At 44.7% G+C, this 107,305-nt stretch overlaps 1 protein-coding gene across 2 annotated transcripts; it reads left to right on the forward strand.

Moving 5' to 3' along the window:
* Window positions 1-2,275: 2,275 nt before the first annotated feature.
* FAM163A (family with sequence similarity 163 member A) lies at window positions 2,276-85,368 on the forward strand. Of its 2 annotated transcripts, none has more exons than XM_049868449.1 (5): window positions 2,276-2,896; window positions 76,618-76,708; window positions 80,094-80,116; window positions 81,134-81,248; window positions 82,213-85,368. In XM_049868449.1, the coding sequence occupies exons 4-5, from the start codon at window positions 81,156-81,158 to the stop codon at window positions 82,624-82,626; spliced, it is 507 nt and encodes a 168-aa protein (XP_049724406.1). In that variant the 5' UTR covers window positions 2,276-2,896; window positions 76,618-76,708; window positions 80,094-80,116; window positions 81,134-81,155; the 3' UTR covers window positions 82,627-85,368. The 2 variants fall into 2 exon arrangements, with proteins under 2 accessions (XP_049724406.1, XP_049724407.1); XM_049868450.1 differs by lacking the exon at window positions 2,276-2,896 and adding an exon at window positions 3,169-3,267.
* Window positions 85,369-107,305: the final 21,937 nt, after the last annotated feature.

Here is a 107,305-nt window from a genome sequence, read left to right on the forward strand (position 1 = left end):
GAAGTCTAACAATACTGTGTATTGATGAGGATGTGGGGCATCTGGAAGTAGTGTATTTCTGTGCTGGGAGTATAAATTTTATGACCACTTTGGACAATAACTTGGCATTATCTAATAAAGTTACAAATACACATACCCTATAACCCAGCAATTCCACTCCAAGGTACATGCCTTAAAGAAACGTTTGCACTTTGCACACCAGGAGATAAGTGCAAAATGTTATTATCAGCATACTTGAAACAATTCAAATGTTTACCAACACTACAACGGATAAATAAATCATGTCATGTTCACATAAAGGAATACAAAGTAGCAACAAAAAAATGAACGAACCACAATTGCATGCAACAAAAATGGATAACTCTCCAAGTGAGCTGTTTTAATTACTAGTTACAATTTTTATCACATTAATGATTTTTTATTCTGTCTTAAAAAGTAGTTTTTACCAGAGACTACATCACCCTGAGACCAGAAGAACTAGATGGTGCCCGGCTACAACCGATGACTGCCCTGACAGGGAACACAACAGAGAACTCCTGAGGGAGCAGGAGAGCAGTGGGATGCAGACCCCAAATTCTCATGAGACCAGACTTAATGGTCTGACTGAGACTAGAAGGACCCCAGTGGTCATGGCCCCCAGACCTTCTGTTGGCCCAGGACAAGAACCAGTCCCAAAGCCAACTCTTCAGACAGGGATTGGACTGGACAATGCGATGGAGAGGGATGTTGGTAAGGAGTGAGCTTCTCGGATCAGGTGGACACTTGAGACTATGTTGGCATCTCCTCCCTGGAGGGGAGATGAGAGGGTGGAGGGGGTTAGAAGCTGGCGAAATGGACACGAAAAGAGAGAGTGGAAGGAGGGAGCAGGCTGTCTCATTAGGGGGAGAGCAATCGGGAGTATGTAGCAAGTGTGTGAGAGACTGACTTGATTTGTAAACTTTCACTTAAAGCACAATAATAAAAAAAAAAGTAGTTATTTTTAAACCTTCTGGAAAAGCTGGCGTATCCAATACAAATAAAATTGAGCACTTTCAAAAAAAAAAAAAAAGAGGATGACTCTCACAAGCAGAAAACAAGAGGTCGGACACACACAAACTTAAGCACACTGTATTATTTCATTGATAGAAAGTTTGAAAACAAGCAAAACTGTAGTATTCAGGGAAGTAATTACCATAAAAGTCAGGATACTTATTGTTTTAGGGGGCAGGGAAGGGCTCATGAAAGGGCAAAGGTGTGCAGGGAGGCTTTTGGTTTATAATGATTTGTTAGGCTGCACATGTATGTTGTATTCACATTTCTTTGTGTATAATATTTTACAACAAAATACGAAACATCTCTTCATATTTCCCAGTTTTGCCTTTAAGAAGAGTTGAGACCAAGGAGGATGCGGGTGTGGGAATTGACTGTACTGAGAAAAGGAGGCACATGAATTCCAATCTCAGTATTTAACACCTGTGAAGATCAAGAGATAAAAAGTGGAATGTTGTTAACAACAGTGCACCTGCTGGAATGACTAGAGGGGCGGCTTACCTTTGGATGGTGATTTTGTTTTTGCTTTGTTTAATAGTGTATTAAGAATAAAGGTTACTCCCCCCTCCATTACAAGTTGGACTGAGGGGTCACGGTTTTTCAACGTTTGTTTCTACAAATAGATGATGACCTGATTTTGATCACTTCTGCCTTGAAGCTCCTAGCATATACACGGTGTGAAGAGGAAGACACATCTGAAGTGGTGGGAACATCCCCTCCTTGAGCATTAACCAACAGTGACTCCATCCCTCTCTGCTCTCCTGTCTTTAGTCCAACTAAGACTGGAGAGCAGGATCAGGAGAGAGAACAGACCAGAAGAGATGAGATGCTTTGGAAAGTGCTCAGAGGAGATGAACTACTGGTGTCAGAACTTATTTTTTTTGGGATACAGCACAAAAGCAACTCCTAGAGTTTTAAAACATTAAAAGAGGGTGATTTTAGATAAGAAATCTGGAGCACCGAGATCGTTTTCTCCCGGGGGAGGGGGTGTGGGTGCGGGGAGGAAGGAGAGCATTGTCTCTTCTTCTTTGCCTTTCTTTTCCATCCAGCTGCCGCCTTCACAATCCTAATTACACAGTCTCCCTTCCTGCCCACCACCCCTCCCCCGGCCACCAGGGTAGTGCCCCTCAACAGCCAGGACACCCAGGTATCATGACCTTCCAGGGACCGGTGCGAGCAGGATACAGGAAAATAGATGAGCCTTCAGGCGGCTCTGGAGGCAAAGTCTTTTGCCGGTGGACAGCGACACACTCTGGTCCCCAAGACTCTTACTTTCTCAGGATATTCCGTCCTGGACCTATCTGTAGCGCACAAAGTCCCTGTACTGAGGCGTTCCAGGGTGCCCGATTCCGAGTTTACATTCTTACAAAAGAAGGCAGAGGAGCTGAGGAAAACTCTTTGGAAGTCACTGGCCTGCGCTGTTTTATTCCTTCGCTTCGCCCCCGTGCAATCGCCCTCTCTGGTGAGGGATTCTCCCAGGACTCGGGCCAGCGCCAATCAGGTCGCTCGGTACCTACCCCCCAGCCCCGGCCACCTGGAGGTGCGATGAGGCTCTCAGCTCGCGGTGCGGGGCCAGTGTTCCGAGCGCCGGGGAGAGGAGCGGAGCCTCACGTGGGCCTGCCCAGCGCGGGCGCCCGGAAGGACACGAGGAGACCCGCGGGAGCCGGACGCGGAGTCGCCGCCCGAGCCGAGCTGCTCAGCCGCGGTGACCCGCTGGGGTGCTCTGAGAACCGAGGTTCTCCGCTAGGGAGAAAAAGAAGGGAGAGAGGCGGGGCACGGTGTGGGCCGAGGACCCCGCAGAGACGCTGGGCTCCGCGCATACACGCTCCTGGCCAGGACGTACTTCCGAGGGCGCCTCGACACCCGGGTAAGCGCGCCCCGGGACCGCCTCCCTCTGCCCTGCCCTGGCCCGAGCGGTGCCCAGCTGGCCCTCCCGCTCCGCTCCGGGAGCCGCCCGCTCCCAGGGGCGCGGCCGCGCAGTGCGCATCTCCCGCCTAGTGGCCGCGGGTCTTGGAGCCCCAGCCTCAGGGCCGGACTCGCCGGGTACCCGCCCCCGGGCCGCACCGCGCCGCCGCCGCTCGCCTCAGCCCGGCCTTGCCTACCTGCTCCGCGGTGCCTTCCGCCCTGCGGGACCCCGCCCGGACGCGGCCGCTGCGCCCCCGGCGCCCGCGAGCACCCGGGGACCATGCGGCGGCCCGGGCCAGCGGCGCAGCCAGCCCCGCGGATCGCCAGGCGCGTGTGAGTGAAGCGGCCGACCGCCGGGGCGGGGGGCGAGCTGGGCGTCGCGGGGCCGCTCCGCCGCCGTCGGTCTGTGAGTCCGGGTTCGTCCGAGCGCACAGGCGGCTGCCGGCCAGCCTTGCGACCTCAGCTCGGGTTGCTTGTGGTTCTCACGAAGTTTTACAAAATAACGAGGGCCGAGGTGCGTTCGCAGCCGGGCCTGCGAGGCTAGGCGTCTTTGCCCGCGCGTCCAGGTCCAGGACAGTCGGGGGCCGACCGCCTGCCCCTGGGCGAAGAAACCTGCCTCTCGCCCAGGTCTGTTGACCGCAGAGGACCTTCCGCGCCTCTTACTGTAGCCGCAGAGCAGACGTCCCGCACCCCACTCCGGGAGGGGCCTGCGCGGCGGCGCCCGGGGCGCCGGCCACATCGAAGCCTCTGCTCCCCGCTCCCCGCTCCCCGCTCCCCGCTCCCCGCTCCCCGCTCCCCGCTCCCCGCTCCCCGCTCCCCGCTCCCCGCTCCCCGCTCCCCGCTCAGCCGCTGGTGGGAGGGTTTGACCGAGTAGAGAGACCAGAGGGCGAGCAGGAAGCAGTGTTCGGGTAAGCCCCGTGTTCTGCTGCTTGGGTCCCCTTCACCCCGAGTCTGGCTGGGCTGGGGCGGGTAGAGTGCTGAGTGCAGCCCTCGGTGCTTGGGGAGACTTCTCCTGGAAGGGGTGGCTTCTCTGTTCTCTGGGGCTCCAAAGCCAGAGAGGAAGGGCAGGAGTGGAGATCTACTGTCAGCGCCCTTGGGCTACCTGTCCCACCTGTGTTTTTCTGTCACTCTAAGAGTTGGGTTGGGACAGGGTTCTCACGGGCAGGTCTAGGGGGCTGATTCTGCGGTGATGGCTGTTCAAGTCTATGCAGTCAGGACTCTAGCAGATGCTGAAGTCTATGCAGTCGGATCAGCCAGGCCCACATTTTATACTGTGGGGGTGAGTGTGAGAGACAAGCAGACTCATGGCGGGGGCGGGGGGGGGGGTCTGATGATGGGGACTTCCGACCAAGTGTGTTCACTTTGCCAGAGATTCCCTGGGATTTGAACCTTCTGGAGGAAAAGCATGTCCCTTCCTGTACTTATGAAGTACTTGGCAGTAACAGATACTAAGATCCTGCCCTTTCCTTCAAGCTGCCAGAGGCAGGGCAAAGGGAAGAAAGAATAAAGGTATGGTCTCTGAAAACAGTTATACTATCTAAGATTTCTCTCCAGAGGCTCCAGGTCCCAGGCCTGAGAGGATCCAAGCCAGTCTGTAGAAGTAGGGTGTTATGATGGCCTCAAGGGAAGAACTTAAATGTGCCTCCTTCAACGTGCAGCTGTGGCTTTACACAAAGCAGCAATCCCCTCCTTAGTTCTCCACTCACGTAAGGAACATGGCTATAATTTCCACCATCCTGGGAGATGAAGTGAAACAGGACCATGTGTGAACAGGAAAAGCCTCTGAGGTCCTTTAGGGGTGAAAGGGTCACCGGCCAGATAGAAAGCCTACTTGTGAGCATCACTGCATTCCTGTAAGACTAGACCTCTGCCATTCAGGGATCTCATCAGAAATATGAGAAGGAAAGGCAGGGCAAGATGGACACTGCTGTTGATGAGAGCCAGGCCATCTTGTTTTGCCCAAGGACCTCTGTTTTATCTCTAGCTTGCCTGTATATAATTAGAAATGAGTGCTGCTTTGTCCAGGGAGTGCAGTCAGTCTGAGTACAGACATCATCTGGCAACAAGGGAGCCGGGCACAGCAGTTGCCCACCACTCACCCACAGGCTGGGGTTTTAGTGATATCCCTTGCTAACTTTGGAAAGAGGTTGGGGTGGATCAGAGGAGGAGTTGGGAATCCTCTGGGTGGCCATTTAACAGACAAGCCATTTGGCTTTGCTGGGTCATTCTAGGTTCTGTCAATTGTGAAAAGTGCTCCAAGGTTTAGAAACCGAGCCTGACAATTATTAATACTAATGATAGCTGCTACCATTTATTAAGTACCTTCTATGTGCCATGGAAACCCTGGTGGTGTAGTGGTTAAGTGCTACAGCTGCTAACCAAAGGGTCAGCAGTTCGAATCTGCCAAGTGCTCCTTGGAAACTCTTTGGGTCAGTTCTTCTCCGTTCTATAGGGTCGGTATGAGTCGGAATCGACTCGACAGCACTGGGTTTGGTTTAGTAGGTATGTGCCAGATGGTAACACTGGTGAGGTTGTGGTTAAGAGCTACGGCTGCTAACCAATAGGTTGGCAGTTCAAACCCACCAGGCGCTCCTTGGACACTCTATGGGGCAGTTCTACTCTGTCCTATAGGGTTGTTATGAGTAAAAATTGACTCGATGGCAACAAGCATGTGCCAGACACAAGGCTTTGCAAAATCCCTATTATTACCCCTATTTTTACATGAGAAAACTCAGTTTAAGGGAGGTTAAATAATTTGTTAAAGATCATAAAGCTGCTAAATGTCAGAGCTGTGCTTGGAACCCAGGTCTCTCAGGACCATTTTCCTCCCATTAAGAACAGATAGACACTTGGTAGCTGAAAATTTAGAGCCATTGAACATAAAGACTGTTATCTGTAGGTAAAAGAGATGTTTGTGGCCTCATTAGACTTGAGGAAGTATTGGCCTGGTAAAGCTGTATACTCTTCATTCCCTCAAGGACTCAGGCGGGGGTTTAATTGATATCACAGAGAATTAATTTGCTCATGTATAAACTACAAACTACTATGGTGTATCTATTTACCTTTCAATTAGCAAACATCAAAAAGATTGATAAACTGCTGATGAGGTTCTAGGAATAAAAGGTACTTTCATATATTGCTGGTGGGAGAATAAGTTGATACAACTTTGGAGGGCAATTTGGCAACATCTGTCTGTGAAAACTGGAAATCTCCATGCCATCTGACCCAGCAATTCCATTTTTAGGAATTTAACTTGTGTTATTCTTAGATATGCGTACAAAGACATTGCAGCATACTTTTGAAATATGAAAGAACAACCTATATGTTCATCAAAGGGGGACTTGTTCAATATTTCATGTTACTTCCGTACAGTCAACTACCGTTTTATGCATCCATAAAAAAGATTGAAGAAGCTTACTATGTAATATGGAATGATTTCCAAGGTATATGGTTAAGTGGAAAAAACAAGCTACATTTAAGGTTGCGTGTAATATGTACTGTTTGTGTTATAAAAGAGGAAGGAGGAGAATTCCAAGATATTTGCTTGAATATGCATAACTATGGAAGTACATATAAAACCTAATAATATTTATTGCCTCCAGGGTGAATGGAGCTGTAAAACCGTGTATACGTTGATAATTTTGAACCACGTGAATAAATGAACTATTTGTTTTAAATCTTCCTTCCCTGCCTTGTGCCGGACATGTTCTTTCAAACACTGATCCAGCTGAAGAGTGTGGGGTGACACCCCCCCATTACTTGTGAGGTTCCCTTTGGAATAAAAGCCAAAGGATTGTGAGACCACACAGGGGTCGGTCCGTAGTATCTGGGCCACCCAGGATGCCTTGCATGTGCAGATTTGTGCTTAGAATGCTGGGCAGAGAGCTGGACAAGCAAGATATGATTATCTAGCTTTGAAAACAATATGAAGAAACAAGAGCTACCCCTCTCTTTATTGGACTAATTGTTCCCCTGAATAGGATGGAACATCAGCGATTAGGTAACATTAGGTAAAGGAGCAAGATGAGCACCATAGATGGACATCAGAGAGGGCAGAATATACGTAGGAGATATATTTCTGGCGTTGCATTTGTGACCTCAGAAGGAGAGAAAGAGAGATATGCATGAAAGAAAAGGTTTGAAAATTATTCTTGGGTGTAGGGCTGTATGCAAAAGCTGGACAATGAATAAGAAGACCAAAGAAAAATTGATGCCTTTGAATTATGGTGGTGATGAAGAATATTGAATATAGCATGGACTGCCAGAAGAATGAACAAATCTGTCTTGGGAGAAGTAAAACCAGAGTGCTCCTCAGAAGCAAGAATGGTGAGACTTTGTCTCACATACTTTGGACATGTTATCAGGAGGGACCAGTCCCTGGAGAAGGACATTATGCTTGGTAAAGTAGAAGATCAGTGAAAAAAAGGAAGACCTTCAATGAGATGGTTTGACACAGTGGCTGCAACAATGGGCTCAAACATAGCGAAGATTGTGAGGATGGCACAGGACTGGATGTGTTTCATTGTACTGTACATAGGTGCCAACTTGATGGCACCTAACAATGACAGGGCTGTATTGGTCCAGTGGAGAAGGAAAGGTTATTAATGCAGTTGTCACTGCACTGATCCCTGAATGTCCCTTTGGGCACTTCCCATCAGCACAGATACCCAGCTCAGTTTTTTCACCCCCACAAGAAGTCCTTCTGCCGATCACCCAACCTGGAAGATAATGGGTGTATGAAGGTGATGGGGATGGGTATTAGGTACTGCCTTTCCTCTTTCAGATCAGATAGACTGCTAAATAGCAGAAGCAGTGGAAGAAAGACATGCTTCCAGGCCACACAACAATGGGTCTTTCAGCTCATTGAGAGCTATCTACATTCCAGTCACTCTGATAAGCACTCTGCCTACATTACCTCACTTAATTTCTTAACCCAGGCATATGTGAGAGCCCAGGCTCTTTACCAGCAAGCAACAATGCCTTTCTGCTCTCCCTTCACTGACTTTCTATTGTCTGCGTAGTAACCAGCAACACAGGCACAACAGCTTCTCACAGGTGCTCACAGACTAGGTTTGGGTTATAACAGCATGTGCCTGAGCATTGCACGCTTTGATGGATGAACAGAAATCTTTGCAGCCTGGGTAGGTTTGTACTAGGCATGGCTCAGGAGCAAAGCAGTCTGTGTTCTTGGTTTGCATGGCCATTTCTGTTGCTTCTGTCCCTGTGTGCGCCGTAGGGCTGGGACTGGGTGGACAGTACATGTGATATTTCCCATGGTGGAGAGGTAGGGACTGTCTTTGCTTTGGTCCAGATGCTAATGGTGTGGAAGGCTGTGAGAATGGGCTTGCAAAGCCCTGCATCTGCATCCCAGGAGGAAGGTTAGCAGGGTGATCCGTGAGCCCCAGGTCTGTGCTGGGAGTCTGCTGTTTTCAAAAATCAGCCAGAGAGATGAGAGCCTCAGTCACTGCAAACATTTCTCCTCTCATGCAGCACACTGGCCAGTGCTCACCTCTGACTCCCATTCTACTTCAAAAAGAAACAGCTTGAATTTTTCCCCAAATAAATCATGGAGCACACCAGGCAGCTGCATCTTCTATGTGCTGCTGTTGAGAGCAAGAAGGTGGACTGGGCTGTTAGCTAAGGCTACCAGAACCCAGCCGGGGGAGGAAAGCCAGATGTTCCCACTATTTCAAAAAAGAAAAATCACCTTACAACAAAAAAGTGATGTTTGCAAAGCATAATAGTCATGGTTAGTCCATTTATCCCACTTCAGTTCAGAAGCTGTCCGTTGTTAAAGGTACTGAGAAGACAAAAAGATGAGCAAGTCATGGTTCCTGGCCTGAAGGAGCTCACAAGACCATCCACAGGACTCTACAGACTCTGAAGAAGTAAATGCTAATTAGAGATACCAGCAACATTCTGCCATGTGCAGAGGAATTAAAGTCCACCGAATCCAAGTACGTACTTCTGATTGACCATTAAGGCCTTCTTGGAGGGATGATGTTTGAACTGGGCCTTGAGGATTAGTATGATTTTGATTAGGAGAAAGGGCAGAACTGACTAAGAGAACACCTTGGAAAAGACACAGGACTGCAATAGCATATGGTATGTTTAAAGGTAAGTTAATATCAGTAATGTTATTGTTTGCCCAGCTTCTTCCACATGAATAACACATGGCATTTTTAGGTACTTATAAAATGAAATTGTTTATATCCCCATAAAATAGTCTATCACTATGATTTTTTTTTTTGAAGGTGAAGTCACCAGGGCTTGATGATGGGTTAGCTATTAGGGGTGAGGCCCACACAGCCTGCAAAACTGTAGTAAGCTTATATATCAGAGTCATTTTACTCTTTAAAATAACAGTGGATGGTATTTTAAGCACATAAAGTCAACACTACTGTTGTATCAAACCACTGTGTCACTATGACTTTTACAGTGAGGAGGTCACATAGCATAGGAAGATGTCTGGTGATGAGGGTCCAACTACTGCTTCACCATTTTATTCATTTGTTTATTCATCATTCATTCCTTCAGTCAGCAGATATGATCTGTGTACTTAGGCCAAGTGCATACCTGACTGTGGAGAGAGAAAAAAGGAAATATGTATTGCAAGGCCCCGCACCCCCAGGAACTTGCAGTACACATAAGAAATCACAGAAGGTGCTAAGTGCCATAGTAAAAATAAAGGGCCAAGGGAAAACATAATATGTGCTCAATAAATACTGGTTTCTAAAATGAATAAACAACATGATAAACAGTGTCACCTGCCACCAAGAGAACAAATCAGAGGACTAAAAATATTTCTTTGGAGTTAGCCAGTGGGTCTCTAAAACTTGCCCATGGCATGGAACCCATGGAAATTGTGATTCTCTTCGGAAAACACCATGAAATATCCATATGTTAAAATGATTGGATATGTATTTTTAAGCTAAATCAGATAGTATCATATGCTAGATTCTACCACAGACATGGAATAGTGGCTGCCAAGATTTAAAAAAACTTAATGAAACAAAAGCCTTAAGTTGAGAGTATTCTGTCAGCTGTTTTTTTTTTTCTCTCATGAATTGGAGAAAGACTGCCAGGTTTCTGTTTTAGCGGAGGAAAATCCCCAGTCCAGCAAGTAGAACACCAGGGCTCCACAGAGCACAGCCTTGGCGGTTTGAAGATTGTCGTTGACTTAAGCAAGGGCAATTTCAGTGGAATAACAAGGCCAGAAGCCAGATGGAGTTGGGTTGGAGAGTGAAGATCACGTTTTCAAGAAGTCAGCAAGTTCAAAGGCTCGTTGAATGTCCCTGGGGTACAATGTTGAGAAAAAATAAGGAGGAGAATTGCCCTAGCTCTCGTGGAGCTCGAAGTCATGCAGAGGAAATGAATTTGTCATAAAATAAATGTAAAGTAATATTGTGGTAAAAGCTATGAGGTAGAAGCACATGATCTTATAAGAATTTTTAATAGGTGCTCAAGTTCCTGGGTGGTGTAAACAGTTAATGCAACCAAAAGGTTGAAGGTTCAAGTCCACCCAGAGTGCCTTGGAAGAAAGGCCTGGTGATCTACTTCCAAACCAAACCAAACCAAAAAAAAAAAAAAAACGCCACTGGAAACCCTGTAACACACAGTTCTACTGTGACACACATGGGGTCACCATGAGTTGGAATCAACTCAACAACAAGTGGATTTTTTTGGTTTAATAGGAGATCTGGGGACCATTCATGAAGGTCCTGGGAAGTCATCTGAAGAAGTGATTATTGAGCTGAAACCTGAAGAATGAGTAGGTGCTAAAGAGGTGAGAGGAGGCTGGAAACTGGGAGAGAATATTTCCAGGAATGGGCAAAAGCTGTAGCATTTTGAGGTGCCGAAAGGTCAGTGGAGTTGGGATGCAGAGAGTGAGAGGGAGAATCACGTGAGGTGAGCAAGAAAGCAGGAAGGGGTAGGCTATACAGGGCCTTATCAGCCGCATTAAGAGTTTTGATGTTGATTCTCAAGCAATGGGAGGTCACTGAAGTACTTAAGCAGGAGAGTAACATAATCAGATTTTCTGTTTCTATACTTGAGGTGATCAAGAGTAATGGAAGGAGACATGTTAGGAGGCTCTGGAGGTAGTCCAGGTGAAAGATGACGGTTGTTCAGGCTGGTACATTTGTAGGAGATGGAGAGGAGACTTGAGAGGTTCTAGGTTCCTGGGTGACACAAACGGTTTGCAGTTGACTACTAACCTAAAGGTTGGTGGTTCAAACTCACCTAGCAGTGCCACAGCAGAAAGGCCTGGTGATCTGCTTCCATAAAGATTACAGCCAAGAAAACCCTGTGGAGCAGCTCTATTCTGTAACACATGGGGTTGCCATGAGTCAGAACTGACTCGACAGCACTGGGCTTGGTTTTTTATATTGGTTTAGAGGATAAAATGGACAGGATGTGATGGTTTGGATGTGAGAGGTGAGAGAGAGGTGGTGTTGAGGATGAGTCTTATTCTTTCTGCCTGTGTAGCAGTGGGTGGTCCTGCTATTCCCTGAGACAGGGTCAGTGGTGAAGAACCAGGGAACAGCGTAAGTGCAATCTCAGCTGTGTTGGATTTGAGGAGCCTTTGACCCATCTAAGTGGACAGGTCATTCAGAGGAAAGGAGGAAAGTCCTGGGCAGGAGATATACCTCCTGAGTCATCCACATCTGTGGGTAGTTGAAACCATGGCATGGGTCAAGCTGCCTGGGGAGGGAAGATGAACTGAGAAGAGAGGGCGTAAGATTAAACCTTGAGTAGAGGAGAATGAGCCTAAAAGAAGACAGAGAAGGAAGAACTGGAGAGATAGGAGGTAAAAGTGTCATGAAAGCCAATAGCAAAGTATTTCCTGAAGACAAGAAAAGAAAGCAGAGGTGCTGCTGAGAAGTCAATTAACACAAGGACCAAAAAAGATCCATCGACTTTAGAAACATGTCGATCATAGGTGGTTTAAGCAAGAGCTTCAGATTGTAGTTGGTGGAGGAGAAAGTGGAAGGTGAAGAAATGGAGACTGCGGGTATGAACAAGTCATTGGCCGTAAGGTTTAGAAAGAGGGTGGTTTGGTTTTGCATTTGTGGGGGAGTTGAGTGCATTGAAAAGCCAATGGAAAGGATACAGTTGAATGGAAACGGTTGTATTTACAGGTGAAAGGAAGGATAATTCCTGGTGTAAGTTTCCTAAGAAGGTAGATGGATGGCTTCAAATGTACAGGTGTAGCCTTAGGAGGAAGAGGGATAGCTTTTCTGAGGTAACTGAAGAGGAGGATAGGATAAGGGCAGATGTCAATAGATTCGCATATGTGGTTAGAAGATGAGGGTGTTGCCATCTGTTGAAGGGAAGGAAGCTGAAAAGTTGATAAAAGGAAAGGCAGGATGGAGGAAGAAGTTTATTTTAGAAAGGGGAGGGTGAGGATTGAGGGAAGGCAGTGAAGAGATAAGGGGTGAATAAACTAGAGAGAGATGACACTATGGGATCACTTATTAGCTGTGTGTCATTGAGCCCATTTCCTTACCTGTAAAATGGGAATAATACTCACAATACCCACCTACAGAGTTCTGCCTGGTCCATAGAAAGTGATCTATAAATATAGGCTGTTGTTTTAACTTTTGTCTTCACTGTAAGTGGCTAGCACATTGCTGAGCACTTAATTGGTTTTAATATAAAATATTCATCAATTCTCCGAGGTGGTTAGTACCTTAGAAGTGGGGTTAGGGAAGAGGGGCTCGAGGGACATTGGAGCATGCAGACTTCCTCCTCCTCGCCATCCACGACTTCTCACTTCCCTCTCTGAAGCACCAATCTCTTTATTCTCTAAGTACTTGGAAGCCTTTCCACTGCTTAATGCTGAGGGATTTGTATGTGGTGCTTAGCCAGGCAGATTCTATTAGGGGATTTAATCATACGGGCAGGGCACTGGGCCAGAGCAAAAGAGAAGAGGCTCAATTAATTCAAGAGTCAAACCTTCTTTGACCTCGTTCATATAGAGGAAGGGTATTTATGGAACTCATTCCTTCATTCCTTTCATAATATCTATTGAGGCCAACTTCATTCCAGGCCCGCACCAGGGGCTAAGATAAAGAGTTGAGTAGGAGTGGCCTTCGTGATGTTCATATGATAACATGAACGTTGTAATGGCTGTATTACAAAGTGCTGGGGAATACAGGAGAAAGAGCTCCTAGCTCTGCCTGGAGCAGGCAGGGAAGACTTCCCAGAGAAGATAGTTTGAGCTGAGATATGAAGATGAACACCTTTGCAGACAAGCAAGGAAGTGGACTTTCCAGGAAGAAAGAACACATGAGCAAAGGCCCAGGAAGCTCAAGAGATGGCCGGGGAAACTGCGTGTAATCCAGTAATGTCAGAGCGCAGCATATCAGGCTGTGGAGGTGAAATGAGAAACTGGACAGCAGCTAGGTACTGTCTGCTGGGCTAAGTAAGGACCTTGACTTGACCCTGTGGGAGATGTGGAGCTAACACCTTCTGATCTGCCTGTTAAAAAGATGACTGTAGTGGTCAGTGAGGGAGGCTAGTTTGGGTGGGGGAGTGAGGCAGAATAAAGGCAGAGGATGGAGTGATAGCTAAGATTCCCTATGAATGGTATCAGTCATTGGTCAGGAGGCTGTGATAGTGGTCTAGATGGGGTTGACCAGAGAGTAGTTCCAGTGATAGGGGTCCAAGGTTGGGCCATGGTAGCGGGTGCGTAAAGCGAAACTAAAGCCCACTGGTGTTAAGGAACCGGAGAAATCTGAGGCTAGGACGTTAAAGGGGTCATCATCATGCATGTTGGAACCTTCTAGGGTGATGGCAAAATTTGAGATGAATTTGTTTTTTTAACTTTTAAAGTATCTTTTATAAAATAACCTACTAGGATAATAATTACAAAAGCTTTAGACAGTAACTCCAAGTAGTGAAGGGCAATTTCCTTTAAAAAAAAAAAAAAAAGGCCCAACAGTCTGTATTATGTTTTGCTGCTTTGTACACAGAAATGATTTATTTTACATACTAGTCATTTAACCTGTAAAATGAAAAACATTTCTTAATATGTCTCAAAGGCAGAGTGGACTTCATAATGGTATACTTTCATATTAACCAGTATGACAATGCTTAAGAAGCTTAAGACTGTAACAGTTCAAAGTAAAGTTTACAGAACAGGCACTTCAAAGTAAGCTACTGTGCGTACCTCACAGTTAATAAGTTCTCAGTGGATGAGGGGACATCAGTGATGAGGGGTAGAGTGAGAATAATCAAACAGCATAGACCTTGAAGGAGTAAGGATTTTTAAAAGATAATGGAAATGGATCAGTCTAGTCCCTAATTCTGGAAAACAGAATAGACTCCTGAAAGGCCAGGCCACTAGGTCCTACTTGAGGACAGCATACAACCTTACAGATGGGTGCCCACAGATTGAAGGTCTCAGAACTCAGCTGTGCCCTCACGGTGACTCCACAATTCATGGTGTTATCTGTGGTGCAGTCCATGGCCCAGTCCTGTCAGAGAACTGTTCCCAATCCCTGCAGACACACTGAGCACCCCCTCCCACTGTGGAAGCAAAAAAACCCAAAAACCAAATTTGGTGCCGTTGAGTCAATTCCAACTCATAGTGACCCTGTAGGACAGAGAAGAACTGCCTTGTAGAGTTTCCAAGGAGCACCTGGCGGATTCGAACTGCCGACCCTTTGGCTAGCAGCCGTAGCACTTAACCACTATGCCACCAGGGTTTCCATGGAAGCAAAGGAGGTAGGCAAACAGCATCCTTCATCCCAGAGTACTGACAGTTCAACACCAGCTTTCTATTAGCAGATGGGTTTCACTTCTTCTCTGTTAGGCATCCACATGTGCTGTGCTAGGTACATGAGAAACACTAGACGTGGTCCCTGCCCTCAAGGATCTCATAGTCTAATTCGAAAAGCCAGACTTGTACATCTGGACCAGTAAGAAGCCATCAACGCCATGTATAGTTTAAGGGGAGTCCCTGGGTTGTGTAAATGGCTAAGTGATCAGCTACTAACTAAAAGATGGTAGTTCAAATCCACCCAGAGGTGCCTCAGAAGAAAGACCTGGTGATCTATGTCCAAACGATCACAACCACTGAAAACACTGTGGAGTGCAGCTCTTCTCTGAAACACATGGGGTTGCCGTGAGTTGGAATTGACTTGACTGGGTTTGGGTTTTTTTGTTTGTTTTGTTTTGAAAATACAAGTGAATACCTAAGGCTGGCATGGTGAGCCAAGGATAACCTTGGGGAACACTCATGTTTAAGAGGGGTATGGCCCAGAGGATAAGGAGTCAGAGAGGTAATAGGCAAGAAGGCATGAGTTAAACCAGGAAAGGCAGTGTTGTGAATGGTTGAAGAGGAGAAAAATTAAAGGATAAAGAGTTTCAAGCAGAAGTGAGTAGTCAACAGGAGAGTGTTTAAGAGAGGCAATAAGGGGGTCATTGAAGAGCTTTGTCAGAAGCCATCTCAGAGTAGAGGGCCATAGTTGGAAGCCGGATTCCACCAAGTTCAGAATGAATAAGATGTAAGAAAGCAGAGATAGCAAGTATACACAAAAGTCTGAGAAGTTTTACTGTGAAGGGACAGAGAAATGCAGCAGTGGCTGAGGGATGGTTGCAAAGATGCGAAGACAGCAAATGTAGGTTTTTTATTTGTAGCAGCTTAGTTGGGAAGGAAAAGAGAGATAGCTGGGACAGTAGCTACGGGGGGATGTGAGAAGAGACGGGTTGTTTTTAAAGAGTGGAAGAAACTTGATCATGTTCGTAGACTGAAGGGACAGAGCCAGGAGGAGAAGATCGAAGGGTACATGCAGAGAGAATACTCAGTCAAGCCTGGACTGGAAAGGAGAGAAGAAGTGGGACCCAGACCGCAGGTGGGAGGATGGACTGACCAGGGAGAGGAACTGTCCAGTCTTTAGACACAGAGGGAAGAAAGTGATGGTTGGGGCAATCCTGGATATGATTTTAGGTTAGGGTAGGGATGGAGGAAGGTCACTCAAATAGTTCACCCTTGATGGCATCAGTACCCTCCATGATATAAGAGATGAGGTTCCCTACTAAGAATAAAGAGGATGGAGTTCAGGGAGCAGGGAGGCATGAGAAGAAGGGTGAAGGTTTGGAACAGTCCTTAAGGGGAATGAAAGTATTGTGGACTAAAGGCTTCAAGTTTTTGAGCCCAGACAACTGAACAGCGAAAATTGTGTTGACAGAAATGGGAGTACTTGTTCTGGGAAATACTAAGGATGTTTCTGAGCGTGTTAAATTCAGGGCAGTGGCAGAAAATCCATGAGAACAAGTCCTACAGGTGTTGAGAATGTCTCAAGGGTACATGGCACTAAAAGCCAGCATCCCTTCCAGCTTCCAGACATTGCTAATGAGCTACAGTGCAGCTACTGGGCAGAATCTTTTGGTTATCAACAGCAGCCTCTCCTCAGAGAAGTTGGGGAAATCAATTAGACGTCACTGACATGTTGTAGGAGAGTCTCTAAGCACAAACTGTTATCAGTTTGTAGATATTGATACTGTTATTGAATTCTTGATGCCCTGTTAGTTGAAAAGATCATACAGGGAAAGGTAGACTGGATGAGAGCTCTTCTTATAGCTGCTTTTTCTTTCTTCTTGGTCTCAATTAGCAAAGCCTTCCTCAGAGAACAAGCTGATCTTCTCTGGCGAGAGAATGCTCGTTTGGATTTCAGAGCTTTCCTCAGTCCAGATCATCTTCCTAAATGTTTTCCTATTGTCAGACAAATGGTAACTATATCTTCTGAATCTTTTAGAATCTAAATGAAGGTATTTTACTACAATATTTGAGGGGAAAAGGCTGCAGTTTCTTGGAAATAGGCCTTTAATGGTTTAGAAGAAAAACAACAGAAAGAAAAAAGAGCTAATGCTCCACCCTCAAACCCATCCCCCTTTCCGTCTCTTCATCATTCGCGTCTGCTGGTCCTTCCACCATAACTCATACCCTCTCTTGCTATCAGTAAGTTTGAGTAGGTGTGAAGGATGCAGGCTTCTCTGTCCACACAGGCACTAGGGACATGTCTCTTCTAGTCTCTTTCCTCCTCTCAGCTCACTAGCTACTTCACTGGTGTTCCTAGCCTTCCATCCATCCATCCATTTATCCAAGACTGACTTTGAGCAGGTATGAACTTGTGGGGCTGTGCAAGTTGGTAAAATTTGACATACTTTCTTGTCATATGGTAGATGGCCACTTCTTTAAGTTCCTGAGTCTCCCACCACGAGAACTACCTCAGCCCACCACTCAGGATGCCCAGACTTCCCCACAATCCTGTAACCAAAGGGATAATGGCTGGCATAGCAGGGGCCTCTACTTTCCCGCTCCAGTGTATGGTTGGCATACATTCTTATTAATCATGCTACATCTTACCAGTTGTGACATATTCAGCTACATATTGGGTTCTTACTGTGTGTCAGGCACTGGGCCAGGTGTTGAACAAGGTAGGGCAAGTTCCTACCTTTGTGGAATTTATAGTCTAGAGCAGTTTCTTAATCTTGTTACTATTGACACTTCGGGCTTGATAATTTTGTGTTGTGTTGGGCTGTCCTGTGCCTTGTAGGATGTTTAGCAGCATCCCTGGCCTTTACTCAATAGATGCCAATAGCACACCCCACTCACCCAATTGTGACAACCAAAATGTGTCCAGACATTGTCAAATGTCCCCTTAGGAGCAAAATCACTCCCCACCCCACATTGAGAGGAAAATAAGGATTATTAAACAAATGGTTTCAAAAATAAAAATATAATTAAAAACTATAAAAATGGTCTGAAGAAAACGATCAGAGTACCATGATAGAGAATAAAGGAAGACTTTAAGTCTGATTATGAAGCGAGGCCTCATGGACGATATTAACACTTAAGTAGACGCGTGAGGAATAAGAAGGAGCCGGTCACATGTGGAGTTGGGTCAGAGAAGACACTAAAGCAAGAAGGGGCTTCAGCTGTTTGAAGACCCAAAAAAGGGCTCGTTGGCTGGGGCTCAGGGACCAAAGGGAAGAGTGGTGCCCAGTGAGACGAAGGCGACAGGCAGGGGCCGGATGATGTAAGGTTTTGTAAACCACAGTATTCTAAGAGTGATCCAAATGTGTGAGTGCTTTAACTGGGAAAGTGGTGGTCACAGATTCATGTTTTAAGGAGGTCATCTGCTGCTGAGTGCATCCAGTTGGAAAATGATTTCAGAGGTCCGGGAAAGAGATTGAGAGTCGCCTGGAGCATGGTGGTGATGTGGGTGGACTTGGGATTTGTCCTATTTATTCCTGATGCCTCACATATTTCAGTTCTACCCAAGATTCAGCAGTACTGGTTCTGGGACCACCTTTATTTTATTCAGTGGCACTTATTCTGTGCCAGATCTGTAAGACATGGAGCTCAAAGCCTAGCAGAGAGACAGACACAAAACAGCAAGAGTGTAGAGTTGCAGTGATTCTACAAGTATGAGAGGTCTTGGTGGAGGGAAAGCTAACGCGCTTGGGGAGGAGGGTGGATCAGGGAAAACTCCAAGGAGGAGGTGAAAGCTAAGCTGACTTTTTAAGTCAGTTAAGCAGGTGATGTGGAGGAGACCAGGCATTCCAAGCCTAGCACAACCCAGCAAACAGCCAGAGGATACAAACAGCATGGCGGGGTGGTAGTGTAAAACCCAGGACACAGACAGGTGAGAGAGGAGGCTGAAGGGATCAGCAAAGGCCAGATCACGACAGTAAATAAAACCTGTGATTCTCAAGGGGCAACTGAGGGAGTGCTGAAACAGGAGCAGATGAGAAACGTAAGGTTTCTAACACCCAGTCTAGCCTCCTCCACGGCAGCCCCCTCTCATTACCAGAAGGCTCTTTCTCAAGTCCAAAACTGCTTAAAACCTCTCAGTGGCTCCTCTTTTCTCGTATCTCCCACAAGGTTCCCCGTAATCTGGTTCCTGGCTGTCTTATCCCACTCCACTCCTGGCACACCAAGCAACTTTTACAACCCCGCCACTCTTGCCATGCCATGTACCTTCACTTATGACGCTCAGAAACCCTGAAAGGAAATCCTAAAAGAAGAAAACACAAGATGGTTCTCACACGTAAAATAATTAATGTAAACATAAGTGTTTGAAAATAGGGGACTACTTTAGTAAGCTATTTTAAAATTTAAAATGATGTAGAGACATTTTACATGAAAAGGTAATCATGATACATTATTAAATTATATGTGTATGTGTGTGTGAGTATATAGCAGAATGTTAACAGTGTTTGTCTCCAAGTAGATGGAATTATAGATTTTTATCTTTTGATTTGTGTATTTTTTAAAATATTCTAATACGCAGTTATTTTATTATAAGAAACAGAAACCAAACAACAAACAAAGATGCTCTAGGGGCCTGGTTGGCAATTCTTACGAGAGTGATTGACCTGTGGCCTGTTCCCGTGACTACACATCGTCGACACAGCACTATTTTTCTCCAGGAGGACTACGAGCGAGACTAATTCATTAAGTGCTTTCAGTTCCAAAGATGACAGGAACCAGGAAAGCATAAAGTCTTGTTACCACGACAGCCGGTAGCCTTGATGTCTGGGTGTTTATTTATTAACTGGACTTCATGTATCCATCCTCCCACAAGCTCCAGGAGTTCACAGCTGACTTTGATATAGATCACATTCTCAAAATGGCATAGCCCATCAATCAGAATAAACACAGGCCCTGCTGGCCAGAGGATTAAAACTCCAAGAGCTGCTGGGAAGCGAAATGAGCTTCAAGGAGAAATATGGACTGGGATCGGTGAGGTGGTTAGGAGAATAGGGTGTTGAGGGGCAAACTGAATTGTTGGGTCACTTTCTTTAAGCTATAATGCCCTCATTGTGCCAGGCATGAGGGTATAGTTTACTGCTCCTTCACTCTTTAAACTTCACAACAGTTCTGTGAGGAATGATTCCCATTTTAGAGCTGATGAAACTGAGGGTCAGAGGGAATGAATACCTAGTAAATGACAGAGCCTGGATTTTAACATAGCTGTTTCTTCACCAATCTCTTCTTCCCCCTCCCACCCCCACCTACTTCCCTACCTAATGGATGCTGCTTAAAGGCAGGGAATTTTAAAATTTGGAAAATGTCCTTTTGATTTTTGCTTAGAAGTTACCCATCATAAAGTAGATGCCAAATGCTCTTGTTGAATGAATGAATGAAATGGATGAATGAATGAATGAATGAATGATTTGTAAAAGGTCATATGGCTATATAAAGGCAGGGGGTGATAATCATGTTAGAAACCTATCTCATAGATAGTTGCTACATTGTATGTAGCAAGAATGCAATAGTTCTTTCTGTTCCCTACCCAGGATTGACAAATATATGACTCTGATGGGAGTAAACATCAGGAGAGTAATTTTTTTAGGGCGGAAGAGAATTGAGATCATGCTGGGTATGTGAGTCAGTCAATCCTGTGACACTTTGGGGGAGGAGAGGTGCTAGCCTAGTCTAGTTTCTGTGCACAAAGCCTCTTGTCTTCTGTTCTCATTTGCACATTGGTTACTAAGGTACTAACTGTGTCCTAGAAGTTTGTATGAGGGCAATGATGGTTCAGTGGTAGAATTCTCGCCTTCTATGCAGAAGATCCAGGTTAGATGCCTGTCCTGTACACCCCATGCACAGCCACCAACTTTCTGTCAGTGGAGGCTTGTGTGTTGCTATGATGCTGAAGAGGTTTCAGTGGCACTCCCAGACTAAGACAGACTAGGAAGAAAGGTCTGGCAGTCTGCTTTCAAAAAATCAGCCAATGATTATGCTGAGTGAAATTAGAGGCAAAAGGACAAATATTGTATAAGACCACTATTATAAGATCTTGAGAAACAGTATAAACTGAGAAGAACACATACTTTTGTGGTTATGAGGGGGGGAGGGAGGGTGGGAGAGGGTTATTTACTGATTAGTTAGTAGATAAGAACTACTTTAGGTGAAGGGATGGACAATACTCAATACACGGAAGGTCAGCTCAACTGGACTGGACCAAAAGCAAAGAAGTTTCCAGGATAAACTGAATGCTTCAAAGGTCAGCGGAGTAAGGGCCGGGGTTGGGGACTATGGCTTAAGGGGACTTCTAAGTCAATTGGCAAAATAATTCTATTATGAAAACATTCTGCATCCCACTTTGAAATGTGGCGTCTGGGGTCTTAAATGCTAACAAGCAGCCATCTAAGATGCATCAATTGGTCTCAACCCACCTGGATCAAAGGAGAATGAGGAGCACCAAGGTCACACAATAACTATGAGCCCAAGAGACAGAAAGGGCCGCATGAACCAGAGACTTACATCATCCTGAGACCAGAAGAACTACATAGTGCCCGGCCACAACCGATGACTGCCCTGACAGGGAGCACAACAGAGAACCCCTGAGGGAGCAGGAGATCAGTGGGATGCAGACCCCAAATTCTCACAAAAAGACCAGACTTAATGGTCTGACTGAGACTAGAGGAATCCCGGCGGTCATGGTCCCCAAACCTTCTGTTGGCACAGGACAGGAACCATTCCCGAAGACAACTCGTCAGACATGGAAGGGACTGGACAATGGGTAGGAGAGAGATGATGATGAAGAGTGAGCTACTTGTATCAGGTGGACACTTGAGACTGTGTTGGCATCTCCTGTCTGGAGGGGAGATAGGAGGGTAGAGAGGGTTAGAAACTGGCAAAATTGTCACGAAAGGAGAGACTGGAAGGGCTGACTCATTAGGGGGAGAGTAAGTGGGAGTGTGGAGTAAGGTGTATATAAGCTTATATGTGACAGACTGACGTGATTTGTAAACGTTCACTTAAAGCTCAATAAAAATTACTACAAAAAAAAAAAATCAGCCAGTGAAAACCCTGTGGATCACAATGGCTCGATCCACAACTAGTCATGCGGATGGCGCAGGACCAGACAATGTTTACTTCTGTTCATTGTGTTTGGGGTTCCCATGCGTTGGGGGCTGACTTACCTGCAGCTGACAACAACAGCAGTAACAGCAGTTTGTATCACTCTATTCTCATGGTCCAGGGACACAGAGGAACAAGGAGACCCAAATGGTGCAGCTTCCTGAGCTACTTGTGAGAGGAAATGCTTTATTTTATTTTTTTTTTTCAAGGTTGCATCATACTGACAGCTTTCCCTGGGCTCAGATGAAGCGCTGTTTTCTCCATGCGCCATCAACTTTAAGAATGCTAGAATTGGCTGTTGGGTCAGCAAGTAGAAACTGAGGGAGGCTTTGGTTCACATCTCTTCTCTCCTTAGTCATCTTCCCTGCCATATGTAGAAAAAGACCACATATCCCTTTTCCCACTCTGGTTAGTCAGCCAGCAACAGAAATGAAGGCCATGTGTTCAAACCACTGTGGGGCCTAGAAGAGAAATACTTCAGGCAACATGATAGGCCTTGTCTTCTAAGGTCCCGTAGCTTCCTTGTAAAGAGAATAGACACTGATTTAGAATTACAAAGAAATGCCACTGAAATCATTGTGAAAAACCTGTGAATGAAGGGACTGCAGAACACCAGAGTGGCTAGTTTCTTCGTCTGAAAAATGAAGGCAGTTGGGATGGACTCCATCTTTTCCTAAGGAAAGGCCTAAAGGAACTGACTTCTTTTTTATTTATTTATGTATTGTACTTTAAGTGAAAGTTTACAGTTCAAGTTAGTTTCTCATATGAAAATTTGTACACACATTGTTATGTGACCCTAGTTATTTTCCCTATAATGTGACAGCACACTCCTCTTCTCCAGCCCGATTTCCTGCATCTTTTTTTTTTTTTTATTCAACCAGCTCCTGTCCCTTCTTGCCTTTTCATCTCGCCTCCGGACAGGAGCTGCCCATTTAGGCTCATGTATCTACTTGAGCTAAGAAGCACTCTCTTCACAAGCATCATGTTACGTCTTATAGTTCAGTCTTTGCCTGAAGAGTTGGCTTTGGGAATAGTTTCAGTTCTGGGCTAACAGAGAGTCTAGGGGGCCATGTCTTCTGGGGTCCCTCCAGTCTCAGACTATTAAGTCTGGTCTTTTTACTAGAATTTGAGTTCTGCACCCCACTTTCCTCCTGCTCCATCAGGGACTCTCTGTTGTGTTCCCTGTCGGAGCAGTCATTGGTTGTAGCCAGGCACCATCTAGTTCTGGTCTCAGGCTGATGGAGTCTCTGGTTTATGTGGCCTAAAGGAGCTGACTTCTAAAAAAAGGTGTAGGACACTTGGGAGGATTACATTTCAACCTGAAAGGAGACATATGGTCTCTGCAACCTGGTGGCAAGTTGTAGCAAATCCCACTTTACAGATGTGGAAACTGAGGGCCAGACCAAAAAGAAAAAAGTGGCAGGGAAATCCTGGAGCTTGGACTTGTGCAATGGCTGCAAGACAACAGCTTTCCCTTGGCTGAGGAGTTGCACTTCCCAGGAGGACTCAGACAGGTGAGTGGAAGAGTCTAGATTCCTGTTTGACCCATGACCCTCCATCCACCTTTGCCTCTAGTGCCTTCTCAGCAGCCTTGTCTGATTTGGATTGAGGAATTACTTATTTTCCCCCTCTTTTTTTTTCTTTCTTATCTTGGTAAACATACAGGTAACAAAACATTGGCCATTTCAACGGTCTTCACAGGTACAGCTCAGTGACATTAAATATATTCATCATGTTGTTCAACCATCACCATTAACCATTCCCAGATTTTTCCATCACCCTTAGCAGAAGCTCAGTGTACCCCAAGCATTCTACCTCCCTCCTACTCACCCCTGGTAACCACTAATAATCTTTTGTCTCTATGCATCTGGCTATTCTAGATTATTTCATATAAGTGAGTTCATATAATATTTGTCCTTTTGTGACTGACTTATTTCACTCAGCATAATGTTTTCAAGGTTCATCTGTGTTTAGCATGTATCAGGTGAGGAACTTCTTTTTAAAATTATTTCTAAAAGACTACACACACAGACTGAACTTTTTTTTTTAATGTGGGAAATCATCATGGCTCTAGGGCTACATAGAAACCTGAACCAATCAAATAACTTTATTGAGGGCTCCTCTTCAAAAGAAACAAGATTCATAGAACTGGCTGGCAGCACTGCAGAAAATAGAACTGATGGAGACACCCATGTGGTGTGGGGTGACCTTGACAAGGGAAACACTAGCCAGTATTTTTATCTGGCCTGTTTCTCTCAGATTGTTGGCATTGTTTCATGCACCGGCAACAGGCTCCTGTTTATTCTCATAACATCTGGACAAAAGGTGTGGGAAGACAGCAAGACAGCTAAGAGTATACTCATTTTCAGGAGTGGAGAAACTGAGGCATCAATGGAGAATGAGGCTTGTTTAAAATTCTCTGGGCAGGCTTTGGGTTTTCCCAATTGAGAAAAAGTTGCCCAGACTCTGATTTGGTGCTCCGATAGCTCAAATTCTATGATCTCAATGAACTCCTATTACATTTAATGTCCTTTCCTTCTCTTTCTCTTCTGCTACTCTTCTGCAGGGAGGCAAAGTATCTGTAGGGTGATCAACTTGTCTGGGACTTTCCTAGTTTTATCACTGCAAGTCTCACATAAGGGAACCTTCTCAGTCTGGGGCAAACCAAGATGGTTGCTCACCCTAGGGATATGTCACTGCTTCAAAAGAAATTCCTGTTCTGGAGATGCTCCCGTGTGGTGATGAGGTACATGGGCTCTTGGCACATGGCCAGGGTCCCAGTCTCAGCTCTGGGTTGTAGCCATGCAACCTGGGAAAGTCACTTGACCTCTCTGTACCTCAGTTGCCTCATCTGTAAAATTAGAAGAATAATAATATGTATCTTGAGGCACTTTATTTAAATAGTACCTGTCTCAAGGAGTTCTGGGTAGTGCAGATGGTTAAGTTAAGCACTTGACTACTTGCCCAAAGGTTGGCAGTTTGAATCCATCTAGAGGCACCTCAGAAGACAGGCCTGGTGATCTGGTTCCGAAAGGCCATGGCCTATGGAGTGGTTCTATTCTGCACACATTGGGTTGTCATGAATTGGCATCAGCTCAACTCAATGGCAACTAACAACAGTAACAATAAGCAATGGTACCTCTCAGGGAAACCCTGGTGGCATAGTGGTTAAGAGCTACGGCTGCTAACCAAAGAGTCATCAGTTCAAATCTACCAGCCACTCCTTGTAAACTCTATGGGGCAGTTCTCTGTCCTATAGGGTCACTGTGAGTCAGAATCAACTCAGCAGCAACGGATTTGGTTTTGGTTTGGTCTCAAGTAAGGGCTCAGTAAACGTTAGCTACAATTATTGTCAGTGTCTGCCTTTTAATCAGTTACAAAGATCACAAAGATTGTGATCTAAGGGATGCCTCTTACATTTCATCTCACCACCCTCAGATTTAAATGCATTCCACACGGTATAGTGACCCCCTTTTTGTGTCCACCTCTCCCCGTTTCTCTCTCACCCTAAAACGTTGACAGCTGCAGCTGGGGGAGGTTGGTTTGATCTGAGTGGGTGCTGCTCCACTTCTGGTTGCAGGGAGGTGGTGCGTGATGTCTAAGTACAGCAAGTCTCAGACTTGACGTGTCCAGATCACCTGGGGGCCTTGTTAAACATGGATCCTGATTCAGCAGGCCCTGAGTGGGGCCTGAGATTCTACATTTCTAACAAGCTCTCAGGTGATGCTGTTGGTGCAGGGACCATACTGCGAGAGCAAGGTTACCCTGTGTATGAGCCTGAGTGAGTCGGAGGAAAAGCCTGTGAAATTCATGCCCAACTGAAGTTCTTAAGATTAGAGAATCAGTGTTGGAGGCAGCGTTGGAAGTTGCTTGGAAAAGTTGGGGTGTTTGAGTAGAGCAGTCATGGAATGGAGAACCCCACAGAGCACCGAAACTCCAGGCCAGCATTGCAATCTACTGTAAGAAGTGTTGCAGATAATTAAGGACTCGAGCTTTGGGAAATTTTGGCTTATTTTAAACCTCAGAGCTGGTTCAAGATTACTGCTATAATCACTTCCTTCTCACTCACTTGTGCCCATGGATTTTCTCTCTTGAATGGGGGAGAAAAGGGCATAGTTGCCGCCAGTGCCCAGGAATCGCACACTGTGCGATAGCACCGAGTGTCAAAGCAGAAAGGTTCACGATTCCGGGCCTGAGGAGGGGGAAGCCCCCAAAGCTGGGCCTCCTGTCTCCTGAAACTCCTTCACAGAGTCTCCTTGCCTGGGAAGATCTGATACCTCCTTGAGCTGCCACAGTAGGGCTCCTACACCCACCATATTGGATTGTCAGACTCAGCTCTCCCAGACAAACAAATAAGTACCAGAAATAAGCATAAATACTAACCCCTCACATTTGAGACACATGTCACTCCTTTTCCAAAGCCTCAAACCGGAGTTCTCTCTGCTGTCCCTCAGCAGCCGGCTGTGTTGTGCACCAAGATACTGTTACCACCCTAGTGCAGTGAATCTGTTCTCTGCTCTCAAATGTACAGATTCCCAAGAAACCCTCCCAGGAGAGATCAGAGAGAAGGGGCTGGACATGTTTGAGCCCAAGTCTGCCTGCTGAAGCATGGACTCCCTCAGGCAGGTTTGTGCTAATTTACAAAATGGCCTTCTGATAATGACTGCTAAAAGCACTCTGCTGACCCTGGTGCCCTGGGAAGAGAGAGATTCAGGAATTCAACCTTCCCCAGCTCCTTTCCTGCACGCATGGCCTGCTTCCAGCACTTTTAATCCCCCCACTAGTCTGCCGAGTGTACTACTTATTTGTATCTGTCACTTTGGATCCCTCTGCATGGTTGCTTCTGGCCAACTGGGAGCCGCCTTCCTTCTTCCCAGAATGGTCCCTGAGGACAGCCTAGCCCTTGATAAAGGCTTTCACTTTCTTTTGTTGCTCCTACTTGGTGAACCCCCAGCTCCCCAACCCCTACCTCACATACTCATTCCAGCCCCCTGGCGCCCCCTATCTTCAACCTGCTGAGAAGCAGACAGATAGATGCTTCCTGATGCAGTCCAGCAAAGGTAGAGCTTCCCTCAGACCCCATTTCCCTGAGCGGCTCCCCTGAAGGAGAGTCATGGTGCTCTGATGCCCCTCTCAATACAGATAAAATAACAGCGTCCCAAAATTTTATTGTGTCCCTCCAATTCCTACAGCCAGTGGGAACATCAGAGTTTTTTTTAATCACCTTATTTTACAGTAGGCTACCCGATAAACAAATGGACTTGCCCAAGAGCACACAGCCAATCTGATGTCTGTTCTGTCAGGATTTTATTCTTGTCTCCTGAATTCCAGCATCAGCATTTCTGGGGCTCTGATCCAACCAAAGGTTAGCTGGGATAGGCCCTCGGTAGCCTAAGATTTCTACAGGCTGCACAAGCAGATGATGCCAGACAGGCACGACCTGGTGACTGAGCTGTGAGAATGCTCACCTTTGGCTTTGTGTGGTCACATGTCTTACATTTATGATACCTGGGTTTTTTAAACATTAGGGAAATACTGTTAATTTGTTTAGGTGTGTTAGTGGTATTGTGTTAAATGTTTTAAAAAGAACTCTGACATTTAGAGATGCACACTGAAACGTTTATAAATTAAATATATGATGTCCAGAATATGCTTCAAAATAATCGAAGAAAGGTCTAAGGGAAACAAAGGCTGGCTATGATGTGATAATTGTTGAAACTGTGTGATAAGTACATGAGGGCTCATTATACCATTCTCTCTACTTTTATATGTTTGAAACTTCCTATAATAAAAAGTTTTTAATTTAAAAAAAATTTTAATCTTGCATTTGGATAAGGCAACACTTGCCTCCCACTCTCCAGGAACTTGGCACATTGTTGCTGAAATGGGAGCAGTTTTGACCATTATCAGCCATAAGTTCTAGAAAATAAAATTATACTGTCATGATACAAACAACATAAAAATAAAAACAAACAAACCAAACTCTGCAGGGTGGAGGATGGCTCCAGCAAACACTTGCCCACATGTGTAACTCCATGCAAATGTGATGGACCATGAAGGGCTCAGATTCCTCCACTGGAGCATTACATCCTCAGGACTTGGGCCTCCCTTCCTGAACCTGAGCACCTCTCCACCAGACAGTCCTCGGAGCAGTCACCACCCTCTTCACTTAGAAACATTTGGCCACAGTAAATATGTTAGTAGGTTTACTTGTTTATGTATTTGTTAATTCTTTCATCTCTAATTCCTCCCTTTTTCTAACACATCATAGCCAAGCAATGCTAATTGTAATTGAATTTGCCCCCTCCATACTTTGTATTTGCCAATTTAATCCACAGCCATGACCACTACCTGAGTCCAAGCCACTGTCATCTCTTAACTAGGTTATTGCCACAGCTCCTGACTGGTCTTCTTCTCACCACTTTTCCTCCTGACCTACTCCTCCCCATCCATTCTTCTTCTGATCACGCCACCCATTTCTGCTTAATGAAAACTCAGCAAGTCTTCCCACTGCTGTCAGGATGAAGTCCAAACTCCTGCAGTGCCTTATAGAGAGTTCTGAGGGACCTGGCCTTTACTTTTCTCTCCAGCCTCATTTTTCACCCTCATTGCTCTCTCTCCCTGTGCCCCAGTCACCCTGAAGCTCTTCCAGTGCCTCGAAAACACCATGCTCTTCCTCATTCCCTGCCTTTGCACCCCTATTCACATGGCTAACTCTTACTCATCCCTCCGGTCTCAGCTCAACCTCCCGTCAGCCTAGAAGCATTCCTTGACCTCTGCTCCCCAGTCAGATTGGTGTTCCTGCTCTGTGCTCACCCTGAAATCCTGCCATCATAGCACTTAGCCCAGTTTATTGTAGGTGTTCGATAAATACTTGTTGAATTGACAGAATAAATTTGACATGAAAGAAAGAACAAATAGAGAAACATATATTGTGACAAATGGGTCAGTATCGTCAGTACCCGAGCACCCCCATAATCTCTCAGTCAGCCACCCGAATATTCCCTTTTAAAAAAAAGTTAAATTAGTTGCCATCAAGTCAATTCCAACTCACGGTGACCCGATGTGTGTCCCAGTAGAGCTGTGCTCCATAGGGTGTTCAGTGGCTGATTTTTCAGGAGTAGAACACCACGCCTTTCTCTGAAGTCTGAGTCTGGAAACTGCTGAAACCTGTCCAGCATCATAGCAACACGCAAGCCTCCACTGACAGTGGGGTGTTGTTGTTCTGGAGGTGCGCTGGCCAGGAACTGAAGGTGAGAATTCTACCACTGAACCACCACTGCCTGTACCGTTACAATGGAAAATTTGTCCAGTTGCTGCTGAATCTGTTGCACTGCCCTCCGCTGGTGGGTCCTGCACATTCCCAGTGTGATCTCAAAACACACTCTTCTCACCCCCAACTCCATCGCCACCACCATGGAGGACAAGCACGGTTGCCTCTGGAAACTCCTCCTTTTGTCAGGGGATCTGGGTGGCCTGTTGAGTGGTCCCACATCTTCAGCCATAGCTGTCACCGTTATTGTCGTTAGGTGCTGTCAAGTCAGTTCCGACTCAACAGCGACCCTGTGTGCAATAGAACAAAACATTGCCAGGTCCTGCCCCATCCTCACAATAGCTGCTATGCTTGAACCCGTTATTACAGCCACCGTGTCAGTCCATCTTGTTGAGGGTCTTCCTCCTTTTCCCTGACCTTCTACCTTACCAAGCATGATGTCCTTCTCCAGGGAGTGGCCCCTCCTGATAATATTTCCAAAATACATGAGGTGAAGTCTCTCTATCCTTGCTTGTAAGGAGCATTGTGGCTGTACTTCTCCCAGTGATAGTAGAGGTTCCAAATCTGAATGTCCTCTCCCCAGATGCATCCTCTCTGCTTGCGCTACCTCTGCATCCACAGAGCCTTCCCAACACTGGGGTCCTCTCCTGCCCCTTAAAACTCAAAATCCATCTAATCTTGTCTTGGCCTCAGTTTGAATGCTTTGAGATCCCCCATTAGTGCTCCTATGACTTTTGTTCCCTCCTTTGCAAAGTTTCTATCCTTCCTTCATTCTCTCATCTTGTCTCAGATGTGTCCCTCCTAGCCTGTGCTTCTCTCTTTTCTCATTCAGGACCTAGTGCCATCGCCGCCCCTTTTTTATGGTATCTTTGGTCTGTCTCCCTTTTCCCTGTGCTCCTTCTATCTGTCTACACCTGTACATGGACATCCATCTATCTCACAGAATCCCTCTTTACCCCCATGGCCCCTGTAAGCTAGCATCCTGGCTCTGCTCCCTTTACTCACCAGACTTCTCTGAAGTGGAGTCTCTTTGTTCACTCCCCACCCACTATAGCCTGTCCCCCCACCACTGCCTCACTGATAGCAGACCTGCCAAAACCACCCACGCCCATCGAATCACAAACCCTAAGTCATCACCTTACCTATTTGCTGCCTTGGATGCCAGCGACATGCCCTTCTCTTGGAGGCTGTCCCCGGGCTTCCTGGCACTGCATCTGCTGCCTTGGCTTCTGTCCTTGTCCACTTTTACTCATCTGCTGCATGTCCTATCTTCCTAACCTCTGAATGTAGGCTTTTTTGTCCTCTGTCCACAACATCTGCCCAGCTGTTCCAGGTGACCCCTCTAAGGGGACAATTTGTAGGTCTGGTCTCCAGCCCAAACCTCTCCTGCACTCATTTTGCCTTTCAACTTTCCTGCCACCAATTTCTCTTAACTGAAAAGGCCAAAATCAAACTGCTCCCCTCTAAATGGCACTTTTCCAGACTGTCTTGTTAACAGGACTGTCGTTCTCTAGTCCCCAGGCTCAAAAGCCTACAGGTACCTTTGGTGCTGGCCTTTCCTCTGTCCACACCCAATTCCTTCTGGTTAGCCTGCAGGTCCTGTCCCTTCTGCATCACCTGAGGTTCTCACGTTCATCTTCTTTGAGTTCCTCCTACCCCACCCTTAGTTTAGGTCTCACTGATGCTGGTAGAAGTCATTTGGTTGCCTCTCCCTCCCTGATCTTTTTTCCAGTCTTCAGGCTTCCAGTCCATTGTCCACTCTGCTGCCAAGTCCATCCACCCAAAGAAGTGGTTATCAAAGTGTGGTCTCAGGACCCGCAGCTTCAGCATCACCTGGGAACTTGTTAGAAATGCACATTCTCAGGCCACAGCCAGAAACAGAAAAACAACACTGCTGTCAAGTCAGTTCTGACTCATAACAACCCTATAGGACAGAGTAGAACTGCCCCATAGGGTTTCCAAGGCTGAGATCTTTACGGAAGCAGACTGCCACACCTTCCTCCTACAGAAGGGCTGGTGATTTTGAACCTTTCGATTAGCAGTCCAGCACTTAACCACTGTGCCATCAGGGCTTCTTGTATAACATATACCTATATACCTACCTGTTGCTGTCAAGTCAATTCCAACTCACAGCCACACTATAGGATAGAGTAGAACTGTCCACATGGGGTTTCCAAGGCTGTAATCTTTATGGAAGCAGACTGCCACATCTTCTCCCTGTGGAGCAGCTGGTAGGTTCAAACCGACAACCTTTTGGTTAGCAGCCAAGCTCTTAACCACTGTGCCACCAGGGCTCCCTCAGCCCACTCTAGACACTCTTTGGGTGGGGCCCAGCAACTGTGTTGGGTGATTCTAAGGCATCCTAAAGTTTGAGAACCACTGCCCTAAAACATAGCTCTAAACAAATTTTTCCTCTGTTTAAAAACCTAAAACACTTTGTTTTAGTTAGGATTATTTTCAGCTGGATATAACAGCTTTAAAAATTGGCTTAAACAAGATTGAAATCTTTCTCTCCTACTTTAAAAGTAGTCTGGCCATGGGCAGTACAGGGCTGATATAGCAGTTCCATGATGTCATCAGGAATCCAGTGTCCTAGCTTTCTGTTTCTACTCCCGAAACATGACTCCCATCATCAAGGCTACCTAATGGCCCAAGATGGCTGCTAGAGCTCTAGCCATCACACACTAATATAAGGCCAGAAGGAAAAGTAGACGATCCAAAAGGAGAACTTTTCCAGCTGAGTCAGCTTCCTTTAAACAGTCTTCCCCGAACCCATTGCTGTCGAGTTGATTCCAACTCATAGTGACCTTATAGGACAGAATAGAACTGCCCCATAGGGTTTCCAAGGAGCTTCTGGTGGATTCAAACTGTCGACCTTGGGTTAGCAGCCATAGCTGTTAATCACTACGCCACCAGGGTTTCCACAGTCTTCCCAGGAGACCCAAATAACACTTCCACTTAAATCCAATTGGTCAGAATTGGATCACAGGGCCACGCTAGCTACAAGGGAAGCTGGGAAATATAGCCTTTTGTTCTGGGTGACAAACATGCCCAGCTAAAAACTGAAGTTCTCTCAAAAAGTTATGTACTGTATGAATCTATTTATATAACATTCTTGAAATGGCAAAATTATAAAAATGGGGCTAGGGAGGAAAGTGGCTATGGCTATAAAAGGGTAGCACCAGGGAGCCTTGTGATGAAACTGTTCTGCATCTTGACTGTGGTGCTGATCCCATGAATCTACATATGTGACAAAATGCATGCAAGAGAGAAGGTTCACGTGAAACTGGTGAAATCTGACTTTGAAAGTCGATGGGTTGTATCAGTGCCTGTTTCCTGGCTGTGATATCGTGCCATAGTTTTGCAAGATGTTACCATTGGGGGAAACTGGATGAAGGATACATGGACTCTCTCTGCATTATTTCTACCACTATCTCAAAATTAAAAGTTGGAAAAACAAAAACAAAATTGAGTTTCTATTACTAATAAGAATGAGGAGATGTTATAAGCAACTAGCATCTCTACCATTCTCACTGTAAACAGTCCAAGCTTCTTAGCATAACAACAAAGGTACCTTCCTAAGCAGCCCATACCTTGCCAAGTTAATGTTGTCCGCATTAAACCATAAATCTCCATGGTATGCCCTAAAGTTATGACAAGTGTTTATTGAGCACTTACCTCTTCACGTACATAGTGCTGAATAAAGCCGATAACACAGATATAGTTCTGCCCCCAGAAACCTCCGTTCTGAGGAAGCGCTAATATTCTCAGGTGTGTTGCTGACTTCACAGAGAATGAAGACGGCCTTTGTCTGACTGATGGGCAGTGAGCAAAGAGGGACTTTTAAGAACTACATGTTGTAGTGACTACAGTGAGAGCAAAACGTGCCATATATTTTAAAATGACTTTTAAAAAATTCAGTCCTGTCATCTTTCTCCACGTTCTGGTGCTCTATACCTTCAGGCATTACCCAGCACCAGCTGCTCTCTCACCCCTGGACGGCTTCGCTGAACTTGACTGTGCCCCCATGGGGAAGGAATTAACTGCTTGTCAGGAGCTTCTGCTCAACCGGAATTCTGCCTAGAGACTTTTCCCTAAAAGCTCTCGGAGGCCCTGGGGCTGTCTCAGAGGGCTAAAGGGAGGTGCTGAGATGGGATGGTGAAGGAGGGAGGTACTGAGGCCTGGAGCAGAGCCATAGCATGGAAAAGGAACACCTAAGTGGCAGAAAGATTCTGAGGAGGGAGGGGGAGAGGGGCTAAAGAGGTAGGCACCTGGGAGAGGAGGGATGGAGTCAGGCAGAGCTAGTGTTGTAAAGTAAAGGGCCTGGAAGAGAACATCACTCTGCCCAGAGACCTGTAAAGTCAAGTCTCAGCCCTGAGGAGAGACAAGCACTTGTGGGGCAGGTGATGCTGCTGGCTTGCGGGGAGGGGCGGAGGGCACTGCCAGACCTGATGGAGTGTGAGATGCCTCCTGGCTACAGGTGAGGGCTTCCCATCCCTGAGCCCATGGACTCCAGGGGGCCCAGGGATGGGCTTTAGAGGTTCTCCGAATTTTCTGAACTTGCAGACAGAAATCCATGAGTCTGTGCTTTTTCCTTCAGAAGGAGTGTCCGTGGCTCTCATGAGATTCTCAGTGGGATCCATAAGCCCCCAAAGCTGAGAATGACATCCAGTGACACAAAGAAAGGGAATTTAGGGGGGCAGTGGTGAGGAGGTTGTGGGTAAAGGGCTAGACAGAGCAGGGAGGTAGCCAGAGTAGAAAAGCATTTGGCTTGTGGGCTGACCTGGTGTAAGCAGCACTGATCTTCCAGTTCCCTGTGGGGTTATATGTCCTGACCTGCACTCAGTCCTGGTGTAAGTCATGGCTAGGACAGCCAGTATAGCCTGTCTGCACTCCCAGGCCCTGAAGGAGCCCTTTGCATGCTGACTTGTATTGACCTAATCCTTTGTGTCGCCTTAGTGAATCCCTTAAGCTCAGGGACACCTTCCCTGAGCCCCCAGGCCAGGTCTATTTCACGAAATAACACCCCTGTAGCGCTCTGCACATCCACTGCCTAAGCCCTGGCACACTAGTAATTGTTCCTGGTGTCTGTAGTTCCCTCTTCAGAGGAGCCTTGACTGTCTAATCCACAGTTGTAGCCCCAGAGCCTGGCATATGGTATACTCTCAGCATCTATAAATATTAATTGGATAATTGAATGGACAGATGGAAGGGTGGGTGGGTGGGTGGGTGGGTGGATGGGTGGACGGACGGACGGATGGACAGGTGGGTGGATAGGTGGGATGGGTGGATGGGAATATAGAAGAGTCCATTGTTGTCTCATGGGGGAGGACATGATGCCCAAAGAATAATTTGAGTCCCCCCAGAAAAAGAGCTGGGGCTATCCTTTAATCTAGCAAAAAATAACGGGAAAAAGATGACTCTGAGTTTGTGAAGTAGGCTAAGCCTAATTCTACCCACAAAATACCCCATGGGGTCCTTGGCAGGAAAGATTTGTTCTCATTAATTTTTTTGTTGTAATTTCAAAAGCAGGTAAGATTGAATGAAATAGTTAGATGATGAGAAATGAAACAGTGAGGTACTTATATATTGTTGGTGTTAGGTGCTGTCCAGTCGGTTCCGACTCATGGCGACCCTATGCACAACAGAACGAAACTCTGCCCAGTCCTGCGCCATCCTTACAGTCGTTGTTATGCTCGAGCTCATTGTTGCAGCCATATATATGTTGCAGTTATGTATTAGGGTGTATGAAATCGGTGAGTCATGGACTCCAGATAACAGAAGCTTACATTTGTCTGTGGTCTAGTTAACCAGCCAGCATTCCACAGCATGCTCATCCTGTGCTGGGGGCCGAAGAGACAGGTGTGGTATAAATTACAGGCAGGAATCACATAAGAAGGAAAGAGATACAACTCCCAACTGTACTTCCCTAGCATTCGCTTATGGGCACTTATTTCTTCAGCTTAGCTCTATAAGGAGAAAGTGAAGGTTGGCCCTGATGAAGCTATTTCATTTCCATGAGAATGTCAGCTCTGCCCTCTGCTAGGCTGATTGATAAATTGAAATAGCCCTTAACTGACAACATTGATGATCTACCCTCCAAGTTTTTGCCCAAGAATTTAAACACAAATTTAAATTTTTCTGGCAAATGTTTTTCAGAAGCTCAGTGGAGAGAAATATTATTCATGACAGGTTTTTAAATGTCATTTTTTTGATGCAAAACTCTTTTGTCAAACAGCTGACCGCAAACTCTAACGTGTAAGACATAGAAAAGAAGAGATGCTCTGGGTGAGGTGGATGAGTGGGGCAGGAGCTCTGCGAGGTCAGCCTTCTCGCCCCCCTAACCTCCTGCAGACCTGGAGTGCCTTGCCAGACTTCCTGGGCTATGGGCAGCAGCTCCTTAGAACTGCTTCTTTAGATGCCCCTAAGCTCCAGTTCAGGCTCATCCAGCAGAGAGTTGTGGTTTGAGCTCTGCCACCTCCTGGTACATTCACTTTCAGAGGGTAATTGGGTGTCAGGCCCTTGGGTGTTAGGCCCTTGCCTAAAAAGCTGCCTTTTTATATATGTAAAGATGCTGTAACAGACTTTCCCTATAGCTCACAGCATATCCTTTAAAAGAATCCTCAGGAGAAATTCTTCTCAGGGTTTAGTAGAAAGAAAAACCGAGCTGACAGACACATGAGGAAATGCTCGCGATCACTAGCCATTAGAGAAACACAAATCAAAACCATAATGAGATACCATCTCACCCCGGCATTACTGGCACAAATCAAAAAAACAGAAAATAACAAATGTTGGAGAGGCTGCAGGGAAATTGGAACTCTTATGCACTTCTGGTGAGAATGCAAAATGGTACAACCATTTTGGAAAATGATATGGCACTTCCTTAAAAAGTTAGAAATAGAAATACCATATGATCCAGCAAGCCCACTCCAAGGACTATATCCTAGAGAAATAAGAGCCGTCACACTTATTATGCACACCCATGTTTATTGCAACATTGTTCACAATAGTGAAAAGATGGAAACAACCTAGGTGCCCATCAACAGATGAATGGATAAACAAACTACGGTACGTATACACGATGGAGCACTACGCCATGGTAAAGAACAGCGATGAATCTGCAAAGCATCTCACAACACGGATGAACCTGGAGAGCATTATGCTGAGTAAAATAAGTCAATCACAAAAGGACAAATATTATATGAGACCACTAGTATAAAAATTCATGAAAAGGTTTACACACATAAAGAAACACTCTTTGATGGTTACGAGGGAAGGGAGGGGGCAAGAGGGAAAAACACTAAATAGACAATAGATAAGTGGTAAAACTTTGGTGAAGGATAATGCAATATGCAATACTGGGGAAGCCAGCACAGCTTGTACAAGGCAAGATCATGGAAGCTCCATAGACACATCCAGACTCCCTGAAGGACCAAATTACTGGGCTGAGGGCTATGGGGACCATGGTCTTGGGGAACATCTAGCTCAACTGGCATAACATAGTGTATAAAAGGAAATGCTATGCATCCTACTTTGGTGAGTAGCATCTGGGATCTTAAAAGCCTGTGAGCGGCCATCTAAGATACTCTATTGATCTCACCCCGTCTGGAGCAAGGCAGAATGAAGAAAACCAAAGACACAAGGGAAAGAGTAGTCCCAAGGACTAATGGACCACAACTACCACAGCCTCCACCAGACTGAGTCCAGCACAACTAGATGGTGTCTGGCTACCACTACGAACTGCTCTGACAGAGCTGGAGAAAAATATAGAACAAAATTTCTAACTCACAAAAAAAAAGACTAGACTTACCTGTCTGACAGAGACTGGAGAAGCCCCGAGAGTATGGCCCCCGGACACTCTTAAAGCTCAGTAATAAAGTCACTCCTGAGGTTCACCCTTCAGCCAAAGATCAGACAGACCCATAAAACAAAATGAAACTAAATGGGCTCACCAGCCCAGGGGCAAGGACGAGAAGGCAGGAGAGGACAGGAAAGCTGGTAATGAGGAACCCAAAGTCGAGAAGGGGAGAGAGTTGACATGTTGTGGAATTGGCAACCAGTATTACAAAACATGTATATTAACTGTTTAATTAGAAACTAGTTTGCTCTGCAAACCTTCATCTACAATACAATAAAAAAAAAGAAAAACAGCTCTTCCTAATTTTTTTTTTTCCTTTAATTGACCATATTTCCCTTTTTACTTTGGTTGCTAAGGGGAGCTCAGAGTTAAATTTGCAACCCATGTTCGGCAATTGAGGCCCCTGGGTGGTGCAAACAATCTGCTTCTGAAAAGAAGCCAAGAAAATCCTATGGAACAATTCTACTCTGTAATACATGGGGTCGCCACGAGTCAGAATCTTCTTGAGGGCAGCAGGTTTGGTTTTTGGTCTAGCAATTGTGCAAGACCACATAGGACACAATTCTCTGTTATACCTTTATGACTGGGTCTACCTTGTGATGCTACCTTCCCTGCTATCTTGATCTGATTAACTTTTATCCTTATTGTTGTTGTTGTTGTTAGGTGTCGTCAGGTCAGTTCCAATTCATAGCAATGCCATGAACAACAGAATTAAACACTGCCCGGCCCTGTGCCATCCTCACAATCATTGCTATGTTTTAGCCAATTGTTGGAACCACTGTGTCAGTCCATCTTGTTGAGGCTCTTCCTCTTTTTCGCTGACCCTCTGCTTTACCAGGCAGGATGTCCTTCTCCAGGGACTGGTCACTCCTGATAACATGTCCAAAGTACGTGAGACCAAGTCTCACCATCCTCGCTTCCAAAGAGCACTCTGCCTGTATTTCTTCCAAAACAGACTTGTTCGTTCTTCTGGCAGTCCATGGTGTATTCAATATTCTTCTCCAGCATCGTGATTCAAAGGGATCAATTCTTCTTCAGTCTTCCTTATTCATTGTCCAGCTGTTGCATGCATATGAGGCAATTGAAAATATCATGGCTTGGGTCAGGCACACCTTAGTCCTCAAAGTGACATCTTTGCTTACCCTTGAAAGAGGTCTCTGGCAGCAGATTTGCTCAATGCAGTATGTCATTTGGTTTCCTGACTGCTGCTTCCACGGGCGTTGATTGTGGATCCAAGTAGAATGAAATCCTTGACAACTTCAATCTTTTCTCCATTTATCATGATGTTGCTTATTGGTCCAGTTGTGAAGATTTGTGTTCTCTTTATGTTGAGATGCAATCCACACTGAGGGGTGTAGTCTTTGATCTTCATTAGTAAGTGCTTCAAGTCCTCTTGGCTTTCAGCAAGCAAGGTTGTGTCATCTGCATGTTGCAGATTGTTAATGAGTCTTCCACCAATCCTGATGCCCCATTCTTCATATAGTCCAGCTTCTTGGATTATTTGCTCAGCCTACAGACTGAATAAGTATGGTGAAAGGATGCAGCCCTGGCACACACGTCTTGATTTTAAACCATGCAGTATCCCCTTGTTCTGTTCGAACAACTGCCTCTTGGTCTAGGTACAGGTTCTGCATTACAATTAAGTGTTCTGGAGTTCCCATTCCTTGTAGTGTTATCCGTAATTTGTTATGATCCAAACAGTCAAATGCTTTTGCATAGTCAATAAAACACAAGTAAATATCTTTCTGATATTCTCTGCTTTCAGCCAAGATCCATCTGACATTAGGAATGATATCCCTTGTTCCGTATCATCTTCTGAATCTGGCTTGAGTTTCTGGCAGTTCCCTGTTGAAATACTGCTGCAACCGCTTTTGAATGATCTTCAGGAGAATTTTACTTGTGTGTGATATCAATGATATTGTTTTATAAGTTCTGCACCCTGTTGGATCACCTCTTTGGAATGGGCACAAATGTGGATCTCTTCCACTCAGTTGGCCAAGTAGCTGTCTTGAAAGTTTTTTGGCATAGAAGAGTGTTTGTTGAAACATCTTAATTGATATTCCATCAATTCCTAGAGCTCGCCAATGCCTTCATCGCAGCTTGGGCTTTTCCTTCACTACCATCGGTTCTTGATCATATGCTACCTCCTGAAATGACTGAACATAAACCATTTGTTTTTGGTACAGTGACTCTGTGTATTCCTTCCATCTACTTTTGATACTTCCTGCGTTGTTCAGAATTTTACCAATAGAATCCTTCAAAATTGAAACTCGAGGCTTGAATTTTTTCTTCAATTCTTTCACCTTAAGAAATGCTGAGCGTGTTCTTCCCTTTTGGTTTTCTAACTTGAGGTCTTTGCACATTTAATTATAATATTTTACTTTGTCTTCTTAAACCGCCCTTTGAAATTTTTTGTTCAGCTCTTTTACTTTATCATATCTTCCGTTCACTTTAGCTACTCTGTGTTCAAAAGCAAGCTTCAGAATCTCTTCTGACATCCATTTTGGTCTTTTCTTTCTTTCCTGTCTTTTTAATGACCTTTTGCTTTCTTCACGTATGATGTTCTTCATGTCATCCCACAACTTGTCTAGTCTTTGGCGTTAGTGTTCAGTGTGTCAAATCTGTTCTTGAGACAGTCTTCAAATTTACGTGGGATACACTAAAGGTCATATTTTGGCTCTCATGGACTTGTTTCAGTTTTCTTCAGCTTCAACTTGAACTTGCATTTGAGCAATTGATGGTCTGTTCCACAGCTGGCCCCTAGCTATGTTCTGACAGATGATATTGAGCTTTTCCATCATCTCTTTCCACAGGTATAGTCAATTTGATTCCTATGTTTTCCATCCGATGAGGTCCACATGTATAGTGGCCATTAACTTTTATCCTACTGAGTGGTATATATTTCTGAAGCATCTAAAATCCTTTTTGGATTGAGGTGAGATATAAACAATCATTTTCTTAGATTGTCAGTCATGAGGATAGATGCCCTCCCACCATTAACTCTGGGCACAGACACAGAGATGCCTGGTAAGACCATGAGGAAGGCAGCATAGTGCTACTCACACCCCACTGGCCCTGGCTCCAGGGAAGACATGTCACCCTAGGACAGCAGGTGAAGGTGAGTGGGCCCAAGGCTTTATACATCCATCATGTTCAGTTCAGTAGATGCTGAGCACCTACTTGCAAACCACACTTTATGGAATAAAAGGTGAAATAAGTGTGATCTCAAACCACTAGGAACTCTAGGGGGCCATACTGCGTGTGCGTAAATAACTCTGTGGTGAGTACACAGGAGAAAGGGGCAGCACATGCCTCAGGTACAAAGGGGAGGAAGCTGACACTTCTGATCATTTAACTGGAAAAAAAGGGGATGTGAACTGGATTTTCTGACAAGTGATGGTAGGAAGGATAGTGACTTTACAGGTGGGGAAAATCACTTGAACAAAGGCTTATAGGCTGATGTGGGGAAAAGTAAGTAATCAATGTAGCGAAGCACCCAGGCCACAACCAAGGCCTGCAGTGTGTAAGTTAACGTACATGTATAAGTCAGTAGGTACTGCGTCCAGTACAACCCAGCCTAATCACAACGTCGGTTCAAACACTGCGGGGCATAGCAAACCAACCAGTTAGACACGTTTGTTGCAGGCTCTAAGCTACAGCCGTAGGGTTTGGATCAGGAGGCTCATAAGGTCGACAGGGAATACCTAGGTTTTTTCTTAGGGGCAGAGGAGCCTTCAAAAGGTTTAGGCAAGGGAACAACATAGTTGTGTTTTAGAAAGTAACTCAACTGAACGCTCTCAATATATACTTATGTACCAAAAAGTGACAGAAAATTATTCTGGGTACTAACACTGTAGGTGAATTTTATTTTCTTGATATTTTTCCTTTACTAATTTTTAATTTTTTATTAACGTTTATACTGTTAGAGAAGAAGCCAAAGCAAATCCTACCAAAATAAATAGTTTAAATATTTTATATTGGCTCCTTTTTTTTCTTTTTTATGGGTGGTAACAGAAGCCCTGGTGGCGTAATGGTTAAGAGCTACTGCTGCTAACCAAAAGGTTGGCTGTTCGAATTCACCAGGTGCTCCTTGGAAACCACATGGGGCAGTTCTACTCTGTCCTGTAGGGTTGCTATGAGTTGGAATTGACTTGACGGCAACTTTTTTTTTTTTTTTGGTGGGTGGTATCAAGACTCTGATATTGGCAGTGGAGGCAGAAAGGACCAGTTGGACCTCTTTGAAGGGGGAGTTAGCCAGGGGCAGATAGAGGAGATGGACAGGATGAAGGGGCTGGGGCAGCCAGGTCACGTCCTTACTTTGTGGTTAAAGCGACCCCTGGAGAGCCCAGTCCTTCACCATTTCTGCTGCCTGGGTACATGAAAGAGAACAAGTGGGGGCAGGCGTCTCTGGGTAGCTTTTAACTGGCACAGAGGGCTGCTTCTTCCCCAAAGCCTTAAAAGCCCCAGTAAGACCTGGAGAGTGGGTCTCAGAGAAGGGGCACAGACAGTGACAAGATGATGTTTCAGCTAAATGGACAGACTGAAATGTTTCAGGGAACATCATCTTGCTTTCTGGAGATTTGAGACTAAAAACAATATTAATATGCATTCATGGTTGCCTGCTTATCTGCTACCATTGGCTTTTGCTGTCTTACTCTAAAAAAACAGGCTTTCAGTGGAGGGCCTAAGGACCTCCATAATGAATGACAAGTAGAGTTTTGACTCTAGGAATCCATGTGATGGAAAGAACAGTGAATATGTGGTTATGGCCTTGGTTAAAGGCATGGCTTCACCACTGGCAAATCACCTTAGTAAACTGAGCCTCAGTTTACTTATCTGTTAAATAGGATAATAATACCAGCATAGCTTATACCGTAGGTTGCTTTGAGCTTTAAATTAGATCATATAAAAATACTATGGAAACTATAAAGTCCCATATATATGTGTCCGAAGTGTGTGTGGGGGGGCCTTTGTGTCACAGTGGCTAAAGCTCTCAGCTGCTAACTGAAAGGTCAGTGGTTCAAACCCCCCAGCTTCTCCTCTGGAGAAAGATGTGGCAATCTGCTCCCGTGAAGATTTACAGCCTTGGAACCCCTATGGGCCAGTTCTATTCTGTCCCATAGGGTGGCTATGAGTCAGAATCCACTCAACATCAGGGTTTTTTTGGGGGGGAGGGGGCTAGGGGAGTTGTGTGTGTATGTGTGTAGTTCGTGTTATGAATATTGCTTTTTTTTTTCCAGAATATATAAGGTTGTTTGTACAGAGACTGCATCCCCTGAAGAGTGTCCTTAACGTTCTCATGACCCAAAGTCTAACTCTCGACTCTGTCCCTGGAGCACAGCCCTGGGGGCTTGGGCAAGGCAGGTTCATGTGGCTGATATGGCACAAGCCCTGTAGATGATAGGCCGAAGAGGCACAGGACCATGTGAATTTATATTTATGTCATGGATCAAGTTCTCAAAGGTTACCATAGCTAGTAGGAGAAAATAACCTGTAAATTCCAGTCACGCTTCTATTTGGAAAGGAAATTATTTACTATTTGATTATGTTCTTTTGCAAGCACGTTAAGGAATTGCCGATCCTGGCTACCTAGTGTGAAATGGAAAATTTTGAACATAATGCATACTTGTGGAAATACAAGCAATGTTATCTATCAATGACTATAATCATGACAAGACTTCAGCTTAATCAGTTAGCTTTAAGAACTGAAGTATAAAAAAAACAAATGCATGAATTGGGTGATTGTTCTTCCTTGCTGTGGCCATTCATCAATATAGTGGTTGGTAACCATGCATATACTGTGTTCGTGGTTCTCCAGCCATGGTTCTTGGACCAGCAGCATCAGTGCCCCCTGGGAACTTGTTAGAAATGCAGATCCTTGGGCCTTACCCCAGAGCCGCTGCATCAGAAACTCTGGGGGTGGGGCCGGCGATCCATGGTTTAACAAGCCCCCCAGGTGATTCTGATGCTCACTAAAGATACCGTGATGCCTGTACAGGTACCTGTCCCAAGATGGTTTGCATTATCTTTGTGGTTTCTTGTGTGTGCCTAAAATGCGTCATTCTTTATGCCAAAGTAAAGGTATTGACTTTGGTTAAACTTCTAACATTGCCTAGTTTTGTCAGCTAGACTACAGTAGAGCTGTATGCCCAGACTTACACCAAAGAACTATGAGTGTTTTCTAAAGCACCTTGTTAGTGAGGGGACTGAGGAAGCTTGTCAGTCATAACGTGGGGTGAGAACCAAGGGAAACAACAGCCTTTGTTAAGTGCTTTGAGATCTCGGAAGTAAAAGGAAGTAAAAGTATCTGATGTGCTTCACGCAAAGATGTGGAAATGTAGAGCTGAGAGGAGAAAGGGTATGCAGAACCACTCCTAACAGCAGAGGTTTAACAGAGACAGAAGGGAGATTAGTGGTCACCAGGGCCAGGGAGGGGCTACTAATGGGTACTGGTTCCTTTCTGGTGTGGTGCAAACGTTCTGGAATTAGCTGACCGGTGATGGGTGTGCAACACTGTGACTATACGAAAAACCACCGAATTGTACAGCTTAAAATGGTTAAAACGTGAATTTTATCTCAATAAAAAAAAAATTAAAAAGGTTTAGTAGGGGGGCATCATTATATTTCTCTTTTATTTCCCCTCCTACATCCAGCCAAAACAGCATGGGGAACATAACAGATGCTGAAATAGCTCTGTTGGCTGGTTGATGGCTCTGACCCCTGAGAAAAGGGTACAAATAAGCAGGCACCTGGGAAGTAGTAAATGTGGTCCCCAGGATGGATCCCTAAGGCAAGTGTGCCTTTTCTTGGAGTACATCCTCGCCTCCACTTCAAGAGAGATTCCATTGGGATTGTGGAAGGGGGAAAATGAATGCAGGTTAGAGAAAAGTGACTTCTTGCTTTGAGCCAGAGTTGTTTCCAGCTCCCTGTGATGAGCACAAATCCATTTATGCTGTCAGAGGAAAAGCTTGAAAGGCCAGCTGCTGCTCCTTGATCTGGAGAAGGCGCCTCTCCCGGGCTGACTCCAGTGCAGGGCGGCAGACAGCCCCAGGGAACGGGGCGGAATGATCTCACGGCCTGGGTGGAGCAGCCTCAGGACAAGGACCAGGCCCCACTGCTCACAGATATAATCTGCTTTGATGGGCAGAGGCTGAGGCTGTTTTTCCAATTAGGGCTGTTAGAGGATTCTGGCAGGGGCAGCAGTGGGCTTAATTTAACAGACCCGGACTCATTGAATTAGCAAATGGAGAGGGGATGAGAAGGGCACTAACATGAGGAACGCTGGGGCCGAGACAGGGAATGGTGAAGGGGCCCACAGGGAGTAGATCAGCAGGGATTCAGCGAGGCCTGACGTCGTGGCAAGGAGGCTGCATTTGAATATCTTCTCATTTGGCGAGGAAGCTACGTAAGCAGGGGGTGGGTGGAGCCTCTTTTGGTACTGGTAAGGCAGACCTAGTGGGCTTTGCTCAGGGCGATCTGGATTCTTGAAGGCCATTGCCAGGATTCTGAGCAGTTTCTTGTGCCCATCGTCCTGTCCAGGGGCCCTGCAGCTACTGTTGTCTCCTTTCCAGAACCCCCAGTTCTAGGTCCACCCCACCAAGCAGCCTCCTGGGTTAGGGCCATTCTTAAAGGTCCCTGAGTCCACACTTTCGTTTTGCAGAAGAGGAAACCCATTTCCCAGAGAAGTTTAGGGACTTGTCCGAGACCACCCAGCTGGTTAGGGACAGAGGCAGGGCTGCAATGCAGGCTTTCCACCCCAAGCTGATGCTGTCTCCCCACGCCATACTCCCTGTTGACCCTCTGTCATCAGAGCCTGAGTGCGTGCCCTTGTGAGAGAATGCATGTGTGCAGACCTGTGCATTCCTGGCAACTTGTCTCCAAAGCTACCTGGATGACTTGAAAAACACTCATTCTAAAAGCAGGGTACCAAACTTTTCAGGCAGCGTAACCTCAACTACCTAAAGAATAAAATGCATAGAAAAAACTGGGTGGAAATCTGAGAAAAGACTATTGTTGCTTCTGGTCAGTAAGGTCACTATTGCTAATAATAAGTAATTTTAACTGAGTGTTTTTATGAGCCAGCCACTGGATAAGAATTTTATATTTATTATCCTTACAGTAACTTATGCTAATCAGATCATGGTTCAGCTCCTATGTTGCTAGGTGGCAATGAGAATTTGTAAAGCCTTTTGGGAAAATAGTTTGCCAATATTTATTTTTAAAATATACATAACAAAAACTTCTGTGATGGTTAAGGTTATGTGTCAACTTGGCTGGGCCATGATTCTCAGTGGTTTGGCAGTTATGTAATGATGTTCAGCGGTTGTGTAATGATGTAGTCATCCTCCATGATGTAATCTGATGTGATCAGCCAATCAGTTGTAAGGGCAGTTTCCTCAGTGTGTGACCTGCATCCAATATATATATATATATGGATATTCTGGCAAAGCTGTCTTGCTTGTTCTGGATCCTGCATCTGGCTCATCATCATCCAACCTCTGGTTCTTGGAACTTGAGCCAGGATGCCTACCATATTGCCTGCCAGTCTTGGGATTTGTCAGCCTCTGCAGCCTGTGAGCCAGCAGCCTACCATTTTACCAGCTGATCTTGGATTCATCGACCTCCACAGCCTGTGAGCAGCCCACTGTCTGACCTGCTGATCTTGAGTTTGTCAGGCCCTGCTGCTGTGTGAGCCAGAAGAAGACTCCAGCCTAACGCCTGACCCATGGACTTGGGACTTGCCAGCTTCTACAACCGCATGACCCATTTCCTTGAGATAAATCTCTCTATATACATAGATGTGTGTGTGTGTGTGTGTGTGTATTTAGGAGCCCTAGTGGCTCAGTGGTTAAGAGCTCAGCTGCTAAGAAATGCTAACCATCATCTGAGCCTTCAATGAGTCATAAGCTTTTTGCTGATGGAGGGTCCTGCCTCGATGTTAATGGCAGCTGACTGATCAGGGTGGTGGTTGCTGAAGGTTGGGGTGGCTGTGTCAATTTCTTAAAATAAGACAGCAGTGAAGTTTGCCACATCAATTGACTCTTCCTTTCATGAAAGATTTCTCTGTAACATGGGATGCTGTTTGACAGCATTTTACCCACAGTAGACCTTCTTTCAAAATTGGAGTCAGTCCCCTCAAACCCTGCCACTGCTTTATCAACAAAGTTTATATAATATTCTAAATTCTTTGTTGTCATTTCAACAATGTTCACAGCATCTTCACCAGGAGTAGAGTCCATCTCAAGAAACCACTTTCTTTGCTCATCCATGAGAAGCAACTCCTGATCTCAGTTAATGTTTCATTCTGAGATTGCAGCAATTCAGTCACATGTTCAAGCTCTACTTCTAGTTCTCTTGTTATTTCCACCACATCTGCAGTTACTTCCTCCACTGAGGTCTTGAACCCTTCCAAAGTCATCCATGAGGGTTGGATCAACTTCTTCCAAACTCCTGTTAACGTTGATATTTTGACCTCTTCCCATGAATCATGAATGTTCTTACTGGCATCTAGAATGATGAATCCCTTCCAGAAAATTTCCAATTTACTTTGTCCAGAACCATCAGAGGAATCACTATCTATGGCAGCTATAGCCTTATGAAATGTATTTCTTAAATAATAAGACTTAAAGGTTGAAATTACTCCTTGATCCCTGAGCTGCAGAATGGATGTTGTATTAGCAGGCATGAAAACAATATTAATCTCCTTGTACTTCTCCGTCAGAGCTCTTGGGTGACCAGGTGCGTTGTCAGTGAACAATAATATTTTGAAAGGAGTCTTTTTTTTTTTTTTTTTCTGAGCAGTAGGTCTCAACAGTGGGCTTAAAATATTCAATAAACCATGTCGTAAACAGATGTGCTGTCATCCAGGCTTTGTTGTTCATTTATAGAGCACAGGCAGAGTAGGTTTAGCATAATTCTTAAGGGCCCTAGGATTTTCAGAATGGTAAATGAACATTGGCTTCAGCTTAAAGTCACCAGCTGCATTAACCTTTAACAAGAGAATCAGCCTGTCCTTTGAAGCTCTGAAGCCAGGCATTGACTTCTTCCCTCTAGCTATGAAAGTCCTAGATGGCGTCTTCTTCCACTATAAGGCTGTTTCATCTACATCGAAAATCTGTTGTTTAGTGTAGCCGCCGTCATCAGTTGTCTTAGCTAGATCTTTTGGATAATTTGCTGCAGCTTATACATCGGCATTTGCTCCTTCACCTTGCACTTCTATGTTATGGAGATGGCTTCTTTCCTTAAACCTCATGAACCAACCTCTGCTAGCTTCAAACTTTTCTTCTGCAGCTTCTTCACCTCTCTTAGCCTTCATAGAATTGAAGAGAGTTAGGGCCTTGCTCTGGAGTAGGCTTTGGATTAAAGAAATGTTGTGGCTGCTTTGTTGTTCTATCCAGATCACTAAAACTTTCTCCATATTAGCAATAAGGCTGTTTCACTTTCCTATCATTTGCATGTTCACACACTCATGTGTAGCACTTTTAATTTCCTTCAAGAACTTTTCCTTGTCATTCACAACTTGACTAACTGGTGCAAGAGGCTTAGCTTTTGGCCTGTCTTGACTTTTGACGTGCCTTCCTCACTAAGCTTGATCATTTCTAGCTTTTGATTTAAAGTGAGAGACGTGCAGCTCTTCCTTTCACTTGAACACTTAGAGGCCATTGTAGGGTTATAAATTGGCCTGATTTCAATTTTGTCATATCTTGGAATAGGGAGGCCTGAGGAGAGGGAAAGAGACAGGGAAATGGCTGGTCAGTGGAGCAGTCAGACCAAAAAAACCAAACCCAGTGCCGTCGAGTCCATTCCGACTCATAACAACCCTATAGGACAGAGTAGAACTTCCCCAAAAAGTTTCCAAGGAGCTCCTGGCAGATTCAAACTGCCGACCCTTTGGTTAACAGCCGTAGCACTTAACCACTACGCCACCAGGGTTTCCGGAGCAGTCAGAACACACAAATTTATTAAGTTCACCATCTTATGTGGGCATGGTTCGTGGCACCCCAAAACAATTACAATAATAACGTCAAAGATCACTGATCACAGATCATCATAACAGATATAATAATAATTAAAACGTTTGAAATATTTCGAGAATTACCAAAATGTGACTTAGAGACAGGAAGTGAGCACATGCCGTTTGGAAAAATGGCGCCAATAGACTTGCTTGATGCGGGGTTGCCACAACCTTCAGTTTGTAAAAAATTCTGTATCTGTGAAGTGCAATAAAGTGAAATGCAATAAAACAAGGTATGCCTGCATAGTTTCTAATTTTTTTGCAGTCGGACATATTAAACATAAAAGAAACTACACTTCCTGATGGAATACGCTAACCAGCTATAAAGAACATTTCCCCTTATTATAACTAGCTGGATTGGGCAAGCAGGCAACTCCACGGAATTTGTTCAGACACTGGCCATCTTCACATCTGGAGTAAAAAGCCCTGAGGAGAGATGTTTGGGAGAGGTGCCTGCCTCCTCCAGGCCCACTAAGAGGCCATCCATCTATGTAGGAATACACAGGAGCCAGAGACTGGGTCTGGTCTACAGTAAGATTCCTGAAAGTCTAGAGTGGTTTAGGGTTTAGTACAGTTACGTGTGTTTGAAGCAGGGCTTCAAATTGGTTCAATCATGGCCAATTTGGGTGATCTGAAACAATAAAATGGGAAAATTATGGGTGGAAGCCCTGGAATGGGAGAGTCAGAAAAGGTATAGTGAGCCCTTTGAGGAGCTTAATGCATAAGACTGGATTTATTGGCAGGACTGTGGAGAACAACACACATTCAAATTGGTGCGGTTGGGTGCCATCTCTGAACGGGACATTGCTCTTTCTGACTCTGCTCAAAATTGATGGGTAAGAGATTTGGTTGCTACGCAACGCGTATGCAACACGTATGCTGCCCTTGTTTAATAAGATGGAGATTAGGTTTCTCACAGGGCTTTGACCCATAATTTTTCCCTTTCCAGTTATCATTCTGGTTCACCCAAATTTTAAAAACTTGGGTCTGTTCCAGTTGTGCTTCCTCAGCCATGACTGAACCGGGAAGAACTGGTTCGAAGCCCGGTTTGGAGATGGGCCGGCCTTACACCCACCAGAACCTTGAGCATTCCAGAACCTCCTGTCTTCTCCAAGGATGACGTGACCACAGCTAAACTTGCCCCTGCCCCCACCCTGAGCCAGACCTGCCTCTTCTTTGACAGTAGTGGTGGAAGAGGTAAGAGCATGGGATCCTAGCCCTGTTGATTACTAGTGGGATGACCTTAGACAAGGTACTTAATCTCTCTGAAACTGTTTTCTCGTCTGAAAATAAAGACACTTCTACCTTATAGGATTTGTTGTGAGGATTAACTAAATCTGTAGCTTATGCACTGCCTGGTACATGGCAAGTATCCCTCCAGTGTAACCCACAGTTCCTTTCCTACTCTGTGCCTAGGGTTGCCCTACATATCAGACCCAGAGAAAACATGGCATGCTCTGTTCCTTTGAGGGGCTTATCATCTTATGAAGACACAAAACCTGCACACATGAAACACACAATTAGAAGCAACATAGACTAACATTTGCTGAATTCCTATTGTATGCCTGAGAAAGAAAAAGCATACTGCATCTCATTTCTTTCATACAGAAGACAGTCCAGATTGCAGGGTATAAAAGTAGATGCTGGGGGCTTAGGGTTTTCCTTCCAGTTCCCTTCCTTTCGCTGATTTAACAAGTGACTCTAATCCTTCCCATCCTGTCCCTTCAATTTGACCAGGCAAGCTGAACTCTTCTATTGCCTGGCTATCAGGCAGATGATCCCAAATGTCAATAAAAAGCTGCCCAACTTTAGAAATTGGCCATGGATGTCACTGTGGGAGTACAAATAAATATAGAACATCAAGACATTATTCATTTAGAGTCCTGCTTCTCCAACATCCTCTTGCTGTGATTCACCAGATCAATTAAAGGCACAGGCATTCCGTGTGTCAGGAGGCTATTGGACAGCGTGCCCAGGCTCCCCTGCTGCCCTTGGCCCACATCCTCTCCCCATCCTCCTCTCACCCCTATCCTGGCCTCTGATGTGATTTGTGTCTCCCTTGCTTGACATGTAAGTAGCCACTGCTTATTTCAAGAAAACCAATTAAGAAGCCATAAATTGCAGTCAGCTAGAAAGGTCACTGCACAGGCTATAAATACAGGCATTTCTAAACTGTGAGTGGAAGTCTCTGAAGCACATTCTCTCCTCCACACCCACGTCTTCCAGCTGAGGTTCCCTTTGATAAAATGAGAGGACATCCAGCCGGGGATCAAAAAAGGCATTCCCAGGGTTCTCATTCTGCTGCCTGCCCTCTGCAGTGTACCTGGCAATTCTGAGCCTTCCCCAGGACTCGATGCACTGCAGCCCAGACTCTGGGTTTGATTTTGTTTTTCCTATAATAATTAATTTTCTTCAGTGTATAAAAAGTATATGAACCCAGGGCAAAAACATGGAAAACACTGAAAAGCACAAGGGGAAAATAATGACCCATAATCCTACCCCTTTAAAAAAAAAACAAACCCTGATAACATTTAGGTTATGCAGTATTATTCTACGCTCCCCCACCCGCCTACCCACCCACCAGGCTGTATGTATACATATTCGGTTTTCTTTACAAGAACATATTTAAAGAATGTCATTTAATAATACTGTTTTGTAGCCTTATGCTTGCTCAGCAGTGTATTATGTTAATATACGGCTGTATATTATGCTCGAAAGCTGGACAATGAAAAAAGAAGACAGAAGAAGAATTGTGGTGTTGGCGAAGAATATTGAAGCTACTACGGACTGCCATACTATAAGGCTATGAGTCGAAATCAACTTATCAGCAACCGGTTTGGGTTTTCTTGGCTTTTTGGGGTTTTTTGGCTTATGGACTGCCAGAAGAACAAACAAACCAGACTTTGAGGAAGCACAGCCAGAACGCTCCTTAGAATCAAAAATGGCAAGACTTCAGCTTGCTTGCTTTGGACATCAGGAGCGACCAATTGCTAGAAAAGGAAATCATCTTTGGTAAAGTAGAGGGTCAGCGAATATGAGGAAAATCATCAGTGAGCTGGACAAACACAATAACCACAACAATGGACTCAAACATACCAACGATCTTGAAAATAACACTGAACTAGAAAACATTTCCATCGGTTATATACAAGGTGGCGGTGAGTCAGAGCCAACGCGATGGCAACTAGCAACAAAAAATGTTATGTTAATGAACATTATTATTCTATAGTATTTTCTGTATATAATCTATTTAACTTATTCCCTGCTGTTAGGCATTTAGGTTGCTTCCAGGTTTCTACTCATATGCAATGCTGCAGTGAACATCACTGACTTAAAGTTTTCGTAGAACCATAATTATTTCCTCAGGATAGGATACTGGAAGTGGAATTTATAGGCCCTTGGTTTTTCAGACTTGGTGCACGTTGCTGAATTGCTTTCTAGAGGTTATGCCTATTTACATTTCCATTAGTGTGTGCTGGTGACTATTTCCTCACGTATTCGCCAAAAGCCACTCGTATATATTTTTTTAATCTGGACCAATTTGTTGGAGTAAAAAGGATGTCATGTTGTTTTCATCTAAACAACCACTCTGTACCTAACCTAATCAAAAATAGGCCCCTAGAACCACCTGGGGACATAACCTGGGATAGATCCTCTTCCCGCACTATCGGCAAGCCCCCTCTGAGCTCCCTCACCCTCAGGAGGGTGGCAGTGGCAGCACCTGAGTACCAGATGCCCTGAGGGTAGATCCAGGTCCAGGTTGCCTGGAGGGTCCCCATCCTGTCCAGCTATCTGGAAGAAGGAGGACACTTCAGGACCAGCCACCTCCCTGGGCTGCAGGCCTGAGTGTCATGTAGAAAGTAAAGCTAAAATCTGTGTGGGAACCCAACTGAGAATGTGGGCTTGGGAGCAGAGCTGGACTTTTCTGCCTCGCACCAAAGAAAGCCCTGTGCTCAGCAGAGGAGAGCCAGCTCCAGGTCTAGTCTCTCGGGATAATGCTAGTCGTACTTTACCACCTGCTAAGCCCTTTGAAAGGAGCCCTGGTGGCACAATGATTAAAGTGCTTAGCTGCTAACCAAAAGGTCAGCAATTTGAACCTACCAGCCACCCTGCAGGAGAAAAATGTGGCAGTCTGCTTCCATAAAGATTTACAGCCTTGGAAACCCTATAGGGCAGTTCTCCTCTGTCCTGTGGGGTAGCTATGAGTCAGAATCTGGCTCAGCAGCAGTGGGATTTGGAAGCCCTTGACAAAATTGTGTGATTTTAACCTCAAACAAAAATACCAAGGTTCAAAGAGGTTTGAGTAACTTTCCAGAGGTCAGGAGGAGAACCAGGATTTAAATTCAGTCTTCAGGCCCCAAATCCTGAGTGTTTTCCCATATGACCTATATCATATCTGGCCCCTGGCATTTCCCTGCCTAGGGTCTCTATCCTGGCCTTGATGTGTCTGTGTGAGTTTCTAGTACTGACCAATGCACAGCAGCCCTTTCCTGAGGGCCGGGCAGCACACCAGCAGGAATGGAGTGAGCTGCCTGGGAGGGCAGGGTGCCCAGCTCTACACTTTCATCCTGCTGCCAGCTCTGCCTGTACCCAGGCCGCATCAGCCCTGCTGCCCAGGGAGAAGGTCAAGACTTGCCTGACCATCAGGGATGTGACAGGATGAATTAGATAAAGCCCATGAGGCAAACCTCAGTGTCCTTTGAGGAACATGCCTGGCTGACATACAAAGTATTATTATAATGTTTGCAATAAGATTATTTTCCAAAACCTTAAGTGGTTATGGAACAAGTGGTATCAAACTCAGACCAGAATCTTCCAGTTCCTAAGCAACGCTTTCAGCCCAAGGCTCCCCTCTTATTATTTTTTATTTTATTTATTTGTCATTGAGAATATACACAGTAAAACATACACCCCCCAGCTCCTCTTAACTTGTAATAAATTGTTGTTGTTAGCTGCTGTCGAGTTGGCCCTGCCTCATCAGCAACCCCGTGTACAATGGAACGAAACACTGGCCAGCCCTGAGCCATCCAAGCAATAGGTTGTGGCTCCGACTGTTGTGATCTATAGGGTTTTTCATTGGCTGGCTTTGGTAAGTAGATCACCAGCCCTTTCTTTCTCATCCCGTTCAGCACCATAGCAACACATGGTCACTGCACAAGCAGTGCGTTGGCCGGAATTCAAACGTGAGTCTCCTGCATGGTAGGCAAGAATTCTACCATTGAACCGCCAATGCTTGTAATAAAAAGAATAATCTATTTAGCCGAGATATAAGTCCTCTAAGCAAGGAGGGCCAACCCTAACCACATCCATTTTTAAAGCCTGCTTGACCTAAAATGGACATAATTAACAGCGCAAGGTACCTGCATTCATTCATTCATTCTGCTGGTGTTTATAGAGCTCCTACCATGTGCTAAGGAGCCCTGGTGGGACAGTGATTCAGAACTTGGCTGCTAACCAGAAGGCCAAACCCACCAGCCGTTCTGAGGGAGAAAGATGTGGCAGTCTGCTTCCTTAAAGATTTACAGCCTTGGAAGCCCTGTGGGGCAGTTCTACTCTGTCCTATATAGTCGTTATGAGTTGGATTTGATTGGATGACAATGGATTTGGTTTGGTTTACCATGTACTGGCCCCAGGGATACAGACATGAACTGTCAGGCCTCTTCACTGACAGTTTAGTGCAGTTAGCTGGGCCTATAATCAAATACTCAAATAACCTGGATAGCAGTGCTAATAGAAGACACAGCCCTTGGGGTGAAATCAGGAAACGTTTGAAGTCCTGATACATGCCACAATATGAATGAACCTTGAAAACAGACAGTCGTGATTGGCTGAGTGAAATACGCCATCACAAAAGGACAAATATCATATGTTCTCACTAATATGCAATACCTAGAATATTCTAGGCAAATGTACAGAGATAAGAGTTTATTTGTGGTTACCAGAGGTGAGAGGAAGGGGGAAAGGAGGAAATCACTGTTTAGGAAGCAGTGAGTTTCTGTTTATGGTGATGGAAAATTTGGCAATGGAGAGCCCTGGTGGCACAACGATTAAGTACTCAGCTGTCAACTAATTGAAAGGTTAGTGGTCAGACCCACCTGGCGGCTTCTCGGGAGAAAGACCTGGCCATCTGCTCCCAAAAAGATTACTGCCTAGGAAACCCTATGGGGTAGTTCTACTTTGTCACATGGGGTTGCTATGAACCGGAATCGACTTGATGGTACCTAACAACAGCGCAGCATTGGTGATGGTTGTATAACCTGATTGATGTAACTGGTGTCTCTGAGTTAAAAATGTTGAATTGGCAAATGTTTTATTTATATTTTTACAAGAATAAAAAAAATGCAAAAAAAAAAAAAAAAGTGAGGTTTAGAAGTAACACTCCACAACTCCCCCAAAGTGCCATGTTTTATTTTGAGGGAGGGAGGGCAGGGACCTGATCAGAGGTGTTTAAGGGAACTCAATCTGGTGGCAGAGTGGAGGAGGGACTGTTGGGAGTGCTGGTGAGGCGAGCAGGGCAGAGCCCACTGCAGGAGTCCAGGTGTGAGCCATGGAAGGCAGAGGTGGCTGTCCCAGCTAGAACCAGCAGTGCCCCAATCCAGCTCACTCTGAGGAGGCTCAGGGAGTGTTTACCCATATAGTTTCCCACCCACAGAGATTTCGATTCCATGGACCTGGGTGGAATCAGGGACCTGTACGGTTACAAAGCTCACCAGATGATACTGATGCCTGGCTAGCTTGGGAACCGCTGGCCTGAGTGTTCTCCATCTCAGACATTCTAAGAGACAAGGGGTTAATAGATGGGCTCTGTAAGCTGCAAAATGCTATGGAAATATGAGTGATGTGTTTCTCAAGATTTTCTCCATGAAATTAATTTTGTTGAACACCCCTAATCACTTTTCTCACAATGTGCAATCAGTAGCAGATTTGACCTTCAGCCTTCTGCATCTGTTTCCCTGGTCCTCCAGCCTCTGCCCAGTCATGGTAAAAAATAATTATTCTCCAAGCAAGAGAAATAAACAAAAGGAGAATCATTTTGAAAGTGAACAATCCTTTCCCACCACCCACTCACCTGTTTATGTTTGATGCATCCAAATGATAGTCCTCTGGCTTGAAATAAGACTGTTACTCTCAGACTGCATTTGTTAACCATTCAAAGCCCATTTCCCTCCTCCCAGGGGAACTTCCTTCACTACCAGTAAACCTCACAGGGAAAGCCTGCTGTGGTCCAGATTGGTTCTTCCACTGCTCCTACTGCCTTCCTATCTGTGCCCAACCCTGTGAAAACCAGTGCAGATTTACAATGGGGCTGAGTCCAGATAAACTTAACACAGTGTATGGGGCTTTGAGTCATACAAATTTGAGTGCTGATCTTGGCCCTGCCTCTTACCAGTGTGTGGATTTGGATAAGTAATTTAGATTTCTAAGCCTCAGTTTCACCACCTCTGTTGTTGTTGTTGTTAGGTACTGTTGAGTTGGTTCCGACTCATAGCAACCCTAAGTACAACAGAACAAAACGCTGGCCGGTCCTGCACCATCCTCACAATCTCTGCTTTGTTTGACCCCATTGTTGCAGCCACTGTGTTAATCTATCTGGTCTAGGATCATCCTCTTTTTCATTGACCCTTTACTTTACCGAGCATGTGTCCTTTTCCAGGGACTGGTCTCTCCTGACAGCATGTCCAAAGTATGTGGGACAACGTCTCACCATCTTCGCTTCTAAGGAGTATTCTGGCTGTACTTCTCCCAAGACAGATTTGTCCATTGTTCTGGCAGTCCATGGTATATTCAGTACTCTTCACCAGCATCATAATTCAGAGGCATCAATTTTTCTTCAGTCTTCTTTTTGCACTGTCCATCTTTTGCATGCATATGAAAAAATGAGACGACTGAAAATACCATGGCTTTTTGGGTCAGACACATCTTAGTCCTCAAAGTGACATCTTTGCTTTTTAACACCTGAAAGAAGGCTTTTGCAGCAGATTTGCCCATTGTTAATATGTCGTTTGATTTCTTGACTTCTACTTCCATGGGTGTTGATTGCGAATCCAAGTAAAATGAAATCCTTGACAACTTCAATCTTTTCTGCATTTATCATTATTTGCTTATTGGTCTAGTTGTGAGGATTTGTGCTTTCTTTATGTTGAGGTAGAATCCATACTGAAGGCTGTAGTCTTTGCTCTTCATCAGTAAGTGCTTCAACTCCTCTTCACTTTAAGCAAGCAAGGTTGTGTCAGCTGCATATCACAGGTTGTTAATGAGTCTTTTTCCAGTCCTGATGCCGACTTCTTTCTCATACAGTCCAGCTTCTCAGATTATTTGCTCAGCATACAGATTGAATAAGTATGGTGAAAGAATACAGCCCTGACGTGCACCTTTCCTGATTTTAAGCCACGCAATATCCCCTTGTTCTGTTCGAATGACTGCCTGTTGGTTTATGTACAGGTTCTGCATGAGCACAGTCAAATGTTCCGGAATTTCTGTTCTTCACAATTTTATCCATAATTTGTTATGATCCACACAGTCGAATGCCTTTGCATAGTCAATAAAACACGTGTAAACATCTTTCTGGTATCCTCTGCTTTCAGCCAAGATCCATCTGACATCAGCAGTGATATCCCTCATTCCACATCCTCTTCTGAATCCAGCTTGGATTTCTGGCAGTTGCCTGTTGATGTACTGCTTCTAGAATAGGCAAATAATACCTACCTCCCAAAATTCTCATGTGAGATTGAAACGAAGTAATAAATGCTATGTGTCTGGTATGCATTGTACAGGAATACAGAATTACAGGGTTGCAGCTTTTGGGAGGAGAGCTGTCACAAAAGCGAGGGAGCTCAAGAGTGCATAAAAAGCCACTCTGGCTCTGTGACTTCTTTCTAATGCGAGGCCTGACACTCCAGCCTGCCTAATTCATGAGGTGGTGTGTTCACCTGGCACAGAGAACTGCCATCTCTTGGACACGATATCCAGAGCTCAGCCCTTGCTGCCCCCCAGTGTTCACTAAAACATCACCTTCAGTAAACAGACGGCAGCCTCCAACCTCCAGCCCCACGCCAACACAGATAGCACAGTCTCCATGTGGACATGTCTGTCACCAGACCACCTTCTGTGAATCCAAAGATGGCTATGATTGGTCATCAAATCCATAATCTGATTTGATGTGAAATATGGGAAAATTTCTGGTTAGTTTATCTCAAAATCTTCAAATGTATTCCCAGGAGAGAACAGAGGAGATCTGATTCTTCTCCCTCATCTTCTATCCTTCCCTTTCTTCTCCTTTTTCTCATCTTGTTGTTGTTGGATGCTGTTGACTCAATTCTGACACATAACAACCCCATGTGTGACAGAGTAAAACTACCCCATAGAGTTTTCTAAACTGTGATCTTTACAGGAGCAGATCACCAGGTCTTTCTCCCGCAGAACTGCTAAGTGGGTTTGAACTGCCAACCTTTGGTTAGTAGCCAAGCACTTAACTGTTGTGCCACCAGAGCTCCTTTTTCTCAGAATTTGTTTAGTCCTGGATCTGGTAACCTGACCAGGAGGAAGTATACCATGAGGTGACCCTTAAGGACCACATGAACCAGAGCCTCTGCCAGCCTGAGCCCAGAAGAACTAGATGGTGCCCAGCTACAACCACCAACTAGTCTGACAGGGATAAAAACAGAGAGTCCCAGACAGACTGAGAGAAAAATGTAGAACAAAATTGAAATTTACAAAAAAAGGCCAGACTCATTGGTCTGACAGAGACTGGAGGAACCCGAGACTATGGCCCTCGGACACCCTGCTAACTCAGAACTACAGCCACTTCGGAAGCTCACCTTTCAGCCAAAATTAGACCAGCCTATAAAACAAACAATAACACATGTGAGGAATACGCTTCTTAGTTCAATCAAATATACAAGACCAAATGGGCAACTCCTGCCCAAAAGCAAGACAAGAAGGAACAGGGACTGGACAGATGGACACAGGAACCCACGATGGAAATGGAGAGACTCCTGTCGCATTGTGGGGATTGCAACCAATGCCACAAGACAGTATGTGTATAAATTTTTGAGTGAGAAACTAACTTGAGCTGTAAACTTTCACCTAAAGCACAATAAAATTAAAAAAAAAAAGAGAGAGAGGGAAAGGCAGAGTGTCCTGGATCAGAGCTGCCATAATTAAAACTTAATATTTGAAGAATGCTTTGAGCTTACAGAACGCTTTCACGTTGTCTTAGTTGATCCATACAACAACCCTGCAAGACAGGTAAAGTCAGTATATCACCTCCGCTTTGCAGGATGAAAGCTTACAGACTCACACATAGTCTAGTTATGTGACCTTCTCCAGGGTCACACAGCTAATATATGGCACAGACTGGACTTGGGCCCAGGACATCTAACTGCCAGAATCCATGAGTAGACCAACCTGGCTTGAGTTGAAGACTCGTATCTTGGATAGTGGGAAATAATGTTGGAAAGGCAGGGACTACATTCTGAACGGCTGAGCAGGCCAAGTTTGTGTTTTATGCAGCAGGCAGTATCTAATTCCAGAATGTTTTAAAGAAGGGAAGAATGATTTAGGAAATTGAATCTGGAAGCAGCGTATAGAAAAGATGGAAAGGATAAGATCACTGGTAGGAAATAGACAAACTCTGAAATATGAGCCTCAACTCAGGTGGTAACAGTAGGCATAGAAAGGAAGAGACATGATAAAGACAATTCAGGGAACAAGGCAGGGGTGGTAAAGATGATGTCGAAGTTCCAAGCCTGGAGATGGAAGGAATACTGCCTGTAGGAATTTTGTTGTTTTTGTGTACTGTTGATTCCGACTCATAGCAACTCTACATGTCAGAGTAGAACTGCCCCATAGGGTTTCTCAGGCTGTAATCTCTATGGGAGCAGATAGCCAGGTGGGTTCGAACTGCAGACCTGTCAGTTAGCAGCTGAGCACTTAACCATTGTACCACCAGGGCTCCCTACAGAAATAGGAAAGTATTAATAATAACAGCTGACATTTTCTGAGCAGCTGGTATGTGCTAGTGATTGCAAAGTTAAGCTTATGTGAGTTTTTCTTATTAAATTCTCCCAGTGGCCCTATGATGTAGTTACTATTATCCCCATTTTAGAGATTTTAGAGATGGAAAACTGGGGCCCAGAGTGGTTAAGTGATTTGTCCCAGATCACACAGCCACTGGAATCAGAATTCCAACCCAACTCTGGCTGATGGTCTTCGGAATCTATACTCTTAACCCTACACCAAACAGCCCTTCCAACTTGCCTGCAGACACAATCTGGGATAAAGTAGGAGTTGGTTTGATGAGCAAGGTGGACGTGTCTTCTGTAGCTGCAGTCTCCCCTAAGAGACCAGATCCAGCCTTCCACTTTCTGAGTAGAAGGCAGCAGCCCTCACTGAGATTGGGATTTCTGGTTAAGATATTTGCTGTAGGAAAGGGCCACTGTATGGAGTAGGAGAAGGCCACTTTAATTCAGACTTTCGGTAGACCTGGGAAGGCAATGGCCTTTGGAACATCAGAGAATGAGGCAATAAAAAGAGGTAGGTAGAAGAAAGTTGGGGAATAAAGGAGGGAAATTCCCCAAATCCCAGGACGTTCTTAAGTAAGGGATGTTATGTGGGCAGCCAGCCAGGAAGAAATGAGCAGAAAGCAAAAGGAAGTAAATTAGAGCCCCACCGGTCATTTTGTTTGGGTTTCTCCAGTAGCATTCCCTTTTAGGCCCCTGCGCCCACAGTCTAATCTCCCAGCAGCTGTTAGAAAAACTCCTCTAACACCCAGCTCAGAGGCATCCAGCCTAGATGTCTTTGTCCCAGAGGATTTTGGTCTTAACCTCAAATAATATATTATCTTTAGATATCTAAAAGAAAGACCTAAGAAATTTAGCACATGGAAGTTCAGTGTTGGAAGTAGCACTGCCCATGGACCCAGATAAGAGAGGTTCCTACCCTGGGCTTCTTCAGGCCCCAGCCTTCCCCATATGGGAGACAGGTCTGTGGGGTCCCTTCTAGACCACACTCAAGGTTTCCAGGACCATGGCACTGTCCAAAAAGCCCTGAGCTGCTTCCAGTGCCTGTGCCGGCCTCCTCTACCTCCAAGGGTGTGCACTCCCCTGTACTCACAGGGTGGCCAAGAGGCAGCTGTTTGGCGATAGTGAATGGAGCCTGGACATTCATGCAGGAACGTCCACACTTCATGCGCGTGAGGCCCCTCATGGGTACAAGACCAAGTTCAGAGTGGAAAGAAAAATGGGGCAGGCTGCTGGCTATCAACTGGGCCAGCTCTCTTCATGCTGCAACATTGGAGCATGGAGCTCCAAGGAGTCTTAGAATTCTAAACTTGAAACTGATTTTCAGGCATTAATAAAAGTGTATTTGTCAAAGTAGAAGGAGAGAACACTTTTTATTTAATAGTTGTTAACTTGATTTACAACTATATTTAGATACATGCTGTGTGGCCTCCATTTGTCCTCTTGCCTGGGCCTTGCAAATGTTGAGGGGTAATACCATGACTGGAAAGAACCACAACCATAAGGCCATTTACTCCGAGCACCCAGCCAAGCTCAAGTTCCCACCAAATGCTTAAACACCTCAATTACCATTTATCCTGATCTCACTGCCTCCTGAGTCATTAGACAATTCCTTCTATGGAGTTTTCTCACTGCTAGAATGTACTCCTTTATTTTGAGTCAAAGTCTGTCTTCCTGTCCCAGAAAAAGGATTTAGTAATAGTAATTGAGGGCTTACTCTGTCAAGCAATATTGTGTAGAGGTTGACGAGCTTTGGCCTCACGTAGACCAAGGCTGCTTACTCACTAGATGTCTGACCTTGGGCAAGTTTTTTAATCGCTCTGATCTTCAGTTTTCTCATCTGTAAAATGGCAATTTAGTTCCCCCTTCAAAGGGTTATCCTGAGGAATAAATACCTGTGGTCGACATTTTACATTCTTAATATCTTAAACAGAAGGCCCTATCTCAGAGAGGAGGTTCATAATTAGTGCCAATAAAGAGTAGCTTATAGCAAAAACAAGGGAATCTCTCAATGAGATGGATTGACACAATAGCCATGACAATGGACTCAACCGTACCAGTGATCATGAAGACACACAGGACGTGGCAAACGTTTCATTCTGTTGTACATAAGATTGCCATGAGTTAGAGCCAACTAACAAGGAGTATTTTCACACTCTTTCTCATGGTGGAAAGAGGTTGGCATTTGACACATGAATACCTGAGAACCACTCTCTGCAACACCACTTACTAGCTGTGTAGCGTTAAGATGTGTCACTTATTCTCTCTGGCCTCAGTTATCTCATCAACAAAATAGAGTTGCTGATAGACCCCATCATCCCACAGAGCTCTTGCATTATACAGCTCCTACGAAAAATTCATTCATCCATCCTGTAAACAGGCATGAGGGGTCTATTCTATATTAAGTGCTGAAATACAAATATCCCCCAGCTCCTGCCCTCAAGGGCCACACCCTCATGGATGAGACAAAGAGATAATACAAAAATTAGAATACAATGTGATAGGTGCTGTCAGCCTGAAGAAGGGAAGACTGACTCTTGTTGTCCCAGGAAGATTTCAAAGAGGAAGTGGCATTGAAGAGAAGTCGAGGCAGTGGGGAGGGGAATGTCAAGGATATATTATGAAAAAGAAAGCATGGAGTCATGTAGTTTTATGGAACAGAAATATAGAATAAACTTATCCTTCTTTCAAGTGACAAGTCTTCAAATATTTGCCAAGGCTATCAGAGCCTATCCTCCACCCTCATCCTTACTCTAATATCTTCTCTTGAGCAGACTCAATATCGCTAGTTTCTTCAACCATTACTCCCTCACTTGGGTGTGAGTCTCCCCAGGCCCCCTCTGAATACAGTCCATTCTGAATATACGTATGTCACATATGTTGCCATAATCTGTTCATTAGCCATAAAAAAAAAAAAGTTGCCGTCAAGTCAGTTCCTACTCATGGCGACCCCACGTGTGCAGAGTTGTACTGTGCTCTATAGAGTTTTCAAGGCTATAACCTTTTGGAAGCAGATTACGAGGCATTTCTTCCAAGGTGCCTTTGGGTGGGTTCAAACCACCAACCTTTCACTTATGTAGAGGAGCATTTAACTGTTTGCACCACTCAGGGACTCTCATTAGCCATAGCATAATTAAAACCTTTTTAAAAGCAGTTTACTCTTTCTAAAATTCTAAGCATCTATGAGTTATACTACAACTCAGAAGGCTTATCATCCACTTACATAGTGAGGTACTGACTTGTCTTATGGGCACAAAGTATGTGTAAGAAAAGTAAGGGGCATAGGAAAGAGAAAGAAAACTTTCGTTCTCATGCAGAGATTCTGTGGACTGCTGGCTTAATGCTCCTAGGGGACAAGGGAAACCCTTGCTCTAGGTGGTGTCATATTAAATCTCAAGGGATCCTGGTGAGCTAGCTCTGGGACTAGTATTTCAGGTATAATTTTATAGCTCCCTTTTGGTTCATAGGTCTCAGAATTGGCTTTGATGGAACTTGGTGCTTTTCTCTGATTGTAAATTAAAAGGAAAGGCAAAATGAACAGAAGGAAAGTTATTCTGGAAGGAAACAACAGCCCAGCCACAGGAGCTGGAGGCCCTGCCACTATCTTAAATGACACACAAGCACCAGCTCAGATTGCAGGGCACCGCCACACGCTAGGTGGCTTTTGTCTGTCCCAGACTAGCTGACAAAACACAGGTGTTCTTTCTCACTGTTGAATATCGGGTATTGTTTGTGTGAATGCCATCACCTTAAAGCCCATCCTTGAGGGAAAAGAACCTGGTCCCTGAAGGTTAGCTGGAATGGGACACCAGCCCTGGTCCCATACAGCTTCTTTCATGGTGACTACAGCCAGCATCTCTCATTAGCCAAGGAGCAGGAGACCACTGAGGGTCAGGACCTACCTAGGCCACCAGCTATCCTTGCTCCCTTGGTCAGCTTTTACTCAGCCTAATAGCAGCGCTGTAACCACCTATTCACTCCATCAGTTTAGGACACTGTCTTTGCTGTGGTAGGAAGTTAAAAGGAAGGAGATGCCTGGTTCCCACCATTAAAGAGTTAGAACTTGAAATGAAAGTGACTGCGTGTTGCTATGATGCTGTCTTAGGCTGGGTTCTCTAGAGAAGCAAAACCAGTAAAGCATATAAATATATACAGAGAGAGATTTATATCAAGGAAATGGCTTATGTGGTTATAGATGCTGGAACATCCTAAGTCCATGGATCAGGATAGAGGCTTCTCCTGATTCATGTAGCCACAGAGGCTGGCAAACCCAAGATTGGCAGGTCAGAGAGCAGGGCTCTTGCTCACAGGCTGTGAAGATTGGCGAATCCCAAGATTGACAGGCAAAACCGCAAGGCTTCTCCTGATTCACATAGCTGCAGGGGCTGGCGACCCAAGATTGGCAGGTAAGATTGCAGGTAAGCTGCTAGCTCAATCCCAAGAATCAGAGGTCGGATAGACAGGAGTCAGCTTCAGGATCCAGTACAGGCAAAAGCCAAATGTCCACTTATGTTCGGATGTAGGCCACACGCCCAAGGAAACTCCCTTTCAACTGATTGGCTACTCACAGCAGATCCCATCATAGGGGTGATTACATATCAGATCTCAGCAGGGAAGCAATCACATTAGATGAGTGCCAAAATACTAAGAATCATGGTCCAACCAAGTTGACACACAGTCTTAATCATCACAGTCCACCCCTTGTCAACTTGGCACTTGTACACATCTCCTTAAACTTTACATAATCTCTGAATAAAGACAGTTATAAAGTCATACTTGTGCCTAACATGATACAATGAATACACACACAAAACAGAAATACTCATAACAATTACAGTCCTTATTTCTCCACTGGTCACATGGCCGTAAATGGTATTTAGAACTACCTTCTTCCACTACCCATTCCATATTCCCTTTGCCCTCAGCAAGCACCTTGGCTGGTCATGGTTCTTTGACTGGCGGGATGACACAAACCTTCATTCCTGAAAGGTCTGGACCATTAGTAGCCATGTCAGAATTGGGTTGCTGTAGTTTTCCATTGACTTTAATCACAGGGCATGGTAGTACTAAGAGACACCCTACGGGATCTCCTGCATTCCAGACATACTCTTCTTTACTTCCTGTATGTAATATCAACCCAATTTCCTCTTGGTAATCAGGATCAATCACACCAGCCAGTGTGGTAACTCCCTTTGCCTGTTGATCCAGAGGCATAAGGAACCCAAAGTGGCCAGGTGGCTTTCTTAGCTTCCAGTTCAGTGGAATCAGTGATGTGTCTCCAGGTGGCAGCATTCCTTCCTTTGGAACTAAGACCTCTAGACTTGCAGAGCATAAGGTCTCAGGGACAGGAAGCAAAAATCTTGTGAGTCATAGATAAAGAACAACAATGAATCCATGAAACATAACATGGAGGAATCTGGAAGGCATTATGCTGAGTGAAATTAATCAGTTGCAAAAGGTCAAATATTGTGTGAGGCCACTATTACAAGAACTCAAGAAATAGTTTAAACACAGAAGAAAATATTCCTTGATGGTTATGACGGTGGGGAGGGAGGGTGGGAGAGAGGTATTCACTAATCAGATAGTAGACAAGAACTATTTTAGGTGAAGGGGAAGACAACACACAATACATGGAGGCCAGCACAACTGGACTAAACCAAAAGCAAAGTTTCCTAAATAAACGTTTCAAAGGCCAGAGTAACAGGGGCGGGGGTCTGGGGACCATGGTTTCAGGGGACATTGAGGTTAACTGCCATAATAAAATCTATTAAGAAAACATTCTGCATCCCACTTTGGAAAGTGGCATCTGGGGTCTTAAAACGCTAGCAAACGGCCATCTAAGATGCATAAGGTGGTGTCAGCCCACCTGGAGCAAAGGAGAATGAAGAACACCAAAGACACAAGGTAATTATGAGCCCAAGAGACAGAAAGGGCCACATAAATCAGAGACTACATCAGCCTGAGACCAGAAGAACTAGATGGTACCTGGCTACAACCAAAGACTGCCCTGACAGGGAACACAACATATAGAATCCCTGATGGAGCAGGTGACCAGTGGGATGCAGAGCTCAAATTCTCGTAAAAAGACCAGACTTAATGGTCTGACTGAGACTGGAAGGACCCTGGATGTCCTGGTCCCCAGACCTTTTGTTAGCCCAAGAGTGGAACCATTCCCAAAGCCAACTCTTCAGACAGGGATTGACTGGACTATAAGATAGAAAATGATGCCGGTGAGGAATAAGCTTCTTGGCTCAAGTAGACACACGAGACTGTGTGGGCAGCTCCTGTCTAGAGCGGAGATGAAAAGGCAGAGGGGGACAGAAGCTGCCTGAATGGACATGGGGAATACAGGGTGGAGAGAAAGAGTGTGCTGTCTCATTAGCGGGAGAGCAACTAGGAGCACATAAAAAAAAAAATAGCAAGGTGTATATAAATTTTTGTATGAGACTGACTTGATTTGCAAGCTTTCACTTAAAGAACAATAATAATAATAAAAAAAAGACTTCCTAAAAATTTTTTAAATTTTTATGGAAAAGTATTTCATATTGGGCAAAAATATTTACAGCATTTATGATACAACAAATGTTAATATGCTATTATTTTTGTTAGCTGCTGTCGAGTGGGCCCTGACTCATGGCAACCCTGTACACAACTGAACAAAAACACTTCCAGGTCCTGGGCCATCCCCGCAACTGGTTGCAGATACGACTGTTGCAATCCATAGGGTTTTCATTGTCCAACTTTCAGAAGTATATCACCAGGCTTTTCTTCCTAGTCCATCTTAATATGGAACCTCCACTGAAACCTGTTCAGCCTCATAGCAACACACAAGCCTCTACAACAGAAGGATGGCGGCTGCCCATGGCCAGAAATCAAACCTGGGTCTCCTGCATGGAAGGCGAGAATTCTATCACTGAACCACCTCCACTCCCTAAGTGTTAACATACCTAATCAGTAATATTCAAAACTGTTGATAAGACTACAAAGAAACGAGTAGAAAAAAATGTATGGAATTAGGAAGTGGCAATTCAGATAAGAGTTTTTTTAAATGTCTCCCTTGGAGGTAAAAAAGGGCCAGAGACCCAGATGCCCGGGGGACACAGGCTGGTGCAGCAGCCTTTCTCACAGGCCTGTGCCCAACTTCCACTGGTCCCAGAGGGGCTAACTAATAGTGACATTTTGAGGAAAGGTTTATCATTCATGTTATCCGGCAAATATTCATCTCCTTTTTTATCTTTTTATGGTTTGGGTTATGTGTGCTTATTTCCTATTTGGGTTTGCTTGTAGAATGATTTTCTGCCTTCAGGTCAAAACTGATTTCAATTTAATTCTCCCTTCTTCTCCCTATAGCTGCAAGGCTTTCTCCAAATCCTTTATTTTTTTTATAGCTGTTCATCTTCTTAGACATCTTTCCCTCTTTCACTTCCTTCCTATGCATCGTCTTACTCAGTGACCCTTAACCTTTCCGCAGTAACAGAATTTTGATACCTGAGGAAAGCTATGCACCTTCACTCAAGAAAAAAATGTCTGCTAGTGCACACACACACACACACACACACACACGCTTAAAATTTATCAAGCTCATAGATGCCAATCTACACATCTGTTTCTTTTCAACTCTACCTAAATTGGCAACCTCTTATCTCAGAGAAAAAAACCCTGGTGGTAGAGTGGTTAAGAGCTACAACTGCTAACTAAAGGGTCAGCAATTCAAATCCACCAGGCACTCCTTGGAAACCCTCTGGGGCAGTTCTACTCTGTGCTATAGCGTTACTATGAGTTGGAATCCACTCGACGGCAACAGGTTTGTTTTTTTAGTTTATCTCAGAGAAAGAGTAATTGGTTATTCCCATGGCTTCTTTTTGTTTGGACAAGTTCTCATCCGTTGTTGTTATAACACACAAAAGGAAAAAAAAAAAAAAAAAGGTTGCCCCATGGCCCTGGTCTCTTCTAGGTGCCACACTCAAAGAAATTCAAGTCTAATATGCAAACCGTATTTGGAAAGCAATGTAAAATCTTTATTGAACAGGGAAGGTCAGCTCAACTGGACTGGACCAAAAGCAAAGAAGTTTGCGGGATAAACTGAATGCTTCAAAGGTCAGCGGAGCAAGGGCAGGGGTTTGGGGACTATGGCTTCAGGGGACATCTAAGTCAATTAGCAAAATAAATTCTATTAAGAAAACATTCTGCATCCCACTTTGAAGCGTGGCATCTGGGGTCTTAAATGCTAACAAGCGGCCATCTAAGATGCATCAATTGGTCTCAACCCACCTGGATCAAAGGAGAATGAAGAACACCAAGATCACAAGGTAATTATGAGCCCAAGAGACAGAAGGGGCCACATGAACTAGAGATTTACATCATCCTGAGACCAGAAGAACTAGATGGTGCCCGGCCATAACCCATGACTGTCCTGACAGGGAGCACAACAGAGAACCCCTGAGGGAGCACGAGAACAGGGGGATGCAGGCCCCAAATTCTCATAAAAAGACCAGACTTAATGGTCTGACTGAGACTAGAAGAATCCCAGTGGTCATGGTCCCCACACCTTCTGTTGGCCCAGGATAGGAACCATTCCCGAAGACAACTCATCAGACATGGAATGGACTGGACAATGGGTTGGAGAGAGATGCTGATGAGGAGTGAGCTACTTGTATCAGGTGGACATTTGAGACTGTGTTGGCATCTCCTGTCTGGAGGGGAGATGGGAGGGTAGAGAGGGTTAGGAACTGACAAAACGGTCACAAAAGGAGAGACTGGAAGGAGGGATCGGGCTTATTCATTAGGGGGAGAGTAAACGGGAGTGTGTAGTAAGGTGTATATAAGTTTATATGTGAGAGCCTGACTTGATTTGTAAACTTTCACTTAAAGCACAATAAAAATTATTTTTAAAAAATCTTTATTGAATATTTTGGAAAAATCCCAAGGTAGACATTTCATTAACACATTTAAAAAAAAAAACAAAACTTTTTTATTGTGGTAAAATGTATGTAAAAAAAAATTGCCATTTCAACAACATAAAAATCTGTTTAAACTCCTGTTTCCCCATCTCTGTCCCCTTCTGTATCTCACAAGCATGGCAGGTACCTCTCAAATCTCCCTCTCTCTCATCTCTCAAGAGCGCTTCTCCATTTCCTCTTGCGCTGGCTCTTGGATTTCTCCACCTCTCCTCTCCTTGTCTAGGTATATTCAGGTCAGTTACTCTGACCTTTCTAATCTATATAAATCCAAACAGCATGGTACCTCCCAACTTCCTTTTTAGCCCAAATCTACCTAGTCCAGGAGATGAGACACAGTTTAGCAGAAAGCAGAGGAGGAAAAAGTCTACAACATTATAGCTTAGTATGTTTTCCCCTTACACGAAAGAAGGGTAAAGTCACTCTCAACCATCCTAGCCTGTTCTTTTGTAAGAGAGCAAGGGTCATCTGAATGAGCCTATTCTAGAGGCCCCTCATGGTGGGTAGTCTAGCCACATAGTTTTCATCCACCTTTAGCCCTCTGATGCCAGTAGATGAAATAGGGCTCCTGTCCTGTTTCCACTTCTGGGAGAAGAGTTAGAAACTGCAGTTTCGAATCAGCACGGCCCCATCTACAGGATGCAAGTTGATATAAATGAACCTTTGAGGGCTATCACAGGACTGTCCCGCTGCCAGAGAAATCATAGGATGTAACTCAGTCAGAGATAAGATTCATTGAGATACAGATGCTGTTTACTTAGTTTTGCTTCCTCTGTACACCAGAATGAAGTCCTTGGGTGGTGCAGACAGTTAATGCTCTCACCTACTAACCAAAAGTTTGACAGTTCAAGTCTACCCAAAGGTGCCACAAAAAAAAGGTCTGGCTATCTACTTCCAAAAAATCATCCACTGAAAACCCTGTGAAGCACAGTTCTACTCTGACACACATGGGGTTGCTATGAGTTGGAATGGACTTAAAGGCAATTGTTTTATTTTGGGGTTTTTTGTTTGTTTGTTTAGACACCAGAATATTGACTCTAATCGTCAAGTAGCTCAATTCTTAGAAGAGTTTGTTAACTTGGAACATCACAAGGACACCCAAAGAATTAGTTGAGAATTATTAAACTCATAATGTGGGATAGGAACCATTTGTATTGTAGTGACCAGGTGACTTGAGCGTGTGTGTGTGTGTGTGTGTGTGTAACTATTAAGAATAGAAGGCTTAAGTTTGGATGTGAATTTCCCATTTCTGCTCACTAAGTAGGAGTGGACATTCCAGCCCAGGTGGCTAAGGAAAGAGTTTTCTGGCCCAGTCCGGATCCTTTCCTCCCAGGCTCTGCCATGTGCCACACTGAGCTTGCCCCCTGTGATCCTGCCCCAGGACGACTCCTTCTTGCTTCAGAGCCTTCACTGGAAGGCCCCCTCCCATTGGTAGACATTCCACGTCAGTTTCCATGGAGTGCAGCCCCCATCTACACACACAGCAAAGGCTGTTTCCTCCTTTACCTGATCGCCTGGGGTGGATTCTTGAGAGTGTTCCTCAGGGCACTTTTGCCCATTTTAGAATGTTTTCTTTGAAACGATTGAAGATTCTCAATAAATCCTGATGCAGTTTTTAAGACCCAAAAACCCAGAAGCTGCCTGTTCATCCTGACCAAGCTTGAAGCACAGCCCAGTCAGACCTGATGTGCAGGATAAACCAGCCAAACCCTCATGGCCAGAGGAAAGGAGAGGAGAGCAGCTCATTAAGCCTCCCCGCACCTCCCTGGACGATGTCGTTGACAGTTTCCCAGTCTCCCTGCTGCACTTGTTTATGTCCTTCTGTAAGACTTGGATTTGGTCTAAATTTTCCCTGGTATAATTTTATCTCTTTACTTCAGATTCTGTCCCCCTTGGAAATCCTTGAGCAAAGCCTCCTGCTTCTTGCTACCCTGATTTTGACAAGTCTCAGGTCCCTTGAGTAGCCCGGGATAGCCACCCCACTTTGGCCATCTCCTTAGCCTGACACCATGCCCCTCCTTGTCTCCATCTGGCCTCAGGGAGCAAACCCTCTATCCCTTCAACTGCCCGTGTTCTTATTTGGATTCCTGCCATCCTGTTGACATCTTGCCAGAGAGGAGAATCAAACTCCACAGACTCTTCTGTCTTTCCAAACAAGCCTGTTTAGCAGTCATCTAGCTGGAAGCCTCCTGTCTGGGGATCTCAGGACACCTCCCAAGCAATAGTAGATATCAAGAGCAGATGGAGAGAAAGCCAAACATACGAATGCATCTTGTGAAAAGGGTAAGCGGTCCCCTTCCCACAACACCAGGCCATGGTGTCCCCATGCCTCCTGCAAGTGGTCAGCAAGTGAAGCTGCACAGCTATGCCAGGGAAAAGCCTGAAGACCTAAAATCTCAGCTCTCTCCTAAATAACTGTGTGGTCTTGGCCAAATCACTTGACCTTTCTGAATGTATGTTTTCTCATCTGTAAAATAAATTTAAAAAACTGGCATGTCTGGTTGAGGATCAAACAAAATGAAGCACAGGAAAACTGCAATGAACTTTGTTATGAAAGGAAGGAAGGGAAGCCCTTATCAGGTGTTTTCTGAGCACCTGCTGTGTGATCACTGGTCTGTGGGATGCAGAGCCCTGGCCTTAAAAAAAAAAAAGACATGCATTTTCTGCACAGAATACCCCACACCCATCTAAGATGATACATGATTAAGTCCAATTGTGTCGCATAGGCTATAAGCATAACTGGGGTCACCAGGTAATGAATGTAGAATATAGAATTTGAACCCAAAGCTTGGGATTCCCAGCCTAGTGCTCTTCCCACTGTCCACAGCAGAGCAGACCAGAATGGAAGGCTGTGTCTTGGGACAGCACTCCACATCCAAAGTAACCTTCCCATCAGACTTCGTCATTCCAGCATCTAGAATGTGCAGAATACCAGGCAGCTGGAGTGGAGACACAAGACACAAGATCTGAGTCTATGCCCTTAAACGGCCTGTAATTTAGTGAAGGAGGCAAATGCACTCACAGGGACCAGTGTATCAACAAGCACAGATACCTGAGAACAGACAAACCACAGGGAGGCCAAACAGAAATGCACAGCATTAAATCAGTCCTAGAAGGCTCCTGGGAGGAGGTGGCAGGCACCCTTCTTTCTTTTCTCATTATGTTCTAGTTGGACCTCAAATGTAGAAGGGTAGGCTAATTATACTCCTCCGCTCATAGCATGGTATCATTCATCATCGGTGCAAGGCCCCCTCCTATTTTACTTTTTCATTCATTTATTCATTATATATATATATTTTTTTTTTTTTTTTAATTCTCACTTCCATATCCCTCCCTCCCTAGGAGTCGTTCTAACTAACATGTTTAATGTGTATCAGTTTGTGTATGTGTCTGAGTTGTTTTGTATGTGCCCTTAAACATGTGACTTGTTCTGTATGCTTGTGTTTTAAGGTGCTGCCAGTGGTTTGCAATCAGCTTCTAAAGGTTGGTGGTTTGAGCCCACCCAGCTGTGCAACGGAAGAGAGGAGCAGTTCTACTCTGCAACACGTGGGGTGGCCATGAGTTGGAATTGACTTGATGTCAGTGTTTTTGTTTTTCTTTTTTTTTTTTTTATTATACCTCTCAATCTGGTTTTTTGTTGTTTTTTCCCCTTTAGCACTGTGCTAAGATCGATCCCTGTTGCCGTGCGTTGCTATGGTACATCTAGCCCTTTGCTTTCAACAGTTGCATTATCTTCCATGGTGTGAATCTACCTGGTTTTACCTCTACACTCCCCAGTGATGATCACTGAGGTTCCCTGCCACCATAAACAACACAGTGATCAACATCTTCATATTTGACCCCTAAAGGATGCATTGAGAATATTTTGGACACAGACCCAGGAGCAGAATTTCTGTATCATGGTACATGTGTACTTAATATGACTAAGTAGTGCCAGGTCGCTCAGCTCAGTGGCTGCCCCAGCCACACCCCCACCAGCAAAGGTCCTGTATTCCCACATCTGCACCAACACCTGGCAGTGTATTCAGCTTCCTACTGTTCCCTAATCTAACAGGTACAAAGTGATAGCTCATGGTGGTTTCATTGTACATTTCTTGGCGTACTAGTGAGTTTGAGTATCTCTTCATATGCTTGTTAGCCCTTTGAGTTTCCCCTATTGTTAACCACCTGTCTATATCCGTTGCCCATTATTACATCAGGGTTCTTTTTTGTTCTTGATTATTTGCAAGAGTTCCATGTATCTTCTAGAGGGAACTGTTTCTTAAACAGCGCATGCGTCTTCGCTGCAGTAGTTACCCATCTGGGGCAAAGAAACTGGTCTGGCTACTGATTCTTCGTATTCTCATCCTGGGAGGCTCACGCTTGATTATGACCATAATAAGTACACCAGTCAGAGGAAGAGGAGCCCCTTCCTCCTTTCCCCTCTGCAGCGTTGCGTAAGGATTACAGTCTGGGAAGACAGGTAACAAGGAAAAAAGCTTTGCTCTGGTGCTGCTAACCTGCTGTGTCAATTTTCATGCGTTACTAAATGAATGGAGAAGGCTTAATTGAATTGGAAAAAAATTGAGATCAGCTGGTGCTTAAAAAAAAATTAGGCCCCACTCAATTAACTTGTGCTCCGAAGGGGACCGAGCAGGGAGCAGGGGGCCGCCGGATCATTAATTACTTGTGCTGTTGCCAGCTGCGGCTGGCATCTCCTACCAGTGTTCACCAGGCAGTGAGAGGAGATGACCCTGTTTCAGTGAGGCTGAAGTCACTGGGGCGCAGGGGCCCTTCAGAGAGACCAGACGCCCCTGGCTTTGTGAGGAGTGGGAGGCTCATTTCCCAGCCCATCCTATCAGGGTGGCTCCCATCCCACCCAGCCTGACACCGAGTGCTTTTGGTTCTCCTTGAGCTCCCCCTCTCCTCCTGCCTTCTGGCCTCCTTGCCCCAAGGACACAGAGCCCAGAGCCAGTCTTGTCATGGGTAGTGGATGATACCTGAGGCTGTACAAGGTCACCGCTCCTCTGCTACCTCCAGCCTGAAGTCCTACCAGAGTCTTTCATTCCTGCATCATTTCCCAAAAGGGCCAGATGGTAAGAATCACACCTGTTAAAAACACAGATTCCCAGGCCCTCCACTGCAGCTGTTGCTTCAGTAGGTGTGAGGCATTCCCTGAAGTCTGGTTTTTTATTTATTTGTTTTTTAATTTTGGTGAAAGTATACACAGCCAAGATACACCATTTCAACAATTTCCACATGTACAATTCAGTGACATTGGTTACGTTCTCCAAGTTGTGCTACCATTCTTGCTACCCTTTACCACATTATTCTGCCACTATTTTCTTCAACTCACTGCCCCCTAAGCGTCCCACCCAAATTGCTGTTGTCAATTTGATCGCACCTATGGCTCAGGTGATTATTCTGGTGTCAGGGGACCCTTCACTCCTGGCTAAGTAAGTGCAGTGCTTCTAGAAGGAGAAACAGCAGCCTCATGGCAGGGCCCTGGCTCCACTACCAGCACCCCTCCAGCTCTGCCTGTCTCGCTGCGTGTGGTTACCCAGAGTACTTGTCCTCTCTGAGCTTAGTTTCTTCATCTATAAAATAAAGATATTGGGCGAGGCCTTTTAGAGTCCTTGCATTCCTGTGGATCGTTTTTCTGTAAGTAACTGGAATGTTAAATAACCATGTCACAGGGCTTGTGATCAAAAAGCAACTTTATTTATTTTTTTCTCCTAACATCCCTTTACTTTAAACTGTATTCAGTGGGAGAAACCTTGCCCTGACCCTAGCTAAAAACTCAGGCTGATTACATTGCTTTTTCATTTCGCTTAGGTGATAGTCTAACAGTCACTTTAAGTTATTAGAAAACCCCCAATTTAGAAATTAGAATGCCAGCCTTGAGTATTAATCAAAACACACCCAATCTGACAGTGTTAATCTCCTTTCCCCAAGCTTAGATCTGCTTTAGGCTGGAAGCTGCTGGGGAGGCGGCCCATATCCCTCTGCTGTCTACACTCCTCTGCTCTCAGCCTCAGTACCACCACTACCTGTTGTTGCACTGCCTAACTCGATTAAAATTGTAGGTTCATAATGACTTGATGGTTTCAGCTTTCTGAGTGTGGGAGGAGGTTAAAACTGGCTCTTGCTTTAGTGAGTTTTTTTGTGGGGCCTCTTCGCAGATTCTCTACTGGGCCTCCCTTTCCTGTAGTTTTCGTAATCCAGGCTAGCACATCATCTCTATTCCAGCAATCCCTTGTAACTCTTTGCTCAACCTCTCCTGCTAGAATCTCCTCTCCCCTCCAGGTGGCACTATTGAACGGAACTGAAGACAACCAGCCCCCAGCCAGCTCTCCACAGCCCCCAGCTGGTCCACTGGGAACACCCCTGCAGCCCTTCCCGACAGATTCAGGGAGTTCAGTCCAACCAGACACAGGAGTGCTCTCCTAGCTCTGCCACCAAGGCCGTTTGCACTTCTCTCAGTGAGGCCAACCCCAGTCCATAGCCCACTCCAGCTTCTCAGGCATGGCCCTAGGGCCATCCTCTCAGTCTCGCAGGTGCCATGAGCACATTTTCAAACTTCTGGAGTGGTTCCCCTCAGGTTGCCTGAGTAGGCTTGGGGTTAGAAAGTAGCATCCCATCCCTTGGGCTTGGAGGTAGGCATTCATAGCTCAGCATCTGCTCTCACCAAAGAAACCTTCCTCACCAAAACCTCACCAAATTACTGACCCATCTATATTTCACAAACTGGATGAAAGGGTTCACGGAATTCTGAAAAGGGTTTTCATACATTCTCATTGTGCAGTCTGTACATGCCAGGGTGGGGAGAAGACACCTGACTCAAACTCACTTTGTATTCCTATTTCTACCTATTGGCACCTCAGTCAGAACTTAGGTAGGCTTGAGCATTGTGCTCTTTTAAAGAATTATCTATGCGAGATCAAATTGACAATAGCAACTTGAAAGGTTAGATGAGAAGTTTGGGGGACAGTGAGTCTAAGTCAATGGTGGTGGAAAAACTTGGAGAAGGATGATGAGAACACACAACTTGAAGAATATAATCAATGTCAGTGAGTTGTACGTGTAGAGATTGTTGAAATGGTATATGGCTGTGTATGGCTGTGTATAGTTTCACATAAATAAATAAAACTTAAATAAGAATCTGCGCTGACATCCAGTTACATGTGATATACATTTTAATGAGAGTGAGGAAAGCAGCTTTGAGAGAGGAAGCTTGAGTGCCCAGACAGTAGGAGTTGAGAGGTCTAGCTGTAGAAAGGAGGTGAAGGTGAGGGCAGAGCCACTTCATAGAAGAACCTCGGTCTACTTCTCACTTCTCTTAGAACTCTGCTCCTGAGACCTGCTGAACTTAGAGAAGGATCAGTCCTTGAGGCATGCTAATGTCTGCCCTTTGCCCTCCAACTTCTGACCTAGGCAGAGCCACTGGAGTTGGTCAGCCCTGTCTCCTTAGAAGGTAGCTCTGTGGATCTGGTGAATGGCTGGGCTCCCTCCCAATAAAATCACACACCCCAGAGGGGCCTCCTCTCCTCAGGACAACTGAGAAGAGGCTGAGAGTCATCACCAGCGGGTGTCCTTAACCACCTCTCCCTCCCTTAGCCCCTCCCCTCTTTCCAATGTAAGGCCCAACCTCTCCTCTAGATAATGTTGAAGAGATATTTAAAGAATTCAGGTTTGAAGGGACCTCAGTAACTGGCCTACATTGAATTCCTAAATGTCTCTGTAAGTTCCTGCCTCCCCACTTCCATCAGTTCATCAACCTGAACTTATTTATTGAACTGTCCAGTTGGTTTGTTTGGCCTGAGGGAAGTCAGGATATTGGAACAAAGGAAAGGATTTGCAGCTCTGGGCATTGGAAAGAAGGAACAGGCCCAGAGAAAAGTGGGGAAGGGTCTGAGAAAAAGTTACGTGGGGCCATGGAGAGAGAGGCCAGTTATGCAGGCAACGGGGGCACTTTTGCTGGGCGGTTGCAGTCTCTAAGGGAGTGCAAAGGAGGTAGCTGGTCTTACTCCCCGTATTGATCCTCACTTCCCAGGGTAGGACAGGAAGAAATTCAGGACAGCAGCATTGAGGGAGGGAAACAAGGACAGGTCTGTCTCCAGGTTCTTAGGTTGGGGGCCTTGGGTACTCAGGTAACCGTGGAGGTTGTCTTAGTTTCCTAGTGTTGCAGTAACACACATACCACAGGTGAGTTGGTTTAAAGAACAGAAGTTTGTTTTCTCACAGTTCAGGGGCCAGAAGTCCCAATTCAGGGCACTGGCTGTAGGGGAAAGCTCTTTCTGTCCGCCTTGGGGGAAGACCCTTGTCTCAGCTCCTACAGGCCCTGCATTCCCTGGTTCCTTGGCAATCTTCCCCAGTACGTGCTCGGTCCTGGGTCTAATCTGCTCTTTTTATAACTCAAAACTGATTAGGTTTAGGGCACACCCAACACTGATATGGTCTCATTAACGTAACAAAACCCTGTTCCTGACCAAGATTACATCCACATATATGGGGGTTAGGATTCCAACACATATTTTGGGGAACACAATTCAATCCATAACAGAGGTCAAGAAGCAACCCCCACTGGGGACCTCCACTCCAGAGTCGTCCAGTCATAACCAGGTGCCAGTGTGAGCCTGCTGTCCTCTCAGCCTCCCTTGTCCAGCTCTCACTGATCCCTTCTCTTCTTTGGCAGGAACTGATGCTCTTGGCCATGACGCTCCGCCAACTGCTGTCTGCTCAGGCCCAGCCTGTGTGACTGCATCATCGCTGCTCAGCTGTTTCACGTAAGTACGAGGCACAGGCTGCCCCCTCGCCCCCCCGCCCGGAAGAGGTTATCTGGGACCTGGGTGAGGAAGGGAGTTCTTGAAAATCACAGTCAGAGGGCAGGCCCAGGAGTCTTTAGTTGGCAACCCATTTGATCTCTTTGGCCATCCCCAGTGGCAGAGTTGGCCACCACTGAATCATTCTGTCCCAGATCTGCTAGCCTTAGGAAGGGACATAAGGACCTCTTTCTTCTGTCCTTGGGAAGCTAACCAGGAGGCAGATGGTATGATGAAATGCCTACAGCACAGGGCCTCGGGTCCTGACTCAGACACTTGCTATTGCATGACTTTAGGCAAATCACTTCATGAGTCTGGCTTCACCTCCTGCCTGGTAGGGTTTTGAAAGGCTTAGAGGAGGTGTATTAGCTATCTTCTGCTGAATAACAAATTACCACAAATTTAGCAGCTTAAAACAACACTCATTGATTATCTCACAGTTCCTGTGGGTCAGGAATCCAGACATGGCTTAGCTGGGTCTGGTGCTTTGGGATCTGTCTTGAGGCTACTATCAGGGTGCTTGCTAGGACTGTGGTTGCATCTGAAAGTTAAACTAGGGAAGGATTCACTTCCACTCTCACTTTTGTGATTGTTGACAGCATTCAGCTTCTTTTGAGTTGTTGGACTGCGATCCTCAGTTCCCAGCTGGCTGTTAGCTGGAGGTCACCCTCAGCCCCTTGCCGTGTGGACCTCCCCAATATGCCAACTCACTCCATCAAAGCCAGCAAGGGAGACAGTCTACTAGCAAGAAGGGAGGTCAAAATCTTATGTAATCAAGTCACAGAAGTGACACCCCATCATATATGCTCTATTCTGTTGGTTAATTAGAAATAAGTCACAGGTCTCACCCCCATTTAAGGAGAAGGGATTACATAAGGGCATGAATACCAGGAGGTGGGGATCATTTGGGGTCATCTTAGAGCCTACCAACCACAGGAGGTAATGCAAGTGGAAACACTTTATAAATTGTAGGGTGCTCTTTAGGTATAGGGAGTTACTGTCATCACTTACATCTAGTTGTGAAGGGAAATGGGCTCACCTGAAATAACGGCGGCCCACTGGATGTGTCACATTGTACCATGAGTACTGGGTCTTCAGGGAAACTAGCTGGAACCTGGCTAGTTCGTTTCACACCCTTTACATGAGCTTTCCTGGCTTATGACTTTAAGGTTAGGCTTAAGCAACCGCCGCATGTCTGGGACTTCATGTTTCCCATAAATAACCATTTTTGTAGGGCCTTTTACAGTTTATAAAGGGCCTTCACACACATTTTCTTCACAGTCATACTGGTGAGCTGAGTTTTTGTTGTTGTTAATCTCTATTCTACAAGTGAGGAAACAGAAAAAATGTTAGTTTCCAAAATGGGATGGCTGCTAAATGGCACAACAGGGCCTCGAACCTGGGCCTCAGACCCCTGTTCTTGCCTGCACTGCCATGCCACCCATCTGCTAACCACTGCTGCTGTACTTAAGCCTTGGTGGTACTGAAAGAGGGGAGGCCAGGCCCATGTGGGGAGCAAGGAAGAGGGAGGACACTGTTTTCGTATGGCTTCTCCATAATTCCTGTTTCCTAAAAAAGGCTGAGCATATCCCAGGGTCTAGGCCAAGACCTTCAGTACTGTGGGTCACTGCTCTCTTCCCCAACTTCAGGTCAATCCATAAGCCTTTCTGTCCCTTAAGCCACCCTCAGTGTTGCACATACGGAGAAATGGGGGTTGTAGTGAAACCACTTTCTGGCAGTGAGTCTCAGCTCTGCCTCTCCAGGCTGAGGTTCACCTCTCCCCACAAAATGCCTCAGTGAGCCACTGAAGAACAACCTACCATGCATCTGGGCAAAGTCAAATTTGTCTTAAACAGTGATGCCCAAGTCTACAGATGGGTTGTGAGCAGAGAGATACAATTTGCTGCCCCCTGGTGGCAGATCATATTCATAATGGCCAGGCCTGCAAAAGAAGAGCTGTATGGTGAAATGATTGCCAAACTTTTATTAAGAACATGCTGTATGCCAGACAGAAACCCTGGTGGTGTAGTAGTTAAGAGCTCATAGTGGCTAAGAGCTTGGCTGCTAACTAAAAGGTCGGCAGTTTGAATCCACCAGAAGCTCCTTGGAAACCTTATGAGGCAGTTCTACTCTCTCCTACAGGGTTGCTATGAGTCAGAATCAACTCCACGGCAATGAGTTTTTTTATGGGTATGCCAGGCACTGTGCATAATGCTCAGGATGAGAGGGTAGGAAACAGTATAACACATAACCCCGATCCCAAAGAACTTGTAATTTAGTTGAAGAGTGAAGATATTCCCACATAAAAAGTTGACTAGCAACCCAAGACAGGTTTTGAAACATGGAAAGGCATTGCGTCTGTAGTAGGGGTGTAGTGATGAGAGACGGCATGGGGGGCAGCGGGGGATTTGGGGAGGGCTTCTCAAAGGAACACTAGGGGAAGCCAAAAAATAATTTGAGGAATTTAAAACTCAGGCAACTAGAGCAGTAATGAAACCCAAGACAACCCAATGGCCTGTACAACAGTGCTTCTCAAGCTCTAATGTGCAAATTAATCTTAAATCTGCTAAAATACAGATTCTGATTTAGTGGTTCTGGGGTGGGGCCCGAGATTCTGCATTTTTAACAAGCTCCTAGGTGACACCCGAGCTGCTGGTCCACAGTCCGCATTGTGAGTAGCCCAATACCCAAACCAAAAACCCAATGTCATCAAGCTAGTTCTGATTCATAGCAACCCTGTAGTACAGAGTAAAACTGCTCCATTGGGTTTCCAAGGAGTGACTGGTAGATTCAAACTGCTAACTTTTTGGTTAGCAGCCGAGCTCTTAACCGCTGTGCCATCAGTGCTCTAGCCCAAGTACAGCACCTTTGAATGGATTAGAAACAGTGCCGCTGGGTGGGTACAGCTCTCTGTGAGTGCAGTGTGGTAAGCAGATGGTACCTTTCATGAAGAAGAAGATGCTCCTTCTACCAGGTGAGCCCACCAAGCTGCTCCAGCTCCTATTGCCCTTTGAGTAATGAACAACCTGCAAAGCCTTTTTCATAGCAGGTTTGGTGGTACTACTAACAAAGGTGGGGGAGCCCATTTGGAGAGCAGGACTATGACTTTAGCCTGTCATAGTTAAGTTTGAGATGACAGTAGAACGTACAAGTGAGATGTCTATCTACTAGCAGTTGGAGACATAGCTGGAGCCCCAGATTTGGGATTCATAGGCTCATGGAGGACATACCGCAATGCGAGGAGAGCAAGATGAGGGTGGGGTAGAGCTCAGGGAATAATCTAGCCCTTGGACTTTTTCAGGTGTAACACTATTCTTCCAACAGCTCTCTCACTTTTGTTGTCTTGCAGGTCACCCGTTCCCTTTACTGAACGTAAGTGCTCACAGTCACTCATCAGGAGTCCAAGGCTCTCCCCCACCCTCCTGTTCCCTCAGCACAGACAGCCTTGGTCCTGATGTGCCTGGGAGGCTCTGAAATCCCCATTCACTAACCTGATAGGAGAGTCTGCCCAAGACCAGAACAGCCTCACCCCCAGAGCCTACCTCTGTTCCATTATTTCAGCCCCATCAGCCAAGACAGGTCCCCCCAGCCTCCCTTCAGGAGACAGCCTGGCAGGAGCCAGAACACTGCCCACCAGTGCCCTCTGGATTTGCTTTGCTCTTGTTTTCCATGACAGTTTGAAGGAGAGGAGAGATGCCCCCAAAAGGAGCATGTACTGGGCCAGGGCAGAACCAGGTGGAACTTGTGAGATTTTGGCCTTGCTCCTCCAGACAGATCTAAGGACCTGGGGACCATTGTTTGTTTGTGCTTGGAAGGGCAATGATTAAGAGTATATGGCCTTTGGGATGAACCAGCTGGGTAAAATCCCAGTCAAATCAATCTAAGCCTCAGTTTCCTCATGTGTAAAATAAGGATAATTAATATCTATCCCTAAAGGTTATTGTGAGAATTAAATGGGATAAGGCAGGGGAGGGTATAATGCAGTGCCTGGCACAGACTCAGTCCTCCATAAACAAAAGCTGTTATTCTCTGTGTCTTGAAACCATGAGGGGGCTAAGATGGGTGTAAGGGGAGAAGAGGATGAAAAGAAAAAGATGGCAAGAACCTTTTGGAACTGCATAGAAACAGGGGAGCAGAGTTACACCTCCAATTAGCACATTGCCTCCCCTCTTCCTTCCTGCAGTGGTAAGCACACTGCTCCCTTGGGCTAGCCAGGCCCCAGGGGACAGCCAGCCCTCTGCCCTCAAAGGCGCTGAAGCCCTCCCAGCTTTGGCCGCCCTCAGGTCCCTCTGCCTCCAGCCGTGCAGGGCCTTCCGTTCCAAGAGGGCTCCCGCCCCAGGCCAGTTGGCAGCCTTGCTGCTCCTCACCGCTCGCACACGTGCTTTGCAGAGTTTGATGGGGCATCGGGCGAATGACAGCGGGAACGGTTGTGATCACTGGCGGAATCCTAGCTACGGTGATCCTGCTCTGCATCATCGCTGTCCTGTGCTACTGCCGGCTTCAGGTCAGTCCCCTGGCCCACAGCCAAAGGCTGCCAGGCCACCAGCAGACCACTTCCCCATTAAAAAAAAAAAAACCTGTTGCCAGTTCCAACTCATAGTGACCCTAAAGGACAGAGTAGAACTGTACAACTGTATTTCCAAGGAGCAGCTGGTGGATTCAGACTGCCAACCTTTTGGTTAGCAGCCAAGCTCTTAATCACTGTGCCACCAAGGCTCAGAAATTTGAGGCCCATTTCAGGGGCAACAAAGCCCAAAATCATGGAAAGTGGCAGGCATAAATCAGGGAGGCTGGGAGTTCAGGTGGTCAGAGGGGAGCCATGCCCCCCACACTCTGCACACTTCAGGGCACCCAAGAAAGTGTTCACAGAAGATACTGGGTCATCATGTTGTATCTCCTATACCTCTGAGGTTTCAGGAATGGTGTCACCATCCAGGGACACTCTGCTCCCAGCAACCCCAGCTCTATCCTCATTATGATTTGTAAGCCCTTCCCTCCCAGCCTCCCTCTACCATGACCTGGAGTTAATACACTGGGAAGTAAGGGGAAGGAAAAAAGAAGAACTGATCTTGTAGAGAGTCCCTGGGTAGTGCAAATGGTTAAGCACTCAACTACTAACCAAAAGGTTGGTGCTTTGAACTTAGCTAGAGGCACCTTGGAAGAAAGACCTGGCGATCTGCTTCCAAAAGGTCACAGCCTTGAAAACCCTGTGGAGCATAGTCCTATTCTGCACACATGGAGTCACCATGAATTGAATTGACTCAGTGGCAATGGGTTTACTGGTCTTACAAATCTGGGAATATGTTCTTACAGAACATGGGCTTCTGGTGTTCCAGTTTATTCCCAGAGCCAACAGGCTACTCGGTGGAGCAGGGAGGTGTTGGGACCTGTGCATGCTCAGGAGCGCGCTGGGGCCGGGGGGGGGAGTGTCATCCCCTCTCAGGCATCTCTCTCCCTTCTCCCCCTAGTATTACTGCTGCAAGAAGAACGCAGCCGAGGAGGCAGACGAGGAGGAGGAGGAGCATGACCTCCCCACGCACTCCAGAGGCCCCACCTGCAATGCCTGCAGCTCCCAAGCCCTGGACGGCCGGGGCAGCCTGGCGCCTCTCACCCGCACCAGCGAGCCTTGCAGCCAGCCATGCAGGGCGGCGGGCAGCCACTGCACCACCTGCTCCCCATACAGCTCCCCCTTTTACATACGGACGGCTGACATGGTGCCCAACGGGGGAGGCGGCGAGAGGCTCTCCTTCACTCCCACGTACTACAAGGAGGGGGGACCCCTGCCCCTCAAAATGGCAGTGCCCCACAGTTACCCGGTGACCTGGCCAGGCTCTGGGCATGAGGCTTTCACCAATCCAAGGGCTATTAGTACAGACGTGTAACCCCGATCACCCCCCTACCCGTACACCCACCAACACTGTTGCCCCAGCAGGGGCAATGTGGGGAGTGGATCACCCCCCAACAGCCCCACAAGGACTCTCTGGTTCCTTTGGTTTTTCTTGCCCCACAGGGTTCACCAAGATTCAAGGTACATTGAGAACCAGGGCGGAGCCTGGCTCCAACCCTATGGCCTGGATGTGAGGGCCTGATAGGTTAAATTTGCACCTTTGCCACTTTATCTGTTGGGACATTCCTCTGGCCAACCACTACACCCCCTCTCCCGGCTTTACATGACCATGAGAAGAGCAGCAGGGGTTCTAGAGGGCTCCAGAGTCCTTGGGAGATTAAATGGCCATGCCTAGAAGAAAGGGGGACAGAGAGCAAGGAAAGGATTAAGAACTAAAACATTCCAGAACCTGAGAAAGGCAGGGAAGACATGTTAAAGTGTTCTCTTCAGGACTTCCTTGCTAAAAAACAAATCCAAGAGCTAATTCCCAATCTAACTGTTTTGTACTTTGGTTACCATAGATACCGTAGTCACTGTAGCTGTGCCATTAGGATATTGATTCCCAACCCGCCATACCTGTATCTGCTCCCTTTCTCAGGGAACATGTCAAGTTGACTTTAAAGGCCATGGCATAAGGTTATTTGTGGGGACTGGACCAAAAAGTGACTGTCTAACCTTGTCTCCCCTGAGTCTTCTTTCTTTGCCTTAGGAACCAGCTGCCCCCTCCTGGAAAACCTTTTTCAAGTTTTGTTACCAGAGTTTAAGTAGCTTAGCAACTGAGATCCAGCTGATTGTCCCTTGGACCCACCACACCAAGCGGTGTGCAGGATGCAGACCTGTGACATTGTGTGCATTTTCTCAGGTGTGTGTGCACACATGCACACATGGACACACACAAACACAGACATGAGCCAACACCAGCAGACACTGGGGACTTTGCCACCTTCAAGGGCTGAAAAGTGGAAGGGTCTCAGATGTTCCAACTAGAAAGAAAAATCTGACCTGCAATCAGCACAAACCAAAAAGTGATTAAGGTGGCTAATTCCTAGCAACCAGCTGGCTGGTACAGGAAGAATCCAGAAGCTGCTGAAGCCAAATCAGGCTGTCTACTCCGCATCCACGCTTGAAGCCATAGCCCACTTCATTCCACCAGAGGCAGCAGTCCTCGCTTCTGATAATTGGAGGGATTTGACTTAGCAGTTGGATTCCATGCTTGGTGCCCACCCCTGCCCCCCAACACACACACAAACAAATATCCCGGAAATGGGCCACTTGTCACTGCCTTGCTGTAGCCTCAAGTCCATTCCCATCTCCCGCTTAAAACTCAGAAGTGGCATTGCAGTTTTTTTTGTTTTTTGTTTTGAATAAATGCACCTAACGAGTTTTCCAGATGCCTCTGCAATAAGGGGTCACTGCTCCCCCCCTTCTAAGTATATGCCCAACCCTCCCACCCACTCCTGAGTCTGCATGCTGCTGGGAACCAGGCAGGGAAGGAGCTGCCTCTTCTGTGGGAATCCCTACTTTCTATTTAACAAAGGGCAGGGAGCATTTGGGGGAGTGCGGATGGAAAAGGGAATTCACATTTTATTCAGGGCTTTGACACTGCATCTCAGTCTTTAATCAAGGCTCACCGGGTGGAGAGTCAGAGGACCTGGGATCTGGTCAGATTTGGGTCACTTGCTCTTGGAGCAGTCACTTAGCCTCTTTGAGACTCCATTCTCAGTGAAATGAGGTTTGTCCAGATGGCCTCTAAGGGTCCTTTAGTGCTCCACGAAGCCAAGACTTCCTGAAAAGTCTCCAGCGGGCCAAGCCATTCTTTCTCGCCCTAATCCTGGCAGGGGCTGGGTACACTTGCCAACTATCTGGTCCTATGTGTAGGAATGTCAGTTGAGCAAAAGACCACAGTAAGATACAAGATTAGCAGGCAAAATAATTTAACTGTTGGTGAAAGGAAACACATTTGTCTGCCCGTCCTCCTGAGTTACCTCAGATGGGAGCCCTTGTCCAAGGACGTAGTTCTAGCAGGAGGTAGTGAGATCCGAGACCAGACAGCAGCTTTCACACACCCCATCCCACCACCAGCCCTCACTGGGCCAAGTGCGGCTCCTTGACAGGAGCTGCTGGGCCTGGCAGTCCTCGCCCTTCCTGACTGAGGGCCAGTCCTGTGTGTTGCTCCCCTGGAATTCCACAGCCAATGAACCACAGCAACCACATCCTTCCTCATCAAAAATAATAATGTCATCTTACCTGCCCGTCTTTGAAAAATCAAGACAACCCAGTTAACTATCAGATGCTTCTTGTCCCTGACCTCTTAGGGCCCTTGAGTACAATCCATCCTGTGCAATCCTGTCTCCACCTATAGCTTTCCCAGCCTAAATCCTGTCAACCCAAAAATAAAATCTGGATTTGGGGTGTTGCGTGGGTCAGCTCTCCCCCATACAGCGCTACCCTGCCTCAGGGCACAGGTTCCAAACCAGGATCAAGACCACCCGCCTGCCTCACTAGCTGTGGAGGCCTCACCTGTGGAGAAGGAAGCTCACCCCACTCAACTGCACTGTACTTTTTTAGCTGTGGAGTCTGTACTAAGGGACATGATTTGTATACTTTTCTCAAACTGCACCCTGAACAGGAAAAGGAGGCGGGACTGTGGAGCACGCAGTCTCCTCTGCCATCTTATCTCCACCTCCACTTCACTTCTGCTGCAGATTTCTCTTTTTGTCCTGCATCTTTGATAACTTGGAGTTGCAACCAATGAATGTCAGAAATAAATGAGGAATTTGAAATAGAAATCTCAGAGTCCCCCGTTCTTCATCTGGGGTGGAGACAGCTGGGCATGGATTTAAGTTAAGTGTTCCCTGTTGCTTCAGCCTCAAAGTCATCCGTCTCAACACACAGAATGTCCATTTTCAACCCCAAAATCTACTAGCATCCTCTCTCTTCCTGCTTACCCATTAACAAATCCCCTCCACCATATTGCGTGGTACCCTACTGCCTCAGTTGGAGTACCTGTCCAAGGAAGATCTATTGTTCATTGGAAAAGGGGATTGAAGTGTAGTTTCTGTTGTCCCCTGAGGTTGAGATGACCCTGTCTGAGGTGGTGAGCCTCACTGGGGAGTAACCCAGGGTTCAATACCTCCTGCTTGTCCCCTCCTCACCCTTACCCTCCAGGCCTGTGGCTTTTCCATCTCTGTAGCTATGGGTCAATCAACTTTCTGAGGTCTGAGGAGACCCAAAGCAAGTGTCACACAGCCAGCCCTTTGCATGCTGGGAAGGGAGGGAAGAGAAGAGGGTGTTCAGGACCAGATTCTCAGCTCAGACAAAAACAGGGGAGGTATGTGGTAAGGACCGGAGAACCACAAAATAGCTTTATGTGTAAAAGAGAGAATTCAGGGAACATGAGGGTGAGGGTGGGTCTGTGTGTGCTCCATCCATGGGTGTGTGGGGGAGAAAAACCTCTCTCCCTACCTCACAGCCACAATGAGCCTGACTATAGCCAAGTGGGCAGCAGGCAGCCTGGCCCATGAAGTCCAGCTCCCAGGGCTCAGGGTGCTCTGCTCCTGCAGACCCTGGAGCAGGCCTGGTAGTACCAGTGGGAGCACAGCTTTACCCTCAGCACCAGGGAGCAGTTGACCACAGCTCTGTCACCACAATTACCCTCTGAACAGAAACCAGGCCCTGAGGCAGTCCTCTCCCATCACTGTGTCTACCCCAACCTCAGGCCATCTCCACGCACCCCTCCCCCCGCCCCGGGGCGACCCCACCTAAAGGTACCTGGAAATAATCACTCCCTTTTCTGGGTAACCAAAACATCCTATCTCTACCTCTGTATGACATCCTAGGTTGGATTGCTGTTATTGACACAACTTTTGTCTTCCTTTGTAGACAGGAAGTTCCTTGAGGACTAGCTTCTTTACTGTATCTCGCAAGCACCTACGACAGAGCTTTGCATACAGTTTGCAATCAGCCGAAATCTGCTAATGGAAGGACGGTGCATTTCTTCCTTTCACTAACGTTAGTTGCAGTCCAGTTGACCCCAACTCATGGTGACTCCACGCACAACGAGCTCAGACTGTTGTGATCCATAAAGTTTTCACTGTCCTATTTTCAGAAGGAGATCACCAGGTCCTTCTTCCTAGTCTGTCTTAGTCTACAAGCTCTGCTGAAACCTGTTCAGCATCATAGCTGAAATAGATTGAGAAAGATTCAGAGGCTAAGGCCAAGCTAAGTTAAAAAAAAAAAACAGTATGATGGATTAGGAATGGATTTGGTTCTTTCATACTACTGAATATTATTTAGTCACTAAAAAGAGTAACGTTAAGTCTATATGTAGCATCTTAGGCTGGGTTCTCAAGAAGAGAAAAACCAGTAAGTGTGTGTGTGTGTGTGTGTGTGCCTGTATATATATAGAAAAATATGTATATATATGCACACACACATGCATACATATATATATACTAACAGGAGGGTGCATTTCTCCCTTTCGTTGAAATACGCGTATATATGTGTGTATTAGAAAAAAAAAAAAAAAGCCCGTTGCCATCAAGTTGATTCTGACTCATAGCAACCCTATAGAACAGAGTAGAACTTCCCCAAATGGTTTCCTAGGACTGACTGGTGAATCTTTAGCCACTGTTCCATCAGGGGTCCATATATGTGTATACATATATATATTTAGAGACAGAGAGGGAGATTTATTTCAAGGATATGGTTCACGTAATTGTGGAGGCTGGCAAGTCCCAAGTCCACAGCTCAGACATCAGGCTGGAGGGTTCTCCTGACTTATGTGGTTGCAGATGCTGACGAACCCAAAGTTGGCAGGTCACACAGGCTGCTGGCTCGCATCCCAAGAACCAGAGGTCAGAGGATGACGAGTTGGATGCAGGATCCAGAGAGAGCAAACTTGGCCAGAGCATCTATATATATATATATATATATAGGATGCAGACCACACCCCCAAGAAAACTCCCCTTTCACCTGATTGGCTGTTCACAACAGATCACAAAATAGAGGATGATTGTATATCTGCCAAACCACTTAGAATCATGGCCTAGCCAAGTTGACACATAACCTTAACCATCACATGTAGTGACCTGACATGACATCCAGGACATACTAAGTGAAAGAGAACCGCAGAACAATATGCATAAACATAACAAAATTTTTTAAAAGCAAAACAAACAAACCACACTTACATATACTTAAGCATAGAAAAAAATCTGGACACAAAAACTAAAAAATGTCAACAGTGGTTACCTCTAGGGGTGGAATCAAGGGAAGAATATATTTTCGTATTGTTGAATTCAATGCAAGAATATTATTGTTCATATAACTTAAACATATAAACAAAAAAGAATCCAAAAAAAAATTTTTTTAATTATCTATTCCTCTAAGCTATCCTCATGCCTTCACTTTCCCCCCGAAGTTTGGGGCTGCAGGTAACAAACCTCTCTCGGTAAGCCTTTGGGGAAGAATTTTGCAGTCAGACCTGTGTGCAAACCATGGCACTATCACAAACCAGTTAATGTGGGGCAAGTTACTGAAATGTTTTGTGCCTCATTTTTTTCATTGTTCCGATGGGTTAATAATATAGATCCCGTGAGGTGTTGTGAAGATTACATGAAACAACATCTATAAAGCATTTAATAATGATCCTGGCACAAGAAGTCCCCAAGAGATGCTTGTCAGCATTGTTATTTCTCTCATTATGACTATTTCCCAGAACTCCTTTTACTTCCTAGCCTGCCACCTTGAACTATGTGGCCACAGGTCTGTCTGCTCTGGGTGCCTTGTGATGCTCTTCATCTGCCTCTCTCTCCACCAAGTCACACCTTGGGAGCTGGAGTCCTGCTGACAGTCAGCCTCCCCTCTGGCCCGTTTGGGCTGGCAGTTCCTCCCAGTGCCCGGCTTTTGCATAGGTAGGGGTGGGTCAAGGAATCTCAACTGACTTCATGGTACTTCTGGAATGCAGGGAAAGCCCAATGAAAGGACATCCAACCTCATATCCTAAAGCCACCACAGGGATTTCTTTGTGCCAGTGTAGGACCCCACTATGTCTAAATGAATCTCCCCTAAACTTTTCTCCCAATTTATTAGTCCTCCCATCCAATACCCATCCAAAGGAAGATGTACTCAGCACTAGATATATGCAGCACTTGGATGGGATTATTTTATAAATGATCCAAAATTGCCAGAATCTATGAGCAAGGAAGTGAGTCACAGGTTTCTTATTGTGATTATAGCTTTTGAGGAGATTCCTTAGTTGGAATTGACAAGACGGGTTTTGGTTTTACCTATCACAAAATTCACATCAGAGCATCCTTAACGTCCCCGAAAAATCACAAATGGGCGAGTTTGTGGGTTTGTATTTGCAGATTTTTAACCTGGTTCTTAAAAAAAACAAAAAACAAAACCCATTGCTGGTGAGTTGATTCTGACTCAGCAGCCCTGTAGGACAGATGTCCAGGCATGGACCAGTAACCTGAAATTTGCCTCTAAAAATGGATGTGGCCTGAGAGATCAAAGAAAGAGGCAGGTAACTCCAGTGTGGTGGGGAAGGGGTTTATTGGGAATAATTACATAATTACATACTATGCCAAGTTTCAGACAGTGGCAGAACCAAAGCAGATCTCTGCACCCTGCAGTGAAAGGACAGAGGTTTTATAGTGGTGGTGGACAATAGTGGCTACATGCCAAAGACTTTCATAAGGATGACTTAGCAAACTGTAGCGAACTAGTGGACCAAAGCCTGTTTCCTCTTCAGTCCACCTCTCCAGGCTGATTCCTACAATCTGGCATGTTCCCCTTATGCTACAGCATGAGAGACTCTGTTCCCTCACTTCTGGGAACAGATACAGAAGTGGGGTTGGCCAGGTGCTATGTGGTGCCTGCGCAGTTTCAAGAGACAGAGAAAGGTACTGTGTTCCCAGAAGGACGGCTTCTCTGACAAAAAGAAGCAACTGGGCAAGAGAAGGTGACTCAGTTGCCAGCCTCCTTGTCAGAGAATGTTCTGGGCCCAAGACCTTTATTTAGGCAGCCTAGACAGGAGGCATACAGGCAGATCATTCCCCCAATAGCAGAGTAGAACTGCCCCATGTGGTTTCCAAAGCTGTAACCTTTACAGAAGCAGACTGCCACATCTTTCTCCTGCACAATGGCTGGTAGTTTGAACCCCCGACCTTATGGTTAGCAGCCAAGTGCTTAACCACTGTGCAACCAGGGCTCCTATAATTACCTTAGGAAACTGATACTAGCCTCGGTATTTCTTCCCCATCAAATTTTGTCCTCAGGTTAGAATGAAAAGAGGGAAATTACTGGAAGATGAGTCCCAGGTCACTAGATGAGGGGTGGGAAACCATGGATCAAAGCGATTTGTAGACAGTGCAAGACAGACTGAAATTCAACCAGAGATGGGTACAGATATGCAGAAGATGTACTAAGTGAAAGGCTAGAGACTTTAGAAGGTGAAAATAGATGTTGCTTTTGAGTGCGATCGAGTCAGTTCCAACTTGTAGCAGCCCCACGTGACAGGGTAGAACTGCCCCATAGTGTTTTCTTGGTTGTAATCTTTATGGGAGCAGATTGCCAGGTTTTTCTTCCATAGAGCGGCTAGATGGATTCAAACTGCCAATCTTTTGGTTAGCTGCTGAGCACTTAGCCACTATACCACCAGGACTCCTTGGAAATAGTGCAATAAATTAAAAAGACAAGAGAGAACGAAGATAGACTCTAAGGCTTGATCCTGGCAGTTAGAATCAGAGAGTCTTAGGGCAAGAAGGATCATCAGAGGTTATCATGCCCACCCCCATCTCAATGAACTACCACAGAAACCATCTGACGGGCCAAAATCTTCCTGGAGTCAAAGGTGCTCGTTACAGAGCAAAGCCAGCCTTGGCAGAGCCTGACCCACTGGTATTGGCAACTATTGTTGAGTCAGTGCATTGTAAATGTTCAAGGGAAAGGGCTTTCATTTGTCTTCTCATTCTTCTCAGAAAACTAACGTCCCTGCTGCTACTCTGGAAAGGAAAGAAAAAGAACTGAGCTCCAGAAAATACCTAGGTAGAAGACACTAAAAAATAAAAACAGGTTATAATTCCCACTTGATAATTAGTTTCTTAGACACTGGAGTTACACAAGGATTCAAAGGAAAGGCCCAGGAGTGGCTACAGGAAGGTAAGAAAATGCGGAACTCGCTGCATCTTCATGATTGTAGGAAAATATGTTTCCAGGTGCTGGATCCCATGTGACACATCCTTGTCACACAGGCATTTGTGTCTGTTCCCCACATGGCTGACAGAGCCAAAGCCCTGTCATTGCATTGTCAAGTTTGTAGCCATCAGGCCAGATCACAGCCAGCCAGAGGGAGCATTGAGGGGGAGAATTGGGGTATCCTTGGTACACCTGGCAGGGCAGCTATGGATGGCAGTCACGGTGGGGCTAATCCAATCAGCCAGGTATTGCTCAGTGAGACTACCTTTCCCTTCAAGATTTCCACAGCTCACTGGATCACATTTATTTATCAGCAGCACCTCACAACAAAGAACCAGTTCTCACTCCACTTTTCAGTATTTTAAGAATGTTAAATTAGAGCTAATTTTAAATAACAATACATAGTTGTGTTTTTCATTGGGGCATTTCTACTCCCTCTGTTGTCGTTAGTTGCCATGGAGTGGATTCCAACTCATGGTGACTCCATGTGTGCAGAGTAGAACCGCTCCATAGGGTTTTCACAGCTGTGACTTTTCAGAAGCAGACAGCCAGACCTGTCTTTCAAGGTGCCTCCAGGTGGAGTCGACCCACCAACCTTTCAGCTAGTAGTCAAGCGCTTAACCCTTTGCACCACTCAAAAATTCCCATTCCTCCATAAGCATCTGCTTTAAACATTAGATGGAATATGTGATCCCAAGACCAATAGACATTAAGGTATGAAAAAGAGTTAAAACGGTAAGCAAAGGGCCATTTACCAATTTTTCCCAAATACATCTGTAAAAAACCCCAAAAAACCCTCTATAAAGTTGTTTGCTTCTACTTCTTAATGTGGTATATTTTCTTTAAATAATTGATCTCTAAGTTAGCTGATACCACCAGGTGGGGTCGCTGTACAGGGAGTTAATGGAAACAATGAGCAGTATAAATCTAGTTCTCATCCTTCCTGTGCAAAGGGATGTCTAGGGACCTGCACGAGCCACCCCAGGAGTCTTTTAGTGTTGTGTGACAAACACTTATGACACTGCCTACAGGGTGTAGGGGGGGGCAAAATGATGGGCACCCAATGCTGCCTGGACAATACCTGCTCACAGACTTCACCCAGTTCACTTTCCCACCAGATCACATCTCTTTAGGACCTTCCTGCAGGGCGGTGTCACATCCCCTCTGGGCCAGACAGGGTGGCCCCCTCAGATTCATCAGAGGCATGTTTGTGTTTTCTTTCTGTGTTTTTGTGCCTGGGTGCCTTGCATGAAAACCTTTTAGGGGACAGCCAGACCCAAACCACAGCTGGGAAAATTATCAGCTGCAGGAAGTGACCTGTAGGGCTGGTGGGTTCAATTATTTCTAATGCAGAGCCAAACACAGGCTGGCAAGTCAGGGCTGGGTGGGTCCATCTGCCTGCTAAAAAAAAATTTTTTTTTTTTTTTTTTTTTGCCAGACATAGCATAATTACTTTCCTTTTGCATCCTCTTGGAAGCATGCTGCTATTAAACCCCAAAATGTTGATCTCCTGCTTTCAGGCTTTGGATAGCATATTGTTAGGGGTACCCAATTGTCAGCAAAAAGAACATTTTGCCAAACAGGTAAATTCTTATTCATATTTCCCACAGATAGCAAAGGAAGGGTCCCACTCAAGATTACAAACCTTGGTGTAGAAGGAAATGTTCTCCCAAGTCTTGTGAGGTTTGTTTGTTTGTTCCCTATGTTGTTAAGATTTCCCACGTTCAGCTAAGTTCCTGGCGCATGGTGAACATTCAGTAATTCTTCATTGAATGTGTATCCACACACCTAAGATTCCAGAAAGCAAGAAGCCAGGAGATGGGACAAGAGGATAAGAGGATTGTGAACACTTGGAGAAGAACTAAAAACCACCAGTGGCTTTGGTAAGAGAGTTTATGTTCTTAAGCTAGAATAAAAATTCTCAGTGGACGTCCATTACTTCCAGTGACTGGGGGTTCCTTTTGCAGAGCGCCATGGCAGTTAGGGAACAACTCAGGCAATATTTGTCACTGGGAGGATCTTCAGTGGCTTGAGTGATCCCAAAGATGAATAAAGATCCCTCATTTCTAGGTAATGGAAGAAAAAAAACTACTGCTAGGGGCAGGAGGATGGAGGAGGAAAGAGAATATCTATGCTCATCTTTCATACTTGGCTATGAAAAAGTGAATGTTTTTATAGCACAAAAGTTAGAACTTCACCAGATGATGGATTTTAGATTTGAGGGACAACATTTTCTAGCTTTTTCTAGCCATAGTTTAATCATGTAAAACAAGGATGCCCAAACTAAGCAGAGTTTGCCTGCTTCTTCTTGTATGTATGAACTAAATGTCATAAAGATGCTAATTTCCCTCTGGGTCATTAAGAAATCTAATATGAGCCCAGTAAAAAATACTAATTCTTTTTTTAGACAAGATAATTTTAAAGTTCATTTGGAAACTTAAGTAATAATTCTAGGAAAACTCTGAAAAAAGAGATAAATGAGAGGAAATTAACCCCAGTGACACTGATTAAAACTGTGTGGTACTTACGCCTCTCAGCCAGATCAACGGATCAAAACAGAAAGTCCCATAATAGGAACAAAGACATATGGGAATCCAGTACGTCATAAAGTAGCATTACAAATCCATGGTGGAAAGATGGATTCTCAATAAATGATATTTGAAAACCTTCATTAATTCAAAAGAAACATGCCATTCAGATTTGCTAAATCCAAATATTCACTTTCAAATATGTAAAAGCATTTTATATGTAACTTGGAGTGAAAATCACTTTATGTGTTTTGTATCTGAAAATCTATTTTTCATTTTAAATACTATGATTAGTATTGAAAGAGTAAAATGCTGCCATAATTTATGATTGTGAAAGTTGTTAATTTTATGTACAAAGACAATTATTATGACCTTGGAAATACTTAATAGGGAGCTAAATTGACAGTTGACATGAATATTAAGAGAGAGAGCTTCAGGAAAATAACGTCTTTTTAAGACAAATAACAATCATTAAAATATAAATACAACAGGTGCTTCACCACAGAAGACATTCAGGTGGCTAACAGACACTTGAGGAAATGCTCAGGATCATTAGCCATTAAAATTAGAGAAATGCAAACCAAAACTACAATGAGATACCATCTCACCTCCCCCCGCCAAAAAAACCGTTGCTGTCTAGCCCATTCCGACTCATAACAGCTAGCATTAACCCAAAAGATAATAAATGTTGGAGAAGTTGTGGAGAGACTGGAACACTTATGCACTGCAGGTGGGAATGCAAAATGGTACAACCATTTTGGAAATCTATATGACACTTCCTTAAAAAGCTAGAAATAGAAGTACTATACAATCCAGCAATCCAACTCCCTGGAATATATCCTAGAGAAGTAAGAGCAGTCACATGAATAGATATATGCACAGCCATGTTCATTGCAGCACTGTTCACAATAGCAGAAAGGTAGAAACAACCTAGGTGCTCATCAACAGACGAATGGTATATGGTATATACACACAATGGAATACTACTCAATGATAAAGAACAATGTTGAATCCGTGAAACACCTCACAACATCAATGAATCTGGAAGGCATTATGCTGAGTGAAAGTCAGTTGCAAAAGGGCAAATATTATATGAGACCACTGTTATAAGAACTCAAGAGAAGTTTTAAACACAGAAGAAAACATTCTTTGATGGTTATGAGGGATGGGAAGGGAGGAAAGGGGGAATTCACTAGATAGTAGACAAGAATTATCTTAGGTGAAGGGAAGGACAACACAATACAAGGGAAGTCAGCACAACTGGACTAAACCAAAAGCTAAGAAGTTTCCTGAACACAACCAAACACTTCAAGGGACAGAGTAGCAGGGGCAGGGTTCTGGGGGCCATGGTTTCAGGGGACATCTAGGTCAATTTGAGACAGGGAAGAAACAGGGACTGAACCCCTAGGCAAAGAGCCCTGCAACACCTGCAACTTGCAACTTAGAATATTATGTGTTTGGCTGATGACATAAAACCCCCATCCTGGAATGTGTAGTAAAGAACAAACAATATACTCTCTTGTGAGATGTTTTTCAGAAGGACCAGCCTGACCTGGTCCCTGGAGCATGCACAACACCTGCAAGGTGAGCAAGGTGACCGAGGGATGACTTCTGCCTGATGCAAGTACCCGAGAACGGAATCAAACCCGCACCACAGGAGGGACAGAATGCTCGTGCAGATAAGAAACTAAAGAGCCATGTCAGACTGCTCATACCAAAAAAGGGAATTTTCAGAAATCCTAGCCGCTGATTCGCTATTACCTCACTTCCGTATCTTAACGAGCAATAAAAGCTCAAGAAAAAGACTTGTGCGAGGGAGCAGCCTGCTAGAGTGCTATACGCTCCCTCGCTCGGCTGCAGCCCCAATGCACAGAGCTTTTGAGACAGGGAAGAGATAGGGCTGGCTGAATTAAATAAAGGCTACATTTCACTGCCCTGTGTGCTTGACATGCTATAATTAGTCTCTGAATGTAAACCTATGTACACATCACCATATAACTTTTGCTGCTGGCACCCAAAAACTACTTATAATTAACAAAGTGCTTAGACAAGGGGCTACATTTCAAGGCACTGTGTGCTTGACCAGCTGTGAATCACTGATAATCTTCCTGAGTTGTTTTTTCAAGGCCTCACCAGGTGCAGAGCATTCACAGTAAAGACCTTCCACATGAGACAAACATTACCAGAGACCCCCTCACCGGGGCTCGAACCAAGATCCAGAGGCATCACGCGTGCACAACATACCAGAATAAATCCTGTTCGACATCCCAGCAGCCTTTGTGACAGACTCCATCTTAGTTCCAGCAACCTCTGCGAGGAAGTCCATCTTGAATTCTAACTGTGTATGCATGTGATTTCCATAATCCCACCCCTTCTCCTAGAAATCTCCACCCATCTAATGAATAAAGATAATGCCTTTTTCCTGCCTAAGAAATTTTGTAAGCCCTATGAAATCCTTTGTCCAGTTGAGAGACTAGAGGCTAGCATATGTGGAAATCCCTCTCCCTCTCTCCCTCGAGAGCCTTTTACTCTGTCTCTAGTAAGACTTTGTTTGTGTGGAATCTCTGAGCCTCTCCTTGTCATTCTTGGTCAGAAGAAGGTAAGAACCTAAGCAGGGCTTAGTCCCGAGCTAGGAAGCCCTGTCCTGTAACACTTTCATTTTCTACTAAAGTCTTTCCTTTTAAAAGTCAGCCAGGTCTCCCCAAGTAATTCTTTTCTCGTGGGCAAGACAAGGACTTAATTTTCTAGGGTCCATGGGCCCCAGGACTGTAACAAATTGGCATAACAAAGTTTATTAAGCAAATGTTCTGCATCCCACTTTGCTGAGTGGCATCTGGGGTCTTAAAAGCTAGCGAGCAGCCATCTAAGATGCATCAATTGGTCCCAACCCACCTGGAGCAAAGGAGAACGAAGAACACCAAAGACACAAGACAAATATGAGCTCAAGAGACAGAAAGGGCCACATAAACCAGACTCCATCAGCCCAAGACCAGAAGAACTAGATGGTGTCTGCCTACCATCAATGACCACCCTGACAGGGAACACAACAGAGTCCCTGACAGAGCAAGAGAAAAGTATGGTGGTACAGAACTCAAATCCACGTAAAAACACCAGACTTAATGTCTGACTGAGACTAGAGGAACCCCTAAAGACATGGCCTCCAAACTCTCTGTTAACCCAAAACTAAAACCATTCCTGAAGCCAACTCTTCAGACAAAGATTACACTGGACTGTAAAACATAAAATGATACTCGTGAAGAGTATGCTTCTTAGTTCAAGTAGATACATGAGACTAAATGGGCAGCTCCTGACTGAAGGCAGAATGAAAAAGCAGAAAGGATAGGAGTTGGTTGAATGGAAATGGGAAACCCGGGGTGGAAAGAGGGGGAGTGCTGTCACATTACAGAGATTGTGACTAGAGTCACATAACAATATATGCATAAATTTTTGTATAAGAAATTAACTTGAGCTGTAAACTTCCACATAAAGCATACACAAAAAAAGTAAATACTAAGACAATAAAAGAGATTAGATATAATTCTAACCTTTGAATGATTATTTAGTGTACTATTATTTAACAACATAGTCTTTAAAAATTGCTTTTAATTTTTAGGTATTTCCATTTAGGTCATCAGTCTTTTTTTTTTTTTTAATATCCTATTAGGAAATTTTCATATCTTCTAAGGATGTATTTTATGGATTGGATTGTGTCCCACCAAAAGAAATGTGGAAGTCTTAACTCCTCTACCTATAAATGGTACCCATTTGGGAATAGGAGTTTTCTTATTTATGTTAATGAGGTCACACCAAAGTAGTTCTAAGCCTAATAGCTTCTGAGAGATGTCTTATAAAAAGAGCAGAATAGGCATAGAGAGACGCACAGGGGAAAGACAGGTGCTGCGTTAGGATCTGTTATAAGCAAAGGAACACCAAAGATCCCCAGCAGATAGATGCCATGGAGTAGGAGGGAGGGCAACAGAAGGAACTGACATGGCCAAGACCCTAATTTGGACTGTTAGCCTCCAGAACTGAGAAAATAAATTTCAGTTATTTAAAGCCACCCACTTGTGGTATTTTTTGCTGTTACAGCAGCACTAGGCAACTAAGACAATGCTTTAAAAGTAGAATATCACCGCTGCCACCTCCAAATTTCATGAAAAGGTCAAGAAATGGTTCTGAAACAACAGAATTCTCCATGCAAAAGAATGAAGTTAGAACCTATCTTAATCATCTAGTGCTGCTCTAACAGAAAAACCACGGGTGGACGGCTCTAACAGAGAGAAATCTATTCTCTCACAGCCCAGTTGGCTACAAGTCCAACTCCAGGGGACCAACTCCAGGGGACCAACTCCAGGGGAAGGCCTTCTCTCTCTGTTGGCTCTGAAGGAAGGTCCTTGTCATCAGTTTTTCTTCCCTTGTCCTGGGAGCATCTCAGTACAGGAACCTCAGGTCCAAAGGATGCGCTTTGCTCCCAGCACTTTGCTTTCTTGGTGGAATGAAGTCCCCATGTCTTTCTGCTCACTCCTCTCTTTTATATCTCAAAAGAGGTTGACTTAAGACACTATCTAATCTTTTAGACCTCATCAGTATAACTGCCACTAATCCATCTTATTACATCATAATGAGAGGATTTACAACACATAGGGAAATCACATCAGAAGATAAAATGGTAAACAATCATACAATCATACAAGGCAATCATGACCTAGCCAAGATGACAGATACTTCGGGGGGACGCAATTCAATCCATGACAGAACCATACCTCACAATATATAAAGAAATTAACCCAATATGGATTAATGGCCTAAACACAAGAGCTAAAACCACAAAACTTTTAGGAAAAAAAAAAACATAGGAATAAAGCTTCAAGTCCATTTAGGCAATGAATTTTTAGATTTGATATGAAAAACAAGAGCAACAAGAGAAAAAAATAGACAAACTGGACTTCATCGAAATTAAAATCTTTTGTGTATCAAGGGACATTAACAAGAAAGTAAAGGGACAACCTACAGAATGTTCTAAATACAGAATATTTGGAAACTGTATATCAGATAACAGTTTAATATCCAGAATTTATAAAGAGCTCTTAATACTCAACAACAGAAAGACTAACAACCCAATTTTAAAAATGGGAAGAAAAACGTGAATAGACATGTCTTCAAAGAAGATATACAAATGGCCAAAATGTACAAGATGTTCAACATCATTAGTCATCAGGGAAACACAAATCAAAACCATAATAAGTTGCTATTTCACACCCACTTAAAAAAAAACAAAAAACCAAATCCAATGCCGTTGAGTCGATTCCAACTCATAGTGACCCTACAGGACAGAGTAAAACTGCCCCATAGAGTTTCCAAGGAGCGCCTGGCAGATTCAAACTGCCGACCCTTTGGTTAGCAGCCATAGCATTTAACCACTATGCCACCAAGGTTTCTTCACACCCACTAGGAGAGTTATTATTATAAAAATGGAAAACAAGTGTTGGTGAGGATGTGGATAAATCAGAACACTTACACATTGTTGGTAAGAGTGTAAAATGATGTGAAAACAGTTTGGCGATTTCTAAAAACAGAAATATCATAAGAAACCCAATAATTCCACTCCATACCCAGAAGAATTGAAAACACGTGTATTATGGATTGAATTGTGTTCCCCAAATATGTGTGGTAAATCCTGACCCCTATATAATAATCCCATTTGGGAATAGGTTTCTTTGTTATGATAATTAGACAGTATTAGTGTAGGATATATTTTAAGTCAATCTCTCCTGAGATACAAAAGAGCAGATTAGGCATACAGAAGCAAGCAGAGATGGGGGCGGATAGATGCCACATCATGTGAAGATCACCAAGGAACCCAAGAACGAGCACCTTCCCCCAGAGCTGACAAACTAGAGCTTGTCCCCAGAGCTGACAGAGAGAGAAGACTTTCCCTAGAGCTGGCACTCTGAATTCGAACTTCTAACTTTCTAAACTGTGAAAGAATAATGTCTGTTTGTTAAATACCACTGTGGCATTTCTGTTACAGCAGCTTTAGATAAATAAGACAGAATCTGGTATTGAAAGAGTGGGGTGCTGCTCTAACAAACAGCTAAAATGTGGAAGTGGTTTTGGAATTGTGTAATGGGCGGAGGCTGGAAGAGTTTTAAGGTGCCTAGTGGTTAAGACTCAGCAGCAAACGGTCTGGTTTTGGTTTAGTGGTTAAGAGCTCAGCTACTAACCAAAAGGTCAGTAGTTTGAATCCACCAGCTGCTCCTTGGAAACCCATGAGGCAGTACTTCTCTGTCCTATGTAGGGTCACTATGAGTCAGAACTGACTCGACGGCAAAGGTTTTTTTTTTTTTTTTTAGTAGTAAAGCCTAGATTGCCTTGAAGAAAATGTTGGTAGAATTATGGATGTTAAAGGCAATTCTGATGAGAGCTCAGAAGAAATTGAGGAGAGCTATAAAGAAGGTCTCTGTAGTCTTAGAGAATACATATGGCACCATCAACAAAATGTTGCTGCACATGTGGACATTAAATTGCTTCTGGTGAGGCTTTAAAAGAAAATGAACATGTGCCTGGACAATGAAGGAAGGGTGATGCTCTTTATGCAGTGGCAATGAACTTGTCTGAATTATGTTCAAACGTTTGATGGCAGATAGAACTTGCAAGTGATGAACTTAGATATGTGGCTAAGGAGATTCTAAGCTGAACTTAAAGGGACTGTGTGGTTTTTCCTTGCCACTTACAGTAAAAGGTGAAAGAAAAGAGATTAACTTAAAAATGAACTGTGCAAAATGAAAAGAAAACTTAAAGAATTGGAAAATTCTGTTGTACAAACTTAGGACACAGGTTCTAGAATTTTCACCAAGGACATGGCTACACAATCTCTTGTTAAAGAGATTAAGTCTGTTGCTGATGGATCTAACTACCACAGCAGAAACCCATCACTTAACCTGAAGGGGAAAGAGGCAAGATGAAAGGAAGGTAAGCTGTCTGCTTCTCAGAATTCTGCAGGCAGGAATCAGGCCAAAGGAGCTACATCTGCTGTCCTACAAGAAAAGAAAAGGACCATCCCTGGAAAAGTTTGGAGATCAGCAGAACTGAAGGAGCATGGGACCCAAAGCTATCTCAGTTTCAAAGGGCGGAGTCATAGTCTCCTAGATCTCAAAGGGTGGAGCACTGCCGCCTAGGTTTCAAAGAATCAGATTTTCACCAACTCAGTTAGGAATGTGGGGCTGTCAATCAAGTGTGCCAGGGAGATGGGGCTGCTGCCAAAGCTAAGGGTGTGTGGCTGCCACGCCCATGGGACAGAAGAATGAGACTACCAGCCTCCTAGGTTCTAAGAGGGTGAGGTTGCCACTCAAATGGACTAGGAGAACTGAGCCACCCAAAGCCAAGGGGGCAAGATTTCCATGTCAGTGGGCCTATAAGGCAGGGCCTCCACCCAGGGCCAAGAGGCCTACATCCAGAATCCAGAGAACATGTCAACACCCAGAGTCTGGAGGGCAGGGCCATTGCCCAAATGGTCTCAAAAACAGAGGATTATTTTCAAGCCTTGAGAGCTAATGGAATTTGTTCTGCCAGATTTTGGGCTTGTTTGGTACCTGTTATTCCTTCTTTCCCTCCAATTTCTCCCATTTATAATGGAAATGTCTACCTTATACATATTCCACCATTATACTTTGGGAGCAGATAACTTGTATTCTAGATTTCACAGGTTCACAGATGAAGAGGAATTTTTCCCTGGGATGGAATATGCTGAAAGCCTCACCCATATTTAATTTAGATGATTCAGAAAGTGAAATTTGGACTTGGAGTTGATTTAAGACTTTTGGGATGATGGGATGGGTGAATATGTTTTGAATGTGGGAAGAACATGCATTTTTGGGGGGGGGGCCACAGGGTGGAATGTTATCAATAGAATCATGTCTGCCAAATATGTGTTGTAAATCCTAGATCTGTGGTTATAACCTCCAGTTGGGAATGGGTTTTTTTGTTACTATAATTAGACAGTATTAGTGTGTAGGATGTGTTTTAAGTTAATCTTTCTTAAGATACAACAGAGCAGATTAGGCACAGAGAAGCAAGCAGAAATGGGGGTAGATGCCATACCATATGAACCAAGGAACAATGACTTTCCCCCAAGGCTGACAAAGAAGGACCTTCCCCCAAAGCTGACAAAGAAGTACATTCCCAAGAGCCGACAGAAAGCCTTTCCCTAGAGCTGGCACCCTGAATTCAGTCTTTTGACCTCTAAACTGTGAGATTAATTAGGAAGTGATATTGGAGTCATTATTCCCTGTCCTTGGGCATAGAGAATCCAAGGACTCACAAGGACACATCAACTGGGCCCTCAGGTATAAAGACAGTCGGTAGGATAACCCTGGAAAATATCTTTAAAGCCAATCTAACAGAATACAAAAGACTTTCCACTCTTAGCTTTTTCTATTAGCATTTAGTGAATAGAAAATTTATTGGCCCAATGAAGACTCTCCTGACTGTTGTTACTGAAACCTATACCAGTGATTGTTAAGAAAGACAATTCAAAATGGAGGATCACAGTTTCTAGCCAATCTGTGAAAAAGGGAAGCTTTCAGTGGTTTTGCCCATTTGTAATGTTAATATATACTGATGATTCTGTACTGTTCTTTGGACTCAGGCAGACATGGCTGTGGCAGCATACTTGTCCATTTTCCCATTAATATTCCACAGATGAAGTAGCGAAAATGCATTTTATTTAGTGTTTCATATTAGAGAGAGAATGTTTTCTCATTTGTTTTAGTATAGCTGTATAAGCTGTGATTAATCTCTAGTCCTTGGAAAATGGTGCAGGCTCTGTTCAAAATAAAGCTGAGCAGCCTGTTCCACTCTTAAACATAACAAACACCCTAATACCTTACAACATGTTTTCGCCTATTCAAAATGGGTGATTGAGAGCTTGACATGACTAACGCCATAGTGATGCTCTAAGTAATCTCTAAACATTTTTTAATTGCACCAGCTGTACCGGGTGCAGAGCTATCTCAGCTCCTGTGGCCTTGGTCTCTTTTCTTTTTTTGTTCTCTTGAGAAATGGCCTTCAGCCTGCAAACCGACAGGAAGGCTTTCTTGCTCCCTCTCTCAGCCACAGTGGATTTGGCAAAACAGTTCCACTAGCCGAGAGATTCTTATGAGAGTTTTTCAGCCTGTTACAAATATACTGATTAGAATCCAGATGCCTGATATGTTTATACTTAGTTTAATAAAGAGTTTTTGTAGTTGTTTTGTGATGTATAAGACCATCTGCGGACTACATGCTCAAAACATTAGGTAACCCCAATCTTTCCCATATAAAACCCTCCCATCAACCCTTTAGGGCAGACAGAATTTGGGAGGAATTTAACCCCGTCTGTCTCTTGAATACTGGTATTTAATAAGGCCTTCTAACTGCTTACCTCCTCCTGTCTCAGTATTGGCTTTGCGGCAGGCAGCTCGAACCTGCAATTTGCGGTAACACACACATGGCTGTGGCAGCATGGTTGTCGGTTTCCCACTTTTGTCTTTTTGAATATATGCTGAATAAAACTTTCTTTTTGCTTTACTCAACTTTGTGATGGTTTTTTTTTTTTACCCTACAACGGAGAGAATAAATTTCCCTTGTTAAAGCCACCCACTTGTGGTATTTCTGTTATAGCAGCACTAGATAAATAAGACGAAATGTATACCAATGTACATTGTAGCATCATTCACAATAGCTAAAAGGTGGGACTATCCCAAGGGCCATCAACAGATGAATGGACAAACAACTGTGATATGTACGCACAGTGAAGTATTATTCAGCTATAAAGATAACTGAAGTTCTGATACATGCCCCACATGGGTAAGCCTTGAAACATTATGCTAAGGGAACTAAGACAACATAAAAAGACAAATATTGTATGATTGCGCTGCTTACTTACTAATCTGTAGTGAACAATTTCACATGTTTTTCACCATGTCATGATGTAAGTAATCCACCCCTTCAGGGATTGTAAATTTGAAGAGGCTTTGATTCTGTAGGAAGGTGCTATGGGGTTGGGAGTCAGACACCAGCCATACCTAGACGCAGAATCTTTGACGTAATAAAAAAAATGTGAAATCATTCACTACGGGTGATCTGGTAAGCAAGGTAAGCACCAGGTGTATAAGAAATACATGGAATAGGTAAATTTACTAAGACAGAAAAAGATTAGTGGTTACTAGGAGATAGGGGAGAGGGGGAATAGGGAAAACAATCATAGTGTCCACTTAAAATTGGTAAATTGTATTTTATGTGAATTATTTCTCAATAAAGAAAAGAAACTTCATGAGAAGGAAAAAAACTCCAAAATCATATACAAGAATATCTGTGATTGAGATATAACAAAGAATATAGAGTATGAAGAAGAGAAGAATACGTTAGGGAAAAATTGGTACTCAGAAAGCATTTTGTTCTCACTAATAAAACTACAAAACAACACACAAGAATGTGTTCAGAAGACAACTAGTTAACCATTTTTAGTAGTTCAATACAAACTTTAGTATTTAGATAGCCCAAACTAATATCCTATGACATTCGTGACTGAAAAATCATTTCCCTGAATTATATTTTGCCTTGAACAAAAGGAGCCCTGGGTGTGCAGAGGTTAAGAACTCAAATGCCAGACAGAAGGTTGGCAGTTCAAACCCACCAGCCACTCCTTGGAAACTCTGTGGGGCAGTTCTACTCTGTCCTATAGGGTTGCTATGAGTTAGAATGGACTCCACACAACGAGTTTTTTAATGTACTCAATGTAAGGCTGTGGTGAGGATTAAGTGAGTTGAAATATGCAAAGCATGAGAAGTGCCTGGTACATAAGTACAATATAAATGTTAACTGTTATTATTAAGTAATACTCAAAAATCTTAATACAAAGCAACATTTGGTCATGTGGAAACAACTGTTAATAGTTTTGATAACACGGTGAATTAATGATGCATTCATCTGTACTTCTGCTTTTGTTTTCTGAAAGATTCAGGACCTGGTGCAGGAAAGAATATGGTGAAAATATAATTCAAGAAGTATAGACAGAATGGAAAATACCCATTGCCATTGAATCGATTCCAACTCATAGCGGACTTACAGGACAGAGTAGACTGCCCCATAGGGTTTCCAAGGCTGTAAATCTTTACAGAAGTAGGCTGCCACATCTTTCTCCCACGGAGGAGCTGGTGGGTTACGAATTGCTGAACTTTTGGTTAGCGGCCAAGTACTTAACCACTACACCATCCTCGGAAATTCTATGAGGGCCGTTCTACTCTGTCCTATAGGGTCACTATGAGTCAAAAATCAACTCAATGGCACCTAACAACAGTAACATCAGCCAAAGACCAAACTACATAAGAAATGATGAAACTGGAGGCTGGATGAACCCCTGAAACTATCGCCGTGAGATAATCTTTAAACCTTAAACCAAAAATATCCCCTGACATCTTCTTAAAACCAAACAACAGTTTAGCTTAACTAAAGAATGTCTGCCTTGAGCATTGGAATGTCTGCCCTGAGCATTGTGCTCTTTTAAGTACTATCTATACCGGATCAAACGGACAACAGCAACCGCAAAGATTAGATAGGAGCCTTGAGGGCTTTATGTAATGGGGAACGAACAATTTGGAAAAAGAGGGTAACAATGGTTGCACAGTTTGAAGAATGTAATCAATGTCACTGAATTGTACCTGTAGAAGTTGTTGGGTTGTTGTTTGTTTTCCTGGATATGTTCTCAACAGCAACAAAACAAAAACAGTTAAAAAAAAAAAAAAAGAAATTATGAAACTGACTTGTAGCATACTTAAGACATTCAAACATGATACTTTTTGAAGGCTGCTTGAGACAAAAGAACGACTGAAATTTGCAGATAACAATAAGGACATTGCCAACAAGCAACCTTGTTGAAGTAAACAAACTGGTGTGCCTCACATCTTCCTTCCAAACTCCCAGCAGCCCCTGTCTGCCTTTGGGTGCAGAGTTTAGTAGGACTGTGGCTTCAGCCTCACTCACCACTTTGAGTTTTTATTGATTCTTATCCTTGAAGATGCATCTCTTGTTTTTGAGCCTGGCCCCATTTTTTAAAATTTTTCCAAAAACATTTGATCTATTTTTATGCGTTGGAGTACAAAGGGGTGCCAACTCAAAGTGAGAACTTAAAGTGGCATCTCGGATCACACAATAAACCAAACCAAAACTAAACCCATTGCCGTATCGTCGATTCCGACTCCTAGCAACCCTATTGGACAGAGTAGAACTGCCTCATAGAGTTTCCAAAGAGCGCCTGGTGGATTTGAACTGCCAACCTTTTTGGTTAGCAGCCATAGCACTTAACCACTATGCCGCCAGGGTCTCCATGATGATAAAAGGTGTTACTAAATCAATGGTTCCACTTAAATATTGATTTGTATTATATTAAGAAATTAGAGGTCCTAAAAAGCAGCAGGCTACACGGGACACAAAGACAGTCTGTGTTTCATTTTTAGTGTATGTGTATGGGAGTCTGCTGTTGCTGTAGGGTAAAAACAATACAAAGTCTAGTAAAGCAAAAACAAAGTTTTATTTGGCATACTTTCAAAAAGGCAAAAGTTGAGAAGTAGACAAGCATGCTGCCAGCACTGATGTCTGCCTGAGTCCAAGGAAATATTACAGAATAAGCAAAGATGGGAAAACGGACAAGCATGCTGCCACAGCCATGTCTGCCCGAGTCCAGAGAACATTAGAGTCATCAGTACATATTAACACTACAAAATGGGCAAAACCATTGAAAACCTCACCTTTTCACAGATTGGCTAGTATCTGTGATACTACATTTTGAATTGTCTTTCTTAACAATCATTTGTACAGGTTTCTGTAACAACAATCAGGAGGGTCTTCACTGGGCCAACAAACTTCTATTCACTAAATGTTAATGGAAAGATAAGAATGGAAAATCTTTTGTATTCTGGCTTCTGTGAAAAAATTTAAAAAATTCCCCTCCCCCCCCAAAAGATGTTTTCCAAGATTATCCTATCTATTGTCCTTATACCTCAGGGCCCAGCTGATCTGTCCTTCTGAGCCCAGCTCCAGCTGAGTCACATTCTCTGTGCTCAAGGGCAGGGAATAATGACTCCAATATTTCCTAAACCACCGTGAGCCCTAAAATCATACACCATGTAGGTGGATTCCTGAGTAGTGAATATGCTGCACATACACAAAACAGGACCTGCCTACATGTTTCCTTTTCTTAAAATAGCTAAGATCCTTGCTTAAGTAGCTACCATCTTTTCTCAATTTAACTTCTTGGAGTTGTTTCCGCATCAAAGAGTCCATGACCAGGATTGCATCTTCAGATATGACATAATTTTTATTGTAGACTATTTAAATTGTAACTCCTATAGTAACTAATAGCACCCCCTTCTTTATTAATCAGTTTTCAAAGTATTGAGGCCTCAGTCTGTTCCAATCTATTCAGAGAAGTATGTAACATCCTCTAGTGATAGTGAGCTTATGTATTAAAAACATCATGTGCTACAAAACCTATGAATGTTTGGAATGAGTATTGGGAAATCCTTGTTCTTCCCCTTCGGGCTTATCTCTTGACTCTAACCCATTCCACTGAAAGATCGCATTTCAAGATATGCTGACTCCTAAGAGTTCATAACTTTCTAAACTGCAAGAATTAATATTTCAGATTTTCAAAAACCAATTCAGATTTGGTAGAAAAGTAGTCTATAAAACATGCCAATAAGTCCTTTGTTTTTAGGAAGGGTATGTTGAAAAAAAAAAAAAAACCCACCAAACCCATTGCCATCGAGTTGATTCTGACTCATAGCGACCCTATAGGACAGAGTAGAACTGCCCCATAGAGTTTCCAAGGAACGCCTGGCTGATTTGAACCACTGACCTTTTGGTTAGCAGCCATAGCACTTAAGCACTATGCCACCGGGTTTC

The sequence above is a fragment of the Elephas maximus genome, chromosome 24 (assembly GCF_024166365.1).
Source record: "Elephas maximus indicus isolate mEleMax1 chromosome 24, mEleMax1 primary haplotype, whole genome shotgun sequence".
Classification (NCBI taxonomy): Eukaryota; Metazoa; Chordata; class Mammalia; order Proboscidea; family Elephantidae; genus Elephas; species Elephas maximus.

What these genes read in the sequence shown, in the direction of transcription:
- FAM163A (XM_049868449.1), top strand. Translation starts at nt 81,156, where the DNA reads ATGACAGCGGGAACGGTTGTGATCACTGGCGGAATCCTAGCTACGGTG. An exon ending in TGTGCTACTGCCGGCTTCAG is followed by an intron (nt 81,249 to 82,212) that starts GTCAGTCCCCTG and finishes TTCTCCCCCTAG; the next exon opens with TATTACTGCTGCAAGAAGAA.